Raw genomic sequence first — 142,744 nt, forward strand, 5'->3', positions numbered from 1 at the left:
TTCAAAATAATTTCTAAAGCTGCCACAAAATAATTTCAATTCAAATACTAAAAATAATTGTTGAATTCTTTGTTGCAGCTGCTCCAAAATAATTGTTGAAAATGCTGTTGAAGCTGCACAACAAATTATATGGCTTAGTTAAATTAAAAAAGTAATTTAAAAGACATTAAATATATAAATTCAAAATTAAATTAAGCATTGAAAATAATTGTTGCAGCAGCTTTAAAAAAATTTTTAGCAAAATTGAGGAAAATAATTGTTGAATTCTTTGTTGAGGAAGTAATTGTTGAAAATGTTTTTTAAGCTGCTGAGTAAATTCAATAGCTTAGTTACAGTAAAATTAAAAGACTTTAAATATATGAATTCAAAATTAACTTATATTGAAAATAATTGTTGCAGCTGCTTTAAAATAATTGTAAGTCAAATATACAAAATAATTGTTGAATTCTGTGTTGAAGCTGCTGCAAAATAGTTGTTGACAATGTTGTAGCTTATAATATTATATAATATTATATTATAAACGACTTTCTATATAAATTCAAAATTAACTTATTTTGAAAATTATTGTTGAAATAAATGTAAGCCAAATATAGCAAATACTTTTTGAATTCATTGTTGCAGCTGCTGCAAAATAATTATTGAAAATATTTTCAAAGCTTATTTAAATAAATAATAAGTTAAATATAGAAATTTTCAATTGGAGCCCAACTAATGTTTCAAAGGTTTGCTGAGACTGTTCAAACTAAATTAAACGTTGAAAATAATTGTTGCAAAACAATTGTTAAAAAAGGTTGTTAAAGCTGCTTACAAAATTATAAAGCTCAGTTAAAATTAAAAATATGTTTAATAGACTAACGATAAGCAGCGCAGTCTTCAATTCAAAATTAAATAGCATATTAAAAGTAATTGAAATTTTCAATTGAATGCTAAATGTTTCGCTTAACACTTAAATTTTAAATAAATGCTGTTAGACAAAGTGTATGCTGTAGTCTTGCACACGCAGCAAAGCAATTGCAGCTCTTTATATATTTTTGTTGTGCTTGTTTTTATCTACATTTTGATGAGCAGCAATGGGTTTGGTTGGAGTCTGCGTTTTTTTGTATATATAATCATCATTGTTACGCGCACTTTCGCTAGACAAGCGCAGCAGCCAACCACCCAAGCACCACCCCAATGAGGCAACCACACAAGCAAGCAGCTCACCCATCCATGCCCATACCACAGTCGAATGCTATTCAGTGGCATGCTTAAAAGAGCATTGCCCGTCGGCATTATGTTTTGTGTCAGCTCTCAAAGGCGTTAAGGGAGGCGTGGTGGGGCATGCTACAAATGGTGTCGCCCTGGCACGTTGTTTTGTGGGTTAGCAGGCCTCAGACCTCAGTCGCAGTCTCAGTCTCAGTCTCAGCCTCAGACTTTGTCGCTGCCGTTTGGGCCGGGGCCATGTTGACTATGTCATTTGCTAATTTAGCACAAGCTGCTGCTGCTGTTGTTGTTGTTCTTGTTGTTGCTGTTTGTACTAGTTTATGTCCTTACAGTGGTTCAACTTGCATTTGGCCAAAAAGGTCAAACATCAAGACAAGTCTTAGCCATATCGCCAACGCTTTAGCTTAAGCAAACTGGCATTAATTAAAGCAGCCACACATATAGTTAGCAAACAATATGCATAGTTGTTAGTGTTGAACTAATGCCTGCCATACTCAACAATTGATTGGGGTCAGCCAGGCGCCTGTCATTGTTAATAACTATTTGCATAATGACGTTGGCGAAAACTTTGCTTGGCTGCTAAAATGAACTTGTGAACGCGCAAGTTTTAATTAGAAAAATTTATTAACAACATTAGTTTGCCCCAAAAATAGTCAAAATTAGCTAATGGCCAAACTAGTTACCAATGCACTAGTTTGGGGCTTAGTGTAGCTGCGTTTGTCAAAAGAGAAAAGTCACAAAGGAATTTCAAAATAATAAAAAAATATGTATGGCTGCAGCTTTGGGTTAACTAGCTACAAGTGCACTAGTTGGGAGTTAGTGAAGTTGCGCTTGACAAAAAAAAAACACTTGATATTGCTAAAAATTGCTAAGATAGCTTAAAATTTAAATGCTAAATGCAATTATATAAATATAAAATAAAATATTGTCATAGCTTTGGGTTTAGCTAATGCTTCAACTAGCTACAAGTGCACTAGTTTGGAGTTAGTGAAGCAGTTTTAGCTTAGAAAAGAATTTTTATTTCATTTATATATGTAAATGCTAATAATCAAGTGATATATTTAAGTAAATTTTAAGCAATTAATGCTTGAACTATTTAGTTAGCTAGTTGATTAGTTAGTTACTTAAAAAAATAATTTTTATTTTACTTTTGTTGATGCTAAATATTTAATTTATTATTTCTGTAGCTTTCAACTTATAAATGCTTCAACTAGTTACTTATGCACTAGTTTGGAGTTAGTTAAATGCTACAAAATTTTAAATTAAATGTTGCTGCTGCTTTTGACTTATCAACGCTTCAACTAGTTAGTTAGTTAGCGAGTTACTTAATTAGTTACTATATTTACTTATTTAGCTGCTAAATCTAAAATTATATATTTTAAAAGCTTTTGACTTCAACTAGTTCAACTAGCGCTAGTTTGTAGTTAGTGAAGCTGTATTGGCTTAGAAAAGATTTATTTATTATACTAATAGTATAGCTAATAATTAATTTAAATATTTTTGTAACTTTCGACTTATCAACGCTTCAACTAGTTACCAGTGCGTTAGTTTGGAGTTAACTAACAAGATTTATTTTATCTGCTACTAAATATTGCTGACTTATCAAAGCTTCAACTTCTTGTTTTGTTTTAAAATTATTTTATTTTTACACAGCGCTTTTTATTTATTTAATCTACTCTTAAGTTGACACTTCAAGTTTTTATATTTGTTCATTTAACGCTAAAGCACTGGCAAGTTTTATTTATTGCTGCCACATGGAATAATTTCTTTTTATTCCTTTCAAGCTGCATTTCGATGTCTGGCAGCAATTATCCTTTGTCTTTTTTAGCAAGCATTGCACTTAATTATTTCTGCTGTTTGCTATTTTTATGCTACTGCTAATTGGAAACTGAGAAAATGTGTTGAAATTTCAAATGAAAATTAAATTTTCTTTGGCAGCAATTTGTGCTTAATCTGAAGTACTTTATTATTATTATTATGTTTATTAATTCAGTTTTGAATGGCATTAAAAAGGAAAATGCTTTAAATTGATTTTTGTGGCTGCCACACAGAAATGTGTGTGGCCCATTTGGGAAGTTGGCTATCAGGCTAATGGCTTGTTGGCCTTCAGGCGCGTCGATGAGCTTGACAAAGACTAACGCGCGTGTCTCTAAAGTGCAAACAGTCGCTCACACTCAGTTGCTGTTGCTGTCTCTGTCTGTGTGTCAGATGCTTTGACACATTGTTAGTCAAACAAAAGATTTTGCATGCTAATTCGATTCAGTGGCAGACGAAATGTGCGCAGTCTAAACCGATTTTTGTTTTCAGGCCAAGCCAGGCCAGGCCAATAATAAAATTTGCTAGCGATGTTGATAAAGCAGCTCAAAAGCAAAGTCAGGAAATCAAAAAAAAGCACACACAGAGCTCATAACCCACACAAAATTCGCACGCCCAGGCGCTCAGTCTTAGCCTCTCACATTTGCTATTGCCAAGGCTTAAACTTTTGCTTGCCTTGGCTTGTAATTCTCGTTGTTTTAGGCCTGCCTTTTTTTGTTTTAGTTGTTGTTGCTGCTGGGCGGAAGTGTCATTTTTCAAGTCAACCCAAAGGGTTGCCACAATTGCCTGCCACACAAGCCACACCGCTTCCCTCTTTGCCACGCTCGCCATAAAATTTGTGGTGTAAGCAAAAAGTTTGCTGCGCGTTTAAATTTATTTATAATAATATTAATATTAAGCTTTGGTTCACTGCTCAGCAGGCAAACCTAATTACTGGCAGCTGATAGCATTTGCTTGAGCCAGGTTAATGCCTGATAAACAACAAAGTTGCTGGAGTTGGGGCCAACAATATTCGCCTCGTTACATAAAAAACATTGCCTACATTTTGGGGCTGTGCGCTTGACCCGCAAAGCTTTAAACGCTTTAATTGCAAACCGCACACACACACACACAAATGCAAATCACACACAGAAAATTACTATGAATTGGTAACACACAAATAAAAGCATTAGTCGGCTGCCCCAAATGAGCTTAAAAGCATAAAATATGCAACAAATAAATAACAAATAGAATGAAGTTGGGTCAAGTTTTTATTTTTATGTAAAGTTGACAAAACTTGTGCACAACTTCAAGTAAATGAAAAAGTATTAATGCTGCTAGCATTCGTATTATTTTGCTCCTGGGAGCGCTTTACACATGTGCATGCAAAACTGTCAGCAAAATTTTGTATCCTTTTGCCTTTTTTTTGTGCCCAAAACTTTAAGTGCGACGTTGCTTCAGCTTCAGCTTCAGCTTCAAGTTGCTGTTGAGTGCTGTTGTCTGTAATCAGTCGAAGTCCAACTTGGGCTATAATGTATATTTTTTCTCAACTTTTTAGCTTTTGTGCCACAATGTCGACAACTAAATATTATTCTTAGAAACTTTTTTAAAAGCAACAAATTGCCGCTGGGCCTAAGCAAAAGTTTATGGAGTAGTTGAGCTTTGGTTTGCTCTTGGCTGAACTTGCATAAGAAATTAGTTGTTAGTTACTTATGCTAAGCTATAATTAGTTGAGCTTGCAATTAAACTCACTTAAGCTTAAACTAAAACTGCGCTGAGTGTAAAAATAAATGCAGCATTAACTTTTATATTAAAAAATATTTAAAAAAAATAAAAGTTTTAAAAAAGTGAGTGTAAAAATAATTGCGGTGTTAACTCTTACTTTAAAAAATATATAAATAAATAACAGCAATTAAAAAAAAATTATTTATAAAAATAAACTCTTAAGCTTAAACTAAAACTGCACTGAGTATAAAAATATTTGCAGTATTAACTCTTATATAAAAAAATATATAAATAAATATCAGTTATTAAAAAATAATTATTTTCATACAAATAAATTCACTTAAGCTTAAACTAAGTGTAAAAATATTTGCAGTATTTACTCATTTAATATAAAAAAATAAAAAAAAAATAAAAATTTTTATACTTATGCAAATTACTGCAACAAATCTTTTGAATTTTAAATGCAGCTAATCAAATTTTCTTTGCTTAATATTTTGATTGAAAAAATCTTTTTTTAATGCTGTTAAAATACAAAATGCTTTATTAAATATTAATGCAATTTAAAAGAAAAGTTCACAAAGGCAAAACTTATTGCTTTATTTATTATGCTTAGCACTCAATTCGTTTCGTTTAATTTGCTTGACAGCTATGGACAATTGCTTGCTATAATAATGTAACAAAATGTAATTTATTAAATCATAATGCAATTTATGAACAAACTTTTCGGCAGCACCAAATTTATTGCACAAATCTCTGCGCTCAACTTAAAGTTAAAACAACAAAAATTATTTACAACAAAATGTTGTACAAAAACTTGTTGTGTGTGCTTTCGTAATTTCCACGTATGCAAGTAAGAACAAAAAAAATATATACGAGACCCTCAATTTGAACATGAGCGAGAATAAAAAAAAAAACAAAACAGAACTGAAAAGAATGAAACTGGCACGAAAATTATTTTGTTAGCAGCGTAGCGTAAAAAGTTTCACAGCTCGACGATGCTTAAGGGCTTTGGTGTTGGTTGTTGCTGTTGTTGTCCGCAGGCAACATTTAATGTCAGTCGCACATTTCAATAATAATATGGCAGCTAGATATATAACGTATACGTGCCGTTGTCTGCTCTGTGATTTAAATTGTGTGAGCTTAAGTTTTGATGTTTGAGAGCCTTTTGTGTTGCCTTTTTATAAAAAATAAAATATGTAAGCGGCAATGCAAATACTACCGCTTAATGCGGCTGATAATATGAGCAGTGACCAATGGACACGCCCACAGGTTGACTGAGCTGTTGACTTAACTGGTCATTGACTTTGGGTTGGGGGTGGGGCTTTACTTTATGCCATACTAAAATTAAATATACCAACGCGCCATATAAATATGCAGCCGCTGCTTGTCTACAAATATATATGGGCATGCACTTAGAGAAAAAGCGTACACAGTTCATTTTATTGAATTGCTTAGGGCTGAAAAAAAAATATTGTGGCAATGCTCGAGCAAGTTTTGTTGGCTTTTAATTATAATGCAAACATTTTTTTTAATAAAAGCAACATATTAAATATAATAAAAAAAAAAAATACTAAAATTCTATAAAAATGTTCTGCGCAACTCTAAAAGTCTATTATTGCTTTTTACTATAATTTTAATAAAAAGACCATATTAAATAAAATATTAAAAATCACTTAGCATGCAACTAAAAATTCGTATATATTAAAATGCTTTAAATAAGCTTTGAGCAACTTTTAAAGTCTATTATATTTAAAATTTTACAATTCTATAATAAAAATAACATTAAATAAAATATAAAAAAAATTGCTTGTATATTAGAACGCTATAAAATTAGCTTGAGCCACTTTTAAAGACTATTTATTGCTTTTAACTATAATTAAATAAATTGAACATATTAAATAAAATATTAAAAAGCGCTTAGCAAAAAAGAAATAGCTGACAAATATAAAATTCTATAAAAATTAGTTGAGTAACCTTTTCTTGCTTTTAATTATGATAATTTTGTTTGCAATTTTTTTTATTTATGCGCACTTAGCTTAAAAATAATTGCAATAAAAATTCCATAAAGAAGGCAAATAAGTCTAATTGAGCTTACAACTGAAATGGGTCTGTTGGAGTTGTTGCTAATTCTAGGGTGAAGAGCCTGGGAGGTTAATTTTGTTAGGCATATTTTTTAATTATTGTTTTTACTATTTCTGCTAATATTTGTGTGTTTTTTTTTTACATTAAATCTATAATATTTAAGCTGCCTTATTAGCAATAGTTCGTTGCTCATGCGACATAGCAAGAGCTCGACTATGCTCATTATAATTTAACTGTACAGTGTAATGTTTTTTACTATATATTTATTATCTGCATTCAGGCACAACTTTTGTACCACAGCCAAGGCAAAAGTCTCGTCGCTTGGTCAGAGCTTTTGCTGATTAAACATATGCGCCGACAACAATGAACACACACACACACAAAATAATAAAAAACAAGTAAAATGCGCTGAACTCTACGAAAATTTTTGCCTTTAAGCCGCAAAATTTAATTTTGTTGTCGCAGCTTTTGGCTTTTTTTTTTTAATTTTTAGTTTACTTGTTTTTTTACACAAGCTTAAGTTGCGGGGGCGCCACCAACACCACCGCCTGCTAGATAATGGATATCATGTTGCCGCTGGCTTTACACTCTAGTTTTTTCTTTTCTTGCTTTGCACTCTACGTTCTTGTAATAAACACAGCACAGAACGGAGGCCAAACATGCTTAAGCAACAGAGAAAAGTGTAAAAAAAGCAGAGCAAGGGCGTACAACATGCTGTTGCCTGCGGGGGCGTGGCAGAAATCAATTTCACTTGGCGACAATAAAAAGTGCAGCTGTTTCTCCTATAGCTTGGCATTCCGGCAAGGGTTACGGCCAAAACACGGGCACGGAATTTTATGTTCGTGTGCATGGAATTTATCATTTTATGGCAAATGCCAGACAAAACTTTTCGTATGTTGTGACAACTAAATTAATTGTGCATAAAACAGAAATCGTAAATAACGATCAACACTTTTAGTTTGAGTGTGTGTGCAAATTATGCTGACAGTGCTTTTTATTTATATGCACTTGGCTTATTTGTAGCGCTTTTTATAGCCAAAAGTGTAGCCAAAAGTTGGGCGCGTGCAATTTGAGCGACGTTTGTTTTTATAGTTTCCTCCACAAATTGTTAACAGTGTAAAGCTAAAGCTGCGCATATTTTATTTAATTAAAATTAAAATATTATAAATAAAAAATATTTATTTTTAGTTAAAGTCTTGCCATCAATTTTATTTAAATATTGTTAAGAATTTTTAGCTAAAGCTGCGCATATTTTATTTAATTAAAACTAAAATATTAATAAATTACAAATATTTATTTATCTTTAGTTAAAGTCTTGCCATACATTTTATTTAAATATTTTAAAGAATTTTTAGTCAAAGCTACGCATATTTTATAAAATTAAAATTAAAATATTTATTTATTTAAGTCTAGTCATAAATTTTGTTTAAATATTGTTAAATTGTGAAGAATTTTTAGCTATTGCTGCGCCTATTTTATTTCAAAAAATATTAGAAATATTTAAATATGAAATTTGGTTAACTTAAGTCTTAAAATAATTTTATTTAAATATTTTTAAGACTTTAACTTTGAATTATAAGCAATTATAAATGTTTTTAATATTTAAATAAATTTATCATGCATCATAAGTGAACAGCAACAAACTTAGCAGCAAATTAAATAAATACAGTCGCTCATAATAAAAATAAAAATAAAAAAACATGCAAAATGATGTTGCATAGCTAAAAGTTTGTTAATGCAAATAAAATATTTGCAAGCATTAAACTTAAAAGCAAAGTATTGACAACTGTGATTTATATTTTTTTTTTGTTGCTGCTGCCTTGTCATTTGCTCATTTTATTGTAATTTTAGTTAAAAACTTTAGCTGCTTAGCATAAAACAAGACAGTGCCACTTACAAAAAAAAAAATAAAAATAAAAATGTCTTAAACGCAAAAGTTGTAAAAGAAAACTTTGTGCTTATTTACAAGTATAAGATGTTTATAGAATTAAAATACGCTGACAATAATAATGCTTAAGATGCTGACAAATTTACACACATATATATAAATATATATATATAGCAAGGCAGACCGGAAACTTTAGCAGCTAGCAAAAGGAAGTGCTTATGTATTGGTTGCGGTAGCTTTTTACTTGTATTTCTTTTGCTTGCACAGTTGCTTTTGGCTGTTAAATTTTATGGCTGCCACAGGTAGTAGTAGCATACATTTAAGCTCTAACTGCTTGCCACCTCCGGAGTCGGAGCTGGAGCCGACGCCGACTGCAAACTCCGACGCGTTTTGATTGATGTTGCTTTGGTGTTGCTGCTGCTTCCTGCCTTTAGTTACTTTTTTTTTGCTGTTGCTGTTGCTGTTACCAACGCTTGCTTACAATCAATTTAAATGCGCCGTAGTGCATTGTAAAAAGTTTCGTTTGCTAAATCGTTTGTGTGTCTGTGTGTGTGTGTGTCTTGTAGTCTGTTTGTTGCACTTGCAACAAAATGTACAAATCATTTATCATTTTTTATAGCCCCTGCAGCTAATCTTAAGCGAAATGTGTAGCCAGAGAGCGAGAAAAAATACTTTGTATACATCTGCATCAATCATATTTGGTTGAACTAAGATTGTCTCCATTTTTTGGGAAATTGTCAACTGAATTTATTGCTCAGGTCTGTACAATTGTTCAATAAAATTCAAAGCTTTTGCTTTCAATGCAATTAAATTTGAGTTTTGCTTTAAGCCGCAAACCGCTGCTTGCAACATTCGGTGTGTGGTGTTAATTTAATTATGTGTTTAAGCCACTCCAAAAGGCATTATTTGTGGCTAAGACTGTTTGCTGCCGCTGATAAGCGCCTTGGCATTGATTTCTTCAATTTCTTTTTTTGGGTATGAAGATGAATGAGATTTTTTTTGTGTTTGTTTGTTTGCTGTTGCTGCTGTGTGGGTGTTTGTTATAAATTAAGTCAACATTAGCTGCGTGTACTGTGTGACTTAATTAATTATAAACAAGTGAGCATTTAATTAACATGTTAATTTAGGCTTAACACGTGCCGCGCGGCGCTGCAAATTTTGCTTAATTAATTCATTTGGCTGCTAATTGAATTTTGAAGTGTGCTTCAAATTTAAGATACTCAGAGTTGAGCTATTAGCAGACTTTACTTTCAAAACTTATACATATAAATTATGTTATTTAAAACAACAACATTACGATATTCATATTTATATTATTCATATTATAATTTAAAATTGTATATAATGCGAATTTATGCTATTTAGTCCAACAATATTTTATGATAGACAATTTAGCAACATTCAGAGTTACGATATTCAGAGCTACGATATTCAGAGCTAAGCTGCTGATGTATTTTATTTTCTTAACTTAAAAGCAATATATTATAAATATTGATAATATTGTATGCAAAACTAGCTTACGATATTCAACATGCGCATATTAATATATACGATATGCAGCTATCAGTTTATAAAGTTGCTAAACTTTACTATGCATTTAAATTGTATTTAAAATATTGTGATATTTGTTGATATTCAATCAAACACTATTACGATATTCAAATTTACGTTATGAAAGTTACTTAGCTTATTTTATTGCATTAAGTTATATATATTATAGTAAATGTTGTTGTGCAACTAAGCAAAATTTTACGATATTCAATTTACGATATTCACATATAAGCTATGCAGGTTACTTAGCTTATTTTATTAAATTAAATGCATCATTTTATGTTAATTGTTGTTATGCAACACAACTATATTTTACGATATTCAAATATTAGCTCTAACTTATAAAGCTATGCTAGCTGCTTTGCCATATTTAATAAATCCCACATATATTCTTAATGTTGACATTTAAATTTACGATATTCAGCCTTAAATTTAACGTCTCAATTAGCGTTCAACGCAATGCACTTAGCACGCTTAACTGTAAACAATTTGTGCTATGACAAATTGCATGCGCTGCTGAAAAGTTAACCCAAATTCAAATTGGCAAGCCAACAAAAAATAGAAAACTAAACTAAGCTGTGTAAAAAATAGAAGCGCAGTCCGAAAAATGCAATAACAAATGCTTTTAAGTAATCAAATCCAATGACAGTGCAACTGTGACCACAAAAATGCGACAGCTTATGCAGCATGGGTGCTGCTCTCTCTTTTGCACACACACACACAGACACAAACACACACATACACAGCGAAGTTTTGTGCGCATAGCTGGCAGGCAAATTGAAGTGCACGCAATTGAACAGCAAATTTAATTATGCATTCCATATGGCAACTGGGTGTGTGTGCGCTTGTGTGTGTGTGTGTAAAGCAAACAAATTGATTTTGATTTATTTATTTTGTTGTGTGCTAAATTTTGCAGGTGCGCTAAAAAGAAAACTGCAGCGAGCGTAGCGAATGGAAAATGGCCAAAACAGTTTTTAGCTGAAACAAAGCTGCAGCGAACTAAACCACACTACACTAGACTACACACACACACACACAGGCTTAAGTTTGGACAATGGTTATGCAGTGCACATGCGATTGCAATTGCAGTAGTGTACGCGATTGTTTGCCACGTGGCACAAAGTCGAAGGAGCAGCAGCAGGAGCAGCAGGACTCGCCTGCTATGGAGCAGAGCGTTAACTATTATCGCCGCCTATCGAATAGCTCAAGTGCGCTCTACGGCAGCTGCCCACAGCTGCCACAAACAGCAGCGGCAGCCAACGTGCAACAGCATACAGCAAGTTGCAACAGCAAGCGGCAAGTAACTGCAGCTGCAGCTGAGGCGCGTTCATACTCGAGTCTACTGCATGCGAAGCTGAGAGACGCGGTGCTGTGCAACAAATGCGCGCTGTGACGAAGATACAATTTAAGCTGTGAGCATACAAAAGTTGCAACGCCAGCAGCAGCAGCAACCACAACAGCAGCAGCAGCAACAACAGCAGCAGTTGCTACAAGCGGCGTTGCCAGCACGCCGCGTTATTTGTGCAGCGAGTGCCGTTTTAACAATCAACCGCTAGCCTGGTGGGTCAGCTGTCCAGCAGCAGCAGCAACAACAGCAAACGCCAGCAACATGCAGCTGCCACATCATTGTCATGCCACAAATCCGTTGCGCTTTCCTCAAGCGCCAAGCAAACGGCATTGTGACAATTTCGGCAGCTATGCCACATTGCCAGCCAACGAGCAGCAGCAGCAGCAACACGCCTACGCCTGCAATCGCCATTGTCCAGCGCAGTCAGCAGCAGCCCCACCGCCTCCTCCGCCACCACCAGCAGCAGCCATGTCCGCGCATATAAATCCACAATGCTGTTATATGTATAATCCACACTATGCTGCGCCGCCGCCGCCACCGCCACAGCTTTGCCTATGCGATAATTGGTACCAACAGCAGCAACATGCACAGCAGCAGCAGCAACATGCCACACGCAGCAAGCCACTTGTGCAGAATGGCGGCGGCTGCTACTTTGGTAAGCGTTTAATGAGCCAACATCTAGGCATGGCCCACAAATTTAATTAACTCGCTATTGTTGTTGCCACATATTTTCATTTTCACAGGCTACGAGGGTCTGCATGCCAGCCATATAACCGATGAGGAGGATTCCGCATTTCCAGCCCTCGCTGATCGTGAATTCCACTTGCTGCATCGCAACATTCCTGCCCTCAGACGCACTGGCGTCGATACAACGCGCATACGGCAGGTAAGCCAAGCGCAGAGAACAGAACAGCACAGTGGCTGTCAAGCTGCTTCAGTTTGCTGCATTTAATATGTTTATTAATTGTTAAGCTGCTGCCTACACTTATGCGCTTATTGCATATTTATTATTTATTAAATATATGCAGATAGTTACTGATTAATTAATAAATTATTTACAGCGAGTTAAATCAATTTATAAGCTTCTTATATTTTTATTATATTTTAATTTATATATAAAATATTTTTTTTATTTATAATTATTTAATATTTATAAATTGTTAGTATTTTTTTTATTGCATTTTTTATTTATTATGTTATAGGCTATACTCGTATTTATGTTAATTATGTTTCTCTTTTTTATTATAGCAAAATGCTTTAAAGCATTTAATGCAAGGCCAAACATTTATTTTTATATTTTATTTCAAATTAATATTGCCATTTTTTATCGTTATTATTACTATTATACTTTAATTAAAAGTTTTAGCAGCGTAATTTATATATTAAAAATGTTTATATGCATATTATATTCTATATATATTAATAATATTTTAATAATTATATTAGTCAAAAAAGTATTGCATTTTATTTTAAATTCTTCTATATTAAAAATATTTAATAATTATATATTTTGTTTCAAATTAATATAACACTTTTTTTCTTATTAGTTATTTATATTCCTTATTTATTAGATTAGTTACTGTTAATAAATTTTATTATATTAAAAATGGTTATATTATTTTAAATTCTTCTATGTAAATAATATTTATTAATTTTATATTTTGTTTCAAATTAATGTTGCAATTTTGTTTTCATATTATAACTATTAATTATTTATATAACTATTAGCAGCTTAATTTTCTTCTCTTATTTTGAACAGAGTAATCAAAAATTTGTGTACAGCTTATTTTATTTATTAATAACATGCTTACAAAATAATGCATTAAAATTTATTTAATACTTATTTATTACGAAATTTTATTATATCTTGTATTATATACATATTTTATTTAAAAAAAATTAAAAATATTTAATTCAAATTTTTTTGTTTTTAGCTTTTATACTATATGTATTTTTAAAAAAAATTTAAGTATTCAAATTTATTACGAAATTGTATAATATCCTTCATTATATATATTTTTTTATATTTAAGTTCATTTATTTCATATTTATTTAAAGCGCTTTAAAAATCGTTAGCTGCGCTTAGCTGTACCAATGAATGTCAAACTATAATGCAGCACACTCTCCCTCTCTCTCTCTCTCTCTCTCTCTGTCACACACTCTAATTCACTTTTATTTATTGACAGTACTTTTATCCCGATGGCGGCTGGGGCTGGATCATTTGCGGCGTCTCCTTTCTGGTGCACATCCTGACCACTGGACTCCAGTTGAGCTATGGCCTCTTGTCCTTCTATGCGGTGCAGCATTTGCACAACACCAGCGGCATAGGTAAGTGCCCCACCCCACGCCCACTCTCCACCCTCCGTTTCTTTGCTTTACTGTTGCATACTTCAGGGCACTGCTACTTTGTTGTTTATACTCTCTCTGGTAATTGTTGTTGTTGTTGTTGTCCAGTTGAGTGTATTGATTGGGATATATGCTTGTTGAAAACTCTATAAATTTATGCACATAAATTTAGTTAAGTCTGCACACACAACACACATAGACACACACACACACACACATTCCAACATTCATTCCTATGCATATTTTTTTATTTAAGTAGCTGTTAGTAAGCCGAGCAATGTGCTCTAGTCGCATAACTTGTTTTCATTTGCAATTCCAGTGGCTTTTGTTTAATTCTGAATTTTGTCTGAAAGTCTTTTGAGCTTATTAATGAATTTTGTATGTTGAACTTTTCTAGAGTTTAGCAATAAATTTAAAAAATCAATTATATTTTTAGGCTTTAAAGTATTTTGAATGCAAAAGTAAATGCTTTATTTATTTTTAGTAAGCTTTAATATACAAATTTATTTTATTTAGTACAGCATAAAAACTAAATTATTTTATTACTTCACTTTTCAATAGTTAATAATAAAAAACAGTACAGATGCGAATAGAAAAAAAAAATTATACAAAATAGTTATGCATAGTCATTTATAATATTTTTCTAACAATTTTATTTTTTCTTCAAGATACTTTAATTACTAAGAACATATATTAATTAAAAAAAAAAATTGTTAAATTAAACATTATGCAAAATAGTTATGCATAGTCATTTATAATATTTTTCTAATATTTTTGTTGTTGTTTATATTGCTTCAATTGAATTTTTTTTAACTTATTCTAAAGTCCAAAGTTATTTGCTCTTAGGCTTTTATTCAAATGTTTATTTAGGACTACAATTTACATGAGAACATTATAAAAATATTTTAGCTATACAACCTTAAAAATTCTAATAAATTCTGAATGCAATCTATAAATTCTATAAATAAATATATAACTTTAAAAATTGTAATTAATTCCGTATTCAATTTTAATGCCACTGGAAATTTACTAATATTTTTCTTTGTATAGTTTTCGTGTTGTAAACTTTTTTAAAACAATTATAATTAAATATGTATTACTGCATGTCTCTAGTATGTTTTTAACATTAAGATCTCTAATCTCTGATCTCTTTAACATTTATAATATTTTTACTTATTGCATATTTTTCTTCAAGCTACTTTCACTTTTTTTACCTCATCAATAATTTGCTCTTAGATCTTTAACCATAATTTTCTTTTTAATCTCTACTATAATTTGCTTTATAACAGTATAAAATTATTTAAGAAATATAACTTTTAAAATTGTAATTAATGCTGTAGCTAAATTTAATGCCATTTGAAATTTACTAATAATTCGCTTCGTTTAGTTTTGTTACTCTAAACAATTAAATATATATTACACCATGTCTTAGTATTTCAATTTTTAACGCATTGACACTCTGACAAGCTGTCAAACAATTTATTATTATTAATTTGCCATTACTGTCAAAGCAACAGCCCAGCGCAGCGCAGCTTAAGTAGCCCAAGCAAATCTCAGGCCATTTGCAATGGCAACTCGCATTTTGATAAAAATATGATGTCAATTTATATATATAGTATATGCATTTATCTTTTGTGTATGTGCGCAGAGCTGCTGGGCGCACTGAGCTGGTCGATTTCCATGCTGGTCATACCCTTTGTTGTCTCGCTGTGCCGCAAGCGCTCGATACGGCTGCTCTCGATTGTGGGCGGACTGGTGATGCCGCTGGGCATACTCTTTACATCATTTGCCACCGAATTCGGGCAGGTTGTGTTCAGTTATGGTAATACCACATTATATACAAAAAATAAAACTGATACTAAAACTACTAATAAATTTTCAGGCATTGTTTTTGGCATTGGCGTTGCGATGGTGCGAGAGGCTTCAACCGTGATGCTCGGCAATTACTTTAAGCGTCGGCGGCAATTCGTCGAAATGGTGGCCATGTCCGGCGAGGGGGTGGGCATTGCTTTATTCTCGGTGATACTTAAGGAGGGCGTCGGCAAGGCGGGCTGGCGCCTTGGCCTGCAGATTGTGGCCGCCCTCATGGCTCTCAGTTTCTTCATGGGTCTGATGTATCGACCCGCCTCGCTCTACCACCCACAGCGTCGTGCCATTCAGCACTTGAAAAATCAACGCAAAAAGGTTCGCTCCGGTGGTGGTTGCCACAGTCAACCGAAAGTTTGTTTAATTTTAATTTAATTTCTTAACCTCTCATTTGTTTTGTCTGCGTTAATCGCTGCGCAGTTACGTGAAAAGAAGCCAATCATTGCCCATGAGCTGGAGTCGTCGCCCACGCGTTATCTATTCCTGGACATATCATCGCTTCGATCTGTTACCGTTAAGATTCTATTAATGACCTCCAGCGTCGCTGCCCTGGGCATCTATACGCCCATGTTCCTCATGGTAAGTCCCCCCCCCCAATCCCCCTCTGAGATTTTAGTTTATTTATGTTTCGCTTCTTCTTCTTCTCGTTCAGGCACTTAATGCAGCCAAAGAGGGCTCCGATGTTCAGGAGCTGGTGCTGCTGCAGACCTTTCTGGGCATCTCCATGGCGCTGGGCGTCGTTATAGCGGGCGCTCTGCTGCGTCGCTGCTTTGTCATACGGCAGCTTGTGATTAATACCAAAATTGTTGCGCAGGTGAGTGTCCAAAAAAAAATTACAGCCAGCAATTTATAGCAGCAATTGAATATAAGCCTAGGTCTATTTTTAGTATTTGTTTAGCAGCAAAAAAAATAGCAGTGTATGAAAATCATTAAAAAGAAGCTATAGAAAATTAAACATAAAAAAGCTTAAGCTACAAATTTTTTAACAAATGCTAAGTAAGACAAAATGCATTGTTTAGTATATTAAATTTAATTTATTTATAGCAATGCTTAAAAACTTACAATACTAATTGCAAATTTTATATTTTAAATGCTAACTAATAAAATTTGAATTATTTTTATATTTTTGGCTGCTTTCACTTTACAATTCTATTCATTATGTAGCAAAAAGTTATATATAAATATTGTTTTAATTTAATTAATAACAATAGCAAGCGCTGAAACACAATATTAAAATTTATTTTTATTTTATTTATTTTATATAAATTATTTTATTTATTTACATTATTTTTATTATTAACATTATTATTGTACTATAAAAAAAAGCGCTAGCACCAAATTAATCTATTAAATGCAATAAATCATAAAAACGTTGTATTGTATATAAATTTACTAATTTCATTAATTATAATAATTATTCATTTATTGTATAAACAAAAGCAAAGCAATTTAAATGTAAAAAATATATTGCTAAAATTCCAAATTTAATATTAAATATTAGTAATGCAAGCTTAATTGTTTTATTTGCATAAATAATAAATAAATTAGTTTTATTTGCAAATAATATTTTTCTAATAAATTTTTTGTATTGAAGCAAACTCAATTTATTTTTTTAACCTATTCCAAAGCATATTTTATAATATTTTAGCTATGCTTAGTTGTATTATAAACATGAAATGAATAAAATGAAAAGTGCTTCCCTTTTAATGCTTAATATATTTTTTCTTATTAAGTTTTATTGTAATTAATATAAAACAGCAGAATTTAACTAATTAAATAAAAATGCATTAGTTTGTTTTTTATTAAGTTTTTATTATTATATTTTATTAAATTTAATTTTATATACTATTTTATATATATTAATATATTATTATTATACATATCGCTTTCTTAAGTTTTTATTACTTAATATTATTATATTTTATTCAATTTAGTTTCATATACTATTTTATATACATTATTAAGTTTTTATTACAATATATTATTATATTTTATTAAATATAGTTTTATATGCTATTTGATATTTATTAAATTTTGAGCGCACTCTGCTTGCTCTGCCAAACTTTAAGCTCTCAGCTTCGCTCACACCAAACTTAAGTGCAATGTTTATTAAATTTCGCTTGCAGCTGTTTATCGCAATTGTGGCGCTGGCCATTCTCTTCCTCTCCTTTGTCATGGGCTACAAAAGCATCTGCGTGCTCAGCTGGCTCTACGGCATTGGCCTGGGCGGCTTTCAGTATTCGCTCAAGATCTTGGCGCTGGAGCGTGTGAAGCTGAAGCATTTCTCCAAAGCCTGGGGTAAGCTATAAAGCGAGTTAAGCTAACTGCTGTATTTAAATTTAATTTTTGGCTCGCAGGTTTTATACGCGGCGTGCAGAGCGTGCCGCTGCTCATAAGCGTGCCGCTTAGCTCGTTCCTGAACGACTATTCGCTCAAGTATGGACGCGCGGGTTATTACATTTGCTCAGCCGCAGCTGCCATAGCGGGCATTATAATTTTCTTCATCAGCGAATCGCAGGAGCAGCAACAGCAGCAGCAGCAGCAACATGGAGGACGCGCTCAGCTCAATGGACATTTGCCTACGCCCATGCTGACGCGTCATTCCTCAGCGCGACAGCATCGCGCACCCAATTTGCATGTGGATTTTGGTTATACGGATTATCCTGCACCCGATTTGCTCAGTCGCAGCTGCATGAGTCTCAATCAAATGGAGCCATATTTAGCGCCAGCCGCCAGTTATTGTCCACGTCGCCACATGCCACAGCCGCTGCCACAGCATCAGCATCAGCATCACTATCATCATCACCAGCAGCAGCAGCCACATCAGTCCTATTCGCATGCCCCAACGCTGCCCCTCGCCTGTCACAATCTGCAGACGCAACAGTCATCACGGCTGCCCTATCAACTCGGCCAAGGCAGCATTGGCGCCAAGATGGGCAAACGTCTGCAGCGCAGTCTCTCGTTCATCCAGCAGCACAGCAACTGCTGCGATGGCCAAATGTACTGCAGCTGGCATAGCACCTATGAGTTGGGATGCCGCAAGTCCCCCAAGTAAGTAGAAAATTAAGTCGCTCTTACTCTGCCAAGTGAGTTGTCGCTCAATTACTCTAGAGAGCGTTGCACGTAAAACAAAAAACGTTTTTTATTTATAAAAAATATGAGCAATACTTGAGCGCAGAATTTAGTTAGCAGCTGAATTTAGCTAGAATTTTAAAATAGCAAGCAGTACTCAAATGAAATCGAACAATATTTTATGCAATTTATTTGAACTAATTAAATTATTTATTACAAAATGAATATAGCATATTAGTTAGGCAGCTTTTTTGTTGCTAAGTGTTATCGATACAATTGACATACATATATGTATATATAAAATGATAATGATATTTACATTCATTATTATATGTAAATGTTTTAATAATTTGCATTAATTGAATAAATGCATAATTAAATTTTGCTTGTTATCAATACTATTGATAATAGAACATTATTGCATAGAATAGAATAATAGAATTATTGCACCGCAAATTAAGCAATAATTAAACGTTTGATATTATCGATATTATTAGACATTATGCGCAAAAGTAGTAATAATATAAAATAGGGTTCAAATTTTATATTAATTAATGTACTTAATTGCTTTAAATTTAATAGAAGCATAAACGTAGCTTTTATTTTACTACTAGCGTTGCTAAATATATAAATAAGCACAAAATGAGCAGCAGTAGTTCAAAAATTAATATTTTTCATACATTATTGTATTTGATTTCTTAGTATATGCTTTTTTATTAATAATAAAATTTGTAAATAGCACAAAATGAGCAGCAGCAGTTTAAAAATTAATATTTTGCCTATATTTTATTCAAATTTCTTAGTAGTTGCTTGAATTTTAATTTATTAATAATTAAATATGTTGCTTCAGCTAGTTTGCTTATATGTTAAGTATAAGTTTTGCTTTTATTTTATATGTGTAACATAAGCTGCTGCTGAATCAGGCATACCCTAAGCTACTTAGGACTCTTATGTATTGTAGTTCGTTTGAGGCACCACTCAGCGTATTAGAGTCGAAGGCAGAGTCGGAGGGCAGCGCCAGTTAGTGCATAGTTAATTAATCGCTTTAAGTGTTTCGTAAGCAGGTAGAGCAAGAAGTATTTTGCACATAACTCTGCGAATTGCAGAACGTCAAGACAATGTAATTTGTGTTGGAACTGAAGCGCACATGATTAGCTTGGCAAGCGTTGTGCAATTAACGCAGCTGCAGCCATAGAAAATCAAATGCAATTGCAAAATTTTGTGCTGAGTTGACAGCGCGTCAATAGACTTACTCATTTATTTATATATATATGCATATATATATTGCAGATCCCAGGACAGACAGCCGCTCATTTGCACTTGTAGCAGTCCCAACTCGACAGCATATGGGGGAGCTGGCGCCAGCTCCGCTCGCAGCCGCAGCGTACCCGAAGGACTATCGACAATGTCAACGCAGTGTAACTGCCGTCATGCCACGCCCACGCGTGAGTTTATCTACGTGCCACACGCCTATGCCTCATTGCAAAGGCAAAGTCGTCAGCTCAGATCTCAGCCACAGTCGCAGCCACAGCCACAGCCACAACCAACTCAATGCCGTCTAAAGCGCTCGCAGTCGCTCTGTCGACCTGTACAGTTTGTAGAGCAAATCACCACGTCCGTTTAAGCGTCGCACAGCTGTCATTGGAACCAGCAGCGAGTGGAGTTGGGTGTACCCCAATCCCAATTTACGTGCATGGCATACAAATTGTCGCTTTTGATCTTGGCGCTAGTTTAGTTTTTTTATTTTCAAATCGAACCCACACAAGAATGCAACTCAATGAATTTTTTGTAACCCTAAAACCTTCTAAGCTCTTAAACTTAAGCTATTGCGGTTTCCTATATTCAACTTGCTGTTTTTTTTTTTTATTCAAGCAGCAACTTTGCTGCCAGGCAACAATTTTCCAATTTTAATAACAAAGGCAAACTCAATGCGTTTACGTTTGAATCAACAACGTTTGTATACATATTAAATGGTCCATTTATAAACGAAAAAAAATACAAAAAGTAATAATAATAATATACGTATATACATATGAATTGCCAGCACAAACAATTTATCCACCGATAGCAATGCGCTGTATACATAAAAAAAATGAAAACTCAATGAATTGAGGCAATTAAATAGCCGTAAGGCTCACACACACACACACACACATACAAATTTGCATTTACTACTTAAAAATTAAGAAGTAATAATTGAAACAGCAGAAGTCACATCTCAGTTATATAAAATTGACAGCAACAACGTTAAAAATTGTTTTATTTATTGATTACATTTTGGGGACATATGTGCAAATATTTTATTATATTATTGCTGCATAAATATTGAATTATAAATTCAGCCAAATATAAACAAACAAAGGCGCGAGCTAAGCCTATTAAATACTATTTGAAATTCATTAAATTAATGAAACGTATAGACAAATAAATTATTGCATAAATTTAAAACACAAACTTTGGCTAGCTAATAACATTTTTAGGCATTTATTAAATAGAAATTTAGCACACACATAGTATTCAAATATTTAAAGTAAAGCATTAAATTATTATAAGTATTGTGTGCTATTTATTAAAACAATTTAATGCACACATTATTTTAAAACTTAAAAAATTGCAATATATAATTATATTTAAAAAGCTTTTGTTGCTTAAAAATTGCTTTTAAATTTTATTTATGTTTATTTTAGAGTTTCAAAATTTAAGCTGGAGCGTTAATATTTTTATTTGTGTATCAAAATTTTATAAACAATTTTTAGCTTAGCAAATAAATGTTAATACCTAAATGTTAATACTTTAATTTAGCTAATTAGGCAAATAAACTTTTAGCTAGCCAAAGTTTTCGCACGAAAATTGCTCAAAATTTAAAAATTCTTTTAGTTGTTAGCGTGTAAATTAGTTTAGTGCAAACCAAAAAGTGTATCAAATTTAAATGTTCAGGCAAGAGAAAAAATATATAAATATTTTTTTCGCCCATTAACTGCCATTAAATGCAATAAAAAAAGGTATATACAAAAAAAAAAAATTAACTAGGCGATAACTTGATGATGCGACATGCGCATAAAAAAATTTAAATTACCCATAAATGCCAACACCAACTGTTGTTAACCTTTGACACCAACACACACACACATTGACACTTTTAACGCGCACTTTACATACACATAAATTATAAACACACACACACACACATAAATAAATCAAGCATATCTCTCTCTATGTGTACCAAACTCTCTAACTCTCTAGATTTCTACTTGTTAATTAAATCAATTTTGTATTTGAAGTAAAAACCACTTGTAGTTATGCAAATTTATTCGCGTGCCCAACTCATTATAATATAAATATATAAATTTGTAAACTCTTTATGATTAGTAGCTTAGCAATAAATGTTGAATAAATTTCCAAAAATAACAAAACTATGTTGTGTGATTAGTACGTGATGAACGTAGCATTTATTAATTATAGCAAACTCTAATGACAGGCGATTAAAAACTTTTGCCAAAGTCTCGAATCTACAGCTGCCAGCTCCAGTCAGCGCCAGCGCCCAGCACATCAAGCTACGTGCCTAGACTGCCAGACTATAAACAACAACAACAACAAGGACTATAATGTGTGTGTGGCGTCAATGACATGCTCAATTTTTCATGCATTATGCTGTCACAACAGTGCGTATGCTTAATATTTGCCTGATATTGACTTGGGGCACAAAGCCACAGTTAAGCTTTGAATATTTGCGCTGTCCTAAGCAACAATAACAACAAACAGTAAACACTGTAGCCATAAAGCCGAAGTCAAATGCATAAGACTATAGCTGCGCCTTAGCTAATATCATATATATAATATATATACAACGCTATATACATTTGGCAAAATAAACAGTTTCAACAGTTGCTTGCTCTGTCCATTGTTTAGTTTTAGTTTTGTAGTTCAACTTTAATCAGAGCTTCTGCTGCTGCAATCACAAATGAATTTCGTAGCAGTTTGTTTGCCTTTTTTATACAACTAATTGCATGTCTGTGTGTGTGTATGTGGTTGTCTGTGTTTGCCAAATTAACTCTAATTTAATTGCATTAATTTAGCAAGAGCATCTCACATTCGTTGCGTGCAACTGTGCGTATGCGTTATTTTCTAACAGCTCCCATGCTATCACATATTCGGGGGTTGCTTTTTAGTGCCCAAGACAGCAGACAAGAACAGGCTACGTTCGCGTGTGTGTGTGTGAGCCACATATATGACAAAGGATATTTTAATGTGCGCACATATTTAAGTTTGGCATTAAAGCTTTAGCTTCCGTTAAAGTTAATTGCAAGCTAGATAGCATTTTATTAGTTGATACATAATTTATTTGCTTAAATAGCAATATTATTGCTTAAAGGCAATCTAAAAATTATATATTTAAATAATAAAATAGCAGTCATTTAATTTTATTTATGCAATTTTTAAACTAAGCTCGTATCATTTGATATTTAATGTTTGCTATTCAAACAAACTTTTCAAAATTGAAGTTCCAATCAAAAATTATTTATTCATTTATTTTATTTATAATTGCTGCGAAGGCAACCATAAATTAAATATAGTGCTATAGCTAAACAATGCTTGGTACTACCTTTAAATAAATTGTATGAGCCAAACTTTATATATTTTTATTCTAAAAAATAAATAAAGCATTGCTTGAATTATAAAAATAGTTAGCATATTAATTAGCATCGTTAAGCATATTTATAGTAAATTGAAATTGAAGTAGATTAAAATAAAAACATAAATAAATCATGCAAAATTCTTTAACAAATAAAGAAATGCTACAAAATATTTAAAAACAATTTTTAACAAGCAACTAATTAAAAACTTAAATAAATTTCCGCACAAAACTCTTAAGCAAATAATAAAATACAGCGAAATATTTAAAAATAATTTTTAATAGGCAGCTAACTAACAATAAATTAATTTTATGGTATATGTTTTTCTTACACATGTTTAATAAATTCATAAGTTTAACAAAGTAAATCCTAAGCTCAATGCTAAAGTCCAAAGAATTTTATAGCTACAATTCAAATTATTTGTGCCTATAAAATAGTCAATAAAACTATGGATATAGTATGACAATAATTTTGTATTTTAAGAACTTTTATTTTAATATTTTATTGAATATAGCGTGAACTGACTTCAATTGATTTCATTACGCGCCTGTGCTGCTCGCGTGCCTTGGACAAACAATTCATGGAAAATCACGCGCTCCGCACTGAGATGGAAAAACAAAGTTAACATTGTGCTGAGGCCGCGTGAAAACAGCCGCATGCCAAAGTCAACGAAATTTTGGCAGCGATAGCGACAAGGGAAAAGCTTTTAAGGGTTTGAGGGTTGTAAACAGGCGCAAAGGATGCGCAGCTCTTAAGCTGCTGCTGCCGCATGCTTGGCAGTCTCTGGGGCAACTGTTGTTTGTTGGCAGCAGCAGCAGCAGCAGCCGGCAGTGAAGCTGCGTAAGCTTTTGCGCTCTCACACAAAAATTGCGCATACGCACTGCTGTGTGTGCGTTAGAGTCTGTGTCTGTGTCGTGTTCTTGTTGCTGTGCATTGTTGCGCTTTGCGTTTTTCGGCTGCCCCAAAACATCTGTTTTATGTTTGCCTTTTGACTTTCCAGTTGCGCAAGCTGCGCTCTCCCAATTTTCGCGCTGGCAATGCTCACAAAAAGTTTTGTGCTCCAAACGCAACTCACAGTCGAAGCTGTGCTCAGTTCATCAGCATCAACGTCTAGGCGTGCACAGCAGCCAGTCAGCCCAACACACATGCACACAATTAGCAGCAGCTAAAAGTGCTTTTAATTTTGCAAATCAATTGCAGCTGCTTAACGTTTAACAAGAAAATATAAAACTACAGTTTACAATTTATACGCAACAAAAAGACTTGAAACTGCGCAAGCTGCTGCTCGAGCATTTTTTGCAGCGCTTTGTATAATTTTTATTTTTTCACAACGTTTTTTGGGCAAGTGCAAATATCGATTGCTGCTCTGCCTTGCATAAGTCCAGCAGCCAACGCAGAACGCATAAAGTGTGGCACACAAACAAATAAAAAAAAAAATTGTGCTTAATTATGCTAAATGCAAAATGTGCGCAGATTTAAAGCAACAACGAAACAATTGACAAGCGCATACAGCCAACAATACAGCTGAGCACAGCTATATATAGCACATAACTGTGTGCGTGTGTGTGTGTGTTTTTGTGTGTGTGTGTGCTACAAAAATTGTATTTTTGTATGGCAAAATGGATATTGCTCTGCGTGGCACAATGACAACTCGAACTGGCGCTGGTAAGTCCTTGAAAGTCACTGAACTGACAACGTGGCACACACACACACACACAAACAAAGAGCATATGTGTGTGTGTGTGTGCGCTCATTTCATTTCATTTGCAGGCCTACATCATGCCGTCTCATTGGGCAACATCGAAGTCTCCACAAAGGTTTGTAGCACTTTGATAAACTATGCATGTCCTGCTTGATTAATAGCAGCTACTAGCACTAGTAGTAGTAGCTGCAAGTAAATTGCCTAATTAGCTGTAAGAGATTTGAGCGGAAGTGCTTAAGCGCCGCAGCTGTCATTAGCGCAGTCGCTGCTGCTTCCTGTTTGAGCGCTAAGCTGCTTTTGCATTACGCATACGCAGCATTAGCCAAGCGGCAGCTTAGCCATAATAAGCAATTAGTTATTGCTTAGCGCGAAACATATTTTCTATAATTTTTTGCCATTTTTTGGCATTTTTTCTAGCACATTTTTGTTGACTACGCTGCGTATGCGTAATATTTTTACTGCCATTTGGCTTATATGCAAAGTTTCTAAGCAGCTTAGCGTGCTGCGCTTGCAAAAAGCATTTTCAGCTGTACTAAGCTCCAAGCATAACATTGACTTGCGTATACGTAATATTTTTACATTGAATTTTAAAGCAATTCAGCTGCTGCTGCTTTAAAACAAATTTTATTTTATTTTTTTATATATTTTGTGCATTTTATTGGCGCCATAATTTATATTTATTAGCAGGCTATAACATTAACTTGCGTATACTTAATATTTAGCATTGAATTTTGTAGCAATTTGTTTATACATTTTTATATATTTTTTATGTATATTTTGTGCATTTTTATTGTTTATAATACTTAGCAGGCCATCACATTGACTTGCGTATACTTAATATGCAGCATTGCATTTTAAAGCAAATCAGCTGCTGCTGCTCTAAAACATTTTTATTTAAGTTTAAATTTATTTTATTGGCGCCACAATTTATAGTATTGATCAGCTCATAACATTGGCATGCGTATACTTAATATTTTGGCATTTGCTTTGTATATTTACTTGTTTTCAAATGCTGCTGCTTTAATTAATTTTTATTTAGTTTTTTGCTTATTTTATTTTTTATATTTGCTTACATTTTGTTGCTATCACAATTTATAATTCTTATCAGGCCACATATTCCAGGCAAACTGATCGCAGCTACGACTCCGAGGATGAGCACACAGGTCGTCGTCGCTTGCGTCAAACGCACTCCACCGAATCACAGCCACGCACTTCAGTTTACTCGCGTGGCGACATAAGAGAACAAGTAAAGTCAAATAGATAAATTAGCGCTTAGCTTATTCACATTTCCTATTATATTGCAGTACTGCCTAACAGATCGACAGCTGCACAGCATTGAGCAGCGTCCCAGGCGCGAGCGTTTCTTTGGTTGTTTATCACGCCGTGGCCAAAGCTCACAGACGAGCAGCAGCTTGCTGGGCGGCTGCGTGGGCAGACGCGTGCCCTCGGATGAAAATTTGGCTGCTTATGCGCCATTTGAAAAATATCCACGGTGCGTATACATTTCATATAAATGCAGCACTAACTTTTTGTTGCTTTGCTTTGCTTAGCTATCAAAATAACGGCACGGATACTAACGATATGGATAGTTCCTATTTTCGCCGTCAACCGGCTTCGATCTTAAGCACCGGCAAGTCCAGCGAGCCCGACTTGGCCGCAAGTCGCTACAATTGGTCGAACAACAACAGCAGCAGCAGCGAGTATCAAACGGCACAGAGGTAAGTCACATGCTTACACTAGGCAACAAAAAAATACTGACAAACCACCACAATTTGTATATAAACCAACTCAAAATTGCTAACGCTAGTTGATCATGCTTTCTAACTGTCGCACCTTCCAAACACACACAAATAAAAAAAAAAAAAACTCAATTAGTTACTCTCACTATTGTATATATCGCTTGCCTATTGCTTGCCTATTAGCCCATGCAACAGCAACAACAGCAACAACAACAACATTTTCAGCTTCTGCCTACTAAAAGTTTCCTCTGCTTACGCTTACTCTTTACTATGTCTACACTGTAACAAGAAACTTGCATTTTGTCGTAAAGTTTATGCAAAATATATTTTTCCTATGCCATTCCACCCTTACCCTCTTTCTCTCTAAAAATAAAAATATATAAAAAATCAAACAAATATAAAAACTCCCGCAATATGAACGCAAAACGTTTTTAAATTGAAATCATAAATCCAACAATCGTATAATATGTGTAAAAAGGGCAACTTGTTGTACAGCACCACTTGAATCCTTTTACCAGGATGTTTTGCTACGGAATTATTATGTCGAGCTTTGCGCTCCATCACATCCCACACCAACAACATCACACACCAATCAAATCGCTAATATAAATGTTTGGTATGTAAAGTGAACAAAAACGAATTCAAAATGCTACAAAATAAATAAACTCTGTTTAAATAGCAAATGTTTTAAACTTAAAAAATCAAAATTGTTGTTAAATGAAAAGTGCGCTAAATTAAAAAATTAAATCAATTTAAATGCTATGTGTCTGCACGTGTCTAAAAAAAAATGTTAAAAAAAATGCAACAGTTGTTAGTTTTAATTTTAAAATGAAATTAAAGCAAGTTTGTTAATATAGCTGTTATATCTGTTTCACAGCTCTTATCACTGCCCTACGTATGCAACAATGCCAATGCCACAGCAACAGCAACAGCAGCATCAACAGCAACAGCAGCAGCAGCAACAACAGGCGAGGTATGCAAAAATTTAAGTCTAACTGCAATTTTTAGTAGCCAAGTTTAAGCAGCAACAAATTTGTACATAAATGCGCTTAATTTAATTTTTTTTAATATTTTTTATATATTTATTTTCTAACTGTTGCGTTTGAGCAGCAAAATTTACCTTAGACACAAACCCTAAGCAGCGCAATTAAAACAAAGCGCTTTTAATTTTGCCTACAATAACTACCAACGCTTATAAATTAAAGCTTATTATTTTTTTTGTAATAAAATTATTAAATTTATTGCGCTTTGCTTGTAACTAAAATTTATTTATTTATTTGCTGCAGTTTGCTGCTTATTTACTTTTAATTAGCTTGTACACTTACCTGCAGTTAAGTTCACAACCATTAGGCGCTGTAACTTTGCTTTGAGTTTGGCATTTAGTTTAAGCAAACTTTAGTCCAACTTTAAACTATTTTTTTGTAACTTTTGCTGCACAGAACCAAACACGTGAGCTTTGCACGTTCGCACACGTTAACCAGCTTCGATAATATGAATCAGGGCTTTCGTAGCTCGGCACGTTTGAAGAGCGCACGCAGTCAGGAGCGTTTAATAGGCGGCAAGAAGCCAATTATAGCCACAGGCAGCATGTACGAAACTTTGCAGCCCATGTTGCCACAGCAACTGCAACAACAGCAACAGCAGCAGCAGCAACAACAGCAACAACAACAGCAGCAGCAGCCGCAGCTTAAACCAAATTGGTTGCCAGCCCAAGTGCAATTGCAGCCCTGTCAACATCATCATGCGCCCATACATCTGCATTCGCAGCTGCCAGGTAAGCGCCACTCAACTCTAACATACACTTTGCTAATCCCACTTGCCACAGATAATATGGTGGGTCTGCTTATACCGCAGCCGCTGCCGCTGCCGCTTGCTTTGGCGCCGCCCAGTCCGGAAGTCTTGATTATTGAAAAGAAATTCCGCAACGCTATGAAAACGCAGGCAACGCAAACGGATGTGGGTGCGCGCAAGGACTGCGAGGCGCACTTGCAACGCATCAAGGTGATGTCGCAAGGTGCCCAAACCAATGGCCTGCAAAATGGCAAAAAGCTAACCAAGAGCTTGTCTGAAATTCCCAATGGCAAGGAGCTGCAACAGCAGTATGCAAAAATAGGGTGAGCTCGAAATAAAATAAACAACTAAAGCAAGTAGCAAATAATATATAATTTTATTTATTTATTTATGCAATTCGAATTGTTGTTATGCATTAACTTTATAGTTCAATTTATAAGCAAGAGCAGTGAGCGTCTTCAGTCTGTTTGTTTATGTTTCATTTGGTAGAGTGTTTTATAAATTTATAGCTTAGAGAGTTAAAATAAATTCCTAAATTATTTCAAACAATTTCCAATCAATCAAAGTAATAAAACCTACAGTTTGCGTTAGCTTTCAATCATTTTATTATTTCAAAAAATTGTTATTATATGTAGCAATACAAATTGTAACTTAAAAACAAAAACAAACTTAAATATTAGAGTCGTATTATAAACTTAAAAAGCAGTTAAGTTAAATATTATATTATAGCAAGCTAAATATCAAATTAATCTAATAATTTTTTAATATAATAATATTTTATCATTAATGCTGATCGTTTATTAATTTCATCATTTATGTTAAAGTATTTTTAAAAGTTTATTAATTTCATTAATAATGATTTCAATTTGTATAGGATATTCTGATAAATTGATATATAAAGTTAAATAATTTCAACATTTATGTTAAAATATTATTACATTAAAAAATGCTTTATAAAATTTTATTAACTTAAAAACCATTTAGCCAAAAATAACAATAAATTTGAACTTTTATCTTCTCTATTTCTTTCCTTTTTTAGCTCCCATTATCCACACGAGCTAATCTACCGCACCCAATCCCAGGACGTGGTGCCACTAGCAACTTTGTCCGATGCGCAGAACAACATAATGTACTATAAGCCGCCGCCGCCGCTGCTCGATGCGCATAGCTATGGCCTGGGCATGGAGCACTTGAGTCGTGGACGCGCCGATAACCAAGCGGAGTACGTGAATGTGAATGCCGCGGCGCTGGCGCTGAACGAAAGCTTCGACTATGAGAGCAATAGTTTGCCTAGACGCACCTGCAGCTCCCATGCACGCACTGAAACGGATTACTATAGCAATAGCCTGCCCAGGCGGGCTGAAGCTTTGCATGCTCACGATATTTGCAAACATATAACGGAGTGTGCGGAGCTGCTGACCGATAGTTTGCCACTGGATTTTACGCAAACGCATTTGCTGCCGCCGCCCAGCGCTTACAAGAGCGATGCAGTGGAGCAGGAGGCGTACTACGATGACGAGGAGGAGGAGGAGGAGGAAGAGGAGCAGCAGCGACATGCGCCGGAGACAGAAAGCTACAGCTCCGAGTTAGGTGGACGACGCTCATCGCTGCTGCCGCTGCAGGACACTTCGCCATTCAGACGCGATGATCTCAGGCGCCAGTCGATGCCCGTTTATGGACAAACGGAGAAGCTTATCGATGGCTTTGGGCCACGCAGCTCCTTTCGCGATCGCCATAAGGTCAGCTGCTTTGCCAAGAAGCCCGCAGCAGATGAGCAGGAAATCTTCATAGACTTTAAGCCGCATGTTTCACCCAAACCAAGTCCCAAGCTGCAGCTCAAGCATCGCAAGCAGCACAAAGCGGAGCTGGCCATGCGCAAAATGCAGCAGCAGCGTTTGGCGCTGGCAGCGGCGTTTACGCTGCCCAAGCTGAAGCAGCCGCTGGAGGCAGCGCCCGCAGCTGAAGATTTAGCAGATGCAGATGGCGATGAGGAGCCGCTGTATGAGAACATCAATGCCTGTGGCTGTCAGCTGGATCACTCCAGTGTTGCACCCCTGGACAAACGCGCGCAGTTCCGCAAGCGCTCTGTAAGCTTGGATGATGATTATGCTGCGCTAACTGCAGCCAGCATGGCGCCAGCTGTGCGTCTGCCCTCCACGCCGGCAAGTCCTTGTCGCGATGAGCTGCTCAATGCCTCCACTTATCCCTCCTCGGACTCGCTCACCAATGATAATACACGCGATCATTCGGATGGCATTTGGAATGAATCGCAGGTCACAGTGCTGACAGCTGAGCAGCGTGATCCATCCGACTGCTCCTATAGCTCCAATCTGCTGCTGACGCCCTCGTCCAAGCGCAAGAATCTGCTGCTGCAGCATCAGCAGCGCAGCTCGGTGGACACAGATGCTTTAGACTTTGAGGAACAGGTGAGTGACATATAAATTATATAAATTAAGCGTTTAAATATTAATTTGTGCACTTACTTATTTTAATTTACATTTATTTGAAGCCACGCGCACAAATTTTATTACTCAATGCGTCAAATCGCTCAAATTAATCACGCCACCCTTCAACCGTTACTTTTCCTACATTACTTTCGTTCTCAATTCTCTTGCGCTCAGCTGCAATAAAATGCACGCACACTAGCAAAGCTCGGCTCTCGCTCAGCTGCAGTTTCGTTCAAAATGCACGCACACCAGCAAAGCTCGCAGCTCGGCTGCTGCTTGCGCTCAGCTGCTTAGTGCAAAGCTGAGAGCGCGCGTCAGACAAATTGAGTGAGCGCGCGTCAAATTTAAACAGACGCGGGGGTTGAACTCAGTCTCATTAGTAGCAAGAACTTGAAGCAGTGCAAACGTGAAAATGCGCGTGAAAAATGTGAAATTAATGTCAAATACAAATGTAAATGCATTGCTTATTATAAATATAAATATATAAATTAAACGCTTAGCTAGTGCAACTGCTATTAAAGCTACAATAATATGCAGAAATTATAGCAAATTGTCTAGTCATCCTAGTATGTGTGCATATATTTCTTATATTAACTAATTGCTATTATTAAATCAATTCATTTTCTGCCTCTTCCTCTCTAGAGTCCCACCTATAGTCTACAAACACTGCCGAAGATCATAAAGACGCCCACACCAACAACAGCGACGCCAGCCAAGCCGACGCAGCCGATTATAATGCCAGCCATAGAGGTCACCCCAACTGGCGCACAGTGCGCTGAGACTATAAGATCACCGTTACCCAAGCGTAGCATGGTATCCCGTGGATCCGTGCCCGATGCACGTCAGCTGATGTATGTGGCGGGTGTGCCCAAGCAGCGGTAAGCAGAAGCAATAAAAATTTTAACCCTAATTAAATATAATTTACTATATAGACATTCCGATGCTGCATTCTATGGCACGGATTATACCAAGAGCGCGGATATATCGGAGTGCAGCACTAATACAGATGAGTATGCCACTTGCACGGATAATTCAAAGCGTACACCAGGTATTAAGACTCCGCCGACAACGACAAGCTCATCCTCGACTACACAAGTGCCAGGTTTGGGGCAAAACAAAAATCTAACTGTGTGTGTGTCCTGCTGTGTGTGTATGTGTGTGTCTCTGTCTCTCTACCCAAAAAACACTAATTGCTACTCACTTTCCACACTCTATGCCACACTCTATACCTTAATATGCTTGTATGTTGGCTACAGTTAGTTGCTATAGTTATATTAGCTGCTATTAGACGCTCGCCTCACACTCTAAACTCCCAACAAAAAAAAAAAACAATAATTATTATAGCTCGATTAGTTTTTGTTGTTGTTGCCTTGCTCGCCTAACGCTTTAGCTGTGCGCTCTAGTTTGCTCTTCTATATAGTATTATTAACTTGTTATAAATCTTTTGTATAGTCTCTACCCAAAGCTCTCAGCTGGAGAAGACGCATGCGGGCAGCAGCTTCGAAAGCGCCAGTTCACTTTACTCCATGCGCGAAGATTTGCTGCAGCACGACGAAAAGGATAAACCGACGAAATTGTCGCAGCTAAAATCACCGCTGGGTTCAGCGCTGGAATTGACGCGCAAATCGCCATCGCATTCTATAAGCAGCACTACGTCCTCGGGTAACTATGAGAAGCGTTAGTTGGGGTAAATTAACATAAACATTTTTCTATCATAGGCAGCGCGCAGGTTTCGGGTCAAGCTATCAAATCTCCCGCTAAGGAATGTCAACCACAAACTGTAAGCAGCGCAAAGCTAAAGCTCAGCACAGCGGAGCAAGCGCCAGCGCCCAAACCCAAACCGGAATCTATATCAGAGGATGAGCGCAGCGAAGTGCGTTATTCCTCCTCGGGTTACTACGAAAGTCCGCATGAGGAGGAAGACGAGGAACAGCAGCAGACACCCGCGCTATGCAAAGCGCGACGTCAGCGTCAAGAGGATGAACGCAAGCGACGCAAGACGAGCATGAAGCTGGACATAGAAAAGGAGAACATGCGTGCGCTAACCAGTCCCATTAAGAAACCCGCAGCATCAGCCACAAAGCAGCAATCTCCAGAGCAGGAGAAACCCGAAACCGCAGGCAGTCCCAGCAAAACGAAACGCTTTCGTCCCAAGATCCGAAGACAGCTGCGCAAGAGCTCTCGAGAGGATGTGCTGGCGACGACGGCAGCGCGACGTGCGCGTGCTCCAACTCTAATATATGGACTAAGCAGCGCTAGTGCTGGCGATACGGAGCTGCTGCTGGACGCCAGCATGAGCAGCACGGTGAGCACCATGACAACAGCAGCTGCGGTAACTGCAACGCCCGCTGCGGTAACCACAACCACTTCGGTTAGCTCCAGCGGCACTGCCACGCAGCGTGAGCAGCCCAAGAAACACAGCTGTGCCACGCCCACTGCGCTGCTCTCACCCAAGCTGCCGCCTGTCATTAAAGCCGCACCAGAGATGACGCAGCTTAAAACCAAGTCCATTGAATCGCTGCGCTCGGTTTCGCCAGGTTCGGATTCAGTTTTCTATAGCGAAGCAGATCCGCATGTTGCCAGCGCGGAGCAGTCGCATTGTCTGCACTGCGGCAAGGAGCGGGAAGGCAAGTCCAGTCAGCCAGGTGACTCAGTCGAGTCCATACCCTACATAGAGCATGAGGAGAACATAGTCAAGCCGCCCTCGGACTTTGCCGACTCGCCTGTCACCACCAAAACCACGCAGCGTCTCTACAAGAAAATGGACAAACGCTTTCGCTCCGAGGAGCGCTATCATGGCGAACGTGGCAGACACCACAAGTCTCGCCAGGTGAATATGCGCGCCAAGGTGAGCAACAAACTCCATTTGATATCAAAGGTTTAATCAATTAAATTTGCACTTAGAGCGAAGAACGTGGTCGCGCTCCCAGTTTACCCAACACGCCCATACTGCGACCCGCGGGCTCCAGTCCTTGCGTGCTGCCGGATATCAATACGGAAAAGAGCCAGCAAATCATTTACAAAGGACATTATCATGCAGGACGCTATACGCGCCTTACAGACGATGATCTATGGACGCAGCTTGATCATCAGTGCTTTGGTAATTCTCAATTAACTACAATTATTCTTAAACTAAAGTCAATACCTTGGCAGATCGTTCGCGTGATCGTCGCGCCTCCACCGAGTCCGAGAAGAGCTTCCATGCCAAATATCAGGTCATACTGCATCGCTTGGTTCAGCGTCGCTGCACCCTGGAAATGTATCATCGACAAAAGCACAATCGTTTTCGTAAGTGTAGAAAATCCTAAGCACTAAGATTTATTAGGAATATTTATTTGGTATATTTATAGCAGTTACCACGATACTTATTATGTAAAAAAGTCATTTGTTAAGAAAGTTCTTTATCCTATTTTATTTTCATTTATTATTTTAGAAATATTTGCATTAGTTTAATTAATAGCAATTTATAATTTCCGCTTGCTATTGATCTACTCCAATTACTAAGAATAATATCTTTGCAATTTTTTTGAAAGATTTAAATTTAATAAGAATTTATTTGGAATTTTTTGCATAGATTTAAAAAGAATTTATTTGAATAAGCTTCAAATAACAAATCGTCCTGCAGTGTAGAACTTGGATATAAGAAACTGAAGGTCTTGAGAATAGTTCAATTCAGAAATGCAATATAAAAAAATATATTATATTAAATTGTGTATGTTAATAATTTATTGAGTTTTTATTATTTAAATTTGTTATATTGAATAATTAATTTAATTTTTATGATAATAATTTATTGAATTTTGTATGATAATAATTTATTGCATTTTTTATGATAATAATTTATTGAATTTTTTGTGATAATAATTTATTGCATTTTTTATAAACTAGTAATCCACATATTGAAATATTATTATAATTTTTATTATTATTAAACATTTAAAATATTATTATTATACCATAAGCGCATTTAAAATTCGTTCTAGCATACGCATGTTTTTCCAATTTGTTTATTTTTTGGCAGCTATTTTATTTATCTTTTATATTTTGGGCACCGCTAAACCGTTAAGCTAAATTTAACACAACGTGCATGTTTGGACTTGCTCAGCATAGTCGATAGAGAGCCAAAGCGAGAGAGTGAGAGCGCGCGCGAGAGCAAATTGAGAGCATTTTTGGCCAGACACTTGATTATGTTTTTATAGATAGTGGGTCGTTGTCGCCGCTGCGGCTTTTCATGACCGGCACTTGGCATAAAAAATGAAAAAATAGTTTTTCGTTTATTTTAGTTTCTTTGCTTTTTTTCTCATTGTTATCGAACATATGCTTAGTTGCTCTGGTTGCTTTGTTGTGTGCCGACGCTTCCTCTTTTACGCTGGCAAAATCAATTATTGATCAAATGTGAGCAGTGCTAAAAAAAAGTGCAACAAGTTTTCCAAATTGTTTAAATGATTGGTGGGTAAACAAATGTCAGACTGCGAGCCTGTTTGGCTTTAATACTTTTGATTATGGCACAGAATTAATTGCATCCAACTCTTCGCCGGATTCGGTGCGGCGCAAGCTTGAGGAGGTGCTGAAGTTGATGCTGCTCGTCTGGGCACGTGAGAGTTTTGTTATATCAACGCTCACAAATGGCAAGCATGGTTGGTAATCGGAAATAAAATTATACAAATCATTTAGCCAGACATATAGCCAGATTATAGCAAGGCTATATATAGAGCGTACACTGCGGAAAATTTGGGGAATGCGAGACAATGAACTTATGAAGTGAAAGCTAAATAATTGTTTGCATAATTAGCTGAACTTTTATTTATAAAGAAAAGAAAAAGAAAATTAAGCTGCAGCTATAATTATAAAATTTATTTACTCATAAAAAACCAAAGAAATATTTTAATAAGCCAAAAAATTTTAATAATTTTACTTAATTATTTTTTTAGCTTAAAAAATAAATATCACTTTATATCATTTTTGAATACTTCAAGCTAATTTAAATTTTTTTAAGTAATATTTTAATTTATTATCGTATATTGTCTTAATTCCTTAATTTTTTTTATTACTTTAAGTAATTTTTGCATTTTATTTTAGTTTTGTTAATTTTTCATAATAAAAATTTTTTTTATTCATTTAAGTAATTTTTTATTTTATTATAGTAATTTGTCTTAATTTATTTTTTATAATAATTGATGTGTTTATTTTATTATAAGAAATTGTGTTAAAAAGTAGTTTTAAATCATATGTTTTTTAATTATTTAACATACTTTAACTTACTCAATAAAATATTACGCATACGCAGGTGTGGACAAGACTGTGGTGGTGAAGAGCGACTCGGGTGAGTTTGGCTTTCGCATACACGGCTCCAAGCCTGTTGTGGTGGCAGCCATAGAGCCTGATACGCCAGCCGAAAGCTCTGGCCTGGAAGTGGGCGACATTATAATCTCAGTGAATGGGGTGCAAGTGTTGGACAAACATCACACCGAGGTGGTGAAGATAGCGCATGCGGGATGTGAGAAGCTGGAACTGCAGGTGGCACGCACCATAGGAGTGCTGATGCATGAGCAGCTGGAGCCGCCCAGTCAGCCCATCTACAGTGGCTATCTATGGCGACAAAGTGGCCAAGCCAAGGGAGCGCCCAATTGCAAGAAATGGGTGCGACGCTGGTTCTCGCTGCGGCCAGACAACTGTTTGTACTACTACAAGACAGAGGATGTAAGTAGCACTTTATATACTTTATATAGTTATTAATAATTCTTGTTGACAGGACTCGCAGCCTGTGGGCGCCATGATAATGGCCAAGCACAGCGTCGAGCTTTGCCCGCCGGACATTGGCAAGCCGCATGCATTCAAAGTGGACTCGGGCGAGGGCATACCCATGTATGTGGCTGCGGATAGCGATGAGCTGGCCAATCGCTGGCTCAAGCTGCTGCGTGCGGCTGCCAATCAGGACAACGAATGGCTGGCCAAGAGGTAGGGATTTTGATTTTGGAGACAACCACTCACAATCTCTCACATCTTTTTCCCTTGCAGCTCGCGCTGCTTGTATCAGAGTCCCAGCAATATTGTGCGCCCGGATTGCTTTGGCTATTTACTCAAATTGGGCTCAAGGTGGTGCGGCTGGTCGAAACGCTATTGTGTACTTAAGGATGCCTGCCTCTATTTTTACCAAGACGCAACTAGCAAAAGCGCATTCGGTGAGTCACTCAAAGCTAAACGGACAGACAGCTAAACAAACTGTGCGCATGTTGCTAATTAATTTGTTCGTTGTATTTCGTTTTTTATCAGGCATGGCCTGCTTGCATGGCTATAAGGTGGCCTCAATGTCGGCCAATGCGTCCGGCAAGAAGAACTCTTTTGAGATCGTGCCACCCGAGTCCAAGTTGCGTCATTATTATTTCTGCACCGAAAGCGAAATGGACAAGAAACGGTGCGTATGATATATATTAACACTGTGCTACAAAATATAGTTTAAATGCGTTTATTATGAATATTCTTTTATATATGTTATACAGTTTTTTTTACAAACTGAATATTTAGTCTTTTAGCTTTTTTCTTATAATGTTTAATTCATTTTAAATCCATTATTTTGCAAAAAATTACATTATGTGCAAAAGTCAAGTTTGCAAGAAAAAATAATTAGTTTAAATTTAAATTTTTATACATGCAAATATTTTTAATTTTTTCAATGCGTTGTATATTTAATAAAGTATTAAATCTCAACTAAATATGTTATATTTATCATTTTCTTTTTATATAATATTTAATTTCATCAATTGATTTTGATAATTTGTAAACACATCAAATTTCAAAAAATAAATTTCAATATTTAAAATAAATGGAATTTTCAATTAACGTACTTTATTTCTATAATAGTAATTTCATTCAATTGACTTTGATATTTCATAACAATATATTTTTAATGTAGAATAGGAAAATTGACAAGAAAAAATAACTTAATTTAAATTATAGACATTTTATACACTGAAAATATTTTTATTTTTCAATGCGTCGAATGTTATAAATTCAATTCTCAAATATATACAATATAATTATTTTGTAGCATAGTGTAACTGCTATTAAACGATGAATTGAATTTTAATAAATATTATTTATATTCCGTAGCTGGATTTCCGCTCTGGAATATTCGATAGATCGCTGGATCAAGTCCGGATAACAAAGGGTAACGCCTCGCTCCAGATCGGCCACGCCCAGTGATCGACGCAAGCGTTTGAGTGTTAGCTTTAGCTAATTAAGATTGGAAACTTGAGCTCTACATATATATTTTGGATATAGTACGGGTACTAGGTACTATTAACTAGCTATTTAAGCCAAAGACACACACACAGACGCATAGAAATTTAGTCCAAAACGTTTTAATAGCCACTAAGCCAAACAAAAAAATGGAATTTAGTCTCGACAAAAACTATTTTGAGCAGTGTAGAAGAGTTTTTTCTGTTGTGTACTTTTGTTATATACTATAGCTTATATACATATAACATTATGTTTTTAGTGAGGTTGTCTTTAATATATACACACACACACACACAGACGAACAAGAATACATACACAGATATACATTATACTATATATAGAGCTATATAGCAATAACTTCTTGCAGCAGACCAAAAGCATAGCGTTCAAAGTAAATTCATTAGTTTAGCAAAGTAAAAACAAAAACTATGGCAGCATATTTACAACAAATTAAATAAGATTGAAGCGTTATTACTTTCTGGCTGAAACAAAAAAAAAAAAAACGAAAACTCATGACCAATTTGAAAGGCAAGCGAGCGTTAAATTTAAAGGGCAAGCTGTAATATTCACATCAAGTAGTTACCATAAATTAAATCAAACGGTTTTCGTCCTTATTGGAGTGCAAGCAAAAATAGGTTTATTAGTTAGCTACAATTATTGGCTTATGTACATTAAATATGCAAACAAATTTTTTGTATAAATATTGGAATAATTATGCTAAAGTGCTGAGTGATTAATGCTAAGCTTAGAATTTTTGATAGGTTGAACATATTATTGAGAAAGATCACAGGCAATAGCAATAGCTAAGACGAGCGGATTACAGCAACAAATTAATGTGCAATATTTAAAAATATTTTATTTAGTTTTTTATTGCAGCCAAAAAGTGCAGATTTTAAGTTTTTAATTTTAAAATGTAGCTCGTCCTATTGCTATTGCCATATATATTAGTTAAATAACAAAATACAATAATATGCAAAATGAAAATGCTTTATGAGTATATAACTGTTTACTTTACAATCCAGTAGTTACTTTGTCATATATGCAATATATGATGCAATACTTGAAGAACAACAAGTTTATTTCAATTTTATAAAGAATTTTTTAAATGATTTTGATTCGCTTTGAACTTTTGTTAGTTAAATATAATAAATTTACAAATTATATATGCAAAATGTATAAACTCAATAAGTTAATGTAACGAAAATGTGTGTGAAGCAGCAAGCGAGTGAAAATGTAAAGTGGAAAAGCAGAAAACTAAATAAGAGCTTTAATTATTAAATAAAAGTATATATATATACCTACAAAAAAAAAAAGAACAAATGATTAATTTTAAAGCTGGTGACAGCCGCCTGCAACAACAATCATTAATTTTAAAACAAATCCAACTACCTGCCAGTTGAATATGGTAGGAGGATCAATGAACCTGTTGGCCAACAACGTTGCAGTAGCTTGGGCCACATGTTGCATGCACTTAAACAATTTTCTTGTAATTTATTTGTTGCTGCTGCTGCTGCAAATTTATTTGTATTTGTTGCCCGTAACAAAACGAGAAGTCAACAATTCGCTCGCCCTATGCGTTTTTGCTACCGTTTTTCTACTCTCTTTTTTCTAGCCAAGACTGTCTAGCTGTGCAACGTTTTAGTTCCACTGTGCACTGTGCCCACTGCTGTAATTATCGCTTAGCCGCAGCCTTTTGTTTAGTTTCATTTTTCTTTGGATTTCTTTTTTTTCGGATTTTCACTTGGCATACCTTTGGATAAAACAGTTGGTGGTATGGCTCATCTTCTCATCTTCATCAAGCGCACAGTGATCAGCGTTTTCGTCAACTGCAACTCCCTCTCTCCAGCGCTCTCGCTCTCCCTCTTGCGCACGCTCCTTATGCGCAGCAGCAGCAACAGCAGCGCAGCAGCTAAGACGCTGACAGTTTTTTTTTCTTCTTTTTGTCTTTACTTTTTTTTCTGCTTAATACCTTTGCATAGCTTTTGTTGTTGTTGCGCTGTGCGGGAGAGCAACAGGTTGCCAGACTGTTGAGCTGCTTAGAGCATTAAATAAAAATATCAATAATAATATTTTATTAGCACTAGTATTTATATCTAACTTTAAAACATTTATAGCTAAATTATTTCAAAGCTAAAGCAATGAAGTTTAATTTAATATTTTAAATGCTTTTTTGTATTGTAAAATTAATAATTTAATTTACTATTGTGCTGCTTTTTATTTTATAAATAGCAGCTGCTACTTTACTATTTACTTATAGCTTATTTGCTTATGCTACTGATAAGCAACTTACCCTAGCCTAACCAATATGCTTATTAACCCTCGCCCTTTTGCGCAATCTGGCAACCCGCTTACGCCAGCCACTATTGCTGTTGTTTTTGTTGTTGTTGGCTCTACCCTCGCAAACAGTAAGCAGTCGGTAAACAGGTAGCTCTCTAACTGACAATAACTCGTACGTATGCACGTTCCGTGTCTGTCGTTCTGTCTCACAGTCGCTGCGTCTGTCTTGCTGTCGTTTTTGAGCGTGCGACTGGCGTTCGCTTAACGCTGCTTACGCTCAGAGCAAGCAGCAGCACTCGCTGCTTTACGCTCTCGCGCTCTCACTCTCTTGCTTGCGCTCGCTCTCTTGCTTTGGAGCCCTGCTCGTTGTCAAACGTTACAAGGTTCGTTTAGTCTTTGAGTGTCGATCGTAGTTAACGCACCTGCGCGCGTCGCAAAAATTTGCTGCAGTTACTGTTCAAAGTAAAAACGTACGTATGTGTGTGTGTTAAAAAAAGTAAAAAAAGACGCAGGCACAGTGAACTTGTTGCAGCTCCAATAGCAGTTAAAAAAGCAACAACAACAACCAGCTGAAAAGCGCTTTTCGTTGATCGCCGTCGTCGTCGTCGTCGTTATTGTTGTTGGCGTCTGTCTGTGTGTGTGGGAAGAGTTTGGGACTACTTGAGGAGCGATTTGGTAGCTGCACTGGCTTCAGCTCCTATTTCAAACAAAATGTAGAAAAACACATTTCAGCTGCCGTATCTCTGCTTATTCGCTCTCTCGCTCTCGTTCGTATTTCGTGTTCGCGTTTTTCATATAACTACTTTTTCGTTTTTTGCTCGGCTTTTACGTGGTTTGTGGTAGCTGCTGCTGCTGCTGCTGTTGGGGGCTGCTGCTGCTGCTCCCGTAACCCGCGCGTGCCCGCCCGCCCCCGCGCTCGCTAACAAACTGTGCATGCTGTGATTGTAACGCGTGTGTGTGTGTGTTTTTAAAAACAAAACTAACTGTTTTATACAATTGCAACATTATTAAATTATATATTAATTATAATTATTTTGCACTTACAGCGCGCATTAAAAAATGCTATAAAACATATTAAACAAAGTGTTCAAAAAACTATAAAAACGCTAACCAAAACTTGTTTGGGCTTTAAGACACTGGGAATATACTGGCTTAAGCCCTAAGGCACAAACATTTTTTACAGGTAAGCTTAGAAACGCCCTAAGAAGCTATGAAAAACATACGTATAAAAAAAAATTCCACAGTGCGCGCTAGCTAATTATTTGCTTGCGAGCTAAATCACAGCGAGTAGTCAAAGCAGCGAGTAGCGCAAGAGAGCGAGTTGTAAAGTAAATAAAAAACTTGGTTTACGGCCAAAACCTGCTCAAGCAACTTATAGAAAGAGAGCGAAGAGCGAAGAGCGAAGAGCAAGAGAGCGAACGAGCGAGCGCAGCGACTGCCTCTGCAGTAATTTTGTTGTTGTAGTTTTTTTTTTCATTTCGGGCAACTGTCGGGCTGCCGCAGCGGCTTCCACTACAACTGCATGTGCCACTGTCATTGCCACCGAACTCAGTGTGGTGCCTCGACTGGCAACTGGCGGGGCCCGCGTTCCATTGACAGGCGGCTTTGGGACTTGGAACTGGCGCTCCTCCAGCCTACGACTCCAACTCGCTTGTGCTTGGAATGCTTTCATGTTGTTGTTGTTGCTTTTGTTGGCAGTAAACCAGTTCACTTGTAGCCAGTGCCAGTGGCCAGCAGCTCGGCTTGGGCTCTCAGTTTTTTGTTGAATCCGGTTTCGTATCTTTTTTTTCGGGCTTTTGTGCTTTTTTTTTTTGTTTTTTTGAAGCCGTTTTGCCAGCTTGGCTTTAATTGTTCAGAACGTGTGTCCAAAGAGGAAACGCAATTGCCGCAAGCTTCTGTTGGCTTGTTTTTTTTTTTTTTTGTTACTTGCCCCAACTTGATCTTCATCTGCTGCTTAGATTTCTTTTAAATGCTCTGCATATAAGCTCTAAAATATAAAAAAAACGCCTCCCGCGCTCTCACAGTCTCGTTTTGAATTTTGTTTTTGTTATATATCTTTTATCTATAGAGCCAATGGCTATAACCACGCTTCACTGCTTTGAATTTTCATCTGACCAAACTTCAATTTTAGCATAAGAATAGAGTTCGACATTAAAGATTTTTATAGTTTTCTGGGTGGGTTTTTGGAAAGGTGGAAAAACTGCCGCTCAATAAAAACATAATTAATTTTGTTGTTGTTTTTCGTAGACAATTAAAAACAGCTAAATGCTTAGTCTAAACAATAGATCAAGTCCATAAAGCCATGGCTAACAATAGACGCTCAATTGGCTATAAATGGTCAATCTATTGACGCTTTTTGGCTGCCACGCCCATTTTGGCACGTGTGCCCAACTGTCAGATACAAGTTTTCTAGCTTAATCTATGCTTAATTTTAAGCATAAGCTAGACTCAAGTATGGAAATCAAGCTTGAGCTGTATGCGTGGGCAGCTTAAAGCTTTTTACTTAATTTAAAAACAATTTTGAATTTATATAGTGTGCAATAAAGATAAACAGTTGATATTGAAAGAAAAATAAATAATTAAAAAAGCAAATAAAAAGCAAAACAAACAAATAGAAAAATGCCCACGCAACAAAAAATAAAAACAAAAGATTATGCAGCTTAAAAAATTTATTTGACATTTTTCGTTGCAATAAATAGAAAAATAAGCAGTAACTTAATTTATTTTCTATTATAAATATTTTATTAAAATCAAACTTCAGTTTTCAATAGCAATATAAATATTAATTTTTTTACAATTTATTTAAACTGCTTATAACAAATACCAGTTTATAAATTTATTTGTTGCCCCAAATGTGTGCCCAACAATAAATTCCCATTTTTTTGTATTAGCCAAGCAAACAATTGTCCAGAATAACAAACAATATAACAAAAGGCCCCAAAGGCACTTCAAAAAATCGAGAGCAACAACAACAGTCAGTCCGCTTGTATTTTGTATGGAAATCTATATATAGTAAGTTATTGTTATAGAGCCTCGACACGGCTTAGGGCGATTTAAAACTAAATCGCTCAACGCGCTGCATAAATCAAAGATTTAACTTATATTATTAGAAATAAGCTCAGATCGTAAACTGTGCGCTTTACATTTATAAATTGCTCGGAAAGTTAATTTTGTTGTAGAATTTATGTGGCTGTTTTAAATAAAAATGCAGCGCAGCTTAGTTTAAACTAGTCTAGTTATTTATGTTAGTTAATTGTGGCAGCTGCAACGCAAGTGGCGCATGTGGCATGGAAAAGCAAAACTGCTGCAAAATTAGCAAAGCTTTCAAAATTAATGACACACACACAAGTGCAGATGTTGCAGCCTGCGCATGTGTAAATCTCATAGATATTAATCAAGAAAATTATAGAGACACGCAGGCAGCAGCAGCAGCAGCTCCAAGTGCAGTCTTGAGCTCGAGCTGGAGCTGAAGCTCAAGCCACTGATTATGGCTAGAGATTTTAATAGCTTCGACTATAATCTGCGCGGTTTGTAGCGCTCGCCCCAAAGGGTTTACAGATTAACGTGGACATAGCTGTGCAGCTGTACACTGAGAAAATAGGTAAAGCAGCAAGCCAGAAATTAGAGCTGAGTAGCAAAGAGTTAAAAAATGCATGAAATTAGCTGCATAATATAAATAGCTATAAATAAAAAGTAAAACTTAATGAAAATAAAATTTTATAATATATTTTAAAGCTGTACACTGCACAAAAAGTATAGCAGCAAGCAAGAAATTAAAGTTGAGTGGAGCATATAAAGAGAAAGACTAAAAAAAAGAAATTAAATTAGCTGCTTACAAAAATAAAACTAAATAAAAATAAAAATTTATATAATATTTTAAAGCAAGCCAATAGCAAACAAATTGTATAATAATTATAAAATTTGACTGCAACATACATGATATATAAATTAATAAATTAATAATAAAAATAAAGCTCATAAAAATTAATTTTTAGAAAATATAAAGCAAGCTAATAATGAAAATATTTTATAATAAGTATAAATTTGACTGCAACTTAACTTATTTATAAATTAAAATAAAACTAAATAAAAGTAAAACTTTATAAAATATTTTAAAGCAAGCTAATGATGAATTAATTGTATAAAATTTGACTGCAACTTAAATAATTAAAAATCAAACTAAATAAGAATAAAATTTTACAAAATATTTTAAAGCAAGCTAATAGCAAACTAAATGCTTACAAATTATAAATTTTGAGAGCAACTTAAATAAATTAAATTAAAAATAAAGCTAAAAAGCAATAAGTATAAAATTTTACTGCAACTTAAATTATTTGTATATTATATATATAAAATTTAACTGAAACTAAAAAGTGTTCAGTATAAGTTTGCTTTATTTTATTCAGTATCACTTAAAAAGCATTTTTTTATTTTTATTTTCATATAAACCAACATATGTATAACTTTCTTTAATGCTCAATTTTTTGTATGCTTCTTAATTTTTTTTATTTTTGCTGGCACTACAATGTTGTTACTTCTTGTTAATTAACTACATTAACTGCTATACATGACTTGCTAATGCACTTTTAATGCATATAATTATTTCTTTAAGTGTACGCATATTTGTAGCAGGCAGCTTTAATTATAAGTTGTGTGTGTGCTGCGTTTTTCCAACAGATTTATTTTTTTTTGTATTTTTAATTTTGATTATTAGCTACCTTGCTAAGAATTGTGAGTTGTTGCGCTCGAAGGGATTAAAAACTGAGCCGCACACACACACACACACAGACGGACAGAGAGACAGACAGATGGACAGACGGACAGCCTCAGACTAAGAGGGACAAACACTTGCGAGGCTAAAAACTGAATGTGCCTGACCCTTTCAGTTTGTTGTGTTTGTTTGTTTGTTGTTGTTGTTGTTGTTGTTGCTGTTTTATAAGCAAACTCTTGGCTGCAAGAGATATGAGAAAATCCAATGGACAGCAAAAGAAAAAAAAAAATAAGTAAAAATTTCCTATAGCTTGTCTCTAGACAAACATTAAATCCCAACTATGCGTGTGTGTGTGTGTGTGTGTGTGTAAATGTGTGTGTTTGTATATTTTTTTTATCAACTACTTTGAACCTTTTTTTTCCAATGCGTCGTCGTCGTCGTCGTCGTCGCTGAGTCTTGGGCCTATAGATTTTGTTTACCAGACACAGACGCATGCGCAGTTGCAGTTGGCGTCGACGTCGCTGTTAGCGTCGCTGCTGGCAGCAAAAAAAAAAAGAGTGGCAGCCAAATTGCTTCTCGATATCTTTTTATTTTTCTTGCGCCAGCAGCAGCAGCAGCAGCAGCAGCAACAGTTGCTTTATTATATAGTCATGTGTGTGTGTGTGTTTGTCTGTGTGTGTCTCTATGTGTGTGTTAAGTTAAGCCTTTGGCTTCATTTGCTGGGCAACCGTTTGCGCAAACGTTCGCATCTGCCTTCAGTATCTGAAAGTACACACAACTCTCACTCGCTCCATCTCGCTCGCACACACTCTAGCGCACTCTTTCTAGCTACGTGCAGCGTAGCGCGTCTCGTCAACGTTCGCATTTGTTGCTGCTGCTGCTGTTGTCCATTATTTACATTAATTTTTATTTGCTTTGCTTATTTGGCTTTGACGTTTCAAAAGTGCCGATGTAGCTCAAAAGATAATGTACGCTAAATTATACATATACTATATATACGCCATAGCTAGTTGCACCTTAAAGTGTAAAAAATAGTAACAAATTATAATATAGTTAAATAAAATATGGAAAATGCGCGTGACTACTGCAGTTAGTTATAAATTTTATAGTTTATTTGCTTACTGCGCTGGCTTATGCTGCGTATGCTTAATCTTGCGGTCAAGCAATTGCAGCGCATAAAGCAAACAGTTGCAGCTGATAAAGCTTTGACAGCTATAAAACTATAAAAAATACTTAATAGATAAATAATAATGCGTAGAAATATTTTATAGCCAGCTATGATATTTTTATAAATATTTTTAAGTGCAGTCAAGCAGCAACAAATGCTAAGTTAAGCAAGCAACAAGTCTTTATATGTTTTAAAAAATTACTAGCTGGTTATTTATATAAATTAAATAATTTAAATTAAAAATTAAAGCTAACTTGCTTGCTGTTTTGTTATAATTTACTTGAAAATTGCTGCCAAATTTATTTTGTTTAATGAATAAGCGTTTGCGTTAACGAATTTCTGTCTTTACATATTTTTTGAGGCGCATAAAATTTTTAATTAAATTGCAGATAGCTGCAGTTTTGCTTCATTTGTTGTTTGTTGTTCAACAAAAATATATAAAATATTTTTTTAAGCATACAAAATGTGCTATTAAATTTCAAATAATAATTTTTGTAGTGCAGTTAAGCAGCAACTTATTTTATTGTTTAAGTTTCGTTAACAAATTTCTTATTTTTCGTTATAAAAATTGAAATTAAATTGCAAACAAGCAGCAACTTATTTTATTGCTTAAGTTTCTGTAACAAATTTGCTGGCATATATATTTTTAGTTATATTAAATGCAAATTAAATTGCAACTTTTTTTGTTATTAAGCTGCAGCAACAAATTTCTTGCCATAATTTTCACTTTATTAAGCAAATGCATTTTGTCTAGTGTCATTTTTAATTGACAGCCATGCAGCTCACATGATTTGCTGTTTAGCAGCATAAACTAACTAAGCAAAGAAGATAGACAAACTCTAATCTAGGCAAACAAAGCGTAAAGCCCAATGCCAAGTCAAATCTAAGGCAGCGAACTGGGGACTGGGGACTGAACTGAAATGATGATGCAGCACATTGAAAGAACGTCTAAAGCAATTTTAATCGCAAAAAGCTGAAAGCAAACAAAAGTAAGATAAAGTAAAAATAAACTGTGAATTGCAGCAGCAGCCACAACTGAACTGAACTGGTTTATAAAAGTCGAAATTGAGTCAAACGACAATACTTATGATTGTCATTAGCATTAACATTAAGTCTTGCATTTATGATTATTATGATTATTATATGGGCAACAGCTTAAGCTGAAGCTGAAGCTGCAAGCTCCTGTTGCGTAAAGCCAGTAAGCAAATCTACGTAGACTCGTCTTCGACTCGAGTTCGGTGAGTTCACAAACTTTTTGCTGCGGCTTTGGCTTTTGGCGTTTAGTCTACCGTTTGCTACTCGTTTCGCATTTGTATGGCTGCCGCTCGCTCTCGCTCTCTCGCTATCTCATTCACTCGCTGTGTATGTGTGTGTGTGTGTGTGTATTTTATATCGTTACTACTGTGTGCGCTTTACTGACTCAGTTCGTCATGCAGTCAGTTTGGCTGGCAGTCAGGTTTTCAGTCTGACAATCTTATCTAACCTGACGACTCGTTTTCTTAGTTTAGTTTCACTCGTTGCCGTTGCCGTTGCCGTTGCCACTGCTGATAATAAATAAAAACCCACTTTATATATAACTTATGTCTATATATCAAACAGTAAATTTTATATATGAAAAAATAAGCAACAAGTGTTCAAAAATTCAAAGCGCTTTGCGTTTTCAAATGTAAATATTAGTGTAAGTTGCTTTATTTGTTATTTATATTTGTTTAAGTGCTTAGTGTTAAATACATATTTGCGTTTCAGTTTGTGATTTTTTAATTTAATAAAAAATTCTGCAGAAATTTATAAAACGCTAAAATTTAAGCGTATAAACAGTTTGTGATTTTTTAATTTAAAAAAATAGCAAAGCAGCTGCTTATGCTAGATTGCAATTCTAATTTGTTGATAAGTTTTTCTATAGCAGCTTATTAGCCAAATGCCAATTTATGCCATACTCATAAATTTTTAAAAGTTGCTAAAATACCAAAAAATTATTAAGATTAAAGCTCATAGCTTAGCTGATTAAAAATATATAAAAACAAATTTTTATGCAAAAAAACAGCAACTCATAAATTTTTAAACGTTGCTAAAATACAAAAAAATTATTAAGATTAAAGCTAAAATACAAAAAAAAATTATTAATATTAAACTATGAGTTTAGCTGATTAAAAATATAAAAACAAATTTGTATGCCAAAAAACAGCAACTCATAAATTTGCTTAAATATTTTAAAATACAAAAAAAAAGATTTTTATCTTACTTTATTAAAAATAATTAACCAACTAGATTGTAAGATTAAATTAGCTAAACTTGTTAATAAAATTAGCACTTGTATTTAAAAATTTGTTAGTTGGCATGACAATTTATTCAATATTTAGTGTTAATAAGCGCGTCTTATCTGCAGTTAGCATTATTAACAATTAACAATAACAAAAAAATAAGCAACAACTGTTTATTGTTAAGGCAATTTAGATAAAAAACAACAGCAAAGGCGCTGGCAATTAACATTTAACTAATTGTTATTTACACAACTGACTTACTCACTCTTTCTCTCTCTCTCTTTCACTCCGTAGGCACTTTATGGCGTTTGAATGTGACTAAGCCATGCCCACTGATAATACAGGCAGCGAGGGCGGCGCCATGCCCATGCTGCGCGCCTCGCGCATGGATCAGTTCATGTCCACAGTGGCAGCTGTGGCGGCTGCTGCAAGTGGCGGCGGCGCTGGCGCCTCCGATGCCGCCAACAGCGGCAGTGATTCCCGCAACTCATCGGCGAGTCGCATCTCGGCCTATGAAACGCAGCTGGCGTATCATCAGCAGCTGGCGCTGCATGGTGGTGCAGCTGGTGGCCCAGCGCCACCACCGCCGCCGCCACATCATCGTGAAATATCCGCGTTTGTGCCGGTGCTGCCCACGCGCCAAGCACTGGAGGCCAAAGCGCGTGCGGCGGGCAGCAATTCCAACTATGAAATCATTGCCATGATGGCGGACAAGCGCAAGGAGCTGGCGCTACGTGAAGCGGCAGCAGCTGCTGCTATGCTGGGACGCGGCGGACCACCTGGTGGCCCAGCTGGAGTGCCTGGCGTGCTCTACGGTGCGCCGCCACCGCCGCCATATTTAGCAGCGGGTCCCTCGCCCACTGCAGCGGGCAGCTTTGCTTTTCCGCCAGGTGCCGCCGGCGCTGCTTTATTTCAGCCCGGACTGGGGCCGGGCATGCACGCTGGACTGGATCGGCGGCTGCTGCGCGCGCCTGGACGCGCCTCGCGGCCCAAGAAGCAGTTCATCTGCAAGTTCTGCAATCGCCAGTTCACCAAGTCCTACAATCTGCTCATCCACGAGCGCACCCACACCGACGAGCGGCCCTACTCCTGTGATATATGCGGCAAGGCCTTTCGGCGTCAGGATCATCTCAGAGATCACAGGTGAGTGCCCAGTAAAACGAGCAGTGAGAAGCAGTAGACAAAATTAATGAAAACTTAGCACAAAGCAAAAGAAAATTAAAGGCAAACTTCAGTACAAAGCAAAAGAAAATTGAAGCCCAAACTTAATTCAAAGCAAATGAAATTTAAAGCCAAACTTAATGCAAAGCAAAGGAAAATTAAAGCCAAACTTAAGTCAAAGAAAAAGAAAATTAAAGTCAAACTTAATGCAAAGCAAAAGAAAATTAAAGCCAAACTTAGCACAAAGCAAATAAAAGTTAAAGCCAAACTTAATTCAAAGCAAAAGCAAATTAAAGCTAAAAGTTTGCAAACGCTTTAAATTCGCATATAGAACATTAATTATTTATTTTTAAAAACAAAAGTTAAACATAGCTGAACATTTTAAATGCAATAATCATTTAGGCTACAGTTTGAATTTATTTAAAGTTAGCAGCTCTTAAAATCTAGAAGCATAAAATTTATTCAGCCACTAAGCCTCAATCTGAATTTTGATCAGCAAATTAACAAAAGGAAAGCATTAAAATATGCTTTGTTTATATAGCACAAAAATAAAACTAAGCTAAGCTATTTGCACACAAATGTGTTTAAAATATTTCCAAAATGAAACCCTATAGCTTCAAATGTGGGCAACCTGCTCCGATCTTCACTTAGGCAAAGTCCGAGACATGCCGCAACCAACAAAGTTAATTAACTTTGTTGGTTTTTTGTGACTTGGGGCTAAGCGGGGACACGGGCGCGGGCACTTGATGCGCGAAGCAGCTCGCTGGCCAGGCCTAAATGCAAGTCTCGGTCCCAGCTCTGGGCTCTGGGGCCTGTCCGCTTGGCTTTGTGGTTCTGTCTTTTGATCGCTTCAGTTTCGGTCCATTTGTCGTTTGTTTGCTTTGCCGCGGGGCAACAAAAAAAAATATAAAAAAAAAGAGGTAAAAGCCGAGAAGAATCTCGCTGCGGCCTGAAGACAGTCGAGGCAGCCTCAATGCTAAGCGCAGAACCTGTTTTTAAAGATTTTATATTTATTTTTTTTTTTTTTGTTGCTTTGGCTTTGGCTTTTTTGTATGCGCAGCAGCTGCTGCGACTGCGACGGCAACGGCAACGGCGACTGAGGTTGAGGTTGAGGCTGCTGCTGCTGCTGCTGCTTTGGCTGCTGCTGCTGCTGGCAAGTGAACGTAATTTCAAAGATGGCTGCCATAAACATAAAATATATCGCCAGCACTTTATCTGGCCTAAAAGATAATGCGGCCAAACAGATAACTGTCAACGCCGAACAGCTACCAGGCTAACAGTGAGCGAAGAGCTACCAACGCCTACGCAGCAGCATGAGCAACCACAGTGCACCCCCTCCCCAACCCCTCACCTCAGCCACACAGTCGCCGCAAGTCATAAAGCTAATTGTTGCTTATGCAATGTGAAGAGTGCGACAAAGTTAGTTTAGATAAAAGTAAAGTTAGTTCGAGTTGAATGCAGCTATAGATTGAATATATATGGAATATATCAATGCTGCAGATGTAGCTATGGCATTAGCTGCTAGATTTTATTTATTTATTAACAGGCTTAATTATTATACTATATAATTACTAAAGGGTGATGAGTGCTAGCTGCTAAGGCCGTCGACTTGACAGTTAACTTATATGCTAGTTAATATGTTTTTGTTGTCTAAGAATTTGTTTAGTAGTTTTACATTATTGTGGGAAGGTAAGGTGAGCAGAGAGGTGTGCTTCTAAATATTAATTTACGCATTATATACTTAATAAATAGTTCAAATTCATATTAGAAAAGTATATATGTTGTATATATTAAGGCGAATCAATTAGTTTGAGTTAGAAGATCTACAGCAAATTTTATGAGCAGCTTAATAAGTAACTATGGCTCTAATATTAAGTCTTAGCAAAGACTATACAATTGTATAATAATATATATAATAATATTGTATAGCATGGGGAACCTACTTGGCTTTATTTTACGCATTCTACACTTAATAAATATATTAAATTAATATTTTTAAATATATAAATGGTTTATTAGAGAGCCAATCGATTAGCTTAAGTTTGAAAATCTAAAGCAAATTATAAAAATATATTAATAAGAAACTATGAGTTTTAGACTCAGTCTTAGACTATACAATTGTATAATAATATTATTAATAATATATAATATTGTATAGTTGTATAATATATAATATAATATATAATATTACATAGTCTTTGGTTTTAGTCAGCGCTAATTATTTGCATTAAATTTATATATTTTATCATAGTCATCTGTAGCATTAAATGAAATATTAAATACAATCTTACAAACTTATGCCTTGGCATTGGCTAAGACTTACTTTTAGACCTCTAGTTGCTTATTAAGTTGCGCTTAGAACTCTTTGTGGCTTCCAATGCTTGAGCCAAAATATTCAGTCGCCCTAAATTATTTATACATATATTAAATTGCTTGAAAGCTAAACCAACTTGCTTTTACTTTAGTTAACAAATTGATACTAATTGCTTTGCTTTACTCTCTCTCCCTTTCACTCTCTCCTTCTGCCAGGTACATTCACTCGAAGGAGAAGCCTTTCAAGTGCACCGAGTGCGGCAAGGGCTTCTGCCAGTCGCGCACTCTGGCCGTGCATAAGATACTGCACATGGAGGAGTCGCCGCACAAGTGTCCGGTGTGCAGTCGCAGCTTTAATCAGCGCTCGAACCTGAAGACACATCTGCTCACCCACACCGACCACAAGCCGTACGAATGCTCCAGCTGCGGCAAAGTCTTCCGGCGCAACTGCGATCTGCGGCGTCATGCGCTGACGCATGCGGTGGGTGAAGTGAACAGCGCCGACTATGTGGTGGATGTGGGCGGCGAGGATGAGGCGCGTCAGCTGAGCGGCGATGAGGAGGACTCGCTGCTGGAGGTGGACTCGCCCAGGCAGTCGCCAGTGCATCAGCAGGAGCAAACAGAGCGGCAACGTGAGCGCGATCGCGAGCGCATGCGGCTCAAGCGCAAAGCAAACGAAGCGGAGGAAAGCGAAGAGGAATACGATGAATACGATGAGGAGGAGGAGCTGCGTGAAGCGGATGCGCTGGATCTGGCAGAGGATGAAGAGCTGGAGGCAGAAACTGAAGAGGAGCAAGCAGAGGTGGCGCTTGTGGCGCGTTTCAAAGCTGGACAAGCTCAAGCTCAAGCCAGCAGCAGCAGCAGCAGCCAGAGCGTTGCCAAGCCAGAGGGTCAGGGGGTTACCCATTGTCATCATGAAGGCGGCGAAACCTACACCATGCGTCCCCATGCTGAGGAGCCGCCGTCGGCGCAGCTGCCACCCAACTATATGCCCAGTCTACGCTATGCAGCACCACCAGCACCCACTGGCGCCGCCACTCATTTGCTACCCGGCGATCCGTATCTGCCCATGCTGCATGTGCGTCGCGATTTGCATCACAAGTCGCTGAATTTGAGTAAATCCAACAATGCCACGCCCCCCAGCATTGTCACCGAGCCCAGTCGACCGCCCTCGCAGCCTCTGCACTCGCCACACGAGGCCATGCCCAGTTTTCTGGGCTCCATACCAGTGCGCAAGCGCATTTTGCCGCCACCACCGCCGCTGGTGGAGCAGCTGGTGGAACATCAGCGCGCCTTTATGGATAATCAAAGCATTTACGCTCTAAATATGTCGCGACATCCACCCAGGCAGTTGCTGGGCAAGCCGCCAGCTACGGAAACTAGCGCAGCTTTGGAAAAGGAGCCCGCACCACCGCCTGCTGCACCACCAGCAGCAGCGCCTGCCGCAGCACCACCCAGACGCACAGGATTCAGCATTGAGGACATTATGCGGCGTTAATAACACGTTTAGTACATGTACTAAATTTTAGTACATGTTCTAAATTTTAGTACACGCTCTAAATTTAATTTAAAAAGCAGCTGCTATGTTTGTAGCCTGCTTAGCCATAAGCGCACTTTTAGTACATTTTAGTACAATGTATTTTAGGCATTAGGCATTTAATTTGTAGTTTTTAGCACATTAATTCAAAGCTGAGGTTGCATACGAAGGACAGCAAATTGCTTTTAGCACATAAGCTTGCATTTAATTTAGTACTTTTAGTACAGCTCGTACTTAGTTTTTAGTGCCGTTTATTTTTTAATACAAGAGTCTAACATTTAGTCTAAGTGCCAGCACTAAGTGTTGTGCTTCCAAACAACTTTAATTTATCTACATTTTGTAGCATAGTGTAAGCAACAAAAACAACGCAACAAGTTGCATGCTGAGGGAAAAAAAGGTTGAAAGTAAAAGTAAAACAATACGAAAGAAAAAAATAAATAAATATCAGTAAATTAAATCTTTGCTACATACGAAGCGAACATAACACACAAGTTACAATTTTTATAGCGCTTAGCTAAGAGTTTTAAGATTTGATTTTAATTTAATTTTAATTTAAATAGTTTTAAGACAGCCTGCTAGCATTCCATGGTCTTCCTTGAATTTGAAATGATTTATTTGTAAGCAATACAACAACTACAACTACAATTTTAATATTTAAATAAAGTTTTTTGCTTTTGAAAATGTACGATGTGTATTTAAATGAATCATACGCGCTGTTGGCCCATCAATCAAGCAGCGTCTATACTACAGACACGTTTCGCTGTGGCTGCGACTGCGGCTGCGACTGCGGCTTGGGGCGTGGCAACACGCACTATGCGACGCTCAATTCAAGGCAGACTTCAAGTTGCCAAGTGCCTGCCACTCGAACACGTAGAAAGTTCAATTAAATCGGCACGTAAATTGTTGTCATTATCAAAGCCAAGGCGCTGTAACTTTTTTTTTCGCATTTCCAGCTAACTTTAGAGCTGCTGCGCCCAGCCGCCCCCTTTGCGGCAGTTGGGCGACATCAAGCGTTGAACTATAAAAAAACTGCGATGAGAGCTGATATCACCAACTTGGCCAACAGCACGTGAGTCGACTGCTGAATGCGTGAGAATGCCCCAAAAAGCTAAAAATGCTTGAAATTGCGCGAAAGGAAGTGCGAGTGTGTTTGAAATAAATTAATCGAGCCACAAATTTGTCACAGCTGCAAACACTTAGTATGCAAAATCTACGCGCAATGAGTCAAAACGGTCAACTATAGTTGATAAAAAAAAATATATTCAGATTACGTTATTAAAGCGTGTTAGGAGTTATAAATTGCCTTGTACATTGACTATATAAAAAATGAGTTAGGCTCAAATAAAAACAAGTCTGCAGCACAAGCTTTTTAGCCATAACTTGCTCAAAACTTAACCGATTTTGAAATATTTATACTCTTTTTAATTGTGCTTTAAACACCAATATAAAGTTGTATTAAAGAGTTAAATAGGATTTATAACTAAGCTAGTTATAGCTTCGCAAAGTTCGAAATTAAACAAAATTTAGCTCTGCAGCTTTGGTTTTATTGCCATAACTTGGTATAAAGAATTGTTTCCTTAATCAAACACAACAGTTTATGTTTGTTTAGTATCTCATGAGTAAATTAAGCCTAAAAACACTTCTGTGCGATTTTTTTTGGCTGAGATATAGCTTCTCAAAGTTAGAAAGTGATAAGAAATGAAGACGGCATCATTTTTGGCAAAAAATTTACAGGGGTTACATCACGTTTTTTGCCAAAATATCGAAAATCGTAGACTTTCCAAGTTTGAATGCAGTTTTATTCTTATGCATCTCAAGAGTCTAACAAGGCATGAAACTCCGCAATCGGATGCAATTTCGCTGAATTACGGCTTATCAAATGCGATATTTCTCGAAATTTTGTCTTGTTTGTTTAACTATTTTGTTCAAAACTTCGCCAAATAATTTTTTATATCAATACGACCTTATACTCATTTTAAATTGTGCTTTCCACGCCAAACATAAGGCGTATAAGGCATATGGATCGGATTTTTTCAGCTGAGGTTATAGCTTTGAAAGTGTGAAATTAAAATAAAAAGTTAACTCTCAGCATTGTTTTCCTTGCCATAACCTTTGTCAAAACAATTTATTTATTGATCGAACACAATAACATATGTTTATTTAGTTCTCATGGAGTAAATTAAGCCTAAAAGACACTTCTGTGCGATTTTTTTGGCTGAGATAATAGCTTTTCAAAGTTAGAAAGTGATAGGAAATGAAATCCAAAGATTTTGGCAAAAATTTACATTTACGTTTTTTTGCCAAAATATTGGAAATCGTAGACTTTCCAAGTTTGCAAATGCAGTTTTATTCTATGCACTCTCACGAGTCCTACAAGGCATGAACTCTGAAATAGATGTTTATAAATCGCTGAGTTACAGCTTATCAAAGTTGCATTTCAAAAGAAATTTGTTATGTTTTGTTAACCTATTTGTTCAATACATAGCCAAATAATTTTTTTAACAGCTTTACATGTTTATACACATTTGAATTGTATTTGCAACGCCAACATAAAATGGCATAGAACAGTTAAATGTGATTTTGATTCGATGAGTTACAGCCTTGCAAAGTTGGAAAATCGCTTGCTTTTGTTATTGATGTAACTCTATTTGTTCCTCCACTTGAGAGCGACATTCGTTGCTGTCTGTCAATGGAAAAATACGTACCTTACTTACTGCTGTGACCAATTTTATTAAATACTAATGAGTAAATCTAATTAAAACAGTTTACACTTGGGATGGACAGAAACTTTATTCAACAGTTTGTAAACTGACGACTGCTGAGCAAAATGAAATGCTTTGCTTGGCTCTGCTTGATCTGCAGTCTGTTTGCCTTTTGCGATAACACAATGATATCTCCCTGTTTGGAAACCCCTGGTTTGTCTGAACATTGCAAAGAGCTTTCCCCAAGGTATTCGTATTATCCGGAAAAAGAACGTTGCGAACAATATAGTGGCTGTAAAGGTAGCAGAAACAACTACAACACTTTAAAAGAATGTGCTGATCGTTGCAATTTTTTGGGAAATTAATAGAACAACAACAGCAATAACAAATAATGTATTAAAAGCGACTAACTTTGTTTATGTTAGGTATTGATAATAAGCAAAACTATTGGAAATATAAACAAACTGACGATTGATTGAATCTCTTTGCTATATTCTGCTGCATTTGCTTATTTCCTTATTCTTGCACTTAGTTTGATTCTTAATTCAAATTTATTTATATATGAATTATATAGTTACACAGTTGCAAGCATTGATATTAACATATTGCCATAACATAAATTAGTTAATTGTTTGTTTAATTGATAAAAGAAAATGTTTATTTCAAGTTGCATGAGCATTACAATTGTTAATGCAAATTTGTTTTCTCAAGCTACAAATCCCGCGCAGCTATGCAACAAAAAATGTTAAAATTTCAAGTCACAGCCCGAAAGCAGACTGTTAGTCTTAACAGCTTATGCTGCTGCTAGCTGTTAACAGCAACAATAACAGCAGCTGTTAAGCAACAGGTAATGTGAATGCAAAAGCTGTTAAAAGCTGTAACAACTGTTGCCGCTGATGCGTTAGTATTTCGGCCAAGGTAACTAAGCATCGCTAGCCAGAGATAGAGAGAGAGCGAGAGAGCGAGAGAGCGAGAGAGCGCGCTGAGCTTAACTGACATTTGCGCTTTAAATGTTGTTGCTGAGCGAACTTTGCTGAGATCGTCAACTCGAATTTGAATAGCGAAGCAAACGCTGCAGAACTTTTGTATTTTGTTGTGGGAGAGCGTCGCCGTCGCCGTCGCCGCTCTTGACTCTCTGGCAGCGTCAGAGCTCTGCAGCTCAAAAGGTGTGCGACAACGCAAGTGAACGGACGTGTTTGCGTCGCTTTTGATCTCAACGGTGCTTATTTTTTGTTGCTCTCTCGCTCGCGCTAACTTAAATGTTGCTTGTGCTTTATTAGTGTGTGTCTGTGTGTGTGTGTGTAAGTAAAATGACCGCGCCTTAAAGCCAAAGCGTCGCAAAAAGTGCAAACAAATAAAACAAATTTAATAATTTAACAAACAAGTGCATTAATATAAATATTATAAACAAAAGTGTTGTGTGGTTAGCTAAACAAACTTAAAGTTTGTGCGCTACAAGAAAGAAAAAGTGAGGTTGTGTTAGTGCGTCGCTTTGTTAGCTTGGCCAACAAGCTGTTACCAAACTTACACATACCAATGCAGGCGACAAAGGCAGCAGCATAAATATATAAAAACAAATTCGTATGTGTGTGTGTGTGTTAAGTTATGTTGCTGCTTGTAATTAGAACATTATGAGGTTTTGCGCTTTAACTGTAAACTGCTGCTCATTAGCCAAGCTGCTAACTCTGCTAAGACCAACAGCGCGTAAAGCTTCAGCTTCAAGCTCTGAGCGCTACCAAATTGCGAATCTGCAACTGTTGCACGCTTTCATGAGCGTCTAATTGCCACATGCCTGCCAAAGTTACTTTTTATTTTGTGGCCAACAAACTTTTAGCCAACTGCTGTGCTGCATGCGTGCAGTCAGCTGCAACGGCGACGCTGACGTCGACAGCGACTGCACTGCACTTCCACTGCGACTTCCGTTTTGAATTACTCAGTTACATTTCTCTTCGCCTCTTGCGCTAGCCAATTGATTGGCTGCGATGACGCGTTCTGGCATTTACAATTTCCAGTTGTTGTTGTTTTGTTAACGCAAAAGGAAGTTGGCATTATCAATGAGCCATGGCCAGCACGACAAGTGTTGCTTTGTGGCTTTACACTAGATAAAATATAAAGACTGATAAGCAATTTTGGTTGCCAGCTAGAGAGAGAGAGAGAGAGAGAGAGAGAGCGCAAATGTGGGAGCTTCTCTATTATTATTGTAATGCTAGTAAGACTTAGTCATCTACTCTGAATGCAAATCGCGTGTTTGGCTGATGAGTTAGCCATTTAAATAATGCCGGCTAATACAAATTGCTATAAATGACTAAGCACAGTGGCAGAAAGAGACAGCAAATGTCAGTAGACTAATTTTAAAATGGGGTCAGTGCCATTTATGTTGCCAATTTATTTTTTGCAAGTTATATTATTATTATTGCCAAGCAAACTAGCAGCGCTTTTTATGTGTCTAAAACAAAGCAAAGTGATAAATGAGAAAGCTTTAAACAAAAGCATTAATAACGTTCAAAAGAAATCAAGTCTAATGAGCTGCGCAGCTGGAATTCTGTAGCTAATTGGTTAAGTTCAAGAGCTCTTATGGGAATTTCAGTTCTCATACACTTTAGTGCATTTTATTTATTAAACAATTGAAAAAGCTTTTAACGCTTATCAGCAATTTATAAACAAACTTATACGTATGTATAAATATTTTACTCAATTTATAGCAACAGTCTTAACAATATTTATTATAGACGCCACTCATTATTTATTTTTATCAACGCTTATATCACTTAGCTAACCAAAACGCATTCTCTAGCGCACGCAAAATACCAAAACAAAAAAAAGTTAATAAACCCATAAAAAGACAGACAATAAACTTTTTCAATGCACTTTGGTGCAACGACAACAACAACAACAATAATAACTTGAATAGCTTGCAGTTGAGTCACAGATACATCGATAATAATGCACAAGCCGCCAAGATTCTTAGCGCTGCACTGCAAGAAATTAAAGTTTATATGTACAAATACTTAAAATAAATAAAAATTCATAATAATTTATAATAAATTTTAGAATATATGAAAAAAATGTGCATAGTATAAATAGTATAAAAAATGTAATTTATTCGAATTTAAGCTCTACCTAAACTTAAGTCGCTTAAAGTTAAAATCATATTTTTACAAGAATGCAACAATGACTTAAGCTTAAACTAAAGTTTTCTCGCTGTGCATTAACTTAAGTATTTAAATTTATTATATACACAATATATTTATTTATGCTCAAGACAGCTTATAATAATTTCTCTCAGTGCATAAGTCGCACCCGCAGCTCAAGAACAAAAGCTGCTTTGCATACACGAAAAACTCTCTTACCTTCAAAAAAAAATAAAATGCTGGCTTTGCCTTCACTTTGGGCGCTGGGCCTGCAACTTCGCTGTCTTCGACTCCGTCTTGAGGCTGAAGAGTTGGGGGTGTCTGTGTGGTGTGGAGTGAAGTGGAGTGGGATGGGGGGAAATGCTTTCTTGCTTTCTTTATAACACGACAACAACGACGAAGAAGCTACGCACACGTAAAATACTGCATAGACCCAAAAGCGCTGCGTGCGACGCTCACTCTCTGCTGCTGCTCGCTCTCTCACTCTCTGCCTCTCTCTCGCTCTGCAGCGCATGAATGAAGTGCCCTACACATTTACAGTTAGCTGCGGTGGAGCCACAACAAAAGTTCGACCCCAACCCAACTGCTTTACATGTTGTGTGTGTGTTTTTTGTTTTTGGACTTTTGCTTTTGCCTTCACGTTCGTCATAATCAGACGACAAGCAGCAACATGCTCAGTCGCTGCTAACGGTTCTTTGCGTATAGACGTGTTCACGCTCGTGCATGCTTTTGATTTAAAGTTTGTAACAAGCGTTAGTTGTTAGTTTATCGTGCTGCATTTGTTTTGGGGGGTGGAAAGGTAACAAAACTTAACGTGTCTATTCTATGTGTGTGTATTGGTATTTGTTTTGAAATGCTGTCAAGTTGCTCATGTGTGTGAGTGTGTTGGCTTTTAGGGCCAGTTTGTGGCGGCTTATCGCTGGAGTGGTAACAATGCAAGCGACTTGTGGCTATGAAAACAAAATAAATTCGTTGTTTTTATGCTGAAAAAGTGTCTAAAATTGATTAAGAGCACTATGTACATAAATAAAAGTTAAAAAATAATCAATTACGCTTACAAAAAGCTATTAAAACATAAATTATATATTAAAGTTTACTATAAACACTATAAATATTCAAAACAATAAATATAAAAGTGTGAAAAATATTGTAAAATAACAAATCAGCAAAGTGTTTATCAAAAATAGTTTTTTTTAGGATGTAAAAATATCTAAAAAATATACAAAAATATCTCCAATAATTTAAAATACAATATCATAAAATTTATATTCATTAATTAATGGAAAATAGTTTTCATAACTTGATTGCAGCTGCTAAGCTATAAATAATTTATGAAAAATATTTTATAGCTTAAAAATATATATAAAGTTAAAACTTTTATAAATAAATACTCGCATTTTTAATAACTAACTGTGTGCTCAAAAAATTTGAATTCCCATTCACAACAATTATTTTAAAACCACAAATATTTCTTTTAACTGCAGCAAATTAAAAGCAACTTAACTGCCATGGCAAAGTGAAATTTATAAAAAAATTCACGCAAAAATCAAAGCCAAACAACCAACGAACTAGTGTTAAATTTATTGCGAAACAAAAAGACAAAAGAAAATGCACAAATGACGCTGCAACGCGTTAAAACGAAAGTCAACAAACAAACAAAATACTGCCCGCCCCACTGCGCCACGCCCACAGGAAACAAATGGACGCACATATGCTTAATACTCCCCATATTGTTGCTGCTGTTGTCCTGCCAACTGGGTCGAGCACAACAGCAACAACAACAACAGCAACAGCAATTCGAACAACAACAACAACAAGTGCTTAGTCAACCCTCGCAAGTGGAGCTTGAATCCATTGAACTGCTGCAGGATAATAACGACCCAGACAACGACATCGAGTTCGCCAGTCTAGATGGCGCCACACAGCTGCTGCCAGCAACGCCTCATCGCGTTGACGCCACAGCGGCGCCACCAGCGACGCCAACGCTGCTGCTGACATCATCGTCGTCATCCAGTTCCGGTGCCAGCTCATACACCGAGCTCCAAGGCGGCGAAATACTCGGAGAGCGCACTCTGCGCTTCAGCGAGAGTCCGTACCTGGCACGCGATGACCTGGAGGTGGTGCGGGGTGCACGCCTGACCATCGAGCCTGGGGTGACCATTGAATTCGCCCCCACCAAAGGACTCAAAGTGCGCGGCGTGCTGCGCGCAGTGGTAAGTGTGCCAAATGAAAATTAAATGCCAATGGCTTAATTTAGTATTAAAAGAGAGTAGCCACGATTTACGAATTATATAAAAATTATAGAGTAGTAAATGGAATATAAACTAAAGAATTTATAGTGAGAGAAATATGCACAACTTGCTGTTGAGTGTGCAACGAACAGAAAATTATATAAAAAATATTGTTGAATTTATAGAGAATATAGACTGAAGAATCTATAGAGAGTAGAGTAGAATATAGAGCATATAACATAGATTGAAGAATTTATAGTGAGCATGGGGTATGCACAACTTGCTGTTGAATTTGCAATGAGCATACAAATTTATAAAAATTATTATTGGATTATAGAGAATATAAAATATAGACTGAAGAAATGTATACAGAGTAGATTAGAATATATAATATATAGACTGAAGAATCTATAATGAGAATGACCTATACACAATTTGCTGTTGAGTTCCCAACAAGCAGAGAAATTTATAAAATATATTATTAGATGAAAATTAAATTTAACTACAAATTTACATTCTTGAAGCACAGACAGACAATTTTAATTTGTTGTATATTTTTTAAACGTTTGATTTTGTATATATCAATTGCTAATTAAACTTACAAACATTTTAAAATGTTTGCATATTTGTTGCCATCAATTTGTTTTCGTTAGAGCATTCAATGCTTAACTTCACTGACCTTTGTAGGGTATTTAATGATTTCATAATGAATTGCAAACGCCATAAAGTTAATATTGCAAATGATTAAGCCTTGATAGTCGGCACCTGTTGCTAACAGTTAGGCAGGTGAGTAACGTTAAAGCCAGCGCAGAGATAAGGCTACCCCGATTCGTATTTGTTTACGCTGTTAGATAAGATACGACTTGGCAAGATTGCGACAAGTGTTCGCCTCTCTCTCTCGCTCTCTCTTTGAGATAACATTCATGCCATTGGGGGCTAGGGTAGGTTAGGGCGACAGGCGCATGCGCTGCTGCTCCACTTTAGAGTCGAACTGTTGTTTTTGTAAGCGGGTCAACTGCAAAGGTTCAATTTTCATTTCCTCAAATTGGAACGTGCCACGTTCACAATAGAGTAGTACAAATTATGTTTATTAGCAATTATTGTCAACTTCAAAGAGTTCTCCAAGCTGTTGCATTTACTTTGCATGTCCGGAGCGCTGTTGGGGGCAAGCGTCACTTAATCAGCGGTCAAGAGTTCATTACGGGTTAATTAGATTTAAGTGAACGCAGACGCTTGTCAAGCGTTAAACTAATTGATGACTCTTTTTGTTGTTGTTGTTATTGCTGCAGGGCACTTGCCCTAGCTTAAGCTGCCAAAAAAATGTTTACAACATTATGCCAAAGTTCATATGCAAAAATTAAATATAGAAAATAAAATGATTCATCTGTCTATAAGCTGCTGAGCTGCTTGTCTCCAGTTTTAATTAAATAAATATGTTGACTATTTGGTCAATTGTCGGTGGGCGAGGCAACAGCCACACAGCATCAGCATTAACCTCTATAGCTATACATAGGTGTTAATTAAGCTCACTCTACAAATTGTGAGGCAGACGAAGGCCACAGAATTGAAAAATATAAGAAACTCATTTTCCAGAGGTGAAAACGCAAAGAAAAGTGAAGCAGCTAAATCCACAAGAAAGTTGCCACACTAAGCTAATTTATGCTGTAAATGTGTTAAATATTTTCTTTTCTTTTACAGCTTTTGAGTTTTTAAGTGGGAAACAAAGAAATTATTATGTCAGCTGTGTAAATTTTGATGATTGCTTGGGAATATTTTTTATGAACAGTCAGCAATATAATTTGCTATAATTAAGCTTAATTTATTGTAGTGAAAATATATATAAAAAATATATATAATATATCGTTGTAGAGCAAACAAATGTGATTAGGTTTAAAATTTGCTTTAAATAATTTGTATACAAACATTTAAATCTTTAAATTTGCAGTCGCGTCTAAATTTTGTTTTGTTTATTGGCAGTCTTTTTCTAAATTTTATAAATAAAATGCAGCATTTAAGTTTTTTATACATTTTTATTAATTTTATTACATATTTTCTAATACAATTTTTTATAATATATATTATCTATAACTCTAGGGCACCGAAACTGCGCGCATTGTGCTGCGTTCTCAAAGTAATACAGCAAATCATAAGCTGCAGCTGCCTACAGATCAGGAGAAGGGCATACGCTTGGTGGATGGACCAACGCCAGTGGAGGGCAGACTGCAGCTTTATCATAAAGGCGCCTGGCGCTCAGTTTGCTCCAATTCCAGAAAGTAAGTGACGCTTTAAATTAAACAAATAAATTAATAAACAATTTGTCTTGCAGCTGGACTATAGCGGATTATGGCGTCGCCTGCAGACAGTTGGGCTATAGAGGTGGACGCTTTTGGAATTGGGTAGAGCGCACGCCTGGACATTATGCCCGATTGCTGTATGAGCAGCCCAAGTGTCGTGGCAGCGAGCCAAGTTTGCTGCAGTGCGGCTGGAGCAGTCGGCAAATGGGCGCAGGCTCATGTGATTATCATAACGATCTGGGCGTGCAATGTTTGCCAGTGCATGCGGAGCCACTGGCGCATTGGCGTGGCATTTACTTTGACAATGCGCCGTCTACCAAATATTTGGGTAGAGATAATACAGTTTATGCTGCTGTATCCGAATCGCTGCTCAAATATGTGGATATATTGCGCGCAGGCAATGGCGCTGGCTTTGCAGCCAAATCAGCGCTGGAGGTGCAGGGATTGCCGCCACAGCTGGAGCATGTGCACATAAGCGAGTCAGCATATACAGGCTTCAATAGCACGCGTCCTTGGGCAGGATTTCAGCTGCAGAATGTAAGCGTAAGCAGGTGCAATGGCATTGGCGTCTTCGTTAACAGCAGTCAGGGCTTGGTGCAGCTGGAGGATTGCAACATAAGCGAGAATGCAGCAGATGGTGTTAAATATGTGGGTCATGATTTGAGAGCCACTGAGCGCACTGATCGCGCTTCCATTTACGACTTTTGCACGCTGCCCACAACTAGCGGACAAACTTATCCCATAACCTTGAGTTTTACGCAAAAGTATTACGCCGGCACTAGCAAGGAGTGCGCCAAGTATTTCTTTACGCGTCCTGGTTATTTGCTGACGCTGCACTTTGAGGAGTTTGTGCTGCAGCAGAACGAAACGGCTACGGTGGAGATTTACGATGGCGCCAGCAGCAATGAGCGACTGCTGTTCGCTTGGCAGGCGCGTAACTACACCAGACCACAAAGTGTGACCAGCACGCGTGAGAAAATGTTTGTGCGCATCAAAGCGGAGGCGCGCAAGGAGCTGAGTGGCTACTTTAGAGTAACCTCAGGCAATGCGGTGGCCTATGATTTGCAGCTGAAACAGTCGAGCGTAACGCGCAATGGCGGACGTGGGGTAGCAATCGAACGCATACGCTCGCGGTTGCATGTGCAGGGCTCGGAGGTGCTGCACAATGGACATGTGGCTGGCGTGCATGTAGCCAGCGGCGCTGGCGATGTCAACATAACCAGCAGTCGCATTAGCTACAATCAAGGCGCTGGCATTAATATAACTTACTATGGCGGCAATCGCAATATTTCTCGCTCGCTGCTGCAGGCAAACAAAGGTTATGGCCTGGCTATATGGCTGAATCAAACCAGCGACAAGGAGCGCATGGAGTATTTGCCTTTTAATCAAACCAGCGTGCTGGAGTACACACAACTGGATGGCAATCTGGAGCAGGCATTGCTGCATGGCAACTACTGCGCGCCCATTTGGGTAAACATCACTGGCAACACTTTTAACGACTCTCAGCTCAACGATGTGTACATCGAGTCCTGCTATGAGCGCACTGCGAATGGTGCCGCCAATCTGCAGCTGCAGCTGGGACACAATCTGTTCAAGCATAGTCAAGCTAATGCTATTTATCTTAGTCCCGCTTTGAATATGCACGCCAAGATCGAGTACAATATGTTTCGCTATGGCAGCTATGGCTGCATCTATGTCAACAATGATTATATACAGCAGGAGTTTAACTATTTGCCGGTTAAGCTTTTGATACAGAGCAACTACTTTATGCGCAACAGCGGCGTGCATGTTGTCTCGCTTGCACTTTCGCCCTACAGTCGCGCTGAAGTACAGTATATACTCTTTACACGCAACTTTGTGCGCGGCAACAACATCACTGAGGCCTTTGGCCCGCTTGTTGCCGGCAGTGAAGGCAGCGAAGGCGCTGGACGTCTAAATCCGCGCTCTAGAGTCGCCGCACCCGTTGTCGTTGGCTCCAGCAATGTGGACATCTATCGCAACATACTGCACAATCTGGATTCGAATTATGAAATTGGCTCACAGCTTACAGATCAAAGTCAGTTCATTAATGCCACCTACAATTGGTTGGGACACACGGATGAGAAGCGCATCTATGCGCGTTTGTTTCATCGCAATGATCGCTACAATCTCGCCAAGATTAACTATATACCTTATTTGCTGCATAGTAGCAATCCTGGCTCCACAGCCATCATAGCAGTGTCCACTGTAGTGCCGCGTTTCTTTCACGAGGACAGCGATATCATTGGCGGCGAAGTCGATGGCCAGGACATGGTGCCCGCTGGCACTTATACAGTTACCAAGGACATTAATATACGTCCTGGTGGCAAGCTTATACTACAACCTGGCACCATATTGCGCTTCGAGCCCAGCGTGGGCATGATGGTTGCCGGCAAACTGGAGGCGCGTGGTCGTCGTCCGGATGACATACTCTTTACACTCAAGCGTGAAACTGTTATGAACGAAACGGAAACCATTGATTTGGATAGCGAAACGGAGGCAGTGGATATGCTCACCGAGGCGGTGCCTACGCAGCCACGCCTACCTGTGCGTTTGGTAGGCGGCGCCGCAGCCAACGAGGGCAGACTGCAAGTTTATTTGCAAGGCCGTTGGGGCACTGTTTGCGACTACGGCTGGAACATACGCAATGCCGCCTTGGTGTGCCATCAACTGGGCTACTCGCTGAATCCACAAGACTGGCGCCTGCTGCGCTCTCAGCTGCCACAAGCCGGCACCAGCGAGGATATTTTGCTTGCCAATGTGCGCTGCACGCCACACGATCGCGACTTGACCAAATGCAAGGCAGAGCAGCAGCATGAGCTGGAGGCCAGCTGCACGCATGCGCATGATGTGGGTTTGCGCTGCTATGAGGGCGCCTGGGCAGGCGTGCGCTTCAGCATGTTGGCGGAGCGCGCGGATCTGCAGTATTTGACTGTGGAAAAGGCGGGACTCTTCGACTACACCACCAATAGTTTTACAGCTGCGCTGCAAATGGATCATGCGCGTCATAACCTGGAGAATGTGCGTGTGGTTAACAATCTGCAGGATGGACTGGGCGTTATCTATGCTGATATCTATGCCGGCAAGTCGGTAAACAATATCAAAAACTCAGAGTTCGCTGGCAATCGTGGCAGCGGCATTAGCCTTAAGCAGCTGGACATGCGCATCTCTGGCTCGCTTATACGTGATAATCGTGGCAGCGGCATTTCCCATGATCCGGTTATAGCTGCGCTGGCGCAGAAGGAGCTGGGCGGCTGGTTTAACGTCGCCTCGGACTTTAATGCCTATGATAGCGACTATGAGCCTTATCGCTTGCCACACGAGCTGGGCGACATTAATCTGCAAAACTTTGAGCACAAGTATCTGCGCACAGAGGAGCTGCTGGGCTCATCTATACAGCGCAAGATTATGGTCAATTGTCCTGCCGGCTATGTCATTGGCATTCAACTGCTCAATCCCATACATAATCTGTCCACGGAGAGCATCAGCATACTCAACGCTCGCACTGAGAACATACGCAGCGACTTGTGGCAGGTGCAACGCGATCTCAATGTATTCCCTGTAACCAGCAGCAGTTATGGTATTATTATCTACTATGACAGTGGACCACATGCCTTGGGCGGCGCTGTACTCATGCTCACCACTGTGCCTGCTCCAGCGCAGAATATACGCAATCGTATTGTCAGTGGTCCAGTGCCCACACTCACCATACGCTCCACCAAGATACAAAAGAATCTACGCGGCATCTCCGCCTATTATTACAATCGTTATATTGGCGATAATGGCGAGTACTATTTGCGCAAGGCAAACGAATCCTTGAAGCTTATCAACTCCGAGCTTAGCTTTAACGAGCGCGAGGCTATACTGGTCAAGTCCCCTTTCTGGGATGTCATCTCTAGCAATCTTTCGGAGGTCACCATACACATCAACAACTCGTTGATAAGTCAAAACGGCTACGGCATTCGGCAGCTGTCCAAGGATCTGCGCTCATCCAATAATCTCTTCCATTATGTGCTGCAGGATAGCACTGTGGAGCAAAATAGCCATGGCGGCTTTCAGGTGAGCCAACCAATATAATTTTTAAATTTCAAATTGAATTGCAACTGCAATTTCGCATACGCCTATCGATAACTATTATCGAGCAATAGCTTGCGAATAAGCTTGAGCAGCTGGTCACACTTAATTGCTGCCAAAAACGCAGTTGCACTAAATTTGTTATATCTGCAATGCATCCTGCAGACTTGTTTTATTATATTAACAAACATTGCATTCTAAAGTATTTACGCTTAAAAACTCTTAGCAAATATTAATATTTTGTATTCTTTTGCAGGTGGCGCTGCCTTACGTTTGGCAATACAATGAGAACTTTACGCACTCGATTTACTTCGGCAACAGCACTTGGCAGCGCAATAAGAACTTCCACATTGGCGTCTTTGGCCATTATGCAGTGTTCAACATTACTTCGAATGTATTCCGGGAGAACAACTGTCCGCATGCGCTGATCTCGCTGGATGGCATGGAGAAGCGTCTGCGCTTCGATAACAATCGCTTTGAAGCCAACAATGCCAAGTTTGTGCTGCTCTTCCAGGCAGACAGTCTGAGTGAGATTATAGGCCAAGTGCCTGCCAGCATAGAGTACAACAGCTTCAAGGGCAACAATATAATCAACATGGTGGCGGACTATAGGCACTATATGCGTGCAGCAAGACGCATACGCAGACAACATCAGCTGCCCAGTGCTGTAATACGCTTGGATGGCGTGCAAAACGTGCGGCTGTATCGCAATCTGATTGCCAACAATGAAATGGAGTACAATCTGGTAGCAGGTGTGCGCTCAGCGCGCTTGAACAATTACTTCCAGGCCATGGAGAACTGGTGGGGCTCATTAGATATTGGCTACATTGAGTCCAAGATCTTTGACTTTGATAACTGGAACGATCATGCAGATGTTATCTATCAACCTTTCCTTATTGAGGATAGCTATGATGCTAGTGTTTCGATTGTGGCTACGCCTAGCGAGCAATTGGATTTGTTTACCTATCGCGGTGGTCGCATCTACAAGGACCTAACGCTGCGTAAGCAACAGCAGCCCTATTATATATCTGCCGACATTACAGTTATGCCGGATACTACCTTGACAATAAATCATGGTGTTACCATGGAGTTTGAGCCAAATGTGGGCATATTGGTGCTGGGCACGCTTATCGCCGTGGGCTACAAGGAATCGCCGATTGTTATGAGACCCTACAGAAATGCTTCCAGGTAAGTTAAACATTTTAAACATTTTCTTATGCTGCTTATATATTTGTTATGTGTACAGGGAAGCCTTGACAATGGCGCCACCGCGCAGACGACGCTCCTTGGAGGACATGAGCGCTGCTTTGACAGACTTTGATGCCATCAGGCTATGCACAAGTGCCAGCAATTGCACTGGGGACAACGAACGTCCAACTGATGGCTTGAGTGAGGGCTTTTTGGAATACTTCAATCACACGACACTGCAGTGGGTGCCCATATGCGATGCTCGCTTTACCGAGCGCAATGCACAAGTCGTTTGCCGTGAGCTGGGCTATGATCCGTTGAATGTGTATTATGGCCACGACAGGCGCATTGAGTTCCATACGAATTCGCTGACACGCATTTGGTCCTGGGTGCAGCCGCTGGAGTGTCGTGGCGATGAGGAGCGCATGGAGGACTGTGCAGAGCGTTTGAATGGCCAACTCTATGGACATCGCCATGAATGCAAATGGGATGATGTATTTGTGTTTGTCAGCTGCCTGGGACAGGCTGAGGAGGAGCCCTATTGGGGTGGCATACGCTTTGCCAATTCCAAGTTTGAGGAGCTGCAATATGCACCCAGACTGCATCATGCGCGCAATCAGCGTCAAAGTCAGCTGGAGTTCGTGCACATACAACAGGCAGGCATGTTGCATAATCACAAATCAGCAGCCATACAGGCTATACACAAATCACCCAGCATTAGCTCAGTGCGCATTGAACGCTCCGCACATCATGGCATTAATCTCATTGCACCCAGTGGCAAGCTGGATCTCAATCATTTGGACATTAATCAGACTCTAGGCACAGCTATAAGCATTGTATCGCTTTCGGGCGAGGGGCGTGACAGCGATGAGAGCAGCTTTGTGCCGCTCAAGCAGCTGGATTTGCCCTACAAATTGTTCTCCCTGGTGGACATGTGTGATCCACAGAAAGTGCTAACCATAGAGGAACGCATGCTTATCTACTACAAGTACGACAATAATCCAGTCAACTGCGTCAAGATCTTTACCTCGGCCTTTAGAGCCAAGCCCATTGGCTTCAGACTGCTGCAATCCAATCTGTTCAATCACTCCAAGCTCTATGGACGCACCGACTTTATTAAGCTCTACGATGGTGATATATACAATTTAACTGCCAACTATTTGGGCAAAATTGAATGGGATACAAACAATCAGCGCAGTTTCTTCAAGACCAAAGGACCCACATTGAGTTTGCAGCTGGTGGCAAGTGGCGCACCCGAGACGCATGGGTTTATTGCTGAGGTGGTAACAGTGCCCATTTCCACATTGGGGCAGAGTAAGTAAAGCCAGCAGTTAATTAATTAAATATATAATAAATACATTTTATGACAGATCGCGATGCGCTGCATAATATAACCGAGACGCGTATATCGGGTGCAATGAAAGGCGCCGTTAGTTACGCCTCAGCGGGTGAAGTTACGCCCACTCTGACGCTCATAGGCAATCGCATAGAACGCAACTGTAAACAGCTCTATGGTAATTTCTCCACCTGCCCCTCTGCGCTTTACCTGGATGTGCAAAATATGAACTCGCTTTACTTTATGGTAAGTGCAACTTCCTACTTATTAACATTAAGTTTAACGAATGTATTGCTATTTAGAACAATCTATTGATGGAAAATCAAGGCGGCTTGCGCATACGCGCGGACTCCAGAGGCTCGGCTACTTCACTGCGTGGTTTCGTGCATCACAATCTCTTTATGCGCAATCGCAATCGTCCCGCACTTTACGTTGAGGGTCGCCAGTCTTCGCCCTATCAGGAGGTGGAGCTCTATCGCAATTACTTTGCGCAGAACATGGCAGGCTATGAGGAAGTTATACGTCTTTGTCAAGTGGTGTCCAACTTTAGTCACAACTATGTGCACAGCAATGTGGGCGGACGCATTATGGAGGTGTCGGGCTTTGAAAAAGTGCGACTGCAAATCTATCAGACGACAGCGCATAATGGTTTCTATAGGTGCGTGTACAATAATTTAAAGTTGTAGCTGCAGTTAATGTTTATTTTAATTGTTATACAGAAATGTTGCCACCAATTGGATGTCGCGTGCCACAATTGTTGCCGGCACCGCTGGTCAGCAATATGTGGATAATATATTTGAGAACTATGACAACGATTACGAACTGCTTACAGTTAATAATTCCATGTAAGTTTAAATACATTTAACTAGCTTTACGCCACAATATCGTATGTTGCACCATCGTTGTTGCAACATACATTATGTGCGGCAATCTGTTTCTTAGCATCTTATTTACTTTATTTTGAACCTCGCACATTTATGTACAAAATCCTAATCTACTTCTAATCCTAACTCTTTTTCTACACTCAGTATGAGCTTTGACTATGAAAACAGGTAAGCTTGCTTATTAGTAATGCCTTAAAAACTCGTTTTAATCATTTCATTTGTTTCTTAGGACCTTTGAAACCTGGAGCTCTAAAATCGACGCGCGTCATAATTACTGGAGCTATAACAATTCCATATCTGTGCAGTCACGTATCAGAGATAAATCTGGTAAGCTTTACTTTTAGCTTATAGCAAGCAGCTTATTAATTATTTGCTTTACAACAGACGATCCCATGTTGCTGGAGGTGCTCGCTGTGCCCTTCCAAATGAACAATCAATCTATATTGGATGGCAAGTGTCCGCCAGGCTGGAATCTAGTGCATGATACCTGCTTTATCTATGTGGGCGCGCCCATGACTTTCTATGAGGCGCGTGATTTTTGTCGTTCCGAGAACTCGACTATGCCTTTTATACGCACCGATAGCACAACTCTATGGCGTTATCTACAAAGTCAAATGCGTCATCTGAAGTATCCTGAAAAGGTTTGGATACAGGACTATAATCATATAGAGCGCTGCACAAGCTTTATTATAAATGAGATTGTAGTGGAGGATTGCAATAGACAGCGTGGCTTCATTTGCGAAATGGATCCAAGAGTAAGTTGCTGCAATTTCGAGACTGGCATAAATTCATCTTATATCTTTTCTAGGTGATTATTGATCCTTTAAGCTGGCGCGCTGACATTTTTGCCATTAGTATTATATCAGCCTTTGTGCTGGCCATCATTCTGCTTATCCTGGTGGCCTTTTGTTGGTTTGCCAAATCCAAGCATCGTCATGTGCAGCGCTTGCAGCGACGCAATAGCATACGCCAGAGCCTGCGCAGCTTGAACAGCATTGATCCGCAAGGATCGCTGCGTCGACGTCCCAATTATGTATGAGTTTAATTTGCTTTACAATTTGAGTTGTGCTTAAGTTTATTAATTTTGATTTATTTTGATTTTTATTTTATGTTTGTTTCCCGCTGCTACAGCCTATGTCGAGCAATGGCACGCTGTCCAAGAGCCAGGACTACAAGCAAATGGTGGCCAATGGCTCCATAGACTCAATGGACAAGAGCGTGCTCAGCTCTGAGGCGGGCAGCTATGAGGGCTACGAGCAGAAGCCGCATTACAACGAATATGTCAATCAGAATGCTTTGCGACCAGCGACGCAGGAGCCACACAAGGTGGCCACCATATCCAAAGGCACTGCGCATCGAGCACGCGCTGCTGCCGCTGCCGCAGCGCTGGAACCAGATGCCTTTGAACTAAGCTATCGCAATGAGGGCTTCCGTGATAACTCCACCTATGGCGGCGGCACGCGCGCCAATTCTGTCAGCAACAGCGTAGCCGAGGATACGCCGATTATACATCAAACAGATGCGGAGACTGAGGAGCTGGGCTCGGACTATTACGGCAATGCTAGCACGCTGCCACTGCGCACCGAAGCGGGTAGCAGTAGCGTGGGCGGTAGGCGTGGCCAGCCTGGTTTGGCTTTTCTCAGCGAGCTGAAGCAGAACTTGCCCGAGTATCAGCGCAGCTCCACCAGCAGCTTTGTGCCGCAACGCAACAGCGGCGATTCGCTGCCCTTTGAGCAGAAGATCGATCAATTCAATTACTCCAATGAGTCATCACTTTATCGTCCGGCGCCTGCAGTGCCCGCTGTGCCAGCGGACATGCGTCGTCCGGACTCATATTATACGGCCGTGCGCAGCAGCAAGGCGCCCAGCTCGCACTATCGCACGCCCAGACCGCTTGCTCAGCCGCCCGCGGCGCCTACATCACGTCCAAAGACTGTTTATCAAGGTGAGGGTGGCGCCTTGCCAACAACGCCACAGCCACAACACACAACTGCCCATCCTAATCCTTATCATCGCTCCAAGTCGGAGGCATTGCTGGAAACGGACTTTGATAGCGAGGCTGGCGCTACGGGACTCTTACCCCTGCATGCCAATGGACGCAGTCACAGCCAGCCTTTGGAGACGGCCATGTAATGGTCAACCTTACCATGCTCTTTATATAAACTCAGTTTACGTATACGTAGTTTTAATTTTAACTTAAGTCGAGAGATTATGTTGCGAACGAGTACGATTGACGAACGACCCCACACATTGTTTTATATAGAGAACACTTAAAGCATTCCATCCATTAGCTAAACATAAGTAAATGAGCGCAAATTATACGCATTAGTATTAAATTGTTGTATATATAATGATTATGCCCATAAACAAATATAAGTTTACATATTAATAATTCACATTGTTTTTGAATTTGAATTGCGCGCTAACATGCTTGATTGTTAACCAACACTTCACTGCAATAACAGACATACAATTAACATAACAGAATTAACAGCCATACTATTAACCGAACCATATGAGTAAAATACTAAACACTCTGTTAATGCTTAACAGAAAACGTTACTGGCGCTCCATTTTAAAAATGTTAACTGCTGCTGCTCTTATTGCTTATTTAGATTTCTTGTTATTGTTGCAGTTTTTATCATTATTGTTGCAGTACTTATTGTTTTTATTTTCGTTGTTAAAAAAAACGCTGAATCAAAAATCTTATAAAGCATGTCAAGCTAGACACGCTGTCTGACATTCAGACAGACTGTTAAATTTATTTTCGTTACCACCGCAGCCGCCGTAAGTGAACTTATTGCAAGATTTTGTCTCTGGAAAATAGCTCCAACTATCGAACAATCCCCTGCACATTCCTTCAAGTGCAGGTTCCTCAAAGCACCTCGCTAAATATAATTTATTAGATATGAATGTGAATAGTTTATCCTTAATATAATTACAATTATATTACCTTCCATAGAATTAGAATCAGAAACGAGCAATAGGCCACACAGCAAGCCGATCACACAAGCCAGTTGCATTTTATGTAGTTTTCCACTGAAGTCTGAAGAGAAAATATAGAAAACACAAGTGGAGTTAGTTAAAATCGCTGTTAATGCGCATAATAAGCTCATAATTTCAAATTTCAAGCTTACGTAAATAAACAAGCGACCGCAACGGTTACAATTACAAAACAGAAATTCCAAAATAGATATATAAGTTTGAAATTAATTCGAAGCTTACAATTATTGTTGTCCTTTATAAATAACTTAAAGATTATCTTAATAGGAAATGCTCAACAGCCTGCAGCAGAAAATGAAAATAAAACAATAAACTTCATTTTGGAAACGTTTATTAACTGTTGTATATAGTTAGTTTTCATGGTTTGTTGCACTTCTTAGCCAGAGTAAAAAGTATTATAGTCAATTGATTTTATTATTCCCATAAATTATTCTTGAGTTTTGCAAGTCTCCTCACATGTTTTCTCATCCCAGAAATTGTTGCCCTTACCCTCGCAGCCACCACTGAAAGCCATTTTGCAAACATTTTTATCTGGATAATAGCTCCATCTGGGGGCGTAGGCTCTGCAAACTGCTCGATCTGTTGGACCCTCAACACAGCGCGGATCCCGAGCTCCATGGCAAAAGGATTGAAAGCAAAACCACAAGAGTATTGCAAAGAATTTCATATTGCAAACGTTTTGCTTAGCAATCGTCAGTGTATAAACTGTTGCAAGCAGTTTCTTTTGCTCTCAAGTTGTAATATCTTTTAATTAGTTTCGCTTGTTATCAACACCTAATATAAACTATCCAATTTGCTTGCAAATGCCAAAGTTTGGCGCTTTTATTGTATTGTTCATGCATTAAAAATAACAGTCCTCATAAGTCTCGTAGTTGTTTGTGCTACCACCACAGCCAGTATAGATAAACTCTTCGCAATCTCCAACAATAGCAGGTTTCTGAAAGCAGGGAGGAGCATCACCTATAATACTATCGCAACTGCCAAATACACTCCAGATCAAGCAGACCAAAGCAAAGTACTTAATTTTCAAAACTGTTTGCTCAGCAGTCGTCACTTTATAAAGTGTTGAGTAAAGTTTCAGTCAATCTTAAGAGTAACCTGTTTTAATTAGATTTACTCATTAGTATTTAATCAAATTAGTTCCAACATATCGAAACAGTGAAATAGGAAGCACTAATATTATATTAAAAACATCATCTTTGAATGCTTTGTAGTTTTGTGCTCATATTTATGCTGGAATTGGGAATTGGAATTGGGTAGGAACAAATAAAGTTACATCAATAACAAAAGGATGCGTTTGTATCAATTTCAACGCTTGCAAGGCTGTAGTTTATTGATATCATATCGGATTTGTCTGTTATATTCGTTATATTCGCATAAAAATTTAATTAAAACGAACAAAAGCCATATATAAACTATCATTAAATTAGGCCTAGCTAAGAGATAAATAGTAGGTAATGAAGACGAATATTTCATCGAATATAAATCTGTTCTATGCAATTTTAAGTTGGCTTACAAGAATGTAAGCTTTAAAAATTGTTTTAAACAAAAGAGTAAACAGCTTTCTTTGAACTATGCAGCTTTGATAAGGTGTAGCTCAGCGATATGACATCCGATTTCAGAGATCTATGTCTCGCTAGACTCAAGAGATGCATGGGACAAAGAGAGACCATCGGTCATGCACCGCAGAAAAGTGCAGCATACCCTATACGTTGATGATGTACACAACAAATCAAGCAACATTTGGTTTCAAACAACCTTTAGTTGTTGATGTACAAACAAACAACCTAAGGTAGCTGATGTACATAACAAACAACCTTTCGTTGTTGATGTACAAGACAAACAACCTTTCGTTGTTGATGTACAAGACAAACAACCTTTTGTTACTGATGTACAGACAATCAACCTTTGGTTGCTGATGAACATTGCTAACAATCTTTGGTTATTGATGTATAGACAATCAACCTTTGGTAGCTGATGAACACCTATATTTGTTGATGTACAAAGAAACAACTTATTGTTGCTGATGTACAAACAAAAAGCCTTTGATTGTCGTTCATGAACATGGTTTTGAAGTTGCGGTGCAAGAAGTTTGCTTTAAAAAATTATTTGGCGAAGTTATGAGCAAAATAGTAAACAAACAAGACAAAATTTCGAGAAATATCGCACTTTGATAAGCCGTAATTCAGCGAAATGGCATCCGATTGCGGAGTTTCATGCCTTGTTAGACTCGTGAGATCATAAGAAATAACTGCATGCAAAACTGGAAAAGTCTAACGATTTATTCGAAATTTTGGCCAAAAAACGTGATGTAACCCTTAAATTTTTGCCAAAAATGATGCGGTTCTTCATTTCTTATCCCTTTCTAAATTTGAGAAGCTATATCTCAGCCAAAAAAAATCGCACAGAAGTGTTTTTCGGCTTAATTTACGCATGAGATACTAAATAAACATATGCTGTTGTGCTCGGTCAATAAATAAATTGTTTTGACAAAGTTATGGCAAGAAAACCAATGCTGAAGAGTAACTTTTTATTTAATTTTCACACTTTGCAAAGCTATAACTCAGCTAAAAAAAAATCCGATCCAATATGCCTTATACGTCAATTTGTTGGCGTGGAAAGCACAATTAAAATGAGTATAAGATTCGTATGATATAAAAACTTATTTGGCGAAGTTATGAGCAAAATAGTAAACAAACAAGACAAAATTTCAGCCCTCTGAACATGATGTCTGACATTCAGACAGACTATGAAAATTATTTGCTGTACCGAGGCAGCCGCCGTAAATGAACTTATCGCATGATTTTGTTTCTGGATAATAGGTCCATCTTTCAAACCATGCCCTGCAAGGTCCTATAACTGCAGGTTCCTCAAAGCACCTAGCTAAATATAATTTATTAGATGAGAATGTGAATAGTTTTTGCTTAATAATTACAATAATATTACCTTCCATAGAATTAGCATCAGAAACGAGCAATAGGCCACACAGCAAGCCGATCACACAAGCCAGTTGCATTTTATGTAGTTTTCCACTGAAGTCTGAAATAGAAATATAGAAAACCCAACTGCAGTGAGTTAAAAGCGATACTAATACGCATAATAAGCGCATTATTTCAAACTTACGTAAAGTAAAAAGCGACCGCAACGGCTATATATATATATATAATTATATATCATATATTTTTGCTTTTTTTTTTGCCATAGTGCAGCAGTAAACTAAGAAGTTGTGGGATATAGCCACGAACCCGCCCTTTAAATTAAACACAATTGATTTTCAATTCCAAGAGAATATAATTTGCCAAGTGTCGAAAAATTGGGGTCCAAAAGTAATAATTTCAAATTTAGAATTACTAAGAATTTAGATAAATGCCGAAAAAATATATTAAAAAATTTTGAAATATTTGAAGCCAGAACCATCAGGATATCCTTAGCAAGCAGCTGGCGATGCTTGCGCGCCAAATTGCTGAACAGCTGCGTAAATTGGCTCACAGATAGGTTGAAACATAGAATTGTGACATGGATTTCTTTTGAATAGACGCAGCTGCATTAGAGCTGTGAGCAGGATGCCTGTGAAATGTTTTCTGTGCATTGGTTCTGTGCTGTGGCTTCAAAATTGTTTGGACCGAGTGTTATTAATGGCGACTGCTATTTCTTCTTTCACGATTCAACTTGCTTCCTGTTTAGTACCAACCAAATTTTGTCACAAATACAATCGTCAACGTGTGCATATATGCCCTGTAGTTCAGTTTTGGGGGACTGATTATTTCTTGAGGACGCTGGACGTAGGTACTGTGAATTTTCATAGAAATGTGTGGCTCCCTGGCGTTTTGTTTTTTTTTTTGGTTTCTTTTTAGTTAAACGCATCGTTATAATAAACAACACCAAACTTTGCCAACTACTGCGTCTTCCTTCACGCTGCCGCATCGACGAGAGATGAGCGCTTGTGCATCAGAAGCCGCCTGCAAAAAATCAGAAATAAGCATCGATCAATAAACAGCTACAACAACTACTTACAGCATCAGTTTGTGAACTATTGGAGCAGCCCTACTAACATACTAAATAGCGAGGGTATATTTGTGGTTTGGTGCGCGCGCCCTTGGCTAGCAGCAGCACTTGGGCGGTGTGTTGTAGCAGTGAGCTTTGCATGGCGCACACCAAACACAGGGCGCACAGTCCTTATTAACCAAATAGCGTGCGGGACAAGGACAGCCACCACCTTGTGTGTGTGGATAAAATGGATACGTTAGCGATTGTAATTGAATTCTTAATGTTGAACCATGCTGTGGCACGCGCAGAACGCCTTGGAATTGTTACGGATTGGGTGTTAGATGGGGGGGATTAACTATTGTTGCTAGCCTAATTAAAAGAATTTGGGTTAAGTTTTGTTGCCATGAGTATGTGAAATGCTGTGGCACGCGCAGAACGCCTTGGAATTGTAGTAATTGCCAGCTAACTAGGCGTATGCTTAATATGAAATGCGCGAGAGATGGGTTTGCATTGCAGCCATATAGAATGGAATGTGCGAGAAGATTGTATGAATTTTGTGCCAGCTAGGCGAATACTTAATATGAACCACTTGCTTAGAATTCTGCCCACCCTTTTAGCTATTGCTGCTCGCTGCTGCTGCTGCTGCTGAATTTCGGACAATCTAAACTTACATGGATAGGTTGGCGGTGTATTACAACAATTCCAAACACGTGGATCGGGTATGCCGCCCTCAGGCAATGGCGGGCAGCAGACACCGGGCGCTGGGGAGCACGGAATGGGCGCCGGCGCACCGCAAGGCGGACTGTGCGGGCCACAGCATGGAGTGTTATTACATGGGCCACAGCAGCCGCCGCCACCGCCGCAGGGTCCGCAGCCGCCGCCGCAGCCGCCACCACCACCACCGCAACAGCCACCGCAGGCGCGTGACAAGCCACCGCCGCCGGCGCAGGTTGCGGCCGTTGCGGCGCAACGCATGCGCTTGTTATTGACGCCCATGGTCATGTTGGCGAAGCGCAGCGGAAACGAGGCGGGGCCGCAGGAGGGGAACGGAAAGCACATGCAGGCAGGACGTCCCTGGCAGGCTGCGCGCGGGCATTTATCCTGAAGTCCATTGCGCTTAACGCAGTCGCAGGTTGTATAGAGAATGCCGCAACGCAGCTCGCGACTGCGACAGCCCCTGGGCTACAAAATAGAAAAGGTAAAGATTAGTTTTTAATTAGTTAATAGAGCGCGTACACTTGACTTGACAGGGATTAGTTGTGGGTGTAGATCAAGGCGAGCAACACGCTTGCAACGCCTTGATGCACGAGATTAATTCACGTATCAAGGCAAGTGCAGTACAGTGTTGCTCACCTTGACAGTTTTGGTTGGTTGGTTGCCTCCGGTTCGTCAGTTCTCTTGGGTTCTGTTATAATTTTAGGGGGGGGGAAGCTGAGAACAATTGTCTGTCGTTGAATTCCAATAGCATTTGATTTTAATCGCCGGATTTAAGTTTACATTGAATTGAATTTTGGATTGGATTGTCGTTTGGCTTGCCAGTTGCCACACACATACATAAAAACTAAACATGGATTAGGTACACGCACATCGTAGTAAGTAGTCGAGGAAGAAGTAAATTGCGCAGTTGGAGCGTCTAGATTTTGCACCCACGCCACAGCGCTCCAAGTGTGGCGCAGGCAAATCGATTTGGCTTGTTGTGGCGAGCTCAGCAGGGGCCACATGGTCCGCGTGGTCCGCATGGTCCGCAGGGTCCGCAGGGTCCGCAGCGTGTCTCGCATACCGGATACTGATTGGTGCCAAAGCAGGGCAATGGACAGCAGGGACCGCCTGGCGCACACGGCCCGATGGGGCAGGGCGGGCAGGCGGCGCTCGGCTTGTAGTTGATCGGCCCATTCGGATAGCAGCAGTACTCGCGAGGCGGGGGTATATCAATCGTCTGCGGCTTGGGCTGGCACAGTATCGACTGGCAGACCTCACGCGGCTCGCAGACACGCTTCGGATAGCAGACCACATACGGATCCGGTATCATCGATGGATAGTAAATGACGCGCGGCTCGCGCACCATTTGCGATACCCACACCAGCTTGGGCACCTTAATGACGCGCGTCGTATCCACCACCTTGGGTATGGTGATTTGCCGGCAGCGATTCACCACCATCGGCTCCGGCACAATCTTCTCGGTGAACACCACGCGCTTCTTGCAGATCAAGCGCGGCGGCTGCTGCACTGTTATGCATTTGGGGAAAGGCGGCGGTATGCGTGGCGCACACTGCGGCAGCGCCTCCAGCTGTGCTGCATTATAGCACTTGGGAGAGCACTACAAGTGGGTGGAGTAGGTTGTGTATGTGCATGTATGTGTGTGTCCTTGTCAAGTCTCAACACTTTTTGTTAACTAACTTACCTCAAAGGGTCCACAACAAGGGTCACACATCCTGTTTGTTTATAGGCTGCAAGTCGCAATTTATTTAGCATTTATTTTAATTTATTTTTCATTTTGTAGCACTTACTTTTTATTGGTGAATTTTAAAAGAAGTATTTTTTTTTTATTTTACTAAAAATTTAGAAGCTAGTCGAAATGAAAGGTTAGAGAACCAGAAAACTAATGAACTTCATTTCGAAGCGAGTTTGGTAGCTGCTTGAAATCGTCAAACATGGGATGGACTTTGAACCCCAGGCCTGCTATATGCTTTAAGCAATGCATGCTAGATTGCTTAAATTGATCATATCATATATCATATAATATACAAATATATAGTACAAGCATAAGCTTAAATGGCAGATCTATAACTTGATATAAGCTGCAGTTTTTATAAGTAACTAACTAACTAAATATGTAATAATAATTACTATGCAAAATAACTAGAAATAAAATTTCAAATTGGTTGCCTTCAAATCGTATATACATATAATAGTATATATATGTACATATATACCAGGCATAATTTTAAATAGCAGATCTCGCTAAAGGCTGCAAATAAATTATGCCAATGTTAATAATATGTATAAAATGTAACAAGAAATTAAATTTCAAATTGGTAAATTGTTTTATATTTTAAAGCGGCATCATATATAATTTTAAGACTCAAACGTTACATTTGTTTCAGATCATATTTAAATTAGCAAATATTATCTACTTTGTTTTTATAAAATTGTTGTATTATCAATTGAAAGAAAGGCTAAGGCTTAAAAGTTTGTCAAATGCAAATTGTTACAAATCAATAGATTTTTTTTCTCTTAAGTCTTTTAAACTTAATTTGAAGCTGAACAGTTTAAAACATTTATATTTAACAAATTGTCTTTGTTATAGTCAAATATATGAATTCTATTTAGCAGAATTCAATATTAATTCTAAAATATTACATGTAAGTAGAGAGTGTTAAGTTCTGTAGCATTGAAGATCTTATCAATTGGTTTAATTTTTAAGTCTTGTAAGCTGCCAATGAGCAACAGTTTAAAATATAAAAATTACTTATTATAATGATAAGAATAGTTAGTGAGCTCTATTTACAATGAGTAAGGAATAATATTAAAATATTAAGTAGAGCGTGCTGAGCATTGAAGAGCCTTTTCTAATATGCAATTTAATTTTAAATATATAGCAAACTCTTATCAGTAAGCAGCGCAGTCTATTAAAGAGCTACGTGAGCTTATCAAGCGCTGCTCTCTCTCTCTATTTCACGCTCTCTTTGCTAACTGATAACAGCTGCTAGTGCATTTGGCAAACTCTAAGCAAACGGCGCTAATCAATTGACAAAACAATGCTAAGAGTCGCAGTTCTGGGCGCGGGCGTCAATGGCGTAGCCAGTGCGCTTAAAATCTTGGAGCACTATCAAGATGTTAGACAGCAAAAGATTGAGGTGACCATACTGTCCGATGAGTTTACGCCGCACACAACGGGCGATGGCTCAGCGGGATTATGGGGACCATTTCTGTTGGGCAATACAGCGCCCAGCAAAGTGCAGTAAGTCCGAAATAAGCAAATTAATTTGTTGAGCGTTATAAATAAATTTGGTTAAATGCAGTGGCTGGTCCAAGGGCATGCATGACTTTCTGCAGCAGATTTGGTTGAGTGAGGATGCAGGTGAGGCGGGAGTTTGTTTGCTGCCATGTGTGCGACTCAGCACTGATGAGAAGGCGAGCGTGGGCGACTTTTGGCGTGACATAGTCTATGGAGCAACGGAGTTGACGGCGCAGCAGCTGGCGGACTATAATAGAAACAGAGTGAACAAATTTACGTAAGTGCGTCTAATAAAATATGCATTTATTATAAATATTACCAACAGTTGTGGTCTACACTTTGTTACTTATACATCGGAGCCTGTTAAGCTGCTGCCTTATTTAATGAAACGCTTTGTTAAGCGCGGCGGTTTGATACTGAAACGTCGCATTCAAGACTTGGAGCAATTTGTAGCTGAATCCAGCTACGATGTGGTGGTCAACTGCACTGGACTGGGCTCACAGCAGCTGCTGAGCGATGAACAGTGCTATGCAGTGCGTGGTCAAGTCACTCGCGTCAAGGCCAATTGGGTCTACGCAGCGCTGCTGGATGAAAGCGATGATGGCAATTATATTATACCCAAGTAAGTTATAAACACAAAAGCAAAACTGTCTAATTAATTGACTTACCCGCAGCACTGAGTCTGTTGTCCTTGGCGGCACGCATCAGGAGCGCGACTACAACACGCAGATCTGCCCGCAGGACAAGCGTTTCATTATCACTGGCTGCCGTTCCTTGCTGCCTGGTCTCGAACACTCGCAGCATCTGTTCGATTGGGTTGGCTTGCGTCCGGGACGCACGCAGCTTTGTCTGCAGGCAGAGCGACGTGGCGCCAAGCTGCTCATACATAACTATGGACATGGCGGCAGTGGTGTCACTTTGTCCTGGGGCTGTGCGGCCGAAGTGCTTGAGTTGTTGCTAGCCGCGCAGCTTAAAGCCAAATTGTAATGCCATTTGTTATTGTTGTGGTTATCAGCTGCAATTATCAAACACTTGTTGTCATTAAACAAATTTTTATAAAGTCTGTATACTATATACAAAGTCTATAAACAATTGAAAGCGCTTATCAAAAACAATTCAGCTTATCGCGCTGCCACATGTGAGCTGTACCTAGAGCTAGTTTGGAACTAGTTCTCAATTGATATTGTAGTCATTTGCTTAAACTTCGCTAAAAGTTACTTAATTATGTCTAAACGTGCTTAATTTATAAACAATTTATTATAAAATAACGAGCAAGACTTGCATTAGACTTTAAGCAATTTCATTGCATACTTTTAGGCAAAACGATACCAATCATTTTATTTAGGCACTGATTTTGCTTTTATATGTTAACATAATATAAATAAATACTTTATTATTTACAATATAAATTCTTAAAATAATTTGTAGTTAACAGAATTTTTTATAAATATTTTTTAGCTTAATTTGTAAATTGAATGCTCTAAAACAAAATGGATTGCTTAAATATTTATTATAATTATAAATTTGAGGCTTGGAGCAAGACTTATAAGCAGACAAATTAGTTTGCATAAGTTATTAAATTATACTTTTCAATTTTTTAAATATATTGCTTACATAGTTTGTGAGTTGCATGCTTAAGAACAAAACGCATTGCTTCAATATTTATTATAATTATAAATTGTAGCTTAGTGGCAAGACATATGCGCACAAATTTTAGTGTCTATAAACTTTTAACTTATACTATTTTATTTTTTAAATATTTTAAACGCATAATTTTTAAGTGGAATGCTTGAAAACATATTATTTTATATGCTTATGGCAAAACGCAGCTTTGAATCAAAATAATAAATAAAAACTGTTTTAATTTATTTTTTATGCCATAACTTTAAACTTAAGCAAATACTACATCAACTCCTCTTTCTCCTCCTGCTCCTTTCTGAGCTTTGCCTTGAGCGCCTCCTGGAATTCCTCAAAGCCAGGCATATGCTCATAGAACACAATCGGTTCCACTGGCAGCACAAAGAGCAGCGCATACATTTCATCCAACTCACGCAGCACATCGAACGGACGCGTATTGCCCACTTTATAAATTGAGTAAATGGAGCGTCCATATTCTGTATAGGCAGCCAAATCGGCTGCGTATTGATCGCGCAGCGAAAGCGCAATAAACGAAACGCGCGGCATATGAAAATGCTGAGCGACGGCGCCAAAGACGTCGAAGAGACACATTTGAAAGTCATTGTTGTAGTACAATTCCTCGGGAAAGCCCAGCTCATGCACCATCAAGCTATCGAAGTTGTCCAGCTCCAGTGTCGTGGCAGTCCGTTCGATCAGCTCCTTGCGCAGCATAATCAGCTGCTGAAACAGACACTTGGGCACGCAGCTGGGCAGATATACCCTGTAAATAGAAATATATATAAATATATATATTAGTTATTATCTCAAACTCACCATGAATGCCACTCCTCTGTCATCCACTCCAGCAGCGCTACAGCTTCAATTTCAGTTTCACTTTCGTTCAACATCATCACAGAGCATTCATTTCTCAATATATGCATTACATAGTCTGTATATATCTTTTTCATTTCGGGCAGCTCCGTAAATCCCAAGCCCTTGAATACAACATTTGTTTGAAACGAAGTATTCCACATAAACTCCACCACCAGCTCATAGTTTCTGCAATTAATTTGTATTAATAACTGTTATTATATAATAAAGTTACTTACTTAAAGTGTATATCGGTTATGGGCTTGCCCTCAAACTGATCCCATTTGATATCATACTGCAATAGACGCTGATCGGACATTTAACTAGCAATTTTGTTAACAAAGAATTTTTTATATTAATTACATGAAATTTATATTAGTTTAATAAGCTATGCTTGACTTAAATAACTAAGCGTGACATGTTTATAAAAAAAATATATATATATATATATATATATATATATATTAATAATGAAATTATTCTAATAATAACTTAGCAAAAGCTAAAAAACTATAAACGCTTTTATTTATTTAAAGCCGACTATGTTTGCTCAACATATAAAGCAAATATTTCCAAATGAATTAAGCAAATGTTAGCTAAAGCATAAATAAATTATAAATAAAAATATATAATTTGTGAGTTAACTGATTAACAACAAACTGTATTGCTTAAGCATTTATTATAATTATAAATTGTAGCTTTGTGACACAAAAATTAGTGTCTATAAACTTTTAAATTATATCTAATTCAAAAATCAAAATAAATCTGCGTTAGTGTTAGTTATTCATAGCTAATTTACTGTTTAATAAATAAATAAACAATAAATAAACTCTTTACTTTATGTCTATATTTCTTAACTACTTCTGTTTAAGTTTTTATTCTTTGCACAATCATTAATATTTAACACAGCAGCATCGATAATAACTATCTATTAACTTTTCATTTATAAACTGCTTGCCACATTATAATATTATACATATTTTCTTTTATTTATATCTAATATTACATTTAAATTAATCTTAAGTTAAGCGAAATTTAGCTGCATAATATTTCACTTTTTACAATATAATTTAATATACAAAATAAATAAACAATAACTCTTTGCTGTGTTAAAATAATTCCGGAGATAATTTGCTTTAATCTTAAAGTAAATAAATATTAATCTATGCTTTGCTGATTGCTTTTGTTGAATAATTCCATAAATAAATCTTTAACTAAATAAATAAAGAATATAAAGAACTTAGTTGTTTGTTTTTGTTGACATAATTCCATACATAATTCCTTATAGTCTTAAACTAAATAAATAAATAATATAGACAACTTTGTTGTTTGTTTCTGCTCAAATAATTCCAGTAATAGCTCGAAGTAAACTTATACTGAACTAACTATAAGCACTTAATATAAAAAAAGCTTGTTACATATTTTCTAATTTATTTCCAAACAATTCACAGCTTTTAAAATGATAATATTTTATTACAAACTTATGCATCTTATTTTACTTGCTATATCAAGCTCTATTTTGATTAGCTCTACACACACAATAATATTTTATATTTATATTTATTCTTGGCAACAGTCATAACATAACATTAAAAATAAATGCGTCTATGCGAGTGCAAAATATGCAAATGGCACACCCTACTCATAATTAAGGTAATAACAATCAAATGCAATAGCTGTAAATTAAATTTGTCTAATGTCTCAATTTGAATAAAGGGCCAGGCCAAGCAGCAGCATAGCAAGCCAAAGCGTGTGGGGCGGTGTGCAGGGGGGGCGTGGCAGCAAGCTACCCTTAGTTTGAAAACACATTAAAATGCGTAAATTGTAACACGTCGCATGGATCTATTTTTTTAAAATTCCGTAGAGCGAGCGCTACCGGGTGTAATTTACACTAGACAACAAAGTGGGTCTCGCTCTAACTGAATTTTGGGCCAATGCATTTTTAAATGTTGCTGTCAATTTGATATTTAAATAGAGCTGACACTTTTATGTTTTGGGCATGCCGAGCACGTCTTCGAGCTTTGCTGACAAATTGAATATTGTTAAGACATAATTTAATTTTTGACATGCCCACGTCGCTTTCGAGTACCTGATGGATTTTTTGATATTTGTTTTTGCACCAGCCGCAGCAGCAGAAATTCTTGCAGAGCTTAGCGCTGGACTTTATGATGTGGCATAAAGTGTTGCAAGCTTATGTGGCATTTAATTTGGTGCCACGCAGCTTGGGGCACAAATTTGAATACATTCGAAAATCGTTTAGCGTTATTTAACGCGTGACACCTGCGTTATTCCCAATGCTGCCACAAAAAGGGGCAGGCAACTTCAATTGCTCGCTCACTCTCTCTCTCTCTCTCTCGCCCTCTTGTTCGTTCGCTCGCTGACTTGCAAAACGCTTTACACGCGCGTTTTATTTAAAATCGAAAATACAAAGAGCAACAACAGCGAACGCTGCAGTTGCTACAGCCGCGCCGCAAGGTATGCAACAGCAGCTGCCGCTCATTCTGTAACTGTGCCTGTATCTGTGTGTGTGTGTTTTTGTGTCTGTGTGTGTGTGGTGGCAAACAAATAAACAAAGGCTTCAACAAAAGCAGCCGCACCCAAAGTAATTCAAAACAAGCGCGTTATTGAAATGTTTGAGGCTGCGTTGCTCTAACTGTTGCTGTCTCTTTCTCATCCCCACACCCCGCATGTTGCGCTGCTGCTGCTGCTGCTGTGGCAAGTTCATTGTTTGTTTGTTTAGCGCACAAATGGCGAATAAACGATTGAGCCCTCCAACAAGCTTAAGTTCATTTAAGTTGCTTGTGTAAAATACTTGCAAACGAATTCCGCTTAAAGTAAATAAAAGCGACAAATTAGTAAACAATGCATAAATAATTTAAGCATAGAGTTAATGAAAGCTTATAGCATAATTAGTAAAAAGTGTATTAAATTTATACATAAAATTTAAAAGCGCGTCAAAGCAGCAAAGTTTGCAAACTATTTGCATAATAATTTTAATTTTTTACTAAATATATTACTCATGCACCTTAGCATTTATTTATACAACTTATAGCTACTAAAAAATGCATAAATAAATGCTTAAGGAAATGAGTCAGAGTACTTTTAATAAATATATTTATTACTTACTTAATAAATTGTAAAATTTAGATTCATTAAGTTAAAAAATATTACATACTTAATAAATTGTAAAATTTATTATATAAGAATTAAACATATTTATCAAAAATTCTCTGGGTCAAGCATTTAAACATTTATTTATACATTTTTTAGAAGCTGTAACTTTATTGTGCAACAAATTTATTGCTAATAATTTGTAGTGTTAACGAATTCTTTAAGTCTATGAGCTTTTACTTAAAAGTTATTTATAAATTGTAAATTCGCTTTGCTTACAATTTAATTGAAAGACAAATATTATGTGAATAAATTCTTTGAGTTTAATAATATCAATTAATAAAGTATGTAAATTCATAACAATTTTGAATTTGAAAGAATTTCTATTAGCATAAGCTTATAAATTATTTAAAAGCTGCAAATTTATTATACATACATTAAATTTTATACAAATAAGCATAACAAATTTACATGTGAAAGAATTTCTATTAGCATCAATTAATAAATTATTAAAAAGCTGTAAGTTACTTATACATCAAATTTATTGCAAATTACAATTATTAGCTGCATTTAAAAGAAAAACTTTGCTCAGCACAATTATAAATTATAAAACAATTCCAAGCAACAATTTAAGTTTAAAGCACCCAAAAAATAATTAACGCTTAGCTTTCATTTCGAACTGAACATTTAAAAACATTACGCTTGCGCGCGTAAACAAATTAAAAATAAAATAAATGCAATTATTCAAACAAAATGCAAATATCTATGTATTAGCTATTTAATTAGCCAACTCGGCAATTCGGGCCGCAGCCAACTTTTCGGCTGGAAAAGCAGGAAATGCTGCTTGGCAAAAAACTTTTCAGCGCTTCCACCATTTTGAATAAATTTGCATTTCACTTGGCGGCATTAAAAAATACAAGAACAACAATAAAAAGGCAATTGAAAACTTTTGCATAAGTCAGCGGCGCAGCAAACAAGCTAAACTTGCTTAAGCTCCTTTCGCTCTCTCACTCTCGCTCCCACTCTCGCTGTCTCTGTCTGCACAAACCGCTAGACAACCACAGCAGCCGCTGAGCCGCTGCGTCCTAGGCGTCGCCTCCGACGTCTGAAATTGAAGTTTAATTTGTTTTTATAAGCGCCAATTATGACTTGAAATGGGAATTACGGCCAGCAATTGCAGTGGGAGTTATAAATGCGCGTAGAGTGGAAACATAAAAGCAGCAAAACAACAAGAGTTAATTTATTTTTGATGCATTGCATACTTTTGGGCGTTAGCTGAAGTACGCAGCGTAGCAATTTAGCAAAGAAAAGAAGTTGCACCATTTAAGCGGAAGAATTAGCGAATAAATTTAATTGAGTTACATTTAATAATAATAACTTAAACATAAGTTTGAACAGCAGTTTAGTGTTTATTAAACTAATGTAAGCTAAGCAGTAGAATTAGCTAGAAAATGTAATAGATTAAAATTAATAAAAAGAACAGAATAATAAACATTAGTTGAGTATTTATTAAACTAATATAAGCTATAATATTATAAGCTAAAAACTTATTTGATTTACATATTTTCATTGAAATAAATGTATGACAAATTTATTTCTAACATTAAAATTGAAGCCAAGCCTTTAATATTTATATTTTATCTTAAGAATTGAAAAGTTGTTTACAATACTTAAGCCAAAAAGCTTAAAATAAAATGAATTTAAACAATAATATCTTAAACATTAACTTGACATGCTTTTTTAATTTTAACATTTATATACAATGATTTTCTACAATTTCAAATGTAAATAAATTGTATTTATTTGAATTATATAAAATTTTGTACCAATCATTTAAATTATATTTGGCTCACAACTTGACAATTTCTTTAAATTATTTTTAATTGATTTATAATTACTCTAATTATTCTACTTTATATTTATAATTCCTCAAACATTTTTATGAAATTTGCTTAAACTATTTGCGCATATTTTCTGTCAAATTTTTAGCTTCTGACTAACTTTGACTACAAATTATAATTGAAAGCCTTAAAAGCTTGTTAAGCGTCTATAATCGATACATACACAAAAACATGTGTATATAGTGTATGCTCAACTGAACAAGAAGCTCAAACTATATATAGACAAGCTCATTAGCCTCACGCGATATGCAAATAAAAAGAAGCAGCAGCAGCAACTGAAGGCAAATCAAATGTGAAAAGCAAACTGTGGAAAATCAGTTACAACTATGAGCAGTTATCTCAGCTGGACATCTGTTTCACGAAAGGACAATTATGAGTGGACATGCTAATTTGTGCGTGGGCCGAGGACACGCGCCAAAGCAGAATACCTCAATATTTGTGGCAGCAAACTGATTTTGCCACAGCAGAGTGTAGAAAAAAAGGCGCCACACATAGAGACAGAGATAGCCGCACCCAAATTAACAGTCGAGCGACCGCACCCTGTATGCGAAACTAGCGCCAGTGAATCCTTGCAGCCCAAAAGTATGCAAAATGTTTTTGAGAAACTTCAAGCCAAGCGTAACCGCTGAGCACGCAAAGGGTTAATTAATTAAATGCTGCTTTAACAACTTTGATATCGCATAGAGCTAAACGAGCTGAAAGCCACAGCTGACGCTTTAAGTTGAGCGCCAGACTCCGCCCACACCCTGAAGCGTCTGCTGTCAGCCACGCCCACACGGACTGTTGACTGCGTTCGCAGCTTTGATGTAAACTTTTGGCAAAGAAAAACCTGCCCCAAGGCTGTCGTTTTATAATTTAGCAGCCAGGCACAAGCAATTCAACTTCAATAGACAGGTAGCGCATATATATTTATGAATAAGTGGCACTAACTTGGCTTAAAAATAAACTTAAAGGCAGTTACAATAGCGTTAAGTTAGTAAAATATATTTTAAGCATTTATTACTTTAACTGCAATTTATAGCTACATATGTATTATAAATAGCATAAAATGAAATATAGCAAATTTAGCAAATTGTAAGCTAAATAAAATATTTGTTACCTTTTAATCGCTTAACCTAAATAAATAATAAAGCACAATACTTAAAAGTAATCACAGCTTTCATTTTCAGTCGCTTAAATGTTAATTGATCTTTTAACTTAATACTAATTTGACTTAACATTCGCTTCTATACAAATTCCACATACTTCCATTTCACTCTTAGCGATGTTGCACATTTCAAACTTTAAAAACTGAAAATAGAAATTTGTATTAGATATTTATTTTATTTAATTATAATTTATTTTATTATTTTTTTTATTTATTTATTTTGCTTTAATGCTTGTTTTAGTTTAATAATTAAACAATCATTTCTAAGCTTTATATAAAAGTTGCAGCTTAGTCTAAAATATTATTTATTTACAAGCCTAATTATTATACAAAATTTATATTATATAATTACTTAAGCTGGTGAGTGCTGAAGCCAGCGACTCCTAAGTCTAAGTCTACGGCGACTACTAAGCCTAAGTCTAAAATAATTTTTAGACTTAGACTTAGGGCTCTACATTTTCCGCTCTAACTAAAAGTACGGAGTACGGAATAATCAATTAAAATTTGCTTAAGCTTTGTTGCATCCTCATAAAATTCTTGCTTAGTATTCAAATTAATGAAGCGTTAGGAAATATTTTAAACTTAACGCTTAATTAGATAAATTTATAAGAAGGAATTTTATAAAGCTACAATAAATAATTGTTTACTATTCATTAATTTAAATACTAAGCTTAGCTAAATTTATAAGCAAACATTTTATAAAGCTGCAACAAAGTCTAAGACTAAATTTAATTTTTTATTGTACTTTGCGTACTTTTAAAGCTTTAACTTGTAGCTTCCAGCAGCTTTAGCTGGCACTAATAGAATTCTAATAAAAAGCCACTGACATCAATTGCTCGCTAATTAGCAGCTCATTTTCAATTAATCAAAATGCCAAAAAGTAGCGGCAATAACAACGTCTTAACAGTGTTAACGGCATTGCGTGTGGCATGCCCCACCAGCCACAAGCAGCAGCAGCAATGTCAACGCCAATTGATTGCTCAACAGTTTATTAATAATGCAGCAGGATGTTTAGAGAGGAGCTCGAGAGCTTGAGAGTTCAATTGAAGTCGAAAGGCAGCAGCTTCGCTTACTAAATTATTCGATACAAAATTGTTTGGGGACAGAGAGATATCAACAGCCTATGTGTTGGCCATTAACTGACTGAGTTTGGAGTCTGGCTCACACACACACCAACACACACACAGCTATAAACATTAACTTGTCAATAAAGGTAATTCATTATGTCGCTCTCGAGTTTACTCCAGGGAAATTGCACGCAGGGCAAAACAAATTGTCTGCACGTTAAGCTGCGCTCTTACCTGCATAACGGTATAGCTATCTCTCTATATATATGTATATATATCCTATATGGCAGCTGTATCTTTAGCGCTCGTCGCGCATTTGACATTCAGACTCAACTGTGCGGCTACGAACAATAAAATATTTCTCCGATGGGTAATAAAAAGCTTATTGCTTATCGCGCACACACTCTCTCTCTCTCTCTCACACACACACTCCCCATCTCTTTCTACTGCTCTTTGCGGTCATAGCTGCGGGTTGGGGTAGTTAAGCGCCGTTCAATCAGCACTTCAACTCTTTTTGCTCTTATTGAAAATTGTCTTGCCAAATTTTTTTGCCAGCCTCTTTTTTTTTTAATCAAATTTAAGTGCTGACTTTTATGTACTAAGATTTAATATTATTGTTGCTTAGAGCAGCTTTTAAACTTTGTTATTTTTATAGCGTCAAAAGCTAAGCTAAGTAACTTAGCTAAATAATATGCAAATTATATATTCAATATTGAAGTAAATTATTAGCTTAAAGTCTATATATTGTTAATTTATTTGTTTACACTTAACTAACTAAAATTTTGAAATACTATAAACACTTAACAATAAAAATTAATTTATTGTGCAATAAATTAGGTAATTTAAGCATAAAATGCATAAATGTAGCACTTATAACTTAAATTTTACTAGCTAAGAATTCATATGCATAAATTTGATAAATTATTTAACAAATTAAATTAAAAAACAAATTAATTAAATAAAAAATCTTAAAATTATTTATGTGATTTTGTAAAAAAATATTAAATAAAAAATAATTAATAATATTATAATAATTAATATAAATACTTTTTGAATTTGAGTAATTGATAAAATTATAAATGTTAATATTATTGTAAGTAATTTTTTTAAAATTTTATAGAATAAAAATTAAATAACAAATCAGCCTTATAATAATTTACAATATAAATACTAACATAAACTATTTCACTTAAAAAATTGTTATAAAATGAATAAAATTTTTTAACTTAAATAAAATAATTTTAATAGCTGAAAGTCTTGCCTTTTCATAGACTTAATGCTAAAGATTTGACTTACCTGACATAATGAGGCTTTGACTTAATGTTGATAGAGCCAGAAAAATTCCAAAGTATATGAGCTGAAAGTAGAAATATATATTAGTAAGTATATTATAAAACTTAATTGAATAAAAATATTAAAATTGTCAGCAGTTAACTGTAATTCTTATAAGCTTTTATAAAAAAATACAAATTAATGATTATTTTCGATTTATTTATTATTTTTCTTAATAATCTCACAAAATTATGATTAATTTTAAGTTATATATCAAAACTAAACCAGTAATCATAATGGATGAGCAAAAATATAATTATATAATAATTTGATACTTTAAAAACTGCATATTTTATAAGCAGTTAATATTGAATTTGATATGAAACTCAGAGCTGCTTTTTGCGCTTAAAACTGATACACATAATATCAATTTCAATGAGCCGCCGCCCCAAAGTGACCAAAACATGGAGCGAGAGCGAACAGCAGACGGAACACGGCAAGCGCATACGTAATGTTATATCCGTAGTCTCGCATACTACGGCGTATGGGAACATTGAACATTGGAGCAGCAGCAGCAGCAGCAGCGACAACGTTCGAAACGTTCGCGTGACACGTCAGATCAATTTTTGCGCAAATATATATAGAGGACTCGTATATACTTTGAAATTTATTTGCCTGTCATTAGAGTTTTGTTGGCCAAAAACGTGCTTTGGTCGCCAGCAAACGGCTCCACTGGGGCACATGTGGCAGCAACAGTGGATGGGGGGGGGCAAGGATTGGAAGCTGTAGCCAAAGAGCTAGACGCAAATGCAAAAACAATTTCTAGTCGCTCTCTCTATCTCTCTCTCTATAAATTGCACGTGTGTTTTATGAAAATTGCATTTCAATTGACAAAAAAGGAGTAGACAAAATTTATAAGCAGCGCATAAATTTATGGCAATCAACTGAACTCAACTCAACTCAACTCAGTTTGGCTCTAACTCTTGCGCTTGATGAAATTGTTTCTGCGTCGCGTACGGACGCGTGTCCTCGACGTGCCCAATGCCAGGATATTTATTATTTTATTAGCAGCAGCGTGTGTGTGTGTGTGCTCAAGCGGCAGTTTTCAAGCCTGTTTACTTTGCCTGTGTGGGTGTGGCGCAATTTTTACAGCTACAAACCCTTTCAGTTGGCCAAAAAGCTGAAGCCTTCTGCTGTTACGATAATTAAGTAATGCTTGCCAGCCAGGACTCGGCCACATGTCCTTAAGTGCTGCCCACTCGCGCGTAACCAAACCGCATTGGATTCACCAATGTCATGTCATGAGTTCTTTGGCTTATTTGAGTTTTGCCACTGTCAGTCCCACGCTTTGTTTACTATTTGTGCTGGTGCCTGGGCGCATAAATAATTACTTTTAAAATCGTTGTTACCCCTTTTTGAATAATGCATTAGCTGAAAGTAGTGAAAGCCATAAATATTTGCTATACTATTTACAGTTGTGTGTGCTATAAAGTCCAAGGGGCTTGGTTAGTACTAAAAGTTATGCTTAGTTTTATTAAACTATGACTGCTGCTGCTGCTGCTGCTGTTAAAGTGCAATCACTTTATATGCTATCATTTATTTGCTATTTGTTGCTATCAACTTTAATATTGCGTATTGAATTTAGTGTGACCAGCTTTTAATACAGCACAGCGCTTATACTTAGTTATCGATAGCATTACATTTATTAATTAAATTAAAATAATATATTACGCATAGCATTTTTTATTTAAACTATTCAACTGACGCCTGCACAGCTTGAGCTGCAATTATTTACTAAGCTCACACCACCGCCTCTACCGTCGCCTGCAGCTGACGCGCTCTAAGCAGTTGCGCTCTCTTGACTCACAGCTGCGCTCGCAGCAATGCACTTAGCAGCGAAACTAAAAGCGAGCGCGTCAGCGAGAGAGAATGAGCGCGCTTAAGCCTGTGATCGATTGAGTGAGCGTGGGTTGAGTAATTTTTTGAGTGGAGCCTACTAAGCTTGACGCGCTCTCACGACTAACACCCGCGCCAAGTCATGATACAATAATATAAGGTAGCGCTCTTCTTTTTGAGTGTGTGGGTACTTAGCTTCATTCGCTCCCGCTCACACCGTATACAAAACGAAAACAGCGAGAGCGAGAAAGCAGCAAAAAGGAAGAAGAAGCTAAGTAGCCTAAGAGCGCAGTCCGCTACCTTGTATTATTCTACCAAGCGCCAAGTAATGCACTTGGCAGCGAAACTAAAAGAGAGCGCAAGAACGAAAGAGAGAAAGAGTGAGCGCGCTTAAGCTTGTGATCGATTGAGTGCAAGTGGCTTGAGTAACTTTTCGTGTGGCGTGACTAGGTAGTTTAGTTTCAAATGCTTGCATATTTATATTTCAATAATAATATATCTTAGAAAAGCAAACGTTGTTCAAATGAGTGTATAAAATATAAATTAATTAGCTAAGCAAAATAAAATATATATGTAAATATTATATATACTGCAAATATTCAACACGTTATTAGAAATGAATATACTAATGTCTTACTAGTAGTTTAATGAATGGAAACATTTATATTGAATACAAAATTATAATATACAAAATTACGTACATAAATTGTTAGCTAATAACATATTTGTATAAATAATTATATTTTTTTGAAGCAGATTATTTGCTTAGTTGCTTGCTGCTTGTAAAATATAAAAGATGCTGAGAATAGTTAACACTTTATGTTAAATAAATATAAAGGCACTAGTTTGTCAAATAAATTTATAAGAAAGGGCATAATAAATGCTTTAAAAATAGCTTAGCCAAATAAAAAATAATTATATATTATTGCAACTGCTTATTTTTGCTATTCAAAACTTTTTAAGCGCATACCCTTTAATTTCGAATTTCCGTTTGCAAACGATTTGGTAAAAAGATTTGCTCGATTTATGGTTTTATGCTCACATGCCACTTAACAACTACCAACAATCGCCAGTGAGCTAGATAAAGTCGAAACGCAACGATAAAAAACAATAAAAATGAAAACAAGCCCGAAAATCAATTGCGGGGCAAATCAATTGCGTAAATGTTTATATCGATGATATTGATGTCAGCTGACGCGCCTGCTGGGGATTTGGACTCTGGAACGAAAGTGCGATTGGTGAACGATATATATATAGACCATAACTACTCTATAATCGCACCTTATCTGTGCTTAGCTTAACAGTGAGTTTTATCTGCATATCTGGGCTAACATATATATCTTGATTGGGTGGGTTGGGGAAGTAGTGAGGGCAAAGTTCAGTGAGCGGCAAAAGCAGCGCACCAAAGGCCTTAGTGCTTCCTAATTGCGCACTAAATTAGCCAACAAAACAAAAAAGAAAAACACAAAAAATATAAAAAAGAAATCAACCCAATGAATGAACATGAATCGCACCGCCAATCAAAAGACGCACATAAAAATTAAAAAAATTACCCAAAAAAGAAAAAACAAGCATGAAAATATGTAAGCAATTTTTATATTGGCCTGAGCTGCTTAATTTAAATTTTATCTGCTGCTTGGTTGCCGCCTCTTGTGTCAAAACTACGGCTGCTGATTTTTGGGGCTCGCACGCAGCAAAACAATTGAGAAAAAACAACTCAATGAGAATTATAATTAATGCGGTCGGTCGGTCAGTTAAAAAATAAGTTTGTTATGAATAAAAGGCGTTGCAATAGTCATAAATTTCGGGCTCTTTTCATAAATATAGCGCTGCTTAAGCTGAAGGCGTCAAATAGGCTTGAGCTTTGTTATTCAAAATTTATTTTAATAATAAGAGTCCAATTCATTTTTAATAGCTAAATATATTAAATATTTTAAAGAATAAGTGCGACAAATTTTAAATATTAAACTGAAGTTTAGTAGAAATATTTTTAAAATTATAAAACGCACTTAAAGTCAAATTTGCACCGAATTTCAATTTCTGGTATATATTTAAAATAATAAATATTAGCTTAGGCATTTTAAACATTAAACTAAAGCAAAAATATTTCTAAAGCCATAAAACAGACTTTAAGTTAATTTTGTGTAAAAGGGATTATCAAAAATCAATTAGCTTAAAAATTAAGTAAGCAAACTAAAGCAATTTGCACATTATTAATGAATTATTGTATCAACTGTTTTTTTTTCAATGCCAGCCATAAACTTTTGTATTGCTAAAGTCACCCACGCTGCTCTTTTTTTATTATCCTGTAGCTTTGCTCTAGCGGCAAATGAAAGTCGCTCAATGCTATTGAGGCCTGTGCCTGGGGCTGGGTGATCAATTTAAATTAAGCCGAAGATTTTGTTTTAATTAAAAATCTTCAAATACGCTTAATGACAATTAATTGGTCAGAACGTCAGTCAGTTCGCTTTGGTGGGGAGCAGCTAAATTTGCTTTACACTCTGAAATATTTTCATAGAACTGAAACTGAAGATTGCAGCGTCATGTGGACGCTGCTGCGTCAGTTTGCCAGATGGCCACAAGTCACGCAACCATCATAAGCGCAGAGGTTCGGGTGGGAGATGGGGGTGATCATTTCGAAAATGCGATCTTTTCAATTGTAGCAAATCAAACTGTGAAGTGAATGTTACACCCACGCCAACGCCTTTTATTGATCGCATAGCAGTTTGTATCACAAATCAAATGAGTTAAAGCTTTTATTCTCAATTTAAAATAAAACTGGGAGAGGGGTGTATAATAAAATAAGCGTTGAAATTGAAGTGATGCGAACCTTGAGCTACTTTTTGTTGTGTAAACTTGAAATACTAGTTTAATATATTAAATAGTTTTTAGCAGCTGCAGTTGAGCAAAGCTTAGGATACTTTTTTCATTAATAATTTCAATAGCTGCAAAACGCCTAAAGCGCCCAAAAGGAATCAAGGGATGGAATCAGCAAATTGATTTCAAATTTAAATAGTCAAAATATTAAATATTTTGAAGTCGCTACTTTAGTTTAATATAACAACTATATAAATTATACAATTTATAGCTAAGTATGTCAATTTAATTGTCTTTTCTTTTAGAGGTTCAATTAATTTCAAAGGAAGAAGAACCCTTGTCATCTATTTAATGCACCTAACTACTTAGTTAAATGACTTGCTAACTATTTAAGCAAAAGAATTTTAATAACACAGCCACATAGTTTAAATACCAGTTAGATAATATAACTGGCTGCAGCTCTCCCTTAATGCAAACTAAAAGCAACTACTAACCTCGTTAGACCTGCGATGACAGCTTATAATTATTAATTTGATGAGTGGACTAAACCGAACGCCCACTCTTCAGACTGGACACTGGACACTGGACACTAATAACGGAGTAATCTGTGTGTGCCCAACAATAAACTGACCTCAAGTCGTGGCAGACACAGCGCACTCTCCCCTCTCTCTCACTTCCCTAAGGACCCGATGACATAATATGCAAATGTCTTTGTTAGCTACAGTTTACCTTTAGCTTTACAGTTAGTTGCGCTATAGTTTTTAGCTTGATTTCTTTGGGGAATTGAGAGTCCAGCCAGCTGACATTATAAACGAGCTGTTAGCTCGTTTGTCTTTTGCTTTTAAGCTGCTCTAACTGGTAATTTGCTTAATTACCTTAGCTTGTAACTAAAATACGAGGTGTTAACTTTATATATATCAAGGTGTGTTTGCTTTGGCTTAGCGCAGTTGAAGTTTTTAGCTTTTAATACACTTTGTTAGACAGTCGAAAGTTAGTAAGAAGTATAAGTGAACTAGAAAATATTTTAGTGCATATAAATCCAACTGAGCTGCATACACTTTGTATATCAAATTTGCTTATGATTCAAATTCAGAACAACAGAATATAATGCAATGCTACAATAATTATTTATAATTTAACTTTAGTTTTTTATTTTTAATACATTTCTTAATACTTAATTTCAATGCACAATTTCGCAACAAAGTATATTTGGTAGTTAGGTGCATACGCTTAATAATTCTAGAGCAACTCAAATGCGCAATTTTCCATTAAAATATATTTTATGCATACTAATCTATAAAAAATCAAATTGAGTTTTGTGTTTTGAATATTTATAATTCTAAAGTATTTTCTTAATTCAATTTTTCATCAAAGTATATTTCATAGTTGGCTGCATACGCTTCCGCTTTTAATGCTTGTCTTAATTTATAACAAATCAATTTGAGTTTTGTATTTTAAATATTTATATTTCTAACGAAATTCCTTAAAGCCAATGTTCAATTTTTCCTTAAAGTATATTTGTTAGTTGGGTGCATATGCCTGCGCTTTTGCTGTATTAATTCTTCCGAAATCAATTTGAGTTTTGTGCTTTTAATATGCATAAATAATTCTAAATAAATTCCTGAATGCTCAAATTTGAAAACAAAGTATATTTTATAGTTGGCTGCATACGCTTGCGCTTTTAATACATACATATGTATTAATTTTTTGTGTCTTATATTTATAATTCTAATATATTTTTCTAATGCTTATGCTCAATTGTACATCAAAGTATATTTCATAGTTGAGTGCATGCTCTTTTACTTTTGTTGCTTGCTTTGCATAAGCAACGCATTCATTGTAATTAAAATAATTACGCGCTGCCGTTTAACCCAGTTTACTAAGCTAGACTTGCCTCCCCCTTTTCCAGCCCTTTGGCTACCTTTTTGCTCAATTTGTTGCATTTGCTTGTCCATTAGCCTGGCATTGTCTACTTGTAACTCCACCCAACTCTCACTCTCACTCTCCCTCTCTCTCACTCTCTCACTCTCTCGCTCTCTCCTCGTTTATTATTTTGTCACATGTGTAGTGAAGCGTTTAGCGATGCGGCTACCAAAATAACATTTTGTTGTTAGCTTGCGGCGCTGATTGTTACTTTTGTTGTAATCGAGACTTACCCTTTGATCCTGCGCAGCCTTCACCCCTTCAGTTGCCAAGTTTCGGTTTCCGCATTGAACATTATCCCATAATTATAGGTCTACCGTATGTTGTGCTGGATTTTTGGCTTTTGTGGTTCGCCGCACGTGCCGCTTTTCCCTGCTTAAGCAATATTTATGCAACAAATAAAAAATTTATTCATGATTTTTATCCTTTTTCAATCAGCTGTCGCTCTGTTGTGCTCAATTTACGGATTAGCGCATATTTGTTTACAATGATTGCATTTAAAATTTCTCTATTTCTATTTGCAAGTGTTGCTGTTCCAAATAACTTCGCTTTATTTCATGCATGTAACTGTCTTGCTGGCTGTAAAAAAATAAAACAGTTAAAGACAATTAAGAATTTGAAATCATGCAAAAGTTCGAAAATGTCAAACTCCGTAGCGTGAGAAACATTTTCTTGCAGTGAATCAAAATCAGTCGCAGGCGCAGCTATATATATATATATAACTCTTTTTGCTTGCAATTAAAAAATATTGTGCTGAATTTTTTTTGCAGAAATTGTGGGAAGTGCAGAGCAGCAAATGCACTGAAAAAAACAGCAAAATTGAATATGAAAAAATAAATAATAATTCAATAAATTATACATAGAATTTAAATTGAAATTTTTTGAATTAGAAATTGCAGAATATTAAAAGAAACAGCTTTGGGAATCGAAAACATTTTTTTAAATATAAAAACTGTTAATTTAAATAGCAAATATATTTTTTAAATATGAAAACTGTTAATTTAAATAGCAAATATATTTTTTAGAATTTAAAGTTACTCTTAAATAATTTATAGCAAATATGTGCAAACAAATTGAAGTATTTAAGCTAAAAAATTAAATTAAAATTTTTTAATTTATTTTAAAATAAAATATTCTCTTTAAGTAACATAAATTGCCATAATTTTTAAATTAAGCTAACATCTATCAACAAATGTAGCAGCTTAATAAACTTAGCATTGAAAGCTTTGGCGACAAAAACTGAAAATCAATCCAATAATATTAAATAGATTTGCACTTGACTGTGCGCCCGACATTTGTTTCGAGTGTATTAAAGCAAAAAATCGTTGCAGTCATGCGAGTTTTTCTTCTTATTTGTTTTATATGTCACTCTAGCAATTGTGCAATGGACGGAGACGAGAGAGAGAGCAGCAACTTGTTGCGGACTGCACACGTCCGTCCGGAACGTATCCGATACTCTCTGTGTGTGCAACTGTCTGTCTCTATATAGATATGGCCATGTCACCCTTTTCATTACGCTCCATTAAGAGTGTTGGGGGATTAATTGAATTTAATTGATTTGCCAAAGCAGACTAAATTGGCCACAGTGTCTAGATTCCAAAGCAACAGATACAGATACAGCTACAGATACAACGTATCCATGAGATACATTACATTAGCAGGCTTGGCTGGTTGGCTGGCTGACTCGGTCTCTGGCTCCAAATTAATGAGTACATGGTATGGATTCCACTTTGGGCGTTAAGCAATAATAACAGCGCTCGGTATCATTTGATCTGTACTCGCTATTGCTATCTCTTTCGCACTTGTACTATATATATTTATATGACATCATCAACATCATCATCATCATCAGCTGCGGGTCTTCTGCTCATTGCTGTACTTAATTGCCCGCTGAGCCGCCACAGCTTGACTTGGCCACTTCACTTAGCTCCCCACATAGCTCTAACTACAGTTAGATGGCGACGACTCTGCCTACGCCCAGAGGCGCTGGGCGTGGGAGCGCTTGGCGCACAAAAATTTGTATCCAACACTGCTTTGCGCCTTTTGTTTTTTTTTTCATTTTTGTTGTAAAGTAACCGCAATGACACTTTTGACTAGGCAACTAATTAATTATCTAGTTTGCGAGCGAGACAATTATGCGGCCAACTTTAGCTAAAAATAACTTTAGATATATCTACATATATGTAGATACAATTGGAGCATGAGAGCCATGAGAGTCAGTCATGAATTATGGCAAATAAATTGCACATTATTTATTTACTATTAGTTTGAAGAATATTTTAAGATTATATAAAGCTTAAAAATTAAATTCTTTATATTGAGTTTCATACTGAGAAGTACTAAAGAATTTCATAAAGCAGCAAAATTAATTTTTATATTAAGTTTAACACTGAGCAAATTAAAAATAATTATAAATGATTGAAATTGATGTTTAAGTATTTTTTTGTAAATAAAAATTATTACTGCGGCTAACACTTTGATTTGTATTTAAAAATATATATAATTGTTGAAATGTTGCTAACAAAAAATATAAAAAGATAACACATGGTTAGTAAGTTACTGTTGATTTTTTATGAGTCGAAAAATATATAAAAAATTATTATTATTGTAACACTATTTTGTATTACTTATAAACTCACAATAAATAATTTTCATTCATAAATTATCGAAATATTATTCTTGCCATGCTTGCTTGCATTTCATATTAAAAATTATGATTAAAATATAAATAAATTAAAACTAAAATGATGATTAATAGATTGATAAAAAAAGCAGCAAATATTGTAAATATTTTAGATAGCAATTGACTAATGGCTTAAAAATTCAATGTGAAAACTGAAAATTAATTCGAAACTGACACTTTTTGTAATGAAATGTTTAAAACCAATTATATATAAATTAAAAACTAAATTGATGATAGCATAATAAATAAAGCTTAAGCAGCACTTAAAATATTAAAGAGCTATGTAAATCAATTGCAATTTCTTACTTAGCTTTAAAAACAAATGCCTAAGAAAATTGTTAAATAATTGAATAATTAAACAATTGGTTAAACATGCGCTCAGCAACTTTTTTATATTTAATTTAAGTTCACTTTAAATGTATTTGCATTGGGGCAACATTTGTTCATTCATTAAATAAAACAATTCATATTAATGTTGACATTCAAATCACAACTCAATTATTTAAAGAGCAGCAAAGAAAGCAAATTATTCATGTGATTTTGTTTATTTGTGTGTGTGTGTGTGTGTGCGCAAAGCCAAAGGTTGTTAACTAAATAACAAGAGTGTAAATATTTTTCAACGTTATTGTATTTGTTTAAAATTGATTTAAGGCAACGCCCACAACTAATGCATATAGGTAAATATATATATATATATAGCTTTGGTCAGCAGCTGGCAGCAGCAGCTTCAGCATTTGGAATCTCCAATCAGTGGCAAGCTCCACCCACTTGACGCTTGGTCGCGACCCAATCACAGCGCATTGAGGCACTGCGCATGGTGTAGGGATTGAGTTTGCGCCTCTGCTGAGTTTGGCTGCTTTTTGTGTATTTTTCTTTTCTGTCGATTTTCTGTTTTCACTGATAACAAATCTTTATCTCATTGCAATGGTTGCCCATGTGTTATCTGTATGCCAGTCAAGCTCAAAAATCAATTGTACTATTGTCAAACGCGCTTCATTCATTCGATTCAATTCGATTCGTTTCGATTCGTTTCGTTTATTTGTTAATTAGCTTGCTCACTCGCTCTTTGTATTTTTATTGAATCTGCCTGCGCTGCAAACAATTTGCGTTTAGTATAAACAAAATAAATGCGTTATAAATACATTTCACCTTGTTGTTTATTCGATTGTAAATTGATTTGGTCGCAGCAAGGCTTAAACTGCAAATCAAAATTTGTATTTACAGTGGTGCAAAAGCAAATATTATGCAATGCAAGTTGAGTTTTTGTGCATAGCAAATAATTTGCATTTGAAATTTAGCGCAACCAAAAATGAAAAAAGTCTATGGGCGCACATGTCGTATGATCAATATTATAAGCAGCAGAGCAATTAAAGACATAATGCCTAATGTCAAGCTTAGTTTGTAGAGCTCTGAAATTTATTAGAATGAGCAGCTAAGCGCATTTTGAACTAAATCAAAAATAGATTGGCACACATGTCGTATGTGCAATATTATAGGCAGCTAATCTTGTATAGCTTAATGTGAGGCACAGTGTGTTGTTTGTTTTAAAAACTATATATTGAGCTATATTAGATGATATTTTTATATTAAGCACGTCAAAGTTTAAATTTATTTTTAAGCTTGCAGTAAAATTTAAAAAGTCTGCGCATTAATCAAAGTACGAAAAACAAATTATATAAAAATATTTAGGCAACAAAAAATTCACATTAAAAATAAATAAATATTATAAAAAAAAAGAAGTTGAATTTTACTAGCTACTTATAATAGTTCGAAATAGTTTAAAATTATTCGCTTGAATTGTTCTTTTTGATATAAAATCATACTAAGCTAACTCGAGATAAAAGATTTTCTTAAGTAAATAAATTAAAAAGAAAAAGCTAAGCATAAATATAATAAATAGCAAGGCGTAAATAGTTAAAATTTAAAGACAAACAGACTGGAACAGCTGCTGCTCAGCCTTAGCTCAATCTATGATGAGATTATCTAGTCTAAACTGCAGCTATTGAAGACTAATAAAGCAATGAATGCTCACCTCGGAGTCTTCCAGACTTCGTGGCGACTTCAGCTGAGCACTCCAGCCAACCTTGCTCTAATAATTACTTAACTCTAAACCTAAACCCAACTGCTGTTTATTTGTTACTTGGCTGCGTGTTGAGTTGTTGTCAATACAATTGTCAATATAAATACTGAAACTTTAAGCTAGTGGGCAAACAATGTGCTTAGCACTCAGTGAGCTGAGCTTTTATCTTGTAAAGGTAGCGGCAGTCGCATTGAATCATAAAAAAAATAATTACAACTTATCAATGCAGAAAAAGTAAACGAATGTGTAGACATAATGTCGCCATAGTCTGGACTCAGTTACAAGCAAATGTCTATGCATATGTGTGTGTGTGTGTTTAATCTTAAATAAAGACAGACTTGTTGACAGCCGCATGTCGCTGTTAGATGTTGTAAATTGTTCAAATATAATAACAATCAAGCTAAAGCAAGACTTTGAGCAGTTAAAGTGAGTGGAGCAGTTAATAATATTTTTAGAAATAAAAATTAAATATTTATAAATATAACTTTAGTGCTGCTTAAATAAATTGTTTTAAATTTTAAATTACAAAAATTGTTAAGCAAGTAACAAATATTTTTTTTAATAAAAATAAATAATTTACCAAAATTTGAATTTAAAAATTTTAAAGCTTATTTCCAAACAATATTTTTTAGTTAAGTCAAATATTTTTAAACGTATTTTGTTTACTAAGCATAAATTTAGAGTATAATATAAAAATTAAATATTTCTAATAATTATTTTAGTTCCTTTAAATAAATAACAAATATTAGAAAAATTGTTAAGCATTTAAAAAAGATTTTTTTCAATACAATTAAATAAAAAGTTGAGGTTAAAAATATAAAAAATATTTTTTAGTAATGTAAAATATTTTATATATTTTTTTATAATTATTTTTTAGCATAAATAAATATAGACTATATTTAAATATATTTTAAAAATTTAATAAGATATTAAATGCAATGTTTTGTAAGTGTTTAAGCATAGAAAAAAGTTATTTTTTTAATAAATAATAAATAAAAATGTCAAAAAATGAATATTTTTAAACAAAAATTGTTTACAAGTGTATTTTTGTTAGTAACTTTATATGGAAGTGTAACCAAAAGCTTGTAACTGCCTTTCGGAAATGAAACGAAAGTCAATAATTACAATACAAATTGCTGTTTGTTTATAAATATACGCGTCATAAATTCTATAAGCATGAACTATAGCATTGAGTTGAGTTGAGGCAGCTAAGGGAGCCCAAGCATATGGGTTTTATTTTTTTTCTGCTCTGTTGTGGGAGGCAATAAAAACGCAGTTTGGTTTTTTTTTATTTCAATCTGCCGCCGCATGGGCGTTCTATATATGCCCAGACCTAGGCCTATCAATCGACTATCAAGCCATAGCTATAGCTCTCTGACTAGATTAGATAAGCGCACCTTTCACGGAGGCACGACCCAAACGTAATTTGGAGTTGGAGAGAAACAGCAACAACAACAACAACAATATATAGTTTATATAGCGGCTAGGCAAGTCATAAATAATTTATTTATAACTACGGTTGGTGCATATATTGCCACCATACAGAGCTGCCTACCTAAAACACACACAGACTAGGGTTGCCTACAATCATATCGCAGCCCTATATAGAGAATATTTTATTTTTTTTTTTTGAATCGAATGCACGCTTTAGCTATTTGCCTCTCGCTCGCACTCGGACGCTGTTGCCTCTGGGCAGCTTAAATTGCTTTTTGATAAGCGATAACTGTTCTGAACTGATAGCCATGTTATTATTAAGAGCTATTAAAATTCTGATTGAAATTTCATGTCAAAAAAATATATTTTATTGAAGGTTGTAAAAGTGAGCACAGGGGGGCGTGGTGGGGGATTTTTTTAAGCACAGTTACTTTTAGTTTATATACATGTGTGTATTTTGGCTGTCAAAAATGTCTGCAATTGATTGTCTGCAGCTGACAACAAGTCGTATACGTAATTTATCAAAGCTTAAAGACAGCAGCGCGTATGGCAAATAAATTTAAATTTGCGTTGTTAGTTCTTAAAGTTGAAGCTTCAAACTAATCAGCAACAAAATCTCAAGCAATTTTCATTATTTTGGCTTTTTTTTGCACTAACAAAAAATATTAAATTTTTGCTAAATAGCTTATCTCACTATTTTAATTTTTTATAACATCAAATAATTATTTATTTTCAAATATTTTTAGCCTTTTATGTGTTTATATTAATTATTACATTAAATCTATATTTCAGTTAATTTCAATTTCATTATAATTATTTTTTCAAATATTTTTAACTCTATTAATTATTAAATTAAATCTTTATTTCAATTGTTTCATTCTTCTTACGCATTTCTTTATAATATATATATTTTTTTAATATTTGTACCTCTATTATTTAATAAATAAAATCTATATTATAATTAATTTCAATAATTTCATTCTATATATTTTATTACAAACAATCTACTTCAATAGAATTATGATAGCCAGTTACTATCAAATCAATAAATGTTTATTATTAAATACGCGCGTGCGTTGCTTTTTCCTTATTTATATATATTTTTAACTTTATTAATTATTAAATTAAATCTATATTTCAGTTAATTTCCATTATTTCATTCTTTTTACGTATTTCTTTATTTTAAAATTTTATTATTTTTATTTTTTAATATTTTTGAAACACAAAAGCTTACATAAATTTTAAATACAAACTTATGTCAGCGCATTTTATTTTTTCACTTACATTTTCTCTTTGCTTTACATTTTTTTTATACCAAATCTGCTGCTCCACTTTAGCTATGGGAACTAGGCAAATGACTTTACCCCAAACTAAGTCACAGATTTGGGCTGCTCTGCTCTAATTGTTAAGCTGCCAAGCCGAAAGCTTTTGTTGCAACATAAATTATGAAATTTTGACAAGCATCTAATTTTTGAAAAACAAACTCATGCATTTAATTGCGACATTTAATGCCGCGACATTGAATACAAATAATGTCTGCTCGAGCGCGTATTTTTTAAATGCTTAACAAATGTGAAATGTGTGCGCACCCCCCAACCCAGCCCTGCAGCATGTGTTGCCGCCCTCGCTCTGAAATTATGACAAATATTTACAAAACATAGCTAGCTAATGCTGCCATTTCAACATGCACATAAATAATGAGACATCGTCCCTCGAATTTCTTTTTGTTTTTTGTCACAGATTTTTTAGCTCGGCTTCGTTTTTGAGTTCACAGCTTAATGTATTGAGTAAATTACTTGCCACTGTCTGTGGCAAGCGGCAAGCGCCAATGCGCAACACATGGCAGCAATTTCAAAGAAAATTATTCACTAAATTTAGCCGCCGTTTTGCCAAAAGGGGGAGCAAGCACTTGAGACTGGAGTCAGAGCCAGAGCCAGAGGCAAGTGCATTTGCTGAAGTCTCAATTAGACAAGACCACAAATCTGGCTGACATGTAAACCAGTCGTGCGCATACATTTAGGGGCTACTGTGTCATAAGAGTGCAGACAATCATTTTAAAAACTAGGGCGCTACTTAAATTAGTTCAAAAGCCTAGCAAAGTACATTCAAGTTAAGTGTTCAAATTATTTTTATAGCTGCTAATAATATTTATAACGCTTTGTAGTTTCTACATTTTGATTAGAGTATATATTTGCATGAAATGTGTTGAATTATTAAACTTAAGATACATTTTTTAATTAGTTAATTTTGGAAATAAAATTGTTGCAAAATAAAAATTGGATGGATTGCAACAGAATTTAAAATCAAGCACAAATCAAAGCCTAAATAAGCTTCCAATTAGTTTCAGTCGATGCAGATTTCACTTTTTAGAACTAACTTTAAACTTTGTAAATGTGAATAAAAGTGCCAACAATAAAATCTCGCTAGCTACTACGATTTAATTTAAAAGATTGCAAGAATAAAATCTCTTGAGATTTCATTGGCAGCCCTATTTGTAAAATAATTTTTTATTGTAAGATGATTGATAACTTTTTATAAATTTTTTCAACATTAAAAGCTTAAACTTGAGCAGTAGCTTATAGTTATGAGAAATTAATAAAGTTCGCTGATATAAACTTTCCTCTGCAAAAGTTACTAAACAACTAAACTAAACTTACCTTTTAGCCATTGATTGTTGCTTTCATCATTTCCGTTTGCCATAGTTATCTGCAATAAATTCAAAGGTTTTAGTTTTTATTACAAACGCTGAGCTGTTTAAGCTAAATTAAAACAATATGCTAACTGTTGCTGGCGCTGATAAAACAAATTGTCATAAAAGAGAATTTGCCGAAAATTTATTTCCGGCGTACTCAAGCTGGAAGCGCTTAGATAAGCATAAACAGTTATGTAATTGCCAAGTCAAAGTCAAAAAGTTAAAAGACAAGCGGCAACGAGGGGGGCTGGGAGGCAGTTAGTCAATTGTAAAAGTAGCAAACACTCGATTGAGTGTATGGCACTTGAAAATTAGAAAATGGTAGACGCAGTGCGCATTGTAAAAGACAACAGCGATTACAGCCCAAAAGCAAGAGAGAAAAAAAAACCAAAGGCCAGTCAAATACAGCCCACTCCTTACAAGCCCCCCCTGCCCACCACCGCGCTACAGCCATGCAGCGCACTCAATGTAAGCGTAGCGGGTTTGTGAGTGGGCGCATTGATTTGAACGAATCAAAGCGGTATGCGCACTAAAAATACCAACAACAACGTACGCCAGATTAAGCATGACGTGCTGGAAAGTAGGCGTGTCCGAAAATCAACAGGCTGCCAGAGCGAGTGCGAGAGCGTGAGAGAGCGAGCAAAGTATGCAATGGTGGTGGGCATTCCAGCTGTGATTCCAACTGGAATGCTTACAAACTATAGCTGTCTTGCTTGCGCGCATACGGTATAGCGACAGCTTATGGTGGTGACTACACACATACACACATGCACACACTTGAGCATGTGAGAGCGTAAGCATGAGAGCAAGCACGGGCCCCCCATCGTTTTACGCTTTGTAGTTGTAGTTCGTCAGTTTCTTTAGTCAGAGAGCGCGTCGCTGCGCTCAGTTTGGTTTTGCTTTTTGCTGCTTGCGGTTAAACACGCGCGTGAGTTTTTGCTGCTCAGTTCTGTTGGCAGCGCTGCTGGCGTCGTCTTGATTTCTTCCAATCTAGGCTGCGAAGCAACAGCAAAAAATCGCAATCGTATATACCGTTAGGCCAACTACCGAACTACCTACCCATACAGCCAGCCAGTCGTGGTGTCAAGTGCAGAGTGCAGAGCGCTGCTCGCTGCTCGTATCGCTGCTGCTGCTGCCAGCGTCGCTGCAAATCTGCTTGTGTTGAGATTCACTCTCAGCTCAGACGACGACGACGACGCTGGCGCCGGCGTCAGGTTGAAAGCGCGTTCCATGAGCGCTTCCACTCAGCACAGCGCAGCACCCAGCAACCGGCCGTGATTAACTTTTACGGGTTTTTAGTTCGCTCGATGACGCCGAACCCAACAGTAATGCTTAGCAGCAGCTTCTAAAACGCGCGCGTTAGCCCAACTACCAAAAAAAAAGAGATTAAAAAAAAAACAAAAAACTGAACTTAAATCTGTGCTGTGCTTCCGTTTCCCATGCCGTCGGTTTACGCTTTTGCGTTAGCAGCGTGCTAAAGCTTAAATAATAATATATATAGCAGTCGAAAAAAAAAATTATAAACTCATGAACGTTGCCAAAATGCAAACGGCTCAGCATCAGCATTTGCTGCATCTGGCCGCCTCCGCTGCCCCGCCCACACAGCAACATCATCTGCCCATTGACTATAGTCTGGGCAACTTTAAGCCCGCCATTGCTGCAGATTTTCCCGGCGGCCCATTCGTTGCCAGCCCACAGCAATCTTCCTCCAATTCCAATTCGAACAACTCGCCAGCGAGCTCATCGCTGCAGGTGCGCGATCTGAGCCAGCTGACCACCATGGCGGCCATACCGTCACCCAATCAGCTGCTGCATCAACGCATTCAGCCTGCCCAGATCACAGTCGATGCACATCAGCAGCACCAGCAGCAACATCAACACCAGCAACAGTTACCGCCGGCAGCAGCAACATCGCCACATGAGTATGCACCCATGTCCGCCTTCAAGGCGGTGCTGCCAAAGAAACGCAACACCGACGGTAAGTCTCAGTCTCAAGTGATTTGCTTTTAGCTTTATCCAACTCAAAATTGTGCCAAGTGTGTGAATTAAATATTTCATATAAGTTAAACGATTGGTCCAGTTGCAGTATTAAATCTAATTGGATTTTATAGCCAAATGGAATTCAAGGCTGCAATTTATAGCACTAAAATTTCAAAATTCATACAGCCTTTTGTGAATTAATAAATATAGCAGCAATGATTTAATTAGTGTTTGTTTTTATATGTGCTTAATTTTATAAGCAAACAAATGCAATTTTGAATACACAAATTCATTAATTTCAATTAGAATTGCTTGCATTTAATTTTGAAAATAAAATGCAAGATTTTGCTAAATGCAAGAAATTTGATAATTTTGAATTAGTTTGAAATCTACGAAGTGCGCAACAAATTAAAAAATTATATATTCCTTATTAAAAATCAGTACTTGGCTTTTGTTTATGTTTTGATCAACAGTTTAACGATTTATAAATATTCAATATTTTGTTTGCAATTAATTTAAAATTTAATTAAATGTTATGCATAGTAAATAGTTGAAAAGATGCAGCAAATAGATTTTCATTTTAAAAATTTAATTGAATTTTTGTTGCAGCAAGTTAGACAAAGTTAAAAAACTTTAATGCGCATAGTAGTATTAACTTTAAGCTATTAAAGACAACTACTAATTTTCGAAACAAGCAAAAATTTAATTACTGCATGCTAAGCCCACAAAAATATATGAAATAATATTATAAAAATTACAAAGCTTAAAGCATAAGCGATTTGCAAGCTGTTTAAAATAAAGCTGAGGCATGGGGGGTGCAAGGACTGGCAACATATGTCCTGACGCCCCAACGAATTGCGCATTTTATATTACCAAGTTAATTAAAAATATTGCAAGCACTCAAACCTAACATGGGAGACATTTTCCAAAAATTTATTTGTATAATGTGTGATTTTAAAATATTGCAAATGGCAAGTGTAGAGTGAGAGAGAGAGAGAGCGACTGTGGGGGGGAGAGAGACAGGGGAACAAGCACAATATGTCAGTTTAATTGAAAAAAATGTTTTTTACGTGCAACGTGCAAAAATATTCATTATGCTGTTTGTAGCTATACATATATATGTGTGTATGTGTGTGTGTGTGTGTGTGTGCGTGTGTGTGTGTGTTGGCGCTTAATGTGCAAATCTTCTGCTGTGAACATGAAATGGATATTGAGAATTGAAAAATCCATAGGCGAACCACAGAATGAACGCAAACAAAACCAGAAATGGACGAGAGCCATATGTGAATACCAATACATATGTACACACAGCTGCATATAAAATCTCTGTCTGTGTGTGCGTGTGTGTGTGTGTGTGTGTGTCTGGTTGAGCTTGTCGTCGCCATCGCAGTTGAAATTTTCAAATATGAGCGCGCCCGTTGCATGAATGAAGGCAAGCCACAGACACACACACACACACACAGTCAAACACACACACACAGTCAGCGACAAGCGGATTTCATTTACCGGCATTACATGTATCCAACGGATATGTTTTTAGCTCCCAAGCTTTTGCGCTTTATACACACACAGACATGGATATGCCTCACACACACACACACACACTTGCACACTGGTGTGTGTGAAAAGCATTTTGCAATTCCGTTTGGCGCGCCACGTTTTTCCCCAACAACATTTTTCGCCACCATTTTTCGCCCATTGCCACAATTTTTGCGCTTTGGCCTCCACTTGGGTTATTTTATTTTTCTGCTCGTTTCTTTTTCCTGTTGAACGAAAATGAATTTCACTTTGTTTGCGCTATACTATATAGCATATACATATATTCTTCTGCTTTTTTGTTGTGTTTAAAATATTGGGGCAGCAGCAGCGACGTTTTCCACAGTTTTTTCCATGACTGATTGGCCGTTGGCTGTCGACTTGTCGCACATTTGACCAAAGCAAGGATTTTCCCCACGCAAATTAGTTGGCTGGGCAGGCGAGCAAAAGCTGAGCCCTTAAAACTGCGGGATTTGGGGCAGCGAAATTGAATTTAAGGACACAAAACGCAACGCGGAAGTTTTTAAAAGCAATTAAAATGCTTTAGTTTGATAGCTAAAATTTTATACTTTATTGCTTTAAATGCAATCAATTCAATTAAATTTTAAAAATAATTATGTTTAAATAATTTCGCATGCATTCAAACAATTAAATGTGCTAAATTGATTTAAAGCTACAATTTAATTAATTTCAGCTGCAAATTAAATTTAAAATCCCTAAGAATGTGAAATACTTTACTTTGCTTATATTACTTCATCTAAAATATTGTTGTAATAATTTTTTTTATAGCAATTAATATTTTCTACAATTAAATTTGCATCAAAAATAGTAATAAATATTTTATACAATTAAATTTGAAACAAAAATCATGTTAAAAAAATTCTATAGTCATTAAAAATAAGGAATTGATTTATTTGTGTTGCAATTAATTTAAAAACAGCGAGCATTAAATATTTTTAATATTGCCTAATGCTTTAATTTATATTTCTAACAAATAAATTTGCTTGAGAAATAACCGAAGTGAAACTGAGAACAACTTATTAAGTCGCTTAAGCTGCTTGGGGGGTGTGCTCAGTTCAATTGCCACCCACACTAACATAAGCTAGCTTAATTATTAGTCTAACCCACTGGGCCAAGAGGTCAGTGACAATTTCCGTCTCGATTTCCCATTAAACTGAATTTAAATTGTCACTTGCGCCAAATGGATCAACAGCAAGAACTTAATGTTTATCATTCAATTAACTAGTAGCGCGTGTAACGTAACGTAACGCAACGCAACACGTAACGTAAAACTGAGTCATGAATTAAGTTAAATTTAAATTGCCCACCGAGACGACTGAGACACTCGCTCTAGACTAGAGGGTGAGGTTAGAAGTCAACTGGCGGCAAGCGAAAACAAATTGTCTAATCAAAAGATCCACACGCACTGATTCATAGCTATATAGTTAATAGACATGTATATAGTGAAACAAATAACTGTTGTTGTTGTTGTTGTTGTTGTTGTTGTTAACAGCTGTGCATACTTGTTCAATGATATCAGTGTTTGGCACTTTGAACCCAACGGTATACGAATTAGATTTATGTGCAATATCAACTGCGATATACTATATAAATTCTCAATCATAAAAAGTTAAGCCATTTTCAATCACACCAAACAATTGAACAGCGATTCAAATCAATTAAAAGCAATCGAAATATCCTATCGAATGTATAAATCGAAGTCAAACCCAAAATGAAATACACACCGTTGTGTGCCCCCAAGTCAAGAGCTTTGCTAATCAGTCCTACTCAACTAGTATCTGGAAAATTTATGCAACCCAAAGGTTGATTCAATGAAAATAAAGCGAGTGCGCTACTTCATATAATTAACAAGTTTAATTCTTAGTAAAAGTATTATAAAATATTGAAAGTGCAGTTTGCAACAAAAGCAAATTGATAATAATTATATAAGGTAGGGGATTAGTTAAGCGACTTGGGCCTAAGGCCACTTTAAGTGCTCTACTTAGAGAGCTGCACTGCAAAAAAAGAGCACAAGCTTGAACAATAAAATATAATATACGAATTTTAATAATTTATAGAACTGCAGTAGCGCTCATTGTTGAAAACATTGGTGAAATTCACATTGGTGAAACTACCATTGGTGAAATTAACATTGGTGAAATTAACATTGGTGAAATTAACAATTTACAAAAGTTAATGCAATAAAATATAATATACATTTCTAGTAGCCCTCATTGGTGTAACCATTGGTGAAATTAACATTGTTGAAATTAACAATTCAAACCGTATCAGCAATAAATTCAACAACAGACTGAATATTGCGTACACCAACAAAATCAACAACAGCTAGCAATTGCTAGACTTCGTTATCAATTTCTCTCAGTGCATTTGTTGCCTTATTATTGAAGAAACATATTGTCGCAACGCGCAGCAAAATCAGAGCAATATTTATGAAATATTTTATGGCACACGTCGTAATCATTGGCAACTCATCGATTGAAGGGGCGATCCAAATCGTTTCGAACTTGTCTGGGGGGGTCATATATCTTTCAAACTTCTCACAAGTAGACGAAAATTGGCTGCATTGTAAATCTATAAAGATACACAGGTAAACGGCGTACACCAAATATAATAAAAAACAATATGTGTATCTTGCTATATAGATTCCCATACTATATATGCTGCTATATATGCATAGCTGCAGTCCAAAGCGTTAACTACGCACACACCGCACACGCGTTATGATTTATGAGCCCAAAGGTAAATACGTAACGACGATCTAAACATGTCAATATCCTCGCCCAGTTGTAAAGTTGAAAGAGTAAAAGTATCGTAAAATAAACCAAGCGACCGATAAGTAAACAACAACAACAACAACAACCAGAGACCACAACATAAACATAAAGTATAACAAACTCTCCCAACGCTGTATTAACACTTTTCATTTTCTACGCTATCTGCTATTTGTGAAAGAAAAATCAATTTCATAGCACGTTTCAAATTGAAAACTGGCATTTCGAAATTTCATTAAATTGCTATTTTTTATAATGTACTGCGATTTGCAGCTCACAATCATTTGTGGTCCTCCATAAAAGCTACCAGTCGAACTTGTGATATGAAAACAGCAGACGCTATAAACATAAACGTTCTAAAATTAAAAGCAAACGTAATGTCAATTATGAGAATATAATATAACTGTATATTGCAGCACTAAAGAAATGTTGCCAAGTATTTAAAAACTAAGCACAAGCTACACTTTAAATTTGAGTATAGCATATACAAAAATTTCAAAACTATTTTTATGTTTAAATGCAATTTGAGGCTTAAGCTGCTTAAATAATATTTTATATATTTTTATAGCAATGTTAAAATTAAATTTAAGACTTGCTACTATATTATTAATATATAACATATAGATAGCTATAGCTAAAACACTCCAAGCCTTCGTTGAAGAAATTTTTGCTACTTTACTCATAATAATTATTTTGAATTTCAAACAAATTTTTAAATATTACTTTCCACTTTGCTTATCAAATTATCATTTAATAATAATTCTGTAATAAAATATATTTAACATATCTAAATTTTTTGCACTGTTTTTAATCTAAAAGGAAGTCTGACTGTTGTTATCACAAAAATCACAAAAAATATTTAAGCAAATAAGTTATCTGCTGCCAAATCATAAAAATCAAACAATCATAAAAAAAAAGTAACTTAAAGAGGGTAAATTTTTAATAAAAATTAAAGCACTGTGCAACAGGAATTTTGGGCAAAAGTGAAAACGTGCTACGGAGCTGCCAGTTGAGCAGCAATTAAATGTCATTTATCAGCAGCAAAAATAATAATAAAAAAACAGAACTATATAATAAAAGGTAGAGAACAAACTTTTAAAGTAGAGATAGGACTGCTTGATTTATGGCTTAGCGATAAGCCAAGCGGAGCTGCAGGCAGCGCTGCTGCCAAAAGGGGTGGGGTTGATTGATTTGTAAGCATAAATATGTAATTTGTAATACTATTTGCCAATAGTTTTGCTAGTTGCTTCAAAGACGCAACACCGACAACGACAAGAGCAACAGTTGCCGATAGTGTGTGCAACACTTGGAAGTTTATTTGTGCAGTTGAATCCCCCCTTGAGTGGTTTAGCTTAAAAAGCTAATGCGCCCCTCTTGAGGCGCGCCACTGTTGCGGCCCCCAACGATCGGCAATCAACAAAACTCAATCGACAATCGCTGTATACGAAATCTCAACTAATTTTGTAAATCATGCATAAGCATATGCGTTGGCCTGGCCAAGCGACCAAAATCATGGCTCTAATCTAGTTATTATACCCCGCCCCACCACCCACTTGCGCTTAGCCTATTGCTATCGCTGGCACAGTTAGTATATTTATTATTATTTTTTTTTTGTCGCATATTTACTTTCATATTTGCCGAAAGCATTTGGTTTATAGCCAAGCCCAAGGTATTAGCCAACCTACTACCAGTACTACCAACAACACTACTGTTGCTTTATTATAGCAAGCGAATTGTTTTGACTCGGCTTATGGCAAAGACCATAAACTATGCATATATTGCATCAGTCGTATGATCGCAGCTGATATACAAAAATATTTCATAGCAGCTATTGCAAGCAGTTCGAGAATTTAATAACAATATTTATTTATTTATAAAAAAATTATTAAAAAATGTTAAGTGATTATAAGCAAATTTTTATATAATTAAAATTCAAACTATATGAAGTTGATATTTAACAAAAATTATTGAAGCAGAAAATTATTTAAAATTCAAATTTGAACTATTTTAAATATATATCTTAAAAAAAAAACTTTTTAAACCTGATTTTGAACTATATTTAAAAAATATATTCTTAAACAGAAGAGCAGCTTTAGAAATATTTTTTTAGAGCGCATTGAATTTTTTTTAATCCAAATTTTGAATTATATAAAAAAAAAATGCTTAAATAGAATAGCAGCTTTAGAAAATTATTTACTTTAATTCTTGCTTTTAATTTTGTGCATAAACTCAGCCTAAGTAACATTTCTATTAAATTGTATATCAATTAAATATATTTCTATTATCGAAATATTGTCTAAAAACAATTTGCAAACATTTTGTACTGTTTGCTATTTAAAAATTAATTTTTATAACATAAATTAAGCTGTTTGCCCAACATTTAATACGCTTGCCAATAGCTCAGCGCAGCCTTCAAAAGCGTAAAGCGACGAAAGGCAGTGAACAGCAATTTTAATCATTGCCCATTAGAGTTGAATGTCAATGGCGAAAAACCCTTTATTCTAATTATGCACACAATTGTCCCGGGAGCATGCTCCAGCTGGTCAGCACCAGCACCAGACGAGCTGAGACCCAAACGAAACGAATCGTATACGCATAACCAGCAGCCATGTGGCATTTGATGCCATTTAAAGGGGGAGTGGGGGGTGGTGGTAAAATCTAGGAAATGAAATCTATGGTAGGCATAGGAAAATGTGTGTGTGTGTGCCTGGGCTACTAAAATTGAAAACGTTTAACGGCAGTGAAATTGCTGGCAAGTGCATAAGACCCAAAAAATTTGAGAATCCAGAATCCACCACCAAAAAGACAAGTGAGTGGTGCTCGCACCCAGAGCTCAGGCTCAGGCTCAGGACTTGTTTAAATGATAATAATGAGCTTAAGCATGTGCCCATGGACTGGAGGGTTGGCACGCACAGCAGCCGGCAGCAACAACAAAACGCCCACACCCCCACCCACCCACACACTAGCTACTGCACTCACTCCCGCGCGACAGTCGAGCGACCCCTTGGTGCGTCGTCGTCGGCAGTAAAGTCATAAATTTGTGCACATTAGACATAGTCGCTCCTGCTCTCGTTTCTGCGCTCATTGTTCATCTGTTTTTATACGCCCGGGAGCAATATTCACGCTCTTGTACGCCCAATGTACAACAAAAAAGAAAAATAAGGTAAAATAATTATTCGACACTGCATTGGTAATTGAAATCATTGTTATCCTGTTTACCGCCCCACAACAATTATCGGGCTGATGTGGAGGATTATCATGTGTTAACGGCTGCGCTTTGTAGTTGGCAATAGGCATGTTAATTATTTTAAATTAAATTTATGCAAAATATTAAGCAAACAGTTGTTGCATATAAAGCGTATGCTCATTGGTGAATTGTTGAAATGTTATGGAAATCCTTAGATTTTAGATATAGATGTGTAAACATTTAGTTGCTATGCGGTTTAAAATTAAATGTGAAGCTCCTAAATATTTCTAAATTCGCAGTTGTTGAATTGTTGAAATGTTGGTATGTTGTTGATATGTATAGACATTTAGTTTCTATGAATTTAAAAATTAAATTTAAAGTTCTTAACTAACAAATATTTCAAAATTGTAGTAATATATATTATATGTAAATATAGGCGTTGTTGAATTGTTGAAATGTTATGAAAATAGTTAATTTAAAGTTATGTGTTTAGACATTTAGTTGCTATGACTCATAGCCTATGAGACTTGAAATTAAATTTGAAATAAAAATCTCTACCAAATCTTTCTAAATTTATAGTAAATTTACAAATAGGCATTGTTGAATTGTTGAAACGTTTCTATGCACATTAAAATTCAATTTAAAGTGTCAAATAATTCAAAATAAAATTTAAAAAAATATTAATAATTTTAGTTTAATTGTTTGGAATTCTTGCTTTGCTGCTAACCCTAAACAAACTTCCCTTTCGACTTAGCTTCAACTAGTTCCGTCGAACTACTTACTCTACCTTTAATCCAAGCAAACTTAACGCTTAACAACAACAACAAAAACAGCAGCAAGCAAAAGCAAACACTTCACTCAACACTTTGAAGCACACGCATAAGCAAAGAGCTACCTATCTTATATATATCTTTATATCTATATCTCGCTACATTGGATTTTGCGTGTGGATTTTGTTGTGCGTGGGCTTTTTGTTTATATTTGGTTTGGCTTTGCGTTTGCCGCCTCACTGACTGCCACAATCAAAGCCGCATCAACAACACACAACCTCAACCGCCGAGCAACACCCCCACCCCACCCCATCCTACTCCTCCTCCGCTCCCTTTGGGCACTGCCTTAGCAGTTACTTTTATCTGCGTGGCGAATTCAGAATGTTGTCAAATTGTTATTCTTTTGTTGCGATGCGTATTCATTCATTCGTTGCGGATTCACACCCCCACCCCCCAACCCCCTGCCCCTTACCCACACTCTCTTTCGTTCATTGCCTGTGGCAGCGTTCAGTACTTACCCCTTTAGCCTTCTGATTGTTTTTGCGCCTGCGTCAGGCCCACAGCGAATGTCGCCATCATCCACACACACACACACATATGTCTCTGTCGGTGTGTGTGTTTTCTGTTTTGTCATGCTCCATTTAGCCGAGTGTGGACCGAACAGATGTTCTATTTAAACGCACATTATTATTATTCCATTTCGACAGGCGAATCTGAGTCCATGCCCAAGCATCTTCTGCTGGGTGCGTGTGTGTGCACCTCACGAAAATGTCGATAACAGTTTGCTAAAAGTATAAGATAAAAAAGGTCGCATTAACAAAATGATATAGCAGAGCATAATTGCTTAATTATATAGTAAATTGTAATTGTAATTGTACAGTGAAAAATTAAAAGCTTAGACACATAATTGAATAAAAATTGTATAAAGGCATTAAAAATTCTATTTCATTGGGAATGTATTATATTACATAGTTGAGTAAATTAAATAATAATTCATACAATACATTAAATGAAAAATAAATCAAATTATTGTGTACACAAATTACAAAATAATTTGTTAAGCATCTTCACTTAATAAATAACTTTAAAAAAAATTGTATTGAAAAATATATATTGATATGAAAAATAAAGCATTGAGAAATATTTATAGCATTTTCTTGATAACGTAACATTTGAACAATATGAACAATAAATCAAATTTGTTAAATAAAAATGTTTAACAAATATTAATCATAGTATGAATTAAAATATTTCATTATACATAATACATGAATATGTTTTATTTGCAAACTTGTAGAACAACTTAAATATAATTAAATGAATTGATATTCAATATTTCCTTACTTCAAATAATTTAAACAAAGATTATTGAATTATGTGCTATATATAGTATTTGCTTAAACACAAACTAAATTGCTTACTTACTTTTTGTCGGGTGTACTGCGAAACGCACCCTGGGCCTGGGCCTGGTCCTTGTCGTTGAGGAAGCTGAGGCAAAGGCAAAGCGCTGACACAGTGGCGAACGTCTGATGTCTGCTCCAATGAGATTTCGCTGCATATTGTAGTTGTTGTTGTTGAGTTGTTGATGACGACGCATTGATGTCAAATGCGTAACGGTAACTTCGCCCCTTGATTAGGGTGAATTAATGGTCATGTAAGGTGGGCTTAGGCCGATTGAATACGAAAATAATTACATTTGAAATTCGATATGCTGACAACTGTTTGTCCAGGGCTGACATATGTGACTGGGTGCGTGAGCGTGTGCGTGTCCCTGTGTTTGCCTGTACAGGTGGCAGTTTGTGTGATTGATGATTGCGCTGATTTAGAACTAATAGTTCACTTCTCTCTCTCTTCCATTTACAGATACAACTCTGCCCTTTAGCATAAGCAGACTGGTCAAGACTGAACAATTAACAGCGGCAATGGCTGCAGCCGCGGCGCTGAAGCCGCCAGCGTTGAGCATTCATGCTCTGAGCCTCACCGAGGACAACAACAATTCCATATCCATGCTGAGCAAGAATCATCAACAGCAGCAGCAGCAGCAACAGTTGCAGCCACGTGGCAAACTTTATCTCAGCGCCAGCGAGCAGCTGCGTCAATCTCGCTCCAGATCGCGCTCGCGTTCACGCAGCGCCTCACACTGTTCCTCACAGATCGACATGGACGATGCGGACAGCAGCCATGAGCGTTACTCGCGTCACTCGCGTCGCTCGCTGCACTCGCGTTCCCGCTCTAGATCGCGCTCCAGCTCCAGTTCGTCGGTCGAACTGCAGGTGGATTCACCGCCTGGCAGTCCCAGCATTAGTTCACCCAGTGCCGCCTCCGTTTCCGCCTCCGAGCTGCTCATCACTGCCAACAGCAGCAGCATTAACAAAAAGTCCGATGTCTTCTCTGTCTCGGCGCTGCTGCGACGCGATGAGCCCGCCACGCGGCGTCGCAGTCCACCTCTGGGCTTGGTCGGCGCCACCAATGGCCCCTTGACGCTGCCCAGCAATCCGCTCGAGGTTATGCGCCAAAGCTATCCGGCTAACTACGATGCGGCCATGTTTCCACGTTCAATCTTCTCGCCCGCACTGCCCTTTTTCGCCTTTGCCTTTCACCAGGGACAGCAGCAGCAGCAGCAGTCAGGACTGAGGTAAGTTTGAAGCACTGAAAAAAATGAAGAACAATATAAATAAAAATTCAAACAAGTCTTACAATTTAAGAGCAACAAATACAAAAATTATACAAAAACATTAAGGGAACTCAATTAAAAAATGTAATAATATTTTAGAAAATTTAGCAAAATAAAAAAATATTAATAGCAGATAAATATATATATATTTATATTGTGACTTTATAAGCATATAATTATTATTATTTGATAGCAGCTTTATATATTTTATATATATTTATTTTTAAAGATTTTATTCTTGTTTTAAATTTGAGCAGCAAATTGTTTTTTAAGCGTTAAAAATTATTTATGTATTTTTTAGCTAAAATTTTGAAGAAGATATAGAGTTTTTATAGAAATTATTTCAAGATCAATATAAAATTAATATATTTAGCAACAACTACAATTTACAATTATTAATAAAAATTCATTCACGCATTCGTGCTGTTTAAATTAAAGTGCAACGATTTAAAATTCTTTTATTTACAATTGTGTTAAGTAGTAGGCTTAGTAATTTCTCTCAGTGCAAACATAAGCTCTCTTAATAAATACAACACTTTCTGGCGAACTTTTAATTACCTTTACCTTAATTAAGTGCAGTACTAACCCAACATAATCTCTCCGGCTCCAGCTACCATCCGGATTCGCAGGAAAATCTCTTTCGTCTACGCAGTCTGATGGTGCCAATTCAAACGGCCGCTGCGGCTGGTGGACAAAATGGTTCCTCGGCTGCGGCAGCAGCAGCAGCAGCCGCCGCCGCAGCGGCCGTCGGCGTGGGCGTGCCACCTGGCGCCGGACACTTGGGTCTGGCACATCCGCCGCATTTGCACTTTCATCACATGCCGGGCAAGTGGCCGGGTCTGCATCAGTTTAGCGACCTCTACTCCTGCATGAAGTGCGAGAAAATGTTCAGCACGCCGCACGGACTCGAGGTGCACTCGCGCCGCACCCATCACGGCAAGAAGCCCTACGCCTGCGAGTTGTGCAACAAGACCTTTGGCCACGAGGTCAGCCTCAGCCAGCACAGGTAAAGCCACAAGTATTTACTACACTCCACTCCACTCCACTCCACTCTACGCTCTGCATGCTTAATGAGTGACCAGCCAGCCAGCCAGCCAGCAAGTCCACGTTACTTAATTTAGTTGAAATGTTGGATTTTTCGACCAAATGTTTGCTTTGCGGTCACATTCACAGCTGGGGAATTGGAATTGGAGCTTGGCTTTAATTACAGACACCACTCACACCCATTCTCTCTCTCTCTCTTTTTCTCCTCAGGGCCGTGCACAATGTGGAGAAGGTCTTCGAGTGCAAACAGTGCGGCAAGCGCTTCAAGCGCTCCAGCACTCTATCCACACATCTGCTTATACACAGCGACACGAGGCCTTATCCCTGCAGCTACTGCGGCAAGCGATTCCATCAAAAGAGTGATATGAAGAAGCACACCTATATACACACCGGTAAGTTGCAAACTGTAATATAAAATGGGAGAATAGTGGTTAGAATTGTTCAGAGTGCAGCGCTTAAAGCAGAAAATGTTGTGGGGGGAAATTCTGATAAAAGGTTTATTTTAGGAAAAGTTTAAAGTAAGTTTAAAAATCTTAACTAAATATGCTTAAAATAAATAAATGGGATTTGGGCAGCTCAATTAGCATTGCTAATTTATTAAAGAATTTTTTGAAAATAATTGTAATGCACAATTTAATTACTAATCATTATAATGACAAAATGAACAAACAATGTGGCAATATTTGAAATTATTCAAATAATTTAAAAGATTTGAGAATAATTAATAATTATATAATTTATAGGTCAAACTTCAAGCGTATTCAAAACAATTTTTCTTTCTCGACTCTTTCTTTTTAAATTTGATAAAGTAAAGAAAGTTTTAAATCGCTAACTTTGCAAAATATATATTAGCATTAAGTCTAGATATCTAGGGACAATTCCTTTGCAGTGTAGGGTATCTAGCATCTAAAATCCGCACACAGCAGCTTATGTATCTATATCTACTTGTACATAAGGAAGTGAGATATGCATTGCCAACTTTTTTTTTTCGCTTCTGTGGCAACGATAAACGGTAAAAGCGTTGAACAAAACCCAACGGCAGCAACTAGCGGCCAAAAGCCACAGTCGCAGTTTCAATTACAGTTTTGTGCCAGTTGACAGAATGTGCCAGAGACAGAGAGTCAGAGAAAGAGAGAGAGAGGGAGAGACAATGAAGCTGACGGCGTTGATAGCTGAACTGAAGAGCGCGCCAACTATAAAAGCAGCGACTGCTGCTCACGCTGCGCAAATTTTTGGTGCCAAGAGAGGCTAAGCGCACACACACACACACATACAAACGCAACATGTAACTGATAAGAGCAGCAGCAGCAACAACAACAACAATTGTAGGGAAGTAGTTGTAGTCTATGTACAAAAGCTTTGCTATTGGAAAGACAACGACACAGTCTCACACACAAATACATACGCACACAGAGATAAGCAGCAAAGAAAGAGCGCAACAGCGTGCTGAGCGTAGCGTGTGCGAGCGAGAACGCTAGCATAACACAACGGGCAGAGAAATCACAGCCGACCAATGAAAAATTTAGTCAAGAGATTTTGATTTTCTGTTTTATACGCGCGCACACACACGAATAACAAACATCACGCATACACTGACAGCAAAGCAGACTGAGACTGAGAGTGTGCTTATGTATGTGTGTGTGTGTGAGCTGCGCATATAGTATACCACCCCTATAACAACTACAAAGCGCCTTTTTTTCTGCTTTTTGTTGTGAAGCAACACAAAAAGCTCTGCCAGCAGCAGCTACAAGCTGCGCAGTCGGCAGCGGCCATTACTAACTGTAAAATGTCGTTAGGCATCGATTTCAAATACAGCAGCAACTCAAGGGAATTGCAACTCAACTTGCTAGCAGTTTTATTATATTATATTAGCTAATTTTTTATAGAAAAAGCTACAAAATAATTGTATCGAATTAAAAAAAAATAATTAAAATATTTATAATTGTTTTAGCTACATGCTTTATACTTTTTAATTTATTATCTCTTATGTAGCTTGCACCTTGCACTTAACTTTATTTTGAATCATTGCAAAGCAAGAATTTTATTTCTAATCTCTATCAGTATTTATATAGACGTTAAGCATTATATATGACTGTCGTATATATTTAAAGCAAGATAGGTGAATTCCCTGAATTTGCAACTAATAAATGCGCTCATAGCTGGCCATAAATCTAAGCTCGCTTTAAGCCAAAGCTGTCATTATATAATTTTTATCACTATTGCTTTGCTTAAAATCAGTTTACAAATTGCAAGCATAATAACCAAAGCCACACCCCCTTCATTCAAAGCAGCCCCAAAGCGCACGCAGCCACAGAAAAAATATTTCAGACATTTTTATCGTCTTCGATTTAAGTACGTGCTATGCGCTTTAACTTTAGTCAGAGCTGCTTTAATTCTTAGTTGGCTAGATTTTAACATATTGAAGTGATTTGCTCTGCTACTTTCTCTCTCTCTCTCTCTCTCTTACACTCTCTTTTGGCATTCACGTTTCACTGCGTTTTATGAGCTTTTTGTGTTTTATTTGTTTTTTTTTTTTGCTGCCTCAGATTTTTTTGTTTGTTTGTAAATTTATGCGCCATAAAAGCAAGGCAAATAAATTTTCGTATTTTATATATATACGTATATGTATGTAGATTTGTCTGTATGGTTTTCATTTTTTTTTCTGTGCGCTTGTTTATTTATGCATGACTGCCATTTTGAACTCCCAGAGCTTTAACAAAGGTGTATATTTTTAAGCTAAAAAATCAATAAGTTAAAGCGTTAGAAACAAAAATTTAAATGCAAAGAAGTTTTGTGATTTTTTAGTGAATAAAATTTTTGATATTAGAAATTTTTATGCAACATGCGGCGTATGCTTAATATTTGTAAGCTTTGAGCAAATGCTTTAAACAAATGTTTTCAATCAAATATTTCAATCATTTATACACTTTTGCTATATTTTTGCTGTACCACGCTGCGTATGCTTAATTTCGTTACGAGTTTGTGCTAAAAATCAACGCAAGCAAATTGTTTAAGAGGCAACGGCACAAAAAAAAAACATAAAGCAGAGAGCTCGAAACGAAATATAAAACGTGTACAAATTGAAAAGGATTTCAGCAGTCAAAGCATAAAATATTAGAAGACATAACAGAAAAAGAAAGCAGCGCAGTAGCAAGCATAGATTTAAAAGAATTTCCACAATGTGATGCAATAAAAATCCTTGAAAATCTGTACATACCACCCACAAACGCCCACTCAACCCAAAACGAAACGAAACGAAACAGAACTCAGAGCTGAACTCAGAGCTTGGGCATATAGACAGTGCCTTGACTACATACAAAAGTGCTATATAGAGCGTAGGGGGGTGGTGGGGATGGGGTTGGGTAACTGTAAGTTGGAGCACACAGTCTCAGTCTCAGTTAGTCTCTCAACAGCCGACGGCCGACGGGATTCCTTTTTTGGGTCTCGTTAGTGTTCGTTTGGCTCTGTGATAAATAATAAAAGCTGCTGCCTTCTATAATCTCTGCGACTACGTGACGTTATTTGTGCCGATAGTGCACGAACGTGCACGCCCCGAGCTCACACACACACACATACAGCTGTAGTACAGTAAACAGACGGCTGGTGCTCAAACCCTTGCAGCGAAAATAAAGTATACGAAAAGGAGCGCAAAGTCATGCCTCTGCTGCCGCGGGAGCTAAAGTTGAATCAGAGCACATCCCAATGGTCGAATGTTTCAGAATCACGTCGCTGCAATTCCATTATATACTTACAACAGCAGCAGCAGGAGCAGCAGCTGCCTTCAGTCCAAAGACAACTTGTATATATTGTATATAGAGTATATATAAGCTGTGTTTACATAGCTGCTGTCTGTCTGTCTGTCTGTCTTTCAGTCTGTCTGTGTGTGTGTTTATTTTATATACACTTTGCTCCCTCTTGCACAAATTGTTGCCACAGCATGTAAACGTGTGTGTGTGTGTGTGTGTGTTTATCTTTTGCCGCCCAAAAAGCATAAAGTTGGTTGCGATAAGCGTATATCTCTGCTACTATGGTAGTACCATAAAAATGAATAGAGACACAACTATAGGCAAAATATAACAGCTATAAAACAAATATGCCATATGCACTAGCAGTAAATGTTTAAAAGCGAAGCAGCAAGTAAAGTAAATGGAAACAGAGTAGCTAAAATATATATAATAAAAATATATGCAAGAAAAGTTAAATAAACTTGCATTTGAAATTATTTTGCGTCACATAGCAGCATAAATAAAAATTACTTTAAATTTAAGTTTAATTTGTATAAGCAAGAAAAGTATATAGAAAGCACAAGCATTCTGTAGACTTGCATTTGTAATTATTTATGCATAAAAAAATTACTTTAAATGTAATTTATATAAATGGCGCATAAGCTTGTACAATTAATTTTGGACGCACAAAAATCAAATCCATTACCACTGTCTCTGCTGATCGTTGACTGAGCGCGCTCTATCTAAATGCTCTCTTATTAAAAGTAAGCTCACCACACTCACACTCACAGCCATGGCTGTACCCCATTGATGCTCAGCTTAGCGATTGAGAGCGCGAGAGTGAGCGCACACATATGAAATGCAGCGCAGCTTGAGCGATGACTGCGCTGTTGCTAGACTCCAAATGTGTGTAAAGCAAGCAAAGCAAAGAGATTTACCGTTTGTTTGCATTTATTTCTTGGCAGACATTGGCAAATATTAATTAAAGTAAATGCAATATGCAAGCAAATAAGCATGTTTATATATGTTAGAAAAACTTACATTAGTCTTTAAACCGCACAAAACAATTAATGCACTGAAATGAATATTTCGCGAACACTTGACACCCGCACTGTTTAAGCACCGATCGACTACTAAACTCTTCCCCGCTGTGGCCCCGCTAACGTACGTTTAATGCTAATGCGCGCGCTCTCAGCAAAGACAATTGCAACGGTTAAACGTAAGTTGAGCTCCAAGCAGTTGCGTGCGCTCTTAACGAAGACAATTGCAACGGTTAAGTTGAGCGCATTGCTTTGGTTTGAGTGCGTAACAATAGGAGCAAGCAAATTGAGAGCAAAACTCAGCGCTAACTGCGTCGCTCTGCTAGCATCAAAGCAAGAGCACTAAAAGAATGAAAAACACTCAAACTGACATTACTTTGCCTAAATTTAAGGCTTGTGAGCAAAATCGCATAATAAGCGACCACAGCTAGCGCTCAGATTTATGTGTTAATCAAATTTTGATGGCATGGCTGGCGCCCAAAAGAGACAAAAGCAGAGCGCAAAGCTCTTATACAAAATTTAATGGCCAAAGCATAAAGAGAAGCAAAAGCAAAGGCAAAGTATTTTAAAGCAAAATGTTAAAGTGATATTTAAGCAATTTTTATGTGGTTTTGAGTTTAAGTGCGTGTAACCACAGAGAACAGCACACAGATGGAGTAAAAATGTGGAAACAGTTCAAAATGGGGGTTGGCTGTTAAAGAAGAAGAAGCAGAAGCTGTGTGTGCGCCATTGCTTGGTGACTTACATGTGTATGGGGAGGTTAAGAAATAAAATGGCGCGCATTGCTTGGAAGCTTGGGGGGTGTTAAACTTACCACAAATTTAGTTGCCTGTACTAACTCTCTCTCTCTTCTACTCTTTTGCAGGTGAAAAACCACACAAGTGTCAGGTGTGCGGCAAAGCCTTTAGCCAGAGCTCCAACCTGATAACGCACTCCCGCAAGCACACTGGCTATAAGCCCTTCAGCTGCAAGCTCTGCCACAAGTCCTTTCAGCGCAAGGTGGATCTGCGTCGCCACAAGGAGACCCAGCACACCGATCTGCGTGTGCATCTGGGCAAAGTGGACTTTATGTCTGCCGCTGCAGCTGCCGCCGCTGCTGCTGAGCTAAATGCTGCGCCACCGCCGCCGCCGCAAGCGCCACCTACAGCACCATCTACATCTTGACTGCAGAAGCCGCAACAGTTAACGCTGCTGGCCTAAAAAAAAGAGAAATTTAAGTAACAACTTTAACAAAGTTGTTAGAATTTGCATAGCTTAAGCTACAAACCAAAAAATAAATTAACAAACTATATGCAGTAACTTTCCATGTTGCCAAAGTTAACCCAAAGCCAACCCAAAAAATAGCAACAAATTCACACTTACCATTTGTTTTTAATTGTAAATTAAATGTGCATGTGTTTTTTGTATAATTGTCTTTCTCTACGTGTGCAAAACTCATAATAAAAATTATAAACTAAACATAGCTTACAACATACAGCAAAATCAAAAATAAATGAAAAAAAAAACTCTGCGTGTAATTTATATTTAACTATATAAACAATGTGTAATATTAATGTTAAAATAAACATTTTTCGCTTCTAGTTAGTTGTGAAATTTTTTAACAATGCGCTGTATTATGCAAAAAACAAAAAAACACATATTTTGATATTATATCATTCCAATGAATTTAGTCTAATTAATAAAACAATTTTTAACTTATTTATACACCATATGTATGTATGTAAAAAAAAACAAAAACCAAAACTATAATATAAAATAAATATATTTTCATTTTAATGTTCAAAAAATTCAAAAACAAACAAAAAAAAATAATAAAAACAAAATAAAATATGAAGCAAATGGATTTTTATTAAAAGCGGAGTGAAAAGTGAAAAGCATTTGAATAAATTAGATAGCAGCACTAATAGAATATATTCTATATATTTAGAATTAGTAAATGGTATAGTTCGGAAGAGACTTATTTGGAATATTAACTATGCAACAGTTTTGAGGTTATGCTTACTTATTTTGTAGCAATTGCAAATACACTTGTAAATATTTTAGTACTTGTTACTAAGCTAAAGTCAAGCTGTCAATGTGTTTACATTTGAGAGTGCACACACACACTATATACAAATAGTATATTGACACGTTAGACAGCGAACATGGGACAAGCCAATGGAGCAATATGTCGAATGAATATTCGTTGAATATTCAAACTTCATGCATAAAGAGTTATAACTAAGCAGCCCCCCCACACATGAGTCATATACAAATTCCCAACAGACTGGCAAATGTATCGAGTATCACGTACGGGAACGAGGGTAAATGTTGATAGCCGTCTACATTTGACAAATAAAAAATAAACATATTGAATGTTAAATATTTTATAGAAGAAAAAATTGCAAGACAGCTTGTCTAAGAGCAAATGGAAAAGCAGCAAAGAGAAAACTGTTTAGCTCTAATAGAAAAAAATAGTTTAGAATTAATTTTTTAAATTGTTGACAAAAAATTTTTGCTAGGAAAATATTTTATGCAATTTAACAAGTTTAAGAGTGAATCAGCACAAATTAATTTGTTTGAAGTCTAAAAAATATTTAAATACATTTTATAAATTGCTTAGAAGTATGAAAATTGCAAGTGCTGATTTCTAAAAGAAAAAATAGCTTAGAATTAATTTTATAAATTTTTGGCATGCAACTAAATATTTATAACGTTATGAAATAATTTTCAGCAATATTTTTAAAGTGAGTTAGAGTAAATTGAAGCTATCGAAGTGGAAAAAATATTTAAATAAATTTTATAAATTGTATGTAAGGTAAGAATTCTGATTTCTATTAGAAAAAATAGCTAAGAATTAATTCTATAAATTCTTATTAGCCAACTAAATATTTATAACGTTATGAAATAATTTTAGGCAATTTATTTAAGAAATTTAAGAGTAAGTAAGAATAAATTGCAGCTGTTCGAAGTGCAAAAAATATTAAAATAAATGTAATAAATTACTCAAAGTGCATGTTAGCTAAGAAATAATTTTAAATATTAATACAAAATAGCGTGGGAGTATTTTTAAATTTTTCGGCATTGACAGCTTTGATAGATTTATGTAAAAATATAAATGTCAAGCAGCTAATGAACGCAGGCAGCAATAAAAATTAATAGAGTATTGAGTAAGAGTTGTAAGCTTCTGAAATCGACTGTTAATTTATGCAATGATCGATAACATCCTGCGATTTAATAAACATAAAGAGTCGTTGACCGTTGGCGTTGACGACTGCTGACTTAGGTGATCATAAAAGCTATTGTAACAATCAATCAACTGGCAAAAACGCACAAATTGATGCCAGAACAGAAAATCAGCAACTTCCGTCCCTAGATTGGCCTTTGCCAGTCGATTGCACAAGTCAGTCGAGTCATAAAATAAAAACTCAGCGTAAACCAAATGCGGGCGCTTTGAACAAATTAAGCGCAATTAGCAAAAGGTATTATGCGCTCTCTCTCTCTCTCTCGCTCTCTCATGGTTGTCTCTTTCTATTAGGGAGTCTGAGGATCAATCGCATACTAAGGTCAACTTTACTTACAAGTCATTGCCACAGTCTGCTGCTCCCAGCGCTGTGCTTAATGCGAATTTATTGCCGCCATCATCTTCATCGCTTTGAATGGCGCCCAGACACGCAGCTCAGCACTCGGATCATATTTTAAAGATGACTCAAGACTTTTTTTTATTTACAAATTTACACCCTTTTTTTCATTGGAATTCTGCTGGCGTAACACGCATTCCAGTGCACAGAGAGACAATGGCAGCTTAATTATATTTTATTGTGTAAAAAAAGAAACAGACAAAATATTTTTAAAACCTAAAAATTGAGACAAAACCCGCTTGAAAATTGCTTAGCTAAGTAAAAGTGTTGATTAATTAAATTACAAGCAGTTCGTTTTTCTCAGAGGGTTACAGGGATTCTACACAAGTTATGTAGCAGAACTAATGAACGATCTGATGGAAGATCCGTAGTTATCAGCACGAGGTTTCACTTATCAAAATCTAATCAAATTTATAAAACTACTACTACATGTTTTAAACAGAAAGTAGAAGTAAATAACACAGATTAAAAAAATTTGATAAAATTGATTTTAAGTTAAAATAAAGTACGAGCAGGCCAGTGGGCCATATTGAATAAGGAACTCGACTGCACGGAGGAGGAGACTTTGATGTTTGCTGGACTGGTTAACTATCAAACGGACATGCAGCCAGTTGGCTTGGACTCAATAATAGTCATGAGAATGGCGCAGATGATGACATCGATTCAGCTCTTAATGAGCTGCAGGTTATAAATAAAGTATTTGGTTTTCACTTTAGTTTAAGTTTCCAAATATTTAGAATAAATTCCTATTTCATTCTTATTATCTTTTAAATTTCATAATTCATTCTATATTGAGAACAAATAATAGAACATGGATAATAAGTCTTTTTTTCTTAGTCCTTAATTTGTGAAGTAAATTTCTATATAATTCTATTTCCTTTTTAAGTCTTCTACAAAGTTTAATGTTCAATAGAAAATTGCATGCAACAAATTTTTTATCTTATACAACAAAAGGTTTGAACAGAAGATACAAATAAATATTTTTCTTTACATTTTTTTCCATTTTAAATGACTATAAATTTTTAATAAGAATTTTCTTGTCGCGATTTTTGTGGAATAAATTTCTGTCTTTTTAAATTTATTGCCAAAAATAATTCACAATTGACAATTTTCCGCGCCAACTGTTGTACCTTTAATCTATAGACTTGACCCTCATGATCAGCCTGCTGCCCACCCACACACACACACACACACACAGACAGTTGGGAATGAGCGTCACAGTTGTGACACATTCGATGCACTTAATGGGAATTGCATTTTTATGAGGATACACAAACAGTCAATAACGACTATAATGGTCGGCATGGAGAGACAGCAGGCTATGACCTCCAATTCCAATCAGCTGCAGCATCATCATCATCTCTCTCTCTCTCGCTCTAACTCTGAGTAAATGTTTTTATATTGCATATGCTGCACCTGCTGACAATTTCGAGTGCAATTCCAACTGTGTTTGGATTTTGGGCAACACCCTCGCAATTTTCTGTGGCTGAACCGCAGCTTCCAAACTAATCGTTGACACAGCGGGACGAGAAGTGTCAACGACTTACAGTGGTTGTTGCTATTGTTGCAATTGTTGCTATTGTTGTTGTTCTTTTTTGGTGGTTGCCAATTGTAATATCTCAATTGTTCCGAAAGTCGTGCTGCGTGATTACACAAGAACAAAGTGAGCAGCATGCTCAGTTTCATTTCCACAAACAAACATCACTCCCCAACCCTCACACGCTGCTCTTTCATCCCTCTATCTGTGCTGCTAATCCCACTGGACTAATTCGAGTGTAACCCCTTGTTATCCCAGTAGCTGCGTCCGCCTTTGGGCATGCACAACGCCTGAAAATTGAGCAGTTAAATATTTTGGTGTCATAAGTCGATATTAGAAGCGGCTCTACCCCCCACTACTCCCGCAGCTTCTACAGCCAGCAGCCTCTAAATGCTTATTAGTGGGATAACATCAGCTAAATAATTGTTCAAGCAAACGATTTAAATTTAGACAAAATCTTCAGTTTTTCCTTCCCTTTTTTTGATTAGAATATTGTAGTATTAAAATCTGGGAGAGTCTATGGCCTTTGCAGCTAGAGCTCCTTAGCTTAGTTATTATATTATTTTTGTATAATAATTTATATTGAAAATAAATAAAATCTAAAAACTAACACTCAAAGCTTTGCATTTTAAATATTTTTTTATAAAGAAAGAAAATTATTATACATTTTATCCACAATTTCAAAAATCTCTTAAAATTTAGGAACTGGCGTCTAAGCTTTCCCTTTTAATTATTTTTAAATATAGAAAAAAATTCCAAAAATTTTTCATTTTATCCACAGTATATAAATTTAGTAAATCATTCATTTTTATACACTTTGACATTTTTTGTAGCACAAATAATGTTTCTATAAATATTTAGTGCAAAAGTCTGACACTTTTGCATATTAAATATTTTTATAAGTTAATTCAAAGCATAATTAAAGAACAATTTATAATAGTGCAATTTAATAAAATCATTGCTATGACATTTGTAGAAATTTGTAGTCAAGAAAATACTTTATTTGATTTATTTTTAAGTATTGTTAAATAAGTCAACTTTTGACTGAGCTAAAGTCTTAACAAGCGAGCAACAGTTTAAATTTCAAAGCCTATATTTTATTATAACTAATGTCTTAAATTTCTTGCACTTTTAGTAAGCCTTACTAAACATATTTTAATATACACCCCAAGGTCTTAAAAGCCATTTAGCTAACTTGCAGCAATTGACGCGGCTTTAATTAAAAAATAAAAATGAAGCAGAGAGCGGAGCAGCAAAAGAAAAAGAAAAGTTGAATTAAATTTTCTTGAAACGTGATTTATTTGTCTCTTGATTTGCGTCTAGAGTGCGATGAGTTATTGCCGTAAATCACGTAGCAGGTATAAGCGCCATAGACGTAGACAAAACTATGAATAAAGCACAAGAGATAGAAGAAAGAGAGGGAGAGTGAGAGTGAGAGAGATGAAGCTGCTGCGAACCTGTTTATTAGTCCTCTAATGCACAATAATACTTAGTGCCAAGGGTAGGAAATTACTCGGCAGCCCTGGGGAATACTTAGCGTGCTGGCAGCCAAATGTGACCTTTGTGCCGAGGCTACACTGACTGCCTACAGTCTGCGCACACACACACACACAGTGATATTGAATTACGAGACACGTCGCAGCTTTGCCCAAGTTAATTTTTATACTTCCTCGAAAAATTGTTGCTGACATTTTAACATAAAAGGCATTTGAGGCATAAATCACATTTGGCCAATCAGTTCATTCAGTTTGCCAAAACTCTCTCTCTCTATATATAGATTTATATTCATTCAGATTGAAAGTGTTGCCTGTTTTCATTTTGTCTGAAATATGAAGCAGCTAATGAGATTACGAGTGTCCTTGTGGTGGCTTTGGCCAAAGTACTTCTCATATTAACACAAATGTCCACAATTTGTGCACAAACATTTTACGCATTGAATTACAAATTTTATTTTGCAGTAGCAAAGAATAATAAAAGATTTGTAATGCTGTAAGCAACAAATAACTAAAGTAAACTAATAAATAATCAACAACAAAGCTTGAATGAAAAAAAAAATAATTTCAGAGATATTTTTATGTACAAATAATTCAAAGTGTATAATAAGTTTAAGCAGTTAAGTTAGTGTAAATATATAATAACTAATGAGTAACATAAACATAGCTTGAATTAAAGATATATAGAGATATATAGATATATATAGAGATAGATTGCAATATTAAAATAGCAAAATCATATGTAGCTAAATTAAAAATAATAGAAGCAAATATATAAAGCTAAAAATATCTTATTGCTCTTTACTTCAATTTGCTTGGCATAAATATAATTTAAAAAATACCTTTAAAAATACTAACAAAATGTAAATAATACTTTATGCTATACATTTTAATTTTTAATTAATATTTTTAAGTGTATAAAAAGTTTAAGGTGATAAAGTTAATGTAAACATTATTTTATTTATTATATATATTTAATATTTAGCGAGCGCAACAGCCTTTAAAAAATCTTTGAAAATTGCCAAAGAAATATATTTTCATACACTCTGCTTAATCTTATTATTTTAAAGTGACTCTAATCACAGCAAATAAGTTTTAAAAATGCTAACAAAATCTAAATCCTTACGCTACACAATTCCATTTTTTTAAAAATATTGCAAAGTAAAATAGTTTAAGCATTTAAGTTAAAGTTACTTTAAAATTTTATATCTAAATAAATATATAAATAAATTGTAAATAGCACAGCAGCCTTCAAAAAAATCTTTGAAAATAGCAAAAGAAATATATTTTCATACACTAGATTTTCACACTCTGATTCTAATCACAGATGAGTTAAACAAACAGCACTCTGACCCACTACAACCCCCCACCCCTTTTAACACTTGTGTATATAGTACACTAAAAATTTAGATAGTGCAGCTGTCTCTGTTTTGTTGTTGTGGTTTAAGGGTTGGCTCTGTTTGCCATAAACACTTGACAATATGACAAGCTCTTGGACCCTGACGCTAATTTAAGTAAGAGCCACCAGAGTGGGGCAGAAAACGCTTTGGAGGCACTTAATGGTTTGTTTGGTTGGTTGACAACTTTTGCTGGCTGTTGTCTGGGCCAAGCAATTGACGTTTGTTTGGTTTGTGGTTAGGCCAACTAACAACTAATTTAATGCAATTACTTTTTAGAGCAAAACTTGAGCCACCAAAATTTATATTGCGTTAGTTTTAATTAAAATTTGTTGGCAAAAATTATGAGAGCGCAAAATTTTTAGTGTCCCCTGGGTGTGAAAATCTCATTGGCATTGTGCACTTGTTAGAGCGCACAACTAATCATAATAATACTTAAAAAAATATATTGTTGGGTATATGAAAAAAAAATCTTTGCCTGGGAATGTTTTCGCTTTTCGCTTGGCACGTGACCAAGGACGTTTACTGATTAGACTACCCTCGTTAGCAAAGCAGCGCACAACCAACCAACCCACCCACCCAACTCACTCCTTCGTAGCCACCCCAAGCACCAGTTACACTTGCTGCAATATCCAATTGCAACGGCACTTGACACACGCCTGCGGATTGTGGGAAGCTCTTTCCTTTTTTTTTTTGAGTGTCAAATTTTTATGACTTTGTTTGATTTCTCTGACTGGATCTGGGCGCAATGCCGCTAATGGAAGCCACTTGTTCTACCCATAACACATTAACGAGATTTCTATTTTTTTTGCTTTTCAATTTCCAAAAAATTAATCAGTACATAAAGCTGCAAGTGCAAGTCATGTGGGAAATGTTTACGTAAGGACTAAAGAATATAAAGCAATAAAAAAATACAAAACAACTTAATTTCAACTAAATTTTGTGGCTTTTATAAATATAATCAAATTTGTATGGAAAAAAATTAGTAACAAATACAAATGTTAAAACTATTTTATTAATGTAACTCCAAACTATAAATCAAATTAGTTATTTATTAAATTGCTTTGCTTATTTTAACTTCAAATGCAGTCAAGTCAAGTAATTGCTGTTTAAATGCCTAATACCAAAACTAATCCAGCTTGAAATCAATGTTAAATAAATTATGCACAACTATTTAGCAATAAATTAATCTTCATAAATCACAAATCAACAATGAGGCGCAGACAAGTTGCAAACACCTTGACAAGAGCAAAGTGAAGAGAGAGCGCGCGCAAGTGTGTGTGAGTGAGAGCAACGAGGCGTCGTCAAGATTCCGTATAATGACAAAAGCAATTAATTTTATGCCAAACCAAATGCCAGGCATACAGTCAAAAGGTGTAATGCACACACACACATACACGCGCATAGAGAAAGACACTCAAAGGGGTATAAGAGTTGGTTGGAGTTGCGCTCCCCCTTGCCCAACTGATTACGCTCACAAATCGCTACAAGCAGCAGCAGCAGCCATATCAATGTTTAACTCACACTCTTACACTGCCGCGCTCTTTCGCTCCCGCTCTCTTTCACTCACCTCTTTACACAATCAAAATACCAGCAGCTTATGCTCTCAGGTTGTTGCTTGTACTTGCTGCTGTAAGCTGCTTCAAATGCTCCCCAAGCTTTTGCAATTAATTATGCGAATCTGACGAATCTTGCTAAAGCGCACACACACACACATACATACATATATATGTATATATTTACTGTTAGGCTGTCAACTGACTGGCATCATGATTTACTTGCTCACAGGCTTAAGCGCTGGTGTGAGCGCCGCTCTAAATGCAAATTTCCAAGGCATGTGTGTCTGCCTAGACTCTAATTGTAGACAAGCCTCCCTCACACGCCCCCTAGATGGCGCCCCCACTCCAAGCAGTTTACGTAATTATCCGCAATGGAAATACCATTAAAGGTATTAAGGTATTTAGAATTTTTCAGCTAAACACTGATGGGGAAAATATTTGCACATGGGCAACGTTCCATTTTAGTCAGATAATAAATTTAAACATAAATAAATTATAAAATTTTCATTGCTATTTTGATCAGTTAGTGTAGATGGCTTTAGTAGTATCTAGGCATTTAAAAATCTAACCATTGATATTAAATATAATCATAACTAAATCGACTTGTAAGGAAGTTGCAATTAAATTTTAGCTTATCTATCTTCAAACTCATAATTTGTATTAAAATATTATAAATTCATTAATCATTTTTTCAGCATTTCACAATTATTATTTATTATTTATATTGAAATAGAAATGCTAAGTAATTTTTTTTAAGTTTTTGTGGCATTTCTTAAGCATTATTTATAGCTTGTATTTAAATAAAAATTTGAAATCATTTTTTTAAACATCCCTTAAGCATTATTTATAATTTGTACGAAAATAAAATTTGCAATTAATTGCTGCATTTTTTAGCATTATTTATATTTTGTATTTAAATAAAATTTTGATTTTATGTTTTCAACATTCCCTAAGCATTATTTATAATTTGTATGAAAATACGATTTTTAAATATTTTTTTTTTTCCCCATTATGTATTATGGCATCAAATACAAACTACTAAACAAACTACTACTAAACAACCCATCAAAATGTATAAACTATAAATTATAACTAATAAAAATTCACCAAATATCTATTATAAGTAAAAAGTAAAGCTTTAAATTTATTATATAATTTTCTATCAAATTCCATTTAATTTCAATAAAATTTTAAACCCTAGTCTGAACTTTCTGCTCCTTGTCCCTTAAGTTCTCAAGCAAATTTGTTTGTTGCTCTGCTTACAACTCCGCAGTGACTTAAGATTTTGTCAACTAATCGCATCAACAAATTGTGGTAAACCTAAGAAAACAGCTCCTTGGTGTCTGTTGTGCCATGTAATTGATACAAAAGTTAACAAATCTAGTAAATAAACTGCCCACACACAACTTGCAACTGCAACAGCAACTCGAGTTGCAATTGCAATATGTAAATTGATTTGGAGACAAGCAACTTGTAGTCTGAGTAGTCTTAGCAAAACATTAAGAATTATGCCTAAATGGCATCTCTCTCTCTCACTCTCTCTTTCTAGCTGTGTGTGGCATGTTGCATGCTGCAAAGTGCCTTTGGGATTGTCAGCCATGTGGCCATGTTGCACTTACAGCTTGGCAAATTGAAATTTAAATTCAATTGCAAATTTTGTTTGTTGTTGCAACAAGCGGGGGGTGGGGGTATTGTCAATACACAGATTTCCAATTGTAAGCATAAATACAACTATGAATTGCACTTTAGGGCGAGAGAGCTCATAAATTTTGTTGTCTCCAGCCCCAAACACTTGAAGAGCAAAATTTACTCAAGCACCTGGCAAAACTTTTAATTGAAAAACCAGCAAGCAGCTACATTAACCCATTACCACCCCCCCACCCCCCACTACAGCTACAACTACAACCCCTCTAGGAGCTGCGCACATTCCTTTCGACTTGAGCCTGACACTGCTGAGTCCTGAGTCCTTTATTTATGACATACAATTACAGGAAATGATTTTGTCTAGGCAAAGTTTTATCTCTGGCATGCAACAAAACAAATTCTTAAGATTGTCTTAGGGTTGCTTAAATTACTTTAAATTAGTTAGTAGTTAGTTAATTTTCAAAATATAAACAAGCAAATTATAAATAAAATTCAAAAGAAATGATTTTTAATTCAAAATGAATTTAATACAAGCAAAAATTCAAAAAAAAAAAAATAATAAAGCATAAATTATATTCAAATACTTTAAGTTTGATATTCAAAATTAATTTGTATACTCAAAATAGCTATATTATATAAAAATAGCTTTATTTGATTAGTTAACTTAAATGAAATAAATAAATAATTAAACCTAATGAAATAAAAAATTATTAAATATAAATTATAGTTAAATAACTCAACGTTTATATTAAAAATTAATTTGTATACTTTAATTTAATTATTCGCTTAAGTTAAGCATATTTAAAATAAATTTTATAAAAGCAAATTTAAAAAAAAAAATTAAAAAAAAAGTATTAAGCATAAATATTATTTAAATACGTTAAAGGTAAATTTATTTTTCCCTAACCCAAAATAAAAATCTTTTATGAAAATTGCTATCAAATAAAATAAGTAAGCTAAAAAAAAAAACAAAATGTAAACTAATTTTCCTATTAATATAATTGTTGTTCTCTGGATCTTTACAGTTACCTATTAAAATTAAATTTAAAAAAAAATGCTTTAAGCTTTTTAATAAAAAATGTTCTCATCACTTAAGTCAGAAAAATTTCCACAGCTATTTAAACTAATAACCCACACAAATACAAATGTCATATTATTGTTTTTTCTTCTTCTTATACGTAATACCAGCATAACTGTAACTAGATATCATTGGCAAGGTATCGCATACGATATAATAATTGCCTGAATGCATTCGTCCTTACGCTGGGAAAACTCCACTCCACCCCACTCCATCCTCGATTGTTGACGCCGTCTCACCTTTTTAATAGCCCCGGTCTATGGTCTATGGTCTGGGGGTTACTAACTAGGGTGGGCTTAGTGTTTTTTATGCACTTCAATCAATTAAGTCATCAGCTTGCTGTTTGCATTGTTTCTGTTCAATTTCCCCTATTGACAATACAACAACAACAACAAAAACAGTTGTCATTTATGATTATCTACCAAGTTTCCCATCAATGAGTGATTTTCCTATTTTCTTTTTTAGTAGAATTTGTGTTTGAGGCACGTGTCGGTGTCAAATGTTTCCAATAATATTCTTCTTCTTGTTCTTAGCCCTGGCCAAACTTAATTAAGACGAAACGCTGTTTTTATTATGAGTACGGTAAATAAAACATAAATTCACTAATGAAAACACTTAACGAGACACTCGCCTAACAAAAAACAATGCGGGAGGCAATTTTATTTACCTAAACTATTAAGTAAGGGGACGATTTTTTTATTATGCATAAAGCTGGCACCTATACTTATGAATTAACTGTCATTATTTTTACTTAAAGTAACATTTAGTTATAGTTAAAGATATAAATAATATAAATGTACTTACCTTAATGCAATAAGTTAAATAGTTTCAATGCTGAAAATAAGTAGAATGAGAAAATTATGTTAAGAAAAAATAAATTGAGCTGCTAAATAATTTAATATATAACATAATTTAATATATAGATATTTAGTATGTATATGAAAAAAAATCTTCTGAAGAAAATAAATAAAATAGTTGAATAGTTTATATGTTAAAAATACGAAAGGAAATGAAAATTACTATGTAGAGAAAAAATATTTTAATGTGCTAAATAATTTAATATAAAAACATATAAAACATAAGATTTGGTAAATGAAAAAAATATTTTCTCTTCTAAAAAAATTATATATTATTTTTTTTGTTTTTGCAAAGAATAAATTTATTTTTTAAAAATATACCAAAAATTGTAATAATAAATATTTATAATTGGCATTTTTTTTAATCTTTTAACTACTACTTTAATAATCTTCTGAATAAAATAAATAATACTTTGAGTGTTAATATTATTTATTTTAGCAAAAAAAAAAAAAATTTTATAGCATAGAAAGATATACCCAAAATTTAAATTTTTATAATAAATAATTATATTTTAATGGGCCTTTTTTTTAATTTTTTACTACTTTTGTTTGAATTTATTTAGAATAATAGAAAGCATAACTGTTTGGCTTCCAAATTTTCCAAAGAAAATTTGAGTTTTAAATTGAAGCTTTTTATTGCTTAGATATAATTTGTAATGTGAGTAAGACATAAATCATATTTATAGGTAATAGTAATATATTCATTAAAGTCATTCATAAATTTAGAAACCCAATCAAACTTTCAAGTTGTGCGGCTTGTTGCTTTTAATTGAAACTCAAATTTGATTAAATTTACATTGAGCACAGCCTAGAAACATTTCCCTACTATGGATTGGCCACCACCCTCATCATAATCAAGGCGAAGCTAAAGCCAAAAGGCAAACGAATGAAGGCAACATATGTGCACAAAGTGGTAGCAATGGAAGGGAGGGTGAGGAGAAGGTGGAGTCGTTAATAGAAAACAATTACACACGAAAAAAAAGGAAAAGTTAAATAGTTTATTTGGTCACGTTGCGAAATGAAAAGTTCGAGTTTTAAATCATTTATCTTAGTCCAACTGCCTTACAAAGTGGAGTGGATGGAGTGGAGTGTGGTGGGGTTGGGGGTTTCACCCAAATATAAAAATGACAGCGACACGACAAGAAATGATGCCAACAAAATGAAATTGGCAGCAGCAAAAAAAAAAAGGAAAATAGAGAGCGCGAAACGCATGTTGTGAATGCCAAATGAGGCAAGTGACAGTGACACCAGCCACAGGACAAAGGACCTCACCTTATTTCTTTTTTTGTTTCTCACTGGGCAACCCTTTTGTTAACCTTTCGTCATAAGTATTAAGCCAAATAGCCTGCGTTTTTCTGTGTACTTTTTACATTTTTTTTGTTTTCACTTCACCCAAAAGTCAACTTGTGGCCATGATTAATTCACACTCTTGGGCCTTGTCACTTACAATTTAGTTTTTAGCCTTTTCTCTTTTGGCTGCCACTTGACAAATTGTGCACTTCAAATTAAAAAATATATATATACGTATATAAAATAAATTTACAATGAGCTGCAATTAGTTGTTGTCTCTTATTTCTTTTTTCAATCTACTAATTGCTATTTTAAAATATTTTTTTGCAGCTGCGCTTTGGTGTCCTTAT

General features: G+C 36.2%; 10 protein-coding genes across 16 annotated transcripts; 7 read left to right on the forward strand and 3 right to left on the reverse strand.

The window, feature by feature from the left end:
- The first annotated feature begins 11,282 nt into the window (after nucleotides 1-11,282).
- On the forward strand, nucleotides 11,283-11,636 carry LOC117134703. Its single transcript, XM_033293211.1, has one exon. The coding sequence runs from the start codon at nucleotides 11,298-11,300 to the stop codon at nucleotides 11,634-11,636; it is 339 nt and encodes a 112-aa protein (XP_033149102.1). The 5' UTR covers nucleotides 11,283-11,297.
- Nucleotides 11,637-11,837: 201 nt separating this feature from the next.
- LOC108597055 lies at nucleotides 11,838-21,150 on the forward strand. Its single transcript, XM_033293210.1, has 10 exons — nucleotides 11,838-12,246; nucleotides 12,335-12,477; nucleotides 13,778-13,919; nucleotides 15,586-15,759; nucleotides 15,820-16,121; nucleotides 16,224-16,382; nucleotides 16,456-16,617; nucleotides 17,930-18,101; nucleotides 18,161-18,854; nucleotides 20,166-21,150. Exons 1-10 carry the CDS (start codon nucleotides 11,853-11,855, stop codon nucleotides 20,497-20,499), a joined length of 2,676 nt encoding a protein of 891 aa, XP_033149101.1. The 5' UTR covers nucleotides 11,838-11,852; the 3' UTR covers nucleotides 20,500-21,150.
- Nucleotides 21,151-24,752: 3,602 nt separating this feature from the next.
- LOC108608060 lies at nucleotides 24,753-39,720 on the forward strand. 4 transcript variants are annotated; one of them, XM_017999243.1, is made up of 20 exons: nucleotides 24,753-25,174; nucleotides 25,280-25,326; nucleotides 26,320-26,457; nucleotides 26,516-26,703; nucleotides 26,762-26,929; nucleotides 27,828-27,923; nucleotides 28,390-28,724; nucleotides 28,776-29,064; nucleotides 29,781-31,167; nucleotides 31,831-32,066; nucleotides 32,121-32,290; nucleotides 32,641-32,850; nucleotides 32,907-34,036; nucleotides 34,093-34,288; nucleotides 34,342-34,476; nucleotides 36,476-36,888; nucleotides 36,941-37,146; nucleotides 37,207-37,370; nucleotides 37,462-37,603; nucleotides 38,299-39,720. In XM_017999243.1, exons 1-20 carry the CDS (start codon nucleotides 25,129-25,131, stop codon nucleotides 38,348-38,350), a joined length of 5,748 nt encoding a protein of 1,915 aa, XP_017854732.1. In that variant the 5' UTR covers nucleotides 24,753-25,128; the 3' UTR covers nucleotides 38,351-39,720. The 4 variants fall into 4 exon arrangements, with proteins under 4 accessions (XP_017854732.1, XP_017854733.1, XP_017854734.1 ...); XM_017999244.1 differs by having other exon boundaries at nucleotides 32,121-32,236; XM_017999245.2 differs by having other exon boundaries at nucleotides 24,754-25,174; nucleotides 26,334-26,457.
- Nucleotides 39,721-41,097: 1,377 nt separating this feature from the next.
- LOC108608436 (protein bowel) lies at nucleotides 41,098-54,489 on the forward strand. Its single transcript, XM_017999812.1, has 4 exons — nucleotides 41,098-41,174; nucleotides 41,751-41,887; nucleotides 49,139-49,987; nucleotides 52,535-54,489. Exons 3-4 carry the CDS (start codon nucleotides 49,170-49,172, stop codon nucleotides 53,814-53,816), a joined length of 2,100 nt encoding a protein of 699 aa, XP_017855301.1. The 5' UTR covers nucleotides 41,098-41,174; nucleotides 41,751-41,887; nucleotides 49,139-49,169; the 3' UTR covers nucleotides 53,817-54,489.
- A 6,755-nt stretch (nucleotides 54,490-61,244) lies between these two features.
- LOC108607977 (protein bark beetle) lies at nucleotides 61,245-74,085 on the forward strand. The gene is made up of 13 exons (XM_017999130.1): nucleotides 61,245-61,901; nucleotides 64,014-64,192; nucleotides 64,246-68,290; nucleotides 68,562-69,493; nucleotides 69,552-70,807; nucleotides 70,864-71,075; nucleotides 71,132-71,487; nucleotides 71,549-71,674; nucleotides 71,858-71,881; nucleotides 71,943-72,040; nucleotides 72,098-72,468; nucleotides 72,522-72,746; nucleotides 72,845-74,085. Exons 1-13 carry the CDS (start codon nucleotides 61,305-61,307, stop codon nucleotides 73,844-73,846), a joined length of 9,423 nt encoding a protein of 3,140 aa, XP_017854619.1. The 5' UTR covers nucleotides 61,245-61,304; the 3' UTR covers nucleotides 73,847-74,085.
- Nucleotides 74,086-78,521: 4,436 nt separating this feature from the next.
- On the reverse strand, nucleotides 78,522-81,156 carry LOC108594290 (keratin-associated protein 5-5). Of its 3 annotated transcripts, XR_001914989.2 has the most exons (4): nucleotides 81,105-81,156; nucleotides 79,537-79,885; nucleotides 78,731-78,932; nucleotides 78,522-78,675 (listed from the first exon to the last, which is right to left on the reverse strand). XR_001914989.2 is itself a non-coding variant. In XM_017979432.2 (3 exons), the coding sequence occupies exons 1-3, from the start codon at nucleotides 81,132-81,134 to the stop codon at nucleotides 78,665-78,667; spliced, it is 552 nt and encodes a 183-aa protein (XP_017834921.1). In that variant the 5' UTR covers nucleotides 81,135-81,156; the 3' UTR covers nucleotides 78,522-78,664. The 3 variants fall into 3 exon arrangements, 2 of the variants coding, with proteins under 2 accessions (XP_017834921.1, XP_017834922.1); XM_017979432.2 differs by lacking the exon at nucleotides 78,731-78,932 and having other exon boundaries at nucleotides 79,375-79,885; XM_017979433.2 differs by lacking the exons at nucleotides 78,522-78,675; nucleotides 78,731-78,932 and adding an exon at nucleotides 78,940-79,072.
- LOC108594289 (DBF4-type zinc finger-containing protein 2 homolog) lies at nucleotides 79,794-81,156 on the reverse strand. Its single transcript, XM_017979431.1, has 3 exons — nucleotides 81,105-81,156; nucleotides 80,057-81,020; nucleotides 79,794-79,885 (listed from the first exon to the last, which is right to left on the reverse strand). Exons 1-2 carry the CDS (start codon nucleotides 81,132-81,134, stop codon nucleotides 80,409-80,411), a joined length of 642 nt encoding a protein of 213 aa, XP_017834920.1. The 5' UTR covers nucleotides 81,135-81,156; the 3' UTR covers nucleotides 79,794-79,885; nucleotides 80,057-80,408.
- A 1,304-nt stretch (nucleotides 81,157-82,460) lies between these two features.
- Nucleotides 82,461-83,741, forward strand: LOC108601913 (D-aspartate oxidase). The gene is made up of 4 exons (XM_017989894.2): nucleotides 82,461-82,664; nucleotides 82,726-82,938; nucleotides 82,987-83,283; nucleotides 83,336-83,741. Exons 1-4 carry the CDS (start codon nucleotides 82,462-82,464, stop codon nucleotides 83,646-83,648), a joined length of 1,026 nt encoding a protein of 341 aa, XP_017845383.1. The 5' UTR covers nucleotide 82,461; the 3' UTR covers nucleotides 83,649-83,741.
- Nucleotides 83,742-84,521: 780 nt separating this feature from the next.
- Nucleotides 84,522-85,513, reverse strand: LOC108603585. The gene is made up of 3 exons (XM_017992530.1): nucleotides 85,388-85,513; nucleotides 85,113-85,337; nucleotides 84,522-85,059 (listed from the first exon to the last, which is right to left on the reverse strand). The coding sequence occupies exons 1-3, from the start codon at nucleotides 85,465-85,467 to the stop codon at nucleotides 84,564-84,566; spliced, it is 801 nt and encodes a 266-aa protein (XP_017848019.1). The 5' UTR covers nucleotides 85,468-85,513; the 3' UTR covers nucleotides 84,522-84,563.
- Nucleotides 85,514-110,116: 24,603 nt separating this feature from the next.
- On the forward strand, nucleotides 110,117-129,366 carry LOC108594483 (zinc finger protein sens). 2 transcript variants are annotated; one of them, XM_017979673.1, is made up of 5 exons: nucleotides 110,117-111,149; nucleotides 121,300-122,059; nucleotides 122,685-123,116; nucleotides 123,365-123,546; nucleotides 128,785-129,366. In XM_017979673.1, the coding sequence occupies exons 1-5, from the start codon at nucleotides 110,699-110,701 to the stop codon at nucleotides 129,081-129,083; spliced, it is 2,124 nt and encodes a 707-aa protein (XP_017835162.1). In that variant the 5' UTR covers nucleotides 110,117-110,698; the 3' UTR covers nucleotides 129,084-129,366. The 2 variants fall into 2 exon arrangements, with proteins under 2 accessions (XP_017835162.1, XP_017835161.1); XM_017979672.1 differs by having other exon boundaries at nucleotides 110,118-111,149; nucleotides 121,300-122,071; nucleotides 122,721-123,116.
- The last annotated feature ends 13,378 nt before the right edge of the window (nucleotides 129,367-142,744 follow it).

Source organism: Drosophila busckii, chromosome 2L (assembly GCF_011750605.1).
Source record: "Drosophila busckii strain San Diego stock center, stock number 13000-0081.31 chromosome 2L, ASM1175060v1, whole genome shotgun sequence".
Taxonomy (NCBI): Eukaryota; Metazoa; Arthropoda; class Insecta; order Diptera; family Drosophilidae; genus Drosophila; species Drosophila busckii.

Coding starts and splice junctions, on each gene's coding strand:
- LOC117134703 (XM_033293211.1), top strand. CDS start 11,298: ATGGTTATGCAGTGCACATGCGATTGCAATTGCAGTAGTGTACGCGAT.
- LOC108597055 (XM_033293210.1), top strand. CDS start 11,853: ATGCAGCTGCCACATCATTGTCATGCCACAAATCCGTTGCGCTTTCCT. Junction 13,920..15,585: donor GCACAACACCAGCGGCATAG/GTAAGTGCCCCA, acceptor GTATGTGCGCAG/AGCTGCTGGGCGCACTGAGC. Junction 16,122..16,223: donor TGAAAAATCAACGCAAAAAG/GTTCGCTCCGGT, acceptor ATCGCTGCGCAG/TTACGTGAAAAGAAGCCAAT.
- LOC108608060 (XM_017999243.1), top strand. CDS start 25,129: ATGGATATTGCTCTGCGTGGCACAATGACAACTCGAACTGGCGCTG. Junction 25,327..26,319: donor ACATCGAAGTCTCCACAAAG/GTTTGTAGCACT, acceptor AATTCTTATCAG/GCCACATATTCCAGGCAAAC. Junction 26,704..26,761: donor CCATTTGAAAAATATCCACG/GTGCGTATACAT, acceptor TGCTTTGCTTAG/CTATCAAAATAACGGCACGG.
- LOC108608436 (XM_017999812.1), top strand. CDS start 49,170: ATGCCCACTGATAATACAGGCAGCGAGGGCGGCGCCATGCCCATGCTG. Junction 49,988..52,534: donor GATCATCTCAGAGATCACAG/GTGAGTGCCCAG, acceptor TCCTTCTGCCAG/GTACATTCACTCGAAGGAGA.
- LOC108607977 (XM_017999130.1), top strand. CDS start 61,305: ATGACGCTGCAACGCGTTAAAACGAAAGTCAACAAACAAACAAAATAC. Junction 64,193..64,245: donor GTTTGCTCCAATTCCAGAAA/GTAAGTGACGCT, acceptor TTTGTCTTGCAG/CTGGACTATAGCGGATTATG. Junction 71,675..71,857: donor CTTACAGTTAATAATTCCAT/GTAAGTTTAAAT, acceptor TTCTACACTCAG/TATGAGCTTTGACTATGAAA.
- LOC108594289 (XM_017979431.1), bottom strand. CDS start 81,134: ATGTGTGACCCTTGTTGTGGACCCTTTGAG. Junction 81,021..81,104: donor CTTGTTGTGGACCCTTTGAG/GTAAGTTAGTTA, acceptor ACCCACTTGTAG/TGCTCTCCCAAGTGCTATAA.
- LOC108594290 (XM_017979432.2), bottom strand. CDS start 81,134: ATGTGTGACCCTTGTTGTGGACCCTTTGAG. Junction 79,886..81,104: donor CTTGTTGTGGACCCTTTGAG/GTAAGTTAGTTA, acceptor TCTATTTTGTAG/CCCAGGGGCTGTCGCAGTCG.
- LOC108601913 (XM_017989894.2), top strand. CDS start 82,462: ATGCTAAGAGTCGCAGTTCTGGGCGCGGGCGTCAATGGCGTAGCCAGT. Junction 82,665..82,725: donor ACAGCGCCCAGCAAAGTGCA/GTAAGTCCGAAA, acceptor GGTTAAATGCAG/TGGCTGGTCCAAGGGCATGC. Junction 83,284..83,335: donor GGCAATTATATTATACCCAA/GTAAGTTATAAA, acceptor ACTTACCCGCAG/CACTGAGTCTGTTGTCCTTG.
- LOC108603585 (XM_017992530.1), bottom strand. CDS start 85,467: ATGTCCGATCAGCGTCTATTGCAGTATGATATCAAATGGGATCAGTTT. Junction 85,338..85,387: donor ATAACCGATATACACTTTAA/GTAAGTAACTTT, acceptor AATTAATTGCAG/AAACTATGAGCTGGTGGTGG. Junction 85,060..85,112: donor ACAGAGGAGTGGCATTCATG/GTGAGTTTGAGA, acceptor TTCTATTTACAG/GGTATATCTGCCCAGCTGCG.
- LOC108594483 (XM_017979673.1), top strand. CDS start 110,699: ATGAACGTTGCCAAAATGCAAACGGCTCAGCATCAGCATTTGCTGCAT. Junction 111,150..121,299: donor AAAGAAACGCAACACCGACG/GTAAGTCTCAGT, acceptor TTCCATTTACAG/ATACAACTCTGCCCTTTAGC. Junction 123,117..123,364: donor GTCAGCCTCAGCCAGCACAG/GTAAAGCCACAA, acceptor TTTTCTCCTCAG/GGCCGTGCACAATGTGGAGA.